General features: G+C 44.7%; 2 protein-coding genes across 4 annotated transcripts; one reads left to right on the top strand and one right to left on the bottom strand.

Moving 5' to 3' along the window:
* The first annotated feature begins 41,430 nt into the window (after nucleotides 1-41,430).
* On the top strand, nucleotides 41,431-79,700 carry SLC22A31 (solute carrier family 22 member 31). Of its 2 annotated transcripts, none has more exons than XM_069966055.1 (9): nucleotides 41,431-41,541; nucleotides 69,291-69,394; nucleotides 72,373-72,527; nucleotides 74,594-74,762; nucleotides 74,842-74,987; nucleotides 75,204-75,312; nucleotides 75,816-76,024; nucleotides 76,111-76,222; nucleotides 77,454-79,700. In XM_069966055.1, exons 1-9 carry the CDS (start codon nucleotides 41,533-41,535, stop codon nucleotides 77,833-77,835), a joined length of 1,395 nt encoding a protein of 464 aa, XP_069822156.1. In that variant the 5' UTR covers nucleotides 41,431-41,532; the 3' UTR covers nucleotides 77,836-79,700. The 2 variants fall into 2 exon arrangements, with proteins under 2 accessions (XP_069822156.1, XP_069822155.1); XM_069966054.1 differs by lacking the exon at nucleotides 41,431-41,541 and adding an exon at nucleotides 60,948-61,290.
* CDH15 (cadherin 15) lies at nucleotides 77,073-115,701 on the bottom strand. 2 transcript variants are annotated; one of them, XM_069966052.1, is made up of 14 exons: nucleotides 115,583-115,701; nucleotides 93,950-94,111; nucleotides 92,618-92,773; nucleotides 92,314-92,458; nucleotides 91,961-92,121; nucleotides 91,749-91,877; nucleotides 90,552-90,737; nucleotides 89,150-89,403; nucleotides 88,213-88,355; nucleotides 87,025-87,261; nucleotides 86,358-86,597; nucleotides 79,254-79,390; nucleotides 78,838-79,002; nucleotides 77,073-78,756 (listed from the first exon to the last, which is right to left on the bottom strand). In XM_069966052.1, exons 1-14 carry the CDS (start codon nucleotides 115,634-115,636, stop codon nucleotides 78,556-78,558), a joined length of 2,370 nt encoding a protein of 789 aa, XP_069822153.1. In that variant the 5' UTR covers nucleotides 115,637-115,701; the 3' UTR covers nucleotides 77,073-78,555. The 2 variants fall into 2 exon arrangements, with proteins under 2 accessions (XP_069822153.1, XP_069822154.1); XM_069966053.1 differs by lacking the exon at nucleotides 115,583-115,701 and adding an exon at nucleotides 104,748-104,787.
* Nucleotides 115,702-144,179: the final 28,478 nt, after the last annotated feature.

The raw sequence follows: 144,179 nt of genomic DNA, 5'->3' as shown, positions 1-144,179 counted from the left end.
GTCCTCCAGGTGGGTCCTTTACATCAGGAAAAGATATCCTTCTACGTCCTGCCCCATTCTTCCCCCGCCATCCTCCTGGGACTCCCTTGGCTGCAATTACATGCTCCTAAGCTGGACTGGAGAACCGGGGAGATTATCAGTTGGGGTCAGGACTGTTCCAACCAGTGTCTCAAGTCACCTCAGACCAAGTACTCGGTGTCGTCACCTGACCCCGCCAAGCCTCTATCCGGCCTACCGGCAGAAGACCAAGACTTGGCGGATGCCTTCTCTGCCGAGAAGGATCTCATCCACAAACCCACATCCCCTCGCCACAGTATACCTCCTGATCGCCTAGTACCAGTCGTCACCTCTACTCTTCAGAGAATACCCCCCGGAAAGACCCATGTTCACCCTGCGCTTTGCAGAGGGATTTTGAAGTGGGGACATTCCTCATTGGAGGCCGGGCACCCTGGAGTCCGAAAGACCGGGCAACGGATCTCCCGCCACTACTGGTGGCCCAGTTTGTTCCAAGATGTCAAAGACTTTGTGGCTTCCTGTGCCATTTGCAGGCAAGAAAGAGGGGGAGGCCAAAGGGGGGGGGTACTGTCACGGCCGCGACCGCCTCCTGTCCCATGCAGCCGCCGGGGTCCTTGTGTAGGGACCCGGCGCTGCTGCTAGTTCGGCCCCTGGGGCGCCTCACCTCTCCTCCGTTCCTGTCTTGGTCTGTGCCGGCCGGCGCGCGCGTCTCCGCCTCCTAGGGCGCGTGCGCGCCGGCTGTCTCAGATTTAAAGGGCCAGTCCGCCCTTAATTGGTTAGTTGCACCAATCACTCCCCTATAAATCCCAGCATGCCCTGTCCCTTGTGTTGGAGCCTCTACATGCTTCCCATAGCGTTTGGCCCAGCTCCCTGTTGTTCCTGACCTTAGTCCTTGTCCCTGGTTCCTGTCCTTAGTCCTTGTCCCTATCCTTGCCCGCTGCCTTCCCATTGTTCCTGAGTCCTGTCCGCCACCTGCGAGCACGCCTTCTGTCCTCTGCCTGCGCGATCTCCTGCCTACTGCTCCTGCCACGCCTCGCCTGCCGTCACCAGCAACCAAGCCAGGGGTAGTGACCTGGGGGTCGCCTGCCGCAGCAAGTCCATCCCGCCTTGCGGCGGGCTCTGGTGAAAACCAGCGGCCCCTTAGACTCCGCTCCCTGGTGAGGTTAGTGCCATCGCTGGTGACGGTCCAGCGGATCCACTACTCCAGGCGTTACATAGTTATTGCAATTAGTCTAGTGTTTTCAATCAAAACCACTATGAAAATCAGTGTGCAAAGGTTTTTAGGTAACCAAAAAAAGGAAATACTTTTAAAATATATGTATAAAGTTTTATTAAGGGTTTGTATGAGGATTTAAAATTTTTTTTTTTATTTATTATCATTATTTTTATGTACAAAATAGAAAATAACTTACTTCTTCCATTAACCCCTGCTGCTGCTATTCCAATGCCCCCTGAGTCCCAGCTCAATGCAATAAGTTCCTGTGAAGAATCTGCCTGCTTAGGCAATCACTAACCAACTGAGGCGCGGATCCTGGTGAGACCACTTGTCACAGAAAGCAGCAGTAATGTGTGGGCATCGGGAGGTGTTGGACTGGCGGCTGTGGTAGAGGAGTATGATGATTCCTCCCTGAAAGTGTTGGCGCTCAGGGATAACCCCTCTGTGACGCTGCAGGCTTCTATACCTTGATGCTTCCAGAGAAACATGATTGTCCAAGAGGTTTCCCACCAGGGCCATAAGTAACGCTCATAGCATTTACTTATATGCCTGGAAATAGTGCTCGGGTGCTAGTAAACTTTAGTCAATACATTTACCCTTTTTTGTGACTACTCTAAAATATAATTTGTAGTTTTCTAGGTTTGAAATTTTCCTCATAACACGACACAACACAAATAGGAATTCACATTTACAATATGTCATTATTTGGTAAAGGTCTTTTAATTTAGGATGTTATAGGGCTTTGAAATTTTTAAAATCTGAAAATTTTGTTGCAAAACTTGTATCATGTACAGTATCGGGCAACAATCCGGTACAGCAACTTGACAGGGACAAAAATCAGGGTAGGTAGGGATTTATTTGTGTCTGTGTGTATTATACATTACTTTACTGTGACACTGTTCTTTTGTCCCAGCTCTGAACTCCTTCCACACACAACGATGATCAGAGCTGGGAAAGCTGTTCTTGTCTGTAATGACGGACCAATTGTAGCAATCCCCAGATGAGGCTGGTTGCTGGGACCTGTGACTACTCACTGACAAAACTCAATGCTAATCTGACACTATGCGATTTCACACAGCGACAATTTAACTAATTTACTTGCATGTACATGGAGTTGTGCGAACATTCAGCTTTCCCAGATTCACATGCACTTAAATATGCATTAAGAGGTCAAAGCAATCCCCAAAGTTTTGTACTTTGTACATTGAACTTTAACCCCTTGCCTCTTCAGCCTGTTTTGGCCTTAAAGGGGTCCACTCACCTCCCCGGTTCCAGCAGCGTGTCCCGCATCGCGGCGCTCCGGGTCCTGGCCGTTTCCTGGTGTCTGACGCGGGCCCGAGTCGATACAGATCCCGCCTCCATCACTGACTGGCTAAGCGGACCTGAGACGTCACGTCTCGGGCCCGCGTCAGACACCAGGAAGCGGCCGGGGACCGGAGCGCCGCGATGCGGGACCCGCCCCTGGGATCGGGGAGGTGAGTGGACGTCGTTTCCCTCAGCCACCTACTCCCCAGTGTCAGGAAAAAAATGCCCCCCCCCCCCCCCCCCGGACTACCCCTTTAATGCCCGGGGCCAATTTTTTTAATCTGACGTGTCTGTAGTGATAACTCTGTGGTGCTTTTAACTATCGCGGTTATTATGAGAGTGTTTTTTCGTGACATATTCCTCTTTATGTTTGTGGTATACTTTGGTTGATACACTCAACCAAAGTGGTAAAAATCACAACATATGCGCAAAAATTTAAAATGTTCATTTTTTTGGGCAGATATTCTATTTGGGCACTCACTATTTATTCCCCTTATTCCAGTGTTTCAAGAAATCCCCCATATGTGGCCGCAGTGCGTCACCTTACTCAACCACAGGCCGCAGACATAACAGAGACCTGGCGAATTTTGGGGCCTTTTATTATTTCAGCCTTTACACCATGTCCGAGGCCTTCGGGTGCCAAAATATTTGAGTAAGACAGGTTGACGTTTCTATCGGTACCATTCTGAGGGACTTTTTTTTTATTCATTTTTTTATGAGGTGGTATGAATAAAAAATTTAGCAGCAGTTTTAAAACATTTTTTTGTACCCCGTTTACTATACGTTACATATGACATTTTATCATTATTCGTCAGGTCGGTACGATTACAGCGATATCCATTTTATTTACCCTTTGTTATACAGTAGTTTATGGCATTTATACTATAAAAACTGTTTGTGCCTTGCATATTGTAAGAGCAGCAATATTAAAAAATGTTTCGTCAATGGAGTTATCTGAGAGCTTTTTATTTGCGGCATAAGCTGACGTTTTTAGTGGTACACCTTTTGGGTACATGTGACATTTTCATAGCTTTTATCTATATTTTTTAGGGGGTGGGATTAACAAAAAATTGTAATTTTGATTAGTTTTTTAATTTTTTTTTTTTTTTGTGGCGTTAATCGGACGGGGTAATTAATGTAACAGGTTAATAGATGGGGGCATTATGGACGCGATGATACCAAATATATGTATCTCATTTATAGGGGATCATTTTATAAAGGGGGATGGGGAATGTGCATATGTATTTTATTTATTTTTTATTTATTTTATTTGTGTATGTATGTGTTTGTGTTTCACTTCCACTTTACAGGTACCTCTATAATACATTACAACACATGATCAGTGCTGTAATGTATTATAGAGAATGAATGAGCTGTGAGAAGCTGACAGCTCATTCATAGGATCAGGTCCCTGCCTCAGTGCAGGGGCCTCATCTCTCTCATCTATAGCAGCCAAGATGTAGGAAGCAGCTTCTGGGTTGCTATGGTAAGCCCCCCGAAGCCAAGCGAAGGGGGAGTCGGAGGAAGCGGATCTCCCTCCGGCTGCTCCATAGACACGGCGGTCGCCCCAACCGTGGTGTCTATGGGGTTAACTGCCCAAGGGGGAGCGCGGCTCCCCTCCGGGCAGGACCAGCGGGTGAAGGCTGCGTGACACAGCCTCCTCCCGCTGCCCGATCGCTGTTAGGACGGGGGGGGGGGGCAGGGAGAGAATGACGTTTTGGGGACGTCATTTTGCAGGAAGCACCTGCATCTCATGACGTTCCTGGAAGGTCATATTGCAGCAAGGGGTTAAAGGGAATCTGTCAGCTGCAATTCAGGTTCCAAACTGGTGACACTGTTAGCTGTGTAGTCAAGGAGACACATGGTACTTTTTATAAGTATCTGTGCTTCCAGAATGTAGAAAAATGATTATTATTTATTTTTTTGTCCAGTGTAGTCTAATCGGCACTACCAAGCCCCTAAACTCTTGTGGACTTAATGTCTCCTTGTTCTCTCCTATCTGTGACCCTGTTGCAGGGCTCAGCTTTCCAGCTGCCTGTCAATAAAGCAGGGATAGGGATGGGAGGGGGAGCAAGGAGGTATTACAGCCTTTAGCACTTCAGGGCCCAGGGAATGCTTCTTTTGACTTTGGTTCCAGAACATAGAGAAATGATTTTATTCTTTAGTGCAGAGAACATGAATTGTATTGGTTAAGAGCTGCTCTTCAACGCTCTATAGGCTGCAGACATATTATCAATTATGCATGTGTCCCAGCTTAATAGCCTGTTCCAAACTTTTTAAAAACCCCTTTTTCTCCCATGTTCAGGTAAACAGGAGGCAGTGTCCACAGGAGGCCTGCCCCCTGCATACCACTAGTAACGCATGCCCAGTTACAGTCCACATGTGTCAATATTCGTATGCAGGACACAGGATTGGAAATTGTACATCAATCATGCAAGGAGAGAGATCCAGGAGTCATGTGATTCAGCTGACACACATTTTTAAGGTAACAAGATATGAAGGAGCAAAAGTTTTCTGATCATAAATTTACACTAATATTACTATATGGAGGGCACTGGAGGGGGCATTATTACTATATGGAGGGGCATAGCGGGGGGCATTACTACTATATGAATGGGCACAGCAGGGGGAAATAATACTATATGGGAGCACAGAGGGGCGTTATTACTATATGGAGGGGCACGGTAGGGGATCCTACAAACAGGGGGCAACCCACTTACATACATTACTGTGAGGAATTTTGGAACCCTATAGGTGGGGGAAAAAGGGAAGTTGCTGAAAAAGTGCAGAGTCTGAGAGGTTTGTCTGGCAGGTTCTGAAGAGCTGAATTGTAGGAGAAATCATCATGGTGGTCTGGGCCAGATGGAGAAGAAACAGGAAAGTGAACAACTCAAGTCAAAGACGACGTCACCTGTGAGTCTCCAGCATCTTTTGTGTTTTGTTTAATTATTTAGTTGGTGTGCCCTCAGGTATAAAAAAAAATTCAAGAGGTGCCGTACAGTGGAAAAGGTTCGGAAACACTGGGTTGGGGATTACTGAATTATAAATATCTTGCCATTACTTGCTTCTCCTCTGAATAGGACAGCCTGTTGTAATGCAGTCTCCCAGTAGAACAGGTTACTCTTCTGGCCATGAATGATTTTTCACATTTGGAGCGTCGAGTAATGGCTTTGGAGTCAGAAAGTTGAAAGTTGAAAAACTTGCTGCACAAGTCTCTGCTCTTCACTTAACAAGGTCAGCATTGCAACACATTGGTGGGGCTTTATACCAACACTTGTAAGGTCGGCTGTGTCCTCTAAAATCCACTATTATCTACAATGGGCAAATAAGCTCTTACGCAGGTCTCAGTGCTGCAATAATGTGACGCAGTTAAGGGTCAAATAGTGTAAGCTACACTCCCCCCCCCCCCCCCCCATTCTTTCTGTATTGCTCAAGTGTTACCATGAGGACTGAAAATGTACTGAATATACATTTTTGTTACACATCCCATTCTCCTCAGGCATTCATTAAGCCGTTAAGTAGCATGACAACCAGTATGATCTTACTACAGATGTAGATGGAGGTGGAAGCCTCTGTAAAATGACATAGAATCAGATCTTTGCAATGGTTATTATACCATCTTCCTATGTGGGATAGAACATCATTTGGGCCCATGAAGCACTAGGATACTGGTCTACTAACTAGAAGTTTCGCTGTTGTGCAACTACTCCTATTATGTCCTGTAATTTGCATGCTGACTCAAAAAAAAATGTAATAGGGCCTTAAGGCCTGATTGTGGGACTCCCCTTTTTTTTCTTTTCTTTTTTCAAATTTTTTTAAATCAGATCGTTTGTTTTTTTTTCTTTTTGAAAATACAAACAATCAGGACACAAAATACAAAAAAAAGGACAATAAAAGCAGAAAATCTGTGAAAGTTGTACATATAGGCAATGATTAATGGAGCAATGTCCCGAGTTGTACATATTGCCACTTGGTTAACATTATACTGTAACAAGTGAGTAGCATTAAAATACTCATGCATAAACAAAAACTGAACAACAGGTAAAAACCACTTGTACATGCCCACAGTTTCGCGCACGATAATAATACTCTTGAGCAACCCATGTCATATATTGTCAGTCTAGTAAAGTAGGGTGACCCACTACGCATATCTAGATATACATGCTCAGGCGGACCCCATATTAGTTTTACATGGCATTAAGAAACATCTGAAGCGGGTTCCTACAGATTCACAGTAAAAGTTGAGAGGGCAAGCCTGGCGTGTCAATCCACCTCCCCCATATTGCCTTAAATTTGCGCACACATTTCCTCTTGATGTATACCCCTCGCTCTAATTTTATCACTGCATTCATTCTGTTTTTAAACTCCTCTAGGGTACGTGAGTCTGAGTGGGTCCACTTGGAGGCTATGGTTTTCCTGGCTTGGAATAAGACACGTTGAATTCCTAGGGCAGTACAATCATCTAATTGCAGTTCATTAGGAGACCCATTATACATTGTTTGGGTGTGCGGCCCAGCGATACGCCAAAGACATCTTTTATTAGGCCAAGTATACCCCTCCAATATCCTTCTAACTCCCTGCAACTCCAAAACATGTGCAATATATGCGTATCCAATTCTCCACACCTGGGGCAGTCAGTGCTTGGTCTATATCATATTTTATGGAGCATATAAGGTGTTTTATATACCCTGTGGAGTAGGAATAGTTGGGGCTTCCGCTGGGCCTCACTCAAGGAAAGGGTCGGAGTTAAGGAGAGGAATTCGTCCCATTGTGCGTCGTCTACTTCCCCCACATCGATACTCCATTTAGCCCACATCTGTAGCGGTTGCCGACTAATCCTCGCACTTAATAGTTCGTTATAAGCTGTTGTAATGGTGCCTCTGACCCTTCCCCTACCACCCACTTCTATCAATAAAGAATGCGATCCCAGGTTCAGTGGTGTAATGGAGTGTTGCGTCTGGAGGGCATGTCTAATTTGCAAGTATTGGTAGAACACTCTGTTTGGGACTATATAGTCATCTTTTAGTTTTTCAAACTCTACTATACAGCCATCTTTTCATACTTGACTAACATAGTGTATCCCCAGTTTAGACCAATGGGGAAAACCCCCCCAGCTGAAACACCTCTGGAAGCTTCAGGTTCTTCCATAGCGGGGTATACACAGTGAGCCCATCCAATCCCAACAGGGCTTTCACCTTGTCCCATACTCTGATAATCAGGACTAGTGTAGGGAGTTGTTTAGATTTACCCTTTGTTTTCAGTTACTGTACTTAGTGTCACTGTCAGAGAGACATGTCAAAAGTTTTCATTGGTCAAGATCGTGTAGAGTCTTTCAATATGGTCCTCATGGGACGCTTATTATGAGCTGTTCCGTACCACAGTAGCCACTCCTGTGCCTGTTGCCCAATCTCTTCCCTAATGTTCCTGTCTTATTGTTGTAGGTCTGTGTTGTTCAGTGTTATACGTTGTATGTTGTTAAATTTACTCCCACCTCTTGGGACTTTGAGTTACACTTGGTTAATCGGGATTTTTGACTCCCTATATGGGGAACTTAGATTTGTAGCTAAACGGTATCATTGATGTTCAGCATTATTCCATCTACCTTCCATGCTTGGGTTACATTATTTTGGACTCTGGTATTACATGGGCGTGTTTATACTTTTCACTGCTGTTGCTTGTTACTTTTCTGACCAATATCCGCTGTAACTGTATTCTCTGTTTATATGGAAACAAATTTATAAATAATTTATTTTTTTTAAAAAAAGTTTTCATTGGTCTCATCAGAAGAGACTCTTTGGCACCATTAGGAAGTATGTACCCTCTGCTTCATAAGTAAAGTCCCTATTCTACGGAACGATTATTGGGCGTATTCGACCAATAATCGTCCCGTGGAATAGAAGGCAACATGTTGAAAAACAAACTACTCATATAACAGCGATCTGCTGCCGTTGCTCCGTGGAATAGGAGCGTCGGCAGCAGACGCTGCTATATGCTATGGGCTGCCCGGACAATCTAGTGATCACCCGGACAGCTCCCTGCAGTCCCTCCCACACTCACCCGCTCACTGCTGCCACGTGGAATAGCGGCGGCGGGGAACGAGGAGCAAGAGAGCACTGACATCGCTCGTTTGCTCCTCCAGTCCCTTTTTTCCTTTTTTTTAAGGTGCTACTTGACTGTTTATCCCACTGGCCTCTGGGATAAACAAGCTCCTAGTAGATTTTGGGTCCTTTTTTCGTAGGATATTTTGTAGGCATGATTTCACGTTTAGAGGTTATTAAACCGTAAGAAACAAAAGACCCAATTTTGGAAACTTCACTCTTTACTGGATTTACCCCGGTGTTTAGTGAGCATTTTTTACCCTATATGTGTTTTGTAGCATGAATTGGCATTAGGTCATAAACATTTAAAAATGTCTCTTCGAATATGTAATTTTAGCCCAGAATTTTCTTTTTTTTTTCACAAAGAATATAGGAAAGTAAACATCCCGAAATGTGTTATGCAATTTCTACCTAGTATAGGGAGGGCTTGTATGTGGTTATTAACTCCTTTTGTGCACTCAGGGCTTAGAATGTAAAGAGCACAGTCACTTTAGAGCAGGCTTTGTTGGAATGTTTTGTTTGTACATTGTCGTAGTTGTGGAGCCCATAGAGTAGTATACAGTGAAAATGCCCCAGAAGTGACTCTGCATTGGATACTACACTTCTCAAAAAATGTATCTATTAGATAAACTATACTGAATTACTGTATATCATCTATAATTATCATTATTTATTTTAACCCCTTTAAGGAAACTTTTTGGCCTTCAGGACAGCCAAATTTTTCAAATCTGTCCATAGACAGACATACAAACCTTTCTATGTTCACATGTTTCAGCAAGGTAGTCACAGATTGCTATTATTACTGTCCCTGGACAGTAACTGTATCTGGCACTGTATCTTCACAACTCTTTCTGACCTCTCAAAAACTTGGGATGTATTACAAGTATTTGAAGTATTACTTCCTCCCAAACCTTTACGATGGCACAGAGTCCATGCAGTTGGGGCATACACTGCACCACTGTACCAGATTGACTTCAATTTGAGAGGATAATTGCTCTTAATCTAAATCTCCTGTGTATCATATTTTGTCTGTACAGTGTGCCCTATTTTCCAATATCCATTCTACTAGTGAACTTGTTAAACAGGAACAGATTTAGGGAAGGGCTGGGGTGATTCCTTATCACACAGAACTCTCTGTATAATGGGTGTATTTATTTCTTTTTTTTTCTTTTAATCAGATTTTCTTTATTAAAAGATTTTTTTTACACTCCAAACGTGCATTTTTTACAAAACAAAGCCTCCCACCTCCCACACAGAACAACATCCACCCCCCCCACCCAAACCAATCTCCCTTTCACAGTTGTAAATAGTACTCATGAAGGTAGCAAGGGCAAACCCTTTTGCCATGAAAAAGATCATACAAGACAATAATCCCCATCATCGTGGGTGTATTTCTACATCATCTTCTCCAGGTTGTATTTTCTATTATTCTTGTGCAGGCTCCTCTACCTCCACTTTAGAAATGTCTGACACTTCTGGCAATTGTAAAGACGCTGGATATCTGATACCTTTCTGACGTGGACAAAAGTGGAAGACACCATTAATAAAGTGTCATTATGTTTCCCTGGCCAGTGTGCATTAGCTCATGTCACTTGAAGACAATAGGGCTCATAAAAAGCATGGTTGTACCCACAAGCCGGTAGGGTAACGACACATGACACTTTAAAGGGTAAAGGCATCAGTTAATGATCTAGCCCCCTTGATCAGCTGTTCAGTGCCTGCACCAGGGGAGGACAAATCACATGTGTAGTCAGTTCGGCTGCACAGGGGCCAGGGTGGTGGAGGGGCCTGCCAGGCTCAGACCCCAGAGGCCCTATGTGCTGGTGTCGGGTTTTTGTGTGTGCTGAAGGCAGCCTGGGCCGATTCTAGCTTTTCTGCTGCCTGAGACAAGAACTGAAATAGCACCCCTCTCGAAAAACAAAAGTAAGGAAGTTTGGCATGAAGAAAATCACCATACATTACCATCAAACGATCACCAGAAAATTACCATCATTCTGCTACTGAACAAAGCCCCACTATACTGAGATCAACATTATATAAATACCAAATAATACCACCACACAGGGGCTGCATATCACTACCACATAGTGACTAAATATTACCACTACACAAGGGAAAAAAATAATACGGCCACATCTTGAACACGCTACCAATGTTTAATGACTAAATAATACCAGTACTTTAGTCCAGCATTAACCCCTCATGTGTCCCCATGTAGTCATAATCCCCCATCCTTTATCCTCATGTAGTCATAATCCCCCTGTAGTTTCCTTCCTGTGTCTCCCTCCTGTTGCTTGGCTGTCCCCCTTTAGTCCCCCTCCTGTGTCCTCATAATCCCCTTGTAGCCCCCCCTCTTGTGTCCACATGTAGTCCAAATCCCCCTCCTGTCTCCTCAAGTAGTCATAATCCCTCATCCTGTGCCCCCTGTTGTGGCCCCCTGAAGTCCCCCTCCTGTGTCCTCATAATCCCCCTCCTTTGTCCCCCTGTAGTCCCTCTCTCGTGTCCTCATTGTCCCCCCATCTCTTGGATAAGTAAAAAAACAAACACACTACTCACCTCGCTAACTGCTCCCACACTGCTGTTGCCTCCCAGATACTTCCTGGTTCAGGCTGCTCACTGATCTCATGGAGCAGCCTGACCAGGAAGACATTACTCCAGATCACTTCTAGATCGCAGGCCTATTGCAACCTCTGATCTAGAAGTGAATGGCACAGAGCAGAGAGCTGATCATTCGAGCAGCACTCTATTAGCATAACATGGAATATGCATACAGATATCAGTCTCTGCTCCTGTAGTGAGTGGCCATGCAGTTAATATATGCATGGGCGCTCACTGTGCAGGGGCGGCCAATGCCCCCTCAAGGGTTGTATGATCTGCAAAGTCTTTACTTCGTCTCATGGCACATGTGGCTCTGCAGGCAGCCTTTTGACACACAAGGTCCCGAGGCTGGTTCTTCCTAAGAATCTGTACTTCAGGAGAAGCAGGGTGCTGCACAGTGACGTCAGGAGCTCCAGCTGCTGACCGCGTCAATTAGCTGTCCGGGCAGCAACTCTGTGTCGTAATAAAACCTATAGCTGCCGTTGCGACAGAGGTCAGTCCCCATACCCCCTCCCAAGTGTATACTGAAAAAATATACTTTCAATAACATTAGTATACTTTTCTTTTTAACCACGTAAAGGGGTTATCCGGCACTCCGACAGTCCCGCATCCAGTGATTGGATGAACAGTCTGTCACTCCTGAGTCGAGCTTATGTCGAAAGTAACAGACAGCGGGGCGTACCAGTGACATCATTTTGGGGCACCAGTGAAGCGCTGAGAGAGTAGCATATAATGTTATGTTTTCTTATATGTCAGCTAAATTTAGGCTGATTTAGCTTTTATTTTATTAATTGTGTGGGAAAATTGAAACGCTCTCTCTATTCCTCAGGCTGTTACAATTACAACTATGCACAGTTTCTGTTATGTTTTACTCCCAGCATACCCTGAGAGCTTTATAAGTGTAGGACATTCTGTCAGTTGTAGTTGTTGTTAACAAAGGAGCTGTGGTCAGTCCAGGATGGGACCTGGTCAGTATGTCACTTCTCACTGGTTCTTCATTGGTGGCTCCCAGAATCAGATCCACTGGTGTGCCCCCCTGTACCCCAGTCCCAAACCGGAGCCCCCTTAGACACAGTACAGCACAGGCGTCACTTACTTACCTGATGATCTGGAGTTGGAGAAGTGTGACGTGGTACACTGCCTAAAGGTTTACAGAACATTGGACAACCAATTTGTGTCCTTCATGGGCAAGAATAAAGGCAAAAAGGCCACTAAGCCCTAAATATCCCGATGGATATCTGAAACTATAAATTTCTACTTCACTCTCTCTGTGGCCATGAACCACCAGACTTTTCTAAGGCACATTGTACTCATTGTGTAGCAACTTCTTGGGTGCACAGGTCATTTATATCCCTGGAACATATATTCCAGGTTGCATCCTGGTCTACACCTTGGACATTTTTTAGGCATTATAATTCATATATCAATAAATCAATAGTACAGGCGATTTTAAGAAACTTTGTAATTGGGTTTAGCCGAAAAATGAATTTTTGTCATGAAAAAGCAGTTTGAAGCTCTCCCCCTGTCTTCAGTGTTCTCCTATGGAGAGAATAGGCACCAAAACAGGACAACAAAGAGTTAATTTACAATCACATCATGGGCTCTCCCCCACTGTGTTATCCTTTGTTCTCGGTTCTCTGCTGTCCGCTAATCTCCCTCCTTCCCCCTCCCCTCTCCATAGCTCAGACAGGATCCAACTGATGTAAAACAGTCGAGATTTCCTGATTCTGAGCAGTGGATGACAGAAAAGAGAGGAGGGGGGACCTGGGGAAAGGCTTTTTACATGCAGATAATGGCATATTTGCCTAATAAACCCAATTACAAAGTTTCTTAAAATTGCCTGGACTATTGATTTCTGCAAAAAACTGGTGAGACATCAGGGGAAGATTACATTTTATTAATGTGTCTTCCATAAGGTTCCTAATGGTGTGTTTACACAGAGAGATTTATTTTACAGATTTTTTTAAGCCAAAGCCAGGAGTGGATTTGAGAAGAGGAGAAATCTCAGTCCTTCCTTAATAAACTGTTCTCTGTTTATAGCCTGTTCCTGGCTTTGGCTTAAAAAATCTGTCAGATAAATCTGTCTGTATAAACGCACCATAAGGGATTTTTAACTATTAACAATAAACAACCGCAAACGAGATCATTTATTATTAACAAAAAAAAAATCGTTCACCATATTACACAGAATGATAGTTGTTAGTTACAATCATTACTATGGTCCTTTACTCCATCTGATCCCAGGAAATAAAGGAATGATGTGGAATAATGGTGCCTTTACAGAGAGATTTATCTGACATTGTTGAAGTCAAAAGCCAGGAATGGATTTGAAAAGAGAAGAAATCTCAGTCTTTCCTTTATGACCTGTTCTCTGTTAATAGGCCGTTCCTGGCTTTGGCTTCAAAAATCTGTCAGATTAATCTCTGTCTAAAGGCACTCCTAGAGTCCAGTTACACAGAAGGATTATCTGACAGATTATCTGCCTAATGCTGCGTTTACATGAAACGATAATTGGCCCGATCGTACGATTAACAATGTCAGAGTAATGAGTTTTTTTCATAAGGGTCAGCGTTTAGACGGTACGATATATCGTACGGAAAATTCGTTTTGCGATCGCTTAAGCCTATTTCGCACATAGGAAAAATCGGTGAACGACTGTTTACACGGAACGACATGCAAATTTTTTGCAAGCGACGAACGACTATTTTAGAACATGTTGTAAGATCAAAATGAACAATTTCTCGTTTGGCGTTTGATCGTTCGCAGCGTTTACACGTACGATTATTATTCGAATTTGATCGTTATCGTGCGAATTCGCACGATAATCGTTCCGTGTAAACGCAGTGCACTGATTGGCTGAAGAGGGGAGCTGGGAATTTCAAACAGCTCCTCTTCAGCACTGATTGGCTGAAGAGAAGCCGTTTTAAATTACCGACTCTCCTCTTAAGCCAATCAATGCACGGCAGCACTGATTGGCTGAAGAGGAGAGTCGGGAATTTCAAACAGCTCCTCTTCAGCCAATCAGTGCTGCCTTGCATTGATTGGCTGAAGAAGAGAGCAGGCAATGATTAAATAATCAACAGGAAATCGTTTATTTGGTGCTGACACCCGAGTCATTGTTAATCGTTTGCTGTAATTCCACATTGGTTCACTAATTGTTCAGTGTAATGCTGGGTTTACACGGAACGATTATTGTGCGAATTTGCACGATAACGTTTGAATTCGAACGATAATCGTACGTGTAAACGCAGCGAACGATCGAACGAGCGAGAAGTTGTTCATTTTGATCTTTTAACTTGTTCTTAAATCGTCGTTTGTAAAAAATTCGCTGATCGTTCCGTGTAAACAGTCGTCACGAAAGCCCGGCCGCCCGCAGCCCGGCCCCCCGCTCATCCGCAGCCCCTACGCCACTCTGATCGCCACCCTTGCCGCTCGAAATTCCCGGCTGCACTGATTGGCTGAAGATGGGAGCCGGGAATTTCAAACAGCTCCTCTTCAGCCAATCAGTGCTCCTCTTCAGCACTGATTGGCTGAAGAGGAGCCGTTTGAAATTCCCGACTCTCTTCTTCAGCCAATCAATGCACGGCAGCACTGATTGGCTGAAGAGGAGCTGTTTGAAATTCCCGGCTCTCCTCTTCAGCCAGAAGCCCGCAGCCCCTGCGCCACTCTGATCGCCACCCCCGCCGCTCGAGATTCCCGGCTACCCTCTTCAGTGCACTGATTGGTTAAAGAGGGGAGTCGGTAATTTAAAACTGCTCCTCTTCAGCCAATCAGTGCTGAAGAGGAACACTGATTGGCTGAAGAGGAGCTGTTTGAAATTCCCGGGGATTTTTGAAGCCAAAGCCAGGTACAGACTGTAAACAGGGAACAGGCGATGAAGAAAAGATTGAGAGTTCTCCTCTTTTCCAATCCATTCCTGGTTTTGGCTTAAAAAAATCTATCAGATCTGTCTGTGTTAACACACTATTAGGTAAAACAGATTAACAATAAAATGTAATCTAAAGGTTCTTTTAAACACAGATATCTGACAGATTTTTGAAGCCAAAGCCAGGAATGGCTTTGAGAGGAGAAATCTCAATCTTTTCTTCATGACCTGTTTTTAGTTTTTTGGTTGGCATATTTCATGCACATACTATGTCTCATGTACTTCGTTGCCCTAGACCTATGGCTTAAAGGACAACTCCCGTGGGACCCCCCCCCCAAAAAAAAAAACACAGACACACACAGACACCATACTCACCATCCCTCTGGTGACGATCGCCACTCCATTCGCCCGCCGTCCGCCTCACCGTCACCGCCTTCCAGCGATGTCTCTGACTTCCGGGTCCTGGGGATGGAAAAGGCTGCCGGTGCGCTTGCGCACCGGCAGCATTTTTATTGGCTGGAGCGCATCACATGGCTTCCAGCAACCTCAGCCAATCAGGGCTGAGCAAGCTGGAAGCCATGTGATGCGCTCCAGCCAATGAAAAGGCTGCTGGTGCGCATGTGCACCAGCAGCCTTTTCCGTCCCATTCACTCTCTATGAAGACGCCGAGGAGGAAGAAGACCCGGACCGCCCCCCGGCTCTGACGTCGTCGTCACCAGATGCCGCCCGGGAGAAGAGGACAGTGACGATCGTAATAGGTAATGTATATATTCTTTAACTTCCGGGCGGGGGGGTCGGGGGTCCGAAAGTGGGGGAAGGGGGCCAGACCGGGTATTTAACCACATTACAAAGTTATATAACTTTGTAATGTGTGTTAAATAAGCTAAAATAATTTTTCGTGGGAGTTGTCCTTTAAGGGCCTTATTTATTGTTTCACTTACTCGGGTTTGTGTATATATTGGATAACTCCACACAGGCACTTTGTGTTTTTATTTTTTATCTCAAATAATTTTTCTGTTATTTTTTGCTACAATACATTTACCATGCTTAACTTTTGTATTATACCTTATTCTACATACATGGCTGTTATCACGTGTTGGAACCCATTATATAGGGCCGTTGTCATGCGCTTGAACCATTAGATGTGTATGTTGTCGTAAATGATTGCTTCTACATATTAGTTGATCCTTTATATGCGTGCTGATCTGCTTCGCTCTTATATCAATATGCATAGTACTATATTTATGTATTGATGTTTGTTACATTATTCAAGCAAATATGCTATATACTATACCAGTACACTTTAGACTACGCAAATATGGCCGCCATTACTTTTATTTTTCCATAATATATTTGGACGCTACTTTATTTTTTTGCTAAAATCGTTTCTATTTATTTTACTATTTTACTCTGGATGACTTCAATATGGCAACCGCTATTTTTATTTGCATATAGCATTACATTTGGTCACCGTTAATCCTATTTTCTGCCATGGACTGCGTAAACATGGGCACAACACATATTTGATCTACGATTAAGCTTAGGCGCCGGTTGACTAGGTAAACATGGCTACCTCCTTGCTTTATTTAGGGCTCTAGGTATATGGCGACTTCCATGTGTTAGGTTCACCTCATAGGCGCCGGTGTTTTTCCTGCGTGGCCACAGTCCTTAGTTGCAGTTGTTTGGTTACTTTTATTCTCTGTTATGGACTACGCAAATATGGCCATCGATATTCATTTGCTTTATCATTAGGTGCATGCCGGTAAACTAGGCTTATATGGTTGTCTCCATATGTTATAAAGGGCTCCAGTAATAGGGTGATCGCCATCTAACAGGCGCTGATCTGTTGTTCACGCAGTCCTTCGACAATAGGATTCATGCACAGAACTTTGCATGCTCACCTGCAGCCGCAGTTCACACTTCCGCCCGCTGGAAGCTTTCACTTCTGCCCGTCGTAGCCGCATTTACCATTTGCTACAGCTGAGTAAGTGATTTCATTTTCCAATAAATATCGACATTATGCAGCTCCACTCCCCTCCTGGTGAAGCTGCACAGTGGCAGTGTAACGTGTGAGGTATCTTTTTTCTCTACTGAATGCCTGGGGAAGTCTTACTGCAGGTTATAATATATCTGTACTCTTATTTATCTATTGTTACTATCTATAAGCTCTATCACCTAGGCTGCATTATGGATGTATTTTGTATCCTGACCTGAGTGAGGGTGCACACCCTTTATTCCAGGGTGTTGCTAGGTATGTGTGTTAATTGTTTTAAATGTTTTGTTTTTTGGAGCTGTTATTTAACCCCTTAAGGTTAAAGCCTATTTTCGTTTTTGCGCTTTTGCTTATTCCATTTTAAGTTTAAAAGTCCATAGCGCTTGCATTTTTTCACCTAGAGACTTATATGAGTGCTTATTTTTTGCGAAACCAATTGTACTTTGCAATGGCAGGCATTATTTTTCCATAACATATGCTGCGAAACCGGAAAAAAATCATTTGCGCTGTCAAATTGAAAAAAAAAACGAATTTGTTTTGATTTCGGGGAGTTTTGCATTTACGCCGTCCGTCCTATGGTAAAACTGACTTGTTATGCATGTTCCTCAAGTCGTTACGATTACTATGATATATAACATGTATAACTTATATTGTATCGGATGGCCTGTAAAAAATTCAAACCATTGTTAACAAATATACGTTCCTTAAAATCGCACCATTCCCAGGCTTATAGCGCTTTTATCCTTTGGTCTATGGGGCTGTGTGAGGTGTCAGTTTTTGCGCCATGATGTGTTCTTTCTATCGGTACCTTGATTGCGCATATACGACTTTTTGATCGTTTTTTATTACATTTTTTCTGGATTTGATGCGACCAAAAATGCGCAATTTTGCACTTTGGAATTTTTTGGCGCTGACGCCGTTTACCGTGCAAGATCAGGAATGGGATTAATTAATAGTTCGGGCGATTACGCGCGCGGCAATACTAAATATGTTTATTTATTAATTTATATTTATAAAATGGGAAAAGGGGGGTGATTTGGACTTTTATTAGGGGAGGGGATTTTTTATTAATAAAAACACTTTTTTTTTTACTGTAACTAGAAGCCCCCCTGGGGGACTTGTATATAGACAGCACTGATCTCTCATAGAGATCAATGCTGTGTATATACACAGCAAAGATCGATTAGATCGGTCATAGATTACTATGGCCTGCTGCAGGCCATAGCAATCTATTGCCAAGCCGGGATCAGCGTCATTCCGACGCTGAGGCCCGACACGGGCAGAAGAACGGATCTCCCCCCCGCGATCGCATTGCGGGGGGGAGATCCGTCCCACTAGACACCAGGGACGTGAGGTCTGAAGTCTCTAAGTGCAGCTGTCAGGTTTGACAGCTGCACTTAGAGGCTTAATTAGCCGGCGCGGCAACGGGACCCGCGCCGGCTAATAGAGGCACTGCCTGGCTGCACGTGTCAGCTGGGATCAGCGCCGTTCAGAGCGGCACCATGACGTATCAGATACGTCATGGGTCGCTAAGGGGTTAAAGGAGTACTTAAGGCACCCCCTGTAAAATCTAAACTCCTCACACATTGGGGGATGGTTACTGGCTTCCTCTCTGTCACATTTCTTCCCACTCTGGCCGCTCTCGCTGCCCCCTGCACTGTTCTCTGTTGCTGCTGATTACATCTCCAGCTTCCTGTTTGGACCAGTGTCTGTGTGCTGCATATTCCTACAGTCCCCACAATGCCTTGTTTCCCTGGCCTGCCTCTGTATACCTCCCACCTCCTCCTCCCACCCACAAACATGGCCACAACCTCTCCCTCCATCCCTAGCTCCTCTATTCCCCGCCTCCCTCCATCTATTCCCCTCCCACTGCACAGCTTAGTCCCCTACACATACACAAGCAGTAATGGTAAATACTGACAACCAATATGTCATGATGCTGAGGGTTGTGGTTGTGCAACCTGGAGTTGCACAGCTTGAAAAATTACTACCAGCATCTTGTCCAAGAGACAATGATGTTGGTAGTAGTTCTGGAAGCTGTGCAACTCCAGCTTGCACACATACAACCCCCACCATCATGCCATGCTGATACTTGATGATGGTGATTGTGCTTATGAAGCAGAGGAGACCTCGGACACCCTGTGTCCCCTGTATATAGCAGAACAGTATCCATCCCTGTGTCCCCCTGTATATAGCAGACCAGTAATCCTCCCTGTGCCACCTGTATATAGCAGACCAGTTTCACTCCATGTGCCCCCCTGTATACAGCAGACCAGTATTCCTCCCTGTGTCCCCCTCTATATAGCAGAACAGTATCTCTCCCTGTGCCCCCTGTATATAGCAGACCAGTATCCCTCCCTGTGTCCCCTGTATATAGCAGACCAGTATCCCTCCCTGTGCCCCCCTGTATATAGCAGACCAGTATCCCTCCCTGTGTCCCCTGTATATAGCAGACCAGTATCCCTCCCTGTGCCCCCCTGTATATAGCAGCCGAGTACTCCTCCATGTGCCCCCAGTATATAGCAGACCAGTATCCCTCCCTGTGCCCCCCTGTATTTAGCAGACCAGTATCCCTCCGTGCCCCCCTGTATATAGCAGACCAGTATCCCTCCCTGTTTCCCCCATTATATAGCAGACCAGTATCCCTGCCTGTGCCCCCTGTATATAGCAGACCAGTACTCCTCCCTGTGCCCCCTGTATACAGCAGACCAGTACTCCTCCATGTCCCCCTGTATATAGCAGACCAGTACTCCTCCCTGTGTCCCCCTGTATACAGCAGACCAGTATCCCTCCATGTCCCCCTGTATATAGCAGACCAGTACTCCGCCATGTGCCCCCTGCTGCACTCCTCTCCTCCATGGTATAAGCAGGATCCTGCAGGGCTGAGGCTCCTCCCCCTGGTCGGATCCCAACCCTATACCCCTCAGCTCTGCCTTATCCAGCATACACCACTGAGAAGAGGAGGATGGCAGCGTCCCTGCATTCAGCACCTCACCTCAGAGGAACTTGAGTGGATCGTGCTGCTGCAATCCTCCTCTCATCTCCACATCACTGTAGGCTCCTGCAGGGTGGAGGCCCCTCCCCCAGACCAGGTCACAACCCCATACTCACTGATTCCTTCCTTTCCTGCTGCATAGCGTTGTGACCTGGCCTGGGGGAGGGGCCTCCACCCTGCAGGAGCCGCTTACAGTGATGAGGAGATGAGAGGAGGATTGCAGCAGCGTGATCCTCTCAATTTCCTCTCAGATGAAGCGCCGCCTGCACAGAGGAGGCCCCTGCCATATCTGCAGGAGAGGACACTGGTACCTGCTGTCATCTGACTAGGTAAGAGATCCAGTCAGATGACAGCAGGTGCCATCAGTTATGTCAGTGGAGCTGGGGACATAGTGCGTGGGGTGGAGGCCCACAGGAGTAAGTGGCGAGGGGGGCCGTTAGGCCCCCCTAGCGTAGGGGCCCGGTCACCATGGCGACCGTTGCAACCCCTATAGCTATGCCACTGACTGGCCCTATTACTAGGGGGGTCATGGAAAAGTTGTCGGTCACTATTTGGCAGTTTGTTTCTGAGCTGGAAGAGTCCATTGTGTGGGGGGAGATCTGTGCTGCTCTCTTCCTGGATGCTGGGTGACTGTATATGAGCAGCAGTGTAATATGAATATATCCTGTGTAATATAGAAGAGGAGGAGAAGACATAAGTAGTGTAGCAGTAACCTCTGTCCTCAGTGTTGTGTTTTCTCTCTGGGAGAAGATTGTGTGTTTTTCTTCAGTGTTCTATGGCTGCAGCTGTGTGTGTGTGTGCGTGCGTGCATGCGTGCTATGGCTGCAGCAGGCTGTGTGTATGTGTGCTATGGCTGCAGCAAGCTGTGTGTGTGTGTGTGTGTGTGTGTGTCTGTGTGTGCACACTATGGCTGCAGCAGGCTGTGTGTATGTTTGCTATGGCTGCAGCAGGCCCTGTGTGTGCTATTGCTGCAGCAGGCTGTGTGTGTGCGCGCTATGGCTACAGCAGGCTGTGTGTGTGTGTGCGCTATGGCTGCAGCAGGCTGTGTGTGTGCTATAGCTGCAGCAGGGTGTGTGTGTATGTGTATGCTATGGCTGCAGCAGGCTGTGTGTGTGTGTGTGTGTACAATTGAGTGCACCCACAGTGACCTTTTATATTACTGTGTGACCTCTATATCACTATGTGTGACCCCTCTCTATATTACTATGTGTGAACCCCTGTATATGGCTGACCTCTATATCACAGGGATCTGGCATTGTTAGCAGTGTTTCTTTAACCCCTAGACGACCCTGGACGTAGGGTTACGTCATGGAAGTCTGTCCCCAGACGACCCATGACATAACCTTACGTCCTGGGTGTTTTTCCCGCTATGAAGCGCACTCCGGAGCGGAGCGCGCTTCATAGCAGGTGGGGGCCGGCTGCAATCAGCAGCTGGGACCTCACCGGTAATGACACGCTGCAGCGATCGCGCTGCCGCGTATAATTAACCCCTTAAACGCCGTGATCGCGGCGCGACCGCGGCGTTTAAGTGTAAGTGACAGGGGGAGTCCCCTGTCACTTACCGATCGGGACCCCCGCAGTGTGACTGCGGGGGTCCAGATCGTTGAAATGGACTGCAGGAGGTCTCTTACCTGCCTCCGTGCGGTCCGATCGGCGATCTGCTACACTGAGCCTGCACAGGCAGGCTCAATGAGCAGATCGCCGATAACACTGATCAATGCTATGCCTATGGCATAGCATTCATCAGTGTAGAAATCTAAGTAATGTATGTACAAGTCCCCCAAAGGGACTTCAAAAGTGTAAAAAAAAAAAAGTTCAAAACACTAACACACTACCCCAAAACCCCTCCCCCAATAAAAGTCTAAATCACCCCCCTTTCCCATTATATAAATAAAACATATAAAAATGAATAAATAGATAAACATATAATATACCGTAGCGTGCGTAATTGTCCGATCTATTAAAATATAACAAGCGTCATTGCGACCGGTAAACGGCGTACACGAAAAGAGGGGAAAAAGTGCGCAGATTACCGATTTTATGTTACATTATATATTAAAAAAAATCAATAAAAAGTGATCAAAACGTCCGATCTTCACAAATATGGTATTAATAAAAACTAGAGATCATGGCTGAAAAAATGACACCCCATACAGCCCCGTAGGTGAAAAAATAAAACCGTTATAAGCGTCACAATAGGCCCATTTTATTCATATTTAATTGCAAAAAAAAAGGATTTCATAAAAAAAAATATATATATATAAATATATATAACATTAGAGAATCTGTGTAACCTGCATATGGTTGTGTTCGGACTGACCTATAGAATAATAGTGTCATGTCGCTGTTACCATATAGTGCATTACGTAGACACAGGAACCCCCCAAACGTTACCATATTGCATTCTTTCTTACGATTTCACCTATTTATATCTTCATAAATAATATATTTGGAATTCCATCATACATGTTATGGTAAAATGAATGACGCCATTACAAAGTAGAACTTTTCCTGTAAAAAACAAGCACTTACATGGCCTGTAGATAGAAAACTGAGAGTGCTAGAGCTCTTAGAAGGGGAGGAGGGAAAAACGAAAGTACTAAGATCAAAATTTGCGCGGTCCACTGGGTCATTTTGGGCCTGGTCCTCAAAGGGTTAAGTATGGTGAATATTTAGTTAGAAACATAGAAGACTGTCAGCAGGAAAAGACCACCTGCGCCATCTAGTCTAGTTCTGAGTTGTTCAGGACATGGAGGCTGAAGACTGGCTGCATTCACTGCACACGCAGGAGAAGCTGCTTTATATGTTTCCTTATTCCCTCAGAAGTCGCCCCAGGATAATGTAGGACATTAGGGAGAAGCTGCTGAGCCAGTGTGATAAATAACTCCCCTGGTATATAACTGGCCATTTATGAAGGAGCAGGAGTCGAAGTCGGGAGTCGGAGTCGGTCCTGATAAAATTCAGGAGTCGGAGTTGGAGTCGGTCCTGATGAAATTCAGGAGTCGAAGTTTGAGTCAGAGCTGCGGCTTACCGACTCCACAGCCCTGTTTTTAATAGAAAACAAGTTTTTCTTATCCCCTTTAATAAAGTTATTCCTGTTTGTATATCTTTGGTGTGCACAATATTTTTTTCATACGTGCCGCTTCTTTCCTTTTTTATGTATTTACTGGCACGTTTGTAGCACTCTGTGTAGGTCATACTCGCATTATCTTTTTAGTGGTGCCCGCCCTACCCTGGTCCTCTGTTCTAGGTTTAGTCTGTTCCTGGCTTTGGCTTAAAAACTCTGTCAGATATCTGTGTGTGTAACGGATCCTCTAATAGAAATCAATGGGATCCACTATTTTTTACGGATTGTAACCTGTTTGGTACTACATATGCCCAATCCGTAATTTTTAGCAGATTGTACAGGTGATATTGGTGTCTGTTCACATTATGTGCAGTTTTGATACATTGTCTTCTTTAACCCCTTAACGACATCGGGCGTATACTTACGCCCTGATGCCGGTAAGGACGTTCAGAGCGGGGCCGCGCGGCGACCCCGCTCTGAACCGCGGCGGTCCCGGGTGCCGCTTGTAGCCCGGGACCGTAGGTATTAGCGGGTACGGTCCGATCGCCGTGCCCGCTAATACAGTAATCAGATGCAGCTGTCAAACATGACAGCTGCATCCGATTACCGGATTCAGCTGTTCCCTGGTGTCTAGTGGCGGAGATCGCTCCCCTGGGATGTTATCCCGGAGGAGCGATCTCCGTTTCTGAAGCCGGCCGGGGACCGCTCCAAGATGGCGCCGTCCCCGGCTCGGCACTCGTTTACTTCCGGCTGCAGCAGCCGGAAGCAAACGAGTGCCGATCTCATGGATCTCTGCAGCATATCTATGCTGCAGAGATCTCAATGAGAGATCAAAGCACTTATACTAGAAGTCCCCCAGGGGAGCTTCTAGTATAAGTGTAAAAGTTAAAAAAAAAATGTTGTTAACAGTAAAAAGCCCCCTCCCCCAATTAAAGTCAGAATCACCCCCCTTTTCCCAGGTTATAAATAAAAGTAAATAAATAAATAAACAAACATGTTTGCTATCGCCGCGTGCGTAATCGCCCAAACTATTAATTAATCACATTCCTGATCTCGCACGGTAAATGGCGTCAGCGCAAAAAAATCCCAAAGTGCAAAATTGCGCATTTTTGGTCGCATCAAATCCAGAAAAATTGTAATAAAAAGCGATCAAAAAGTCATATATGCACAATCAAGGTACCAATAGAAAGAACACATCATGGCGCAAAAAATGACACCTCATACAGCCCCATAAACCAAAGGATAAAAGCGCTATAAGCCTGGGAATGGAGCGGTTTTAAGTGACGTATATTTGTTGACAATGGTTTAAATTTTTTACAGGCCATCAGATACAATATAAGTTATACATGTTACATATCGTTTTAATCGTAACGACTTGAGGAACATGCATAACAAGTCAGTTTTACCCCAGGGCGAATGGCGTAAAAACACGTTTCCCCCAAATAAACAAAATGCTTTTTTTTTTTCAATTTCACCACACTTTGAATTTTTTTCTGGTTTCGCAGTGTACTTTATGCAAAAATTCAGCCTGTCATTGCAAAGTACAATTAGTGACGCAAAAAATAAGGGCTCATGTGGGTCTCTAGGTGGAAAAATGCAAGTGCTATTGCCTTTTAAGCACAAGGAGGAAAAACCAAAAACGCAAAAATCGAAATTGGCTCTGTCCTTAAGGGGTTAAAGTGTGTTTTTTAGAGGAATATTGCTATAAGGAAAAAGTAATTTTACATATCACATTTGAGGTGATTTATGAAGATTTAAAGTCTTTAGACCGTGTAAACTTTAAATTTATAGTACATTTTTCTCACATTTTTACTATTTTTGGTTGTGGATTTCCTGAATCTTTCCAACATCAGATTATCATATATCATATCACAACTATGGTGAAATAGCACAAAGAGCAAAAATAGAACAAATGCACTAATAACCCAATGTGTGAACACAGCCTCAGGGAGGTGTATAACTATTATATATCCTGATCCCATAATGATACCAGCAGCAGCACTTGGGTGGGGGTGGGGAAGGGTCTGTCAGCAGCCTGATGTTAACCTATGGTTCACAGGAAGTCAGAAGACTGCTTCAATCTAACCCATTAAGGGCTGTGGGTTCCTCTTAGTAAGAATTACAATCACATGACTCCGTTAACAGTAGTGAAATGCATGGATGTAGCTGTGCTTGAATAAAACAGATACCACTGTGTAACTAGTGATTAGTGTTGAGCAAACTACAACTCCTGGCTTCTTGAGACGTTGGATGCCACCCTAGCGAGTCCTAGAAAACATGGATACAGCCATAGGCTCGGAGAGAGGTGTGCCTGTCTGTCAGTGTGCATTGTGGGGATGATTGACATGCAGTGACCGATTAGTGGTTCCAGGGCTGCATGAGTGATACAAGGATCGTTCATGCAGCCCATCTGCTCGATTTCTTGTGCCATCTAAAGCACAGCAAACAAGGTCGTTTGCACCCCCATGGGCGAGAAATCTGTATGTGTAAAAGGTCCTTTAGTATTCACCTGATTCATTAACCCCTTAGCGACCCATGACGTATCTGATACGTCATGGCGCCGCGGGGGGTGTTCAGAGCGGGGTCCCTCCGGGACCCCGCTCTGAACGGCGCTGATCCCGGCTGACACGTGCAGCCGGGCAGTGCCTCTGTTAGCCGGCGCGGGTCCCGTTGCCGCGCTGGCTAATTAAGCACTTCAATGCAGCTGTCAAACCTGACAGCTGCATTGAAGTGCTTTATGCACACTATCCCTGGTGTCTAGTGGGACGGATCTCCCCCCCGCGATGCGATCGCGGGGGGGAGATCCGTTCTTCTGCCCGTGCCGGGCCTCAGCGTCGGAATGACGCTGATCCCGGCTCGGCAGTAGATTGCTATGGCCTGCAGCAGGCCATAGCAATCTATGACCGATCTCATGGATCTTTGCTGTGTATATACACAGCATTGATCTCTATGAGAGATCAGTGCTATGTATATAGAAGCCCCCCAGGGGGGCTTCTAGTCCATGTAAAAAAAAAAGTAAAAAAGTGTTTTTATTAATAAAAAATCCCCTCCCCTAATAAAAGTCCAAATCACCCCCCTTTTCCCATTTTATAAATATAAATTAATAAATAAATAAATAAACATATTTAGTATCGCCGCGCGCGTAATCGCCTGAACTATTAATTAATCACATTCCTGATCTCGCACGGTAAACGGCGTAAGCGCAAAAAGTGCAAAATTGCGCATTTTTGGTCGCATCAAATCCAGAAAAAATGTAATAAAAAGCGATCAAAAAGTCGTATATGCGCAATCAAGGTACCGGTAGAAAGAACGCATCATGGCGCAAAAACTGACACCTCACACAGCCCCATAGACCAAAGGATAAAAGCGCTATAAGCCTGGGAATGGAGCGATTTTAAGTGACATATATTTGTTAACAATGGTTTGAATTTTTTACAGGCCATCCGATACAATATAAGTTATACATGTTATATATCATAGTAATCGTAACGACTTGAGGAACATGCATAACAAGTCAGTTTTACCATAGGGCGAACGGCGTAAATGCAAAACTCCCCGAAATCAAAACAAATTCTTTTTTTTTTTCAATTTGACAGCGCAAATGATTTTTTTCCGGTTTCACAACATATTTTATGGAAAAATTATGCCTGTAATTGCAAAGTACAATTGGTTTCGCAAAAAAATAAGCGCTCATATACGTCTCTAGGTGAAAAAATGCAAGCGCTATAGACTTTTAAACATAAAATGGAAAAAGCAAAAGCGCAAAAACGAAAATTGGCTTGGACCTTAAGGGGTTAAGATGTGTACACCACTTGATGGATCAGGCACTGTACTGGTTGGCCCATGCGACACATGTATGCCAGCTACTGAGCTTTCGTACATTTCAGTTAGGCTAGGTTCACACTGGGTTTTGTCTGTTTAATGTGAACATTAAAAGGAAAAAACTGATGCTGTTGTATGCCATACTGCAGAATCTGTTTTCCACTGACTTACAGTATAAGGCTATGTTCACACTACGTAACTTTCCGGCCGTAGCACGCTCCGTGAATAAGCGGCCGGAGATTTACGTAGTTTGCGTACAATGGAAAGTATACGATCTACGGCTGCACAGTTCACACTTTGTACGAACTTACGCCCGGATCGTATGCAGCGCCGTAAAAAATGAACCAGACCATTGTTTCGGGATGGAAATGCTGTAACTTATGCCCGTAGCGTAACATGCAGTCCCGAACGGAGTGGTGATTTCTTCTTTTTTCCACTTTGTTTTGCCGTTCCAAAAGGTTCTGTGGGGTGTCCGGGGCTAGCCGAAGATATCCAAGTAAAATACCGCTGTCAGATCGCTACGTACGCCGCTCGGGAAGCGTACGTAGCTTACGGGCGTAAGTTTGCGGACCGTACGTAGCCGGCCGCAACTTGTGTAAATTCCGGCCGGAGTCTTACACGTATATGTCCGGCTGCGAAAATTATGCGGCTGGACATATACGTAGTGTGAACATAGCCTAAAAACGGTTTGAATCTGATCCATGGACGTACACAAAAAAACATGGTTGACCAGATATTTCTCTACATTAAAATAAACGTGCTGAATCGGGAATGGGGGGGGGGGGTGTTGATAATGTGTTCAATTTGTACCATGCCACCTCCTCGAAGGTACATAGAGAGAGCCACAAATAGTACCATACCAAGTTATAACTCATGTTTATCAAAGCTGACAAAAAAGTGCAAACAAAAAATATAAATTAAATGAGGTGAAAAATACACCGTGAAAATGAAAAGTATAAAGTAGATCAAGTTAGATGGCTCTCTTCTTGTGCACTATAAATGGACTTCCTACTGTGAAGTAGAGCAACACCAGTGGCTGTGTTTCGGTCCAGTAGTGGTAATACTCCACAGGTGCCAGAATATTGCAGGTGTGACGTTCCTGTTAGTGCCGAGACTATTCTTTCTACATGTGTGGGTCTATTATTTTTTTTTTTTGTATGTCAATTTGGTGTAAGTATTGGGATCACATAATAGATCTTCAGTTGGCTTAACATATGATGATCTGTCCATTACTGTGACCAATCTGACATTCTAATTACAAGATCCTCAAATGAAGATATTTCCTTGAGAACCTTTCTCTCTCTTTCTCCCTGCAATTCTGAAACCTATCCATGCAGTCACAACGTGACTAGATACGACGGAAGTCAGGATTTTTGGTTGTAAACTGTCGATTAACTGCATTGCTCATGACACAATTGTCTCAAATTGAGAATCCTAAGTCATGTAAAGCAAGTGTAGCCTGTTGTTCAAGAAAATACATGATAGAATATTCATTAACCCTTTGATGACCAGGCCAAATTTAGTTTTTCCTCCCTCCTATTTAAAAGGCCATAGTGCTTGCATTTTTTCACCTAGAGACCCACATGAGCCCTTATTTTTTGCACCACTAATTATACTTAGCAATGGCAGACTTAATTTTTGCATAAAGTATGCTGTGAAACCAGAAAAAAATTATATGCATGGTGAAATTTTTTTTTATTTGGGGGGGTTGTGTTTACGCTGTTCACTCTATGGTAAAACTGACATGTTATATATATTTTTAAAGTCAGTACGATTACAATGATAGACAACTTGTGTTACTTTTACTTTATATGACAGCTTTAAAAAAAATTTATTTTTTTATTTTTTTTATAAATGTTCCTTAAAATTGCTCTATTGCCATCCTTTTAAAGCTTTTATTTATTGGTGTATGGGGCTGTGTGAGGTGTACGGTAATTTTTTGTGCCATGATCTGTACTTTCTATCGATACCTTGCTTACTTATATGTGACTTTTTGATCACTTTTTATAAAAAAAATTTCTGGGTTTTTGCACTTACGCCATTTGCTGTGCAAGCTCAGGAATGTGACAATTTAACAGTTCATGCGAATACACACGCGGCGATACCACATATGTTTGTTTATTTATTAATTTTTTATGTATAAAATGGGAAAAGGGGGGTGATTTAAACTTTTTTTTTTTTTAGGGGAAGGGGCTTTTTATTAATCACTTTTTTTTTTACATATACATTAAAGGGGAAGTGCGGCGCTAAACATTTATTTACAAAATAACACACATTACAAAGTTATACAACTTTGTAATGTGTGTTATGTATGTGAATGGCCCCCTTCCCCATGTTTCCCCCCACCCACGCTAGACCCGGAAGTGTTGGTTCATTATACTTACCGCATTTGCATCAACCCCCGTCCTCCATCTTGGGACAATGACGTAGTCTTCGGGAGGCTGGCCGAACCGCTCCATCTGTCTCTCATGCCTGCCCCCCTATGCCGCGTCATCAGCTGCTCAGCCGCGATTGGCTGAGCATAACTTTTGTATTTTTTCTTTTTTGCTCCCCTTTGTTTTTCAGGATCGGTTTAGGTATGATGTCATTGTTTTTTTTCCCAACGACACCACTGTAAATTTGGTTAGAAATATATAATCATGTGTGTCTCTTGATTCTTTTAATTCTCCATAATGTATTCCTCCAGTTTCTCCATTTTTTCCTTTTATTGATGTCATAGTCGAGCCATGGTCATAGTCTGGTAAGTGATTCCTCTTTAATTCTTCCTATATAAAGTTTCAATGTATCCAGTTTGATTTTTGGTTATTATTTATTTTAATATATACAGCTTTATATTTGGTTATTATTTTATAAGCCTAAATAAACATTCACTTAGAGCTTGATTCAACTCTACAACCATGTAGTTGCAGTAAACGGTAGATGGCAGTCTGAGAACTCTGGATATAATTTCTTTTTGTAAGTAGTTCATCAATGTTGTGTGGTCCCACCATAATCTTGTCTCATTGTTCATAGCTTTTTCCAAACTGTGCACCAGCACTTTTAGGCTTACCAGATTCGAACCAGACATTGAAGTCAGAAAATAGCAGTGCTGCTTTCAGCAGATCTGTTTGCACTACCTTATGCTATCTTGCAATAGTAGCAGTTAGTTATCCTCATAGTTGTGTGCACTACGCCGCTGTGTGTCTGAATGATATGAACCTCATATAATGGGGCGCAAAACCGCCAACCGATTCATATAGTGCAATAAGTACAATGAAGCCAGCTCACCCATTGATTCACTTCGGTGCAAGGATCCACATTCGGTCAATGCACTGCAGTATCCATCAAAGAAAACAAATGATCCAGCAGTTGTAGTAAAAGTTTATTTTTTTTCTTTAATTCCAAACAAAAGCAAGACAGGTTTCACAACACAATGCAACACACCAATAGTCTCTCGCATGCGTGCTCATGTTTACAGACACACATTACTCTCACATTAGAGTTTAAATTACATTATCTATATCATCCATTACATCATACAAATGTTGCACATGTTGTGAATACTCCCCTATACAGTGTTACATATAAGAACAAAAGCAAGCTAAAAAGCTATATTTAAAGCTATTATTGCTACCATACATGGTGATAATCACAATAATTATATCTGCATACTGATTATCGTGTGGAAATATAAAGGAATGTATAATGCAATTGTTTTTGTCATAAAAAATCAGTTCCTTTCATTTAAACAATCTGTTATACTGGTTTTAAGCATATATTGCCAGTATCCTTCCCTATCACGTAAATACCAAGAGAGATTTCCCCCCCATGGGATATACCCTCTCGATTCCATAAATTTTAAAATGTTTGCTAAAACCTCCATGTGACCGGAAAATTTTAAAATTTTGTGATGAAGCACCTGATTTTTGTCTTTGCAAGTTTCCGTTTATGTCACTGATGTACTCCAGTGCTAATTTTTTAGTAACCCGACATAGCTCTGCAGAAATAAATACTACAACTATACTGCTGCACCTGTAATAAACATAGGCAATACAGAAAAACATATATTTCTGGTTCAACAAACAATTTTACAATAATACAGGTAATTTGTGACAGTTAAGACTCACACTACGTATATTTCAGTCAGTATTGTGGTCCTCATATTGCAACCAAAACCAGGAGTGGATTGAAAACACAGAAAGGATCTGTTCACACAATGTTGAAATTGAGTGGATGGCCGCCATATAACAGTAAATAACTGCCATTATTTCAATACAACAGCCGTTGTTTTAAAATAACGTCAAATACTTGCCATTATATGGCGGCCATCCACTCAATTTCAACATTGTGTGAACAGATCCTTTCTGTGTTTTCAATCCACTCCTGGTTTTGGTTGCAATATGAGGACAACAATACTGACTGAAATATACGTAGTGTGAACCCAGCCTAAATGTAGAAATACATGTTTTTCCATCAGTAGGAAACCAACACCACAGTGCAGAAATACATAATGTTCCATCTGTAGTAAAATAACATAGCAGTGTAGCAATATATACTGCTCCACCTGTAGGAAACCAACACCACAGTGCAGAAGTACATACTACTCCACCTCTAGTAAATTAACATAATGGTGCAAATATACACTCCCCGGCCACTTTATTAGGTACACCTGTCCAACTGCACGTTACCACTTAATTTCTAATCAGCCAATCACATGGCGGCAACTCAGTGCATTTAGGCATGTAGACATGGTCAAGACAATCTCCTGCAGTTCAAACCGAGCATCAGTATGGGGAAGAAAGGTGATTTGAGTGCCTTTGAACGTGGCATGGTTGTTGGTGCCAGAAGGGCTGGTCTGAGTATTTCAGAAACTGCTGATCTACTGGGATTTTCACGCACAACCATCTCTAGGGTTTACAGAGAATGGTCCGAAAAAGAAAAAACATCCAGTGAGCGGCAGTTCTGTGGGCGGAAATGCCTTGTTGATGCCAGAGGTCATAGGAGAATGGGCAGACTGGTTCGAGCTGATAGAAAGGCAACAGTGACTCAAATAGCCAACCGTTACAACCAAGGTAGGCAGAAGAGCATCTCTGAACGCACAGTACGTCGAACTTTGAGGCAGATGGGCTACAGCAGCAGAAGACCACACCGGGTGCCACTCCTTTCAGCTAAGAACAGGAAACTGAGGCTACAATTTGCAGAAGCTCATTGAAATTGGACAGTAGAAGATTGGAAAAATGTTGCCTGGTCTGATGAGTCTCGATTTCTGCTTGAACATGACAATGAGTTCACTGTACTCAAATGGCCTCCACAGTCACCAGATCTCAATCCAATAGAGCATCTTTGGGATGTGGTGGAACGGGAAATTCGCATCGACAAATCTGCGGCAACTGTGTGATGCCATCATGTCAATATGGACCAAAATCTCTGAGGAATGCTTCCAGCACCTTGTTGAATCTATGCCACGAAGAATTGAGGCAGTTCTGAAGGCAAAAGGGGGTCCAACCCATTACTAGCATGGTGTACCTAATAAAGTGTCCGGTGAGTATATATATATATATATATATATATATATATATATCTGTAGGAATCCAACACCACAGTGCAGTAATCCTGTTCCCATCCCCACCCCTGTATTCACCTGACAGTTTTAACCTCCACCGCCTCCACACTAATAGCAACACTGCCCCCTGCCCCCCCTTCCTTCCCCCTGCCATCTTCCCTTCCAATGGCAGCTCTTCTCTGCTCTTCTTACTTTATTTATCCCCCCACAACCCTTTCCCTATTCACAGCAGGGTTGTCTCCCTGGTAATATATTACCCAAAAGGAGGAAGTTTCTTTAATTCTTCAGTAGCTCCTTTAAGCTCTCCATGTTTCACTGCACTGTCCCCTAAGTAAAGGAGATAATTGTCATAAGACCATGATCAGGACATTGCAGGTCCTGTACCTACTGTAAGTATGGAGTCTACTTTGATAATGTAGGACTGCCATTATCAGTATCCGTGTTTGCCTGAAGACCCTGCTGTCTGTCAATGTCAGCAAAGACAGGGACCCTGTGCCTCACAGTTTGTGAAGTGCTGGCCAATTAAAATAGCTGGCCAATTAAAATCCATCTTGCTTAAATAGGCAATTCAAACACCTAGGAAGGCAGGGTTACACTTTCTGTAGGCCTGCAAGTGTAAACAGTTGCACCAATACTTTATACCATACATATTAACATAAAGATAAAGGTGTGGTGTCCAAAATAGCCTCCCTCAAGGGGCACTGTACTTGGGGGTATTGAAGTGAATGGCATAATTGAACTAGATTTTCTTTTCCAGGGAAATACATAATGCTTGAAAAGAGTGTCCTTCCCTTTAAGAAAAACTTTAACCCTTGATTCCCCTTCCTTTAGATGTGACTTTGGTGCCAATCCTTTAAAAGTTAACTATATACTGTCACTTTGATACCAGCTTATGTACTGTCCCTTTAAAATCAACTTGGGTACCACCCTTTGAAGAGTAACTGTCCCTGTAAAAGTCACTTTAGTACTGTCCCTTTAAGAGTGACTTATGTACCGTCCCTTTAAGAGTCACTTATGTACCGTCCCTTTAAGAGTCACTTATGTACCGTCCCTTTAAGAGTCACTTATGTACCGTCCCTTTAAGAGTCACTTATGTACCGTCCCTTTAAGAGTGACTTTGGTACTGTCCTTTAAAGCGCTACTTTGGTACCGCGCTTTAAGGGCGACTTTTGTGAAGTCCCTTTAAGAGCGACTTTGGTACTCTACCTTTGGTACCTTCACCTCTGCTACTTCACTGACTCACCTCTGCTACTTCACTGACCACCTCTGCTACTTCACTGACTCAGCTCTACTGTGTCATGCGGATATCAGCTCTGCTAGATCGCAGGCTCAGTTCTGCTGTATCATGGAGGTATCGGCTCTGCTCCATCACTGGCTCAGCTCTGCTGTGTCATGCGGGTATCGGATCTGCTACATCACTGGCTCAGCTCTGCTGTGTCATGCTGGTATCGGCTCTGCTACATCACTGGCTCAGCTCTGCTGTGTCACGGGGGTATTGGCTCTGCTAGATCGCAGGCTCGGTTCTGCTGTATTATGCAGGTATCGCCTCTGCTCCATCACTGGCTCAGCTCTGCTGAGTCATGCAGGTATTAGCTCTGCTACATATCACTGGCTCAGCTCTGCTGTGTCATGCGGATATTGGCTCTGCTACATATCACTGGCTCAGCTCTGCTGTGTCACGTGGTTATCAGCTCTGCTCCATCACTGGCTCAGCTCCGCTGTGCCATGCGGTTATCGGCTCTGCTAGATCACTGGCTCAGCTCTGCTGTGTCATGCTGGTATTGGCTCTGCTAGATCACTGGCTCAGCTCTGCTGTGTCATGCTGGTATCGGCTCTGCTAGATCACTGGCTCAGCTCTGCTGTGTCATGCGGGTATCGGCTCTGCTAGAGCACTGGCTCAGCTCTGCTGTGTCATGCGGGTATTGGCTCTGCTACCTCTGACTGACCTCTGCTACTTCACTGGTTCTTAGCCTTGTAATGGTAAAGATCTTTGCTCGGTTACCATAACAATCTTACTCATGTCAGTGAGACAAAATCGTTAAGGACCTTCTATCTTCTATTGGCCAATAGTAGACATGTGACTGTGTGGATGTTGTGAGGCATTGACTGACAAGACCTTAGAATTTCTATTGGCTGCTATATTTAAGCTATTTGCATATGTGCTGTGATTGGCTGTTAGTGCTGTAGAGTGTGGCCATTATTTCCTATGGGAAATTTGGGGTCTTTAAACGTAAATTTCTCAAAAATGACAAATCTGATCAAAACGAAAAATAGCACACCTGTCACCGCCAAGGGCTTCGTAACGCACTTTCAACAGTGTCTGTGTATAAAGCGGTTCGGGCTTTATTAATCGCAGAAAAATAGCTGGAAGAAGAAGCTGAAGAAGAATACGGATTACAATATAGTGGTTTTTCAAGCACTATAATTAAAAACCACAGATGAAACACTAATAAAGGTTTCCTCAAACATAGTGTGTGAAGACACTTAACATTAGAACATGAAAAAAACCATTGAACAAATACCTGAAACCTCTATAGATAGATGGGCGCATTTAAATAAACGTGAATCATATTAAATGATTAAATATAAATTACAGTGTCTTATAGCTGAAGGACTTAATGATATGATAGAGCATGTCTTAACTAATAAGATCATTCTTTTCTTTTTTTGTAGCACTTTTTGAAGTCTGTGAATGAGCCTATTGGTAATGTAAGTATATTTCCCATATAGGCTCTATGTCGTAGTATGTTTATTTTGCAGAAATAATATTGGATACATGTGGAATGATACTTACTTTATGTATGAGTTGTAAATTATATGAATCCAATTACTTGCTACAGAAAACCTGTTCTTATCCTTTTTTTTCTAATATGTTGTGAATAGTCCATAGACGTGTGCTATGGAGTTTACGCAGGGCCGGCCTTAGGGTGGCTGGCGCCCTGTGCGAAACCATTTTTGGGCGCCCCCCCTATCTATCTATCTATCTATCTATCTATCTATCTATCTATCTATCTATCTATCTATCTATCATATATATTGATTGATTGATTGACATACAGGGAGGAGCTGCTGCTGTCTTCTGCAACAAAGTAGTTCTTTTCCAATTTAAGATAACCCTATTAAAGGAGTACTCCTGGATTCAAAAAAACATGGCTACTATCTTTCATAAACCGCAACATCCCAGTCCTCAGGTTGTGTGTGGTATTACAACCCAGTTCCATTGATGTGAATAGAGACAAACTGTAATACCACATACCAGGGCCGGCCTTTGGGGTGTGCTAGCTGTGCGGTTGCACAGGGCGCATCACTCCTGGCCAGCTAGGGGGCGCTCTGGCAGTCAGCTGCACACTTAACTGGTCTGGCAGACAGACGTTCTGTCTGTCTGCCAGAGCGCCCCCCCTAGCTGGCCGCCTGCCCTCCTTACATAGTAGTTGGTTTGGGCGCTCCAGAAGATAGACGGGCTAGGGACCTGGCAAAGTAATGTTCCGGGTTGATCCCGGTAAGCTCCGCCCCTGCCCCCGCCACCCACCACATGTGGGAGGCTGACTTTTTTCTTGCCACATTGCAGCCTGCAGGGTGCTCAGGTCCCATCAGTGTGGTGACCTGTGACCTCTGCCCAGCCATGTGCGTCCTCCCTCCTCCTCCTCAGCAATGCTGCAGCCTCCAGGATCCTGGGCCCCTGCTGTAAGTCTGATGATTGTCTCTCTACCTCTTTCCCTTCTATCTATCTATCTATCTATCTATCTATCTATCTATCTATCTATATATCAGCTGAAACAGTGCATAACTACTGCCCCCAGCATACCCAACAGCTAACAGTGCATAACTACTACCCCCAGCATACCCCAACAGCTAAACAGTGCACAACTACTGCCCCCAGCATACCCCAACAGCTAAACAGTGCATAACTACTGCCCCCAGCAAACCCCAACAGCTAAACAGTGCATAACTACTGCCCCAGCAAACCCCAACAGCTAAACAGTGCATAACTACTACCCCCAGCATACCCAACAGCTAAACAGTGCATAACTACTGCCCCCAGCATACCCAACAGCTAAACAGTGCATAACTACTGCCCCCAGCATACCCCAACAGCTAAACAGTGCATAACTACTGCCCCCAGCATACCCCAACAGCTAAACAGTACATAACTACTGCCCCCAGCATACCCAACAGCTAAACAGTGCATAACTACTGCCCCCAGCAAACCCCAACAGCTAAACAGTGCATAACTACTGCCCCCAGCATACCCCAACAGCTGAAACAGTGCATAACTACTGCCCCCAGCATACCCCAACAGCTGAAACAGTGCATAACTACTGCCCCCAGCATACCCCAACAGCTAAACAGTGCATAACTACTGCCCCAGCAAACCCCAACAGCTAAACAGTGCATAACTACTGCCCCCAGCATACCCAACAGCTAAACAGTGCATGACTACTGCCCCCATCATACCCCAACAGCTAAACAGTGCATAACTACTGCCCCCAGCATACCCCAACAGCTAAACAGTGCATAACTACTGCCCCCAGCATACCCCAACAGATAAACAGTGCATAACTACTGCCCCCAGCATACCCCAACAGATAAACAGTGCATGACTACTGCCCCCAGCATACCCCAACAGCTAAACAGTGCATAACTACTGCCCCCAGCATACCCCAACAGCTGAAACAGTGCATAACTACTGCCCCCAGCATACCCAACAGCTAAACAGTACATAACTACTGCCCCCAGCATACACCAACAGCTAAACAGTACATAACTACTGCCCCCAGCATACCCCAACAGCTAAACAGTGCATAACTACTGCCCCCAGCATACCCCAACAGCTAAACAGTGCATAACTACTGCCCCCAGCATACCCCAACAGCTGAAACAGTGCATAACTACTGCCCCCAGTATACCCCAACAGCTAAACAGTGCATAACTACTGCCCCAGCAAACCCCAACAGCTAAACAGTGCATAACTACTGCCCCCAGCATACCCAACAGCTAAACAGTGCATGACTACTGCCCCCAGCATACCCCAACAGCTAAACAGTGCATAACTACTACCCCCAGCATACCCCAACAGCTAAACAGTACATAACTACTGCCCCCAGCATACCCAACAGCTAAACAGTGCATAACTACTGCCCCCAGCATACCCCAACAACTAAACAGTGCATAACTACTGCCCCCACGGTAAACAGTGTAATTGCCAAATAGGCCAAGTCCAAATTTGCTGTTTTTTAGTGAAGTCACATCCCAGAGAAAAATTCAAAAAGTGATTAAAAGGTCACATATATAACGGGGGGGGGGGGAGCCAAAAGAAAGTTTCGCACAGGGCGCCATCTACCCTAAGGCCGGCCCTGCCACATACAACTAAAAAAATAATAATACATTAACATAAGACAATACTCAACGCAAGACTTACAGGGGCGTCTTCTCTGCATGAATTGCAGGTGATGTTTTTGCAGGCACTTTTTCTTGTCTTCTGGTTTAGGCTGGGTTCACACTATGTATATTTCAGGCTGTATTTGGTCCTCATGTCAGGTCCTCATAGCAACCAAAACCAGGAGTGGATTGAAAACCCAGAAAGGATATGTTCACACAATGTTGAAATTGAGTGGATGGCCGCCATATAACGGTAAATAACTTCCATTATTTCAATATAACAGCCGTTGTTTTAAAATAACAGCAAATATTTGCCATTAAATGACGGCCATCCACTTAATTACACCATTATGTGAACATAGCCTTTCTGTGTTTTTAATCCACTCCTGGTTTTGGTTGCTATACAGCCTCAAACATACAGCCTCAAATATACGTAGTGTGAACCCAGCCTTAAACATCATGGAGATTTCTCCTGGTGACACTTCATCTTCGCAGAATCTGCCAGAGAAACATTTTAGGCTTCTCCAAGCTGCTGCATCATCCTCATCTCTATATAAATCCTCATCTGTATCGCTTCACACAGTAACAGAGACTCCTCTGTGCACCCATAGAAGCAGTATGCCCAATACATGCCCCCAAATAGAAGTCAGGCCCCCTCTGTGCCCCATATAAGCAGTATGCCCAATACATGACTCCAAATAGTAGTCAGGCCGCTCTGTGCCCCCAATAAGCAGTATGCCCAATTCATGCCTCCAAATAGTAGTCAGGGCCCATCTGTGCCCCCATATAAGCAGTATGCCCATTACATGCCTCCAAACAGTAGACAGGCAGCTCTGTACCCCCATATTGCATATTAGATAAGGCCACTTACAGTATATGTCACCAGAATGTTGTAGCAAGAGCGGCCCCTTGAGATAGATAGATCATAGAGAAGGAATTGGCAGTATTAGAAACAGGGAGAAGGAGAGCAGGGCAAGGAGAAGATGGAAACCAGGGAAAACTGGGGGAGAGATGTGAAATGGGGGTTAGCCATTAAAAACAATAGGAGAGAGATAAGAGGAGGGGCATATAAATAATAAGAGGCAATGGGTGGGCAGAGAGCTGTACAGAAAGGAGAGAGTGGATGGGGGTAGATTAATTGGTGAAGCCGAGTGCAAGTCCCTGTGCCTGGTAATAAAGTCCTCTCCAATCAGCATGTAGGTAGCTGTAGGTAGGTAGGTAGGTGTAGGTAGCTAGTTGTAGGTAGATAGTTGCAGGTAGGTATTTGTCCCTTCCCCTCTCCCCCCCCCCTCCCCGTGTAGGTAGATGTAGGTAGGTATGTAGGTAAATATAGGTAGGTAATTATAAGTAGTAGCTGTAGGTAGGTAGCTGCAGGTAGGTAGGTGTAGGTAGGTATTTGTCCCTTCCCCTCTCCCCATGTAGGCAGATGTAGGTAGGTAGTTAGCTGTAGGTAGGTAGTTATAAGTAGTAGCTGCAGGTAGGTAGATGTAGTTAGTTGTAGGTAAGTATTTGCCCCTCCCCTCGTAGGTAGGTATAGGTAGCTGTAGGTAGGTAGTTGTAGGTAGGTATTTGCCCCCTCCCCTCTCCCCATGTAGGTAGTTGTAGGTAGGTAATTGCTCCCTCCCCATGTAGTGGGCAGTTCCCTCCCCCCCATGGGGCGCTCTGGCAGACAGCTGCACATCTAACTTAGAAATAGAAGTTAGATGTGCTTTCTGTCTGTCTGCTGGAGCGTCTGGCCTCCTCCCATAGTAGTTCATTTGGGGCGCTCTGGCAGACAGACAGAAAGTACATCTAACTTCTATTTCTAAGTTAGATGTGCAGCTGTCTGCCAGAGCGCCCCTGGCTGCCTCCCGCAGTGGTATAATCCTCCTCTCCACTCTCCGCATCTTTGCTGCTGATAGGTGGAACTGTACCCTGCCGTTCCACCAATCAGCTTAGCTGCTGAGTTAGGAGTGACTTGCGGCCAGAGCAGAGAGAGGAAGCGCCCCTCCCCCGGCTGACCTGTCCTCACAGAGCAGAAAGAGAGAGGAAGCGCCCCCCCCCGGCTGACCCGTCCTGACAGAGCAGCAGCCAGTGTGAGTAATGTCCTGCATCTCTGCTCATGCTGTGAATCCTGCCAGGTAGCTGTGACAGGGACAGCACAGCACTGAGGTGGGGGCAGCAGTCCTGTCACAGCCGGGGAGGAGGAGGGGAAGGAGGTGACTCCATTCTCTCCCTGTGTCTGCTTATCTGTCACTTTGATTTATTGGGGCAGGACAGGTTTAACCCTTGCAGTGAAAGAGGTAAACCTGACTTGCTGTAATAATTAAAAGTCACAGGAGGCAGAAGAGACCAGAGGTGTGTATACTATGGGGGGGCCCTAATACACAGGACATGATGAGTGCAGCCAGTGCCATACATCAGCAGCAGCAGCTCACCACAAAAGATTTCCCATTCACTTTAATTGTCAGAGTGTAGTCAGCCAGTGACTGGTCAGGCCACTTTCCATTGATATACACAAATGTAACTGGACTTAATAGTGGGATATGCTGCGCTATTGTGTCCTGTTACATCTGCGTATACCAGCAGCAAGCGGTCTGACCATAGTCACTAGCTGAAGTCATCTGAACGCGGCCCAATTATGATGGGATGCTGATAGATAGCTATGATGCACTGCATACATACAGCATTAATCTAATATATATATATTATTTTAGAGATGAGCGGGCCACCAGAATTTTTGGTCCCATGGCTTCAGCACTCTCTCATTATGCCTGAGATCCTGGCCACATAGTTTAGATCGCACAAATATTCCCTGGAATATCCTGACCGCATATTCCCAGGAAAGGGAACTGCTTTTAGACCAAAAGTCCGAACAGTTTGCTCATCTCTAATATATATATCCCCAGATCGAAACATTAAAGGGAGAGATTTATCAAACATGGTGTGAAGTGAAACTGGCTCAGTTGCCCCTAGCAACCAATCAGATTCCACCTTTCATTCCTCACAGACTCTTTGGAAAATGAAAGGTGGAATCTGATTGGTTGCTAGGGGCACCTGAGCCAGTTTCACTTTACACCATGTTTGATAAATCTCCCCCAAACTTTTTAATAAAGTATTATAAAATATCCCTTACATGGCAGGGGGTGTGGCCACGTAGCAGCATGTATGAGCTGCTGAGTGCGTTTTCTCTCCCCCTCCAGGAATGACCAGCGGGACCTGCTTTGTCTGATAGCCCGAGCCCTGCCCCCCCTGACGGGGTGATGTCTGCTGGTCTGGCCGCTTCCCTCCCTGTTGGCGGGGGGAGCCTTGTGTTTGGGGTGCCCTGGCGGTGCCTGTATCGGGAGCGACAGTGGCTGGCTTGGCTGCGGATGCTCTAGGGCTCCTGCGTGGACGGCAGTGGTCTCGGCCGGGTGCCTGGTGTGGGTACAGCTCAATGAAGATGCCGTGGGCCTGTGGTGGAGAATTCAGGCCGCTCTGGCAAATTCAGTGGACGGCTTGGGCCCGGTCTGGGGTCCTTGGCGGCGGAGGGTTATCCTGGCAAACAAGTAGAGCCGGCGCCTGTGTGATCCAAGATGGCGTCCGGACCTGCACCACAGTGACCGGAGGACGCTACAGAGGTTGCCACCGGAGACTTCTAATTAGAACTGTTTGGCACATGGACGGGGTAAGAGAACTCTGACTGCCCCACACCGCTTTCTGACTGTCCTTGTTGCGGTTCTCCTGCTATGGTTACCCACCCCTCAGCCACCCCTGTAACCTTGGCCAGCACTGATCACATTGTTTTGCTGAACAGGTCCCTAAAAAGGAGTATATACCCTGCTCAGAACACCTGGTTTAAAGCTAATAGCATGATCAACTCGCCCTGCTGCAGTGTCTGATATATGTTGCTATAGCGGGGTAAGAGCCTTGTTACTAATGGAGTAAAGTTATTTATTACTGCAAATTAACTCTGCCATGGCTGGTATCCTCTCCCCTACTCCCTCCCTGTTGGAGGCAGCCTTGGATTTATGTCTGACTTTATTTTTTCTGTTGGGCAGGTTCCCTAAATGAAATATTTCTGTGGGGACTGGTAGGCTGTTGATGAAGCCTCCACAGTAAAAGCTGTATAACTTGATTTGGCTACCTGGTCGCAGCTTCAGGTAGGAAGCTATATGCTGTGATAACAATGACTTCATGTACTCAGACTATTTTATTGTCGGTGACCACTACCTGTTTTTGTAGACTTTTCTGGGAAAGGTCAAGGTTTGGCTTAGACTACCGCTGTCTATGACTGATAGGATAGCCCTGGTGAAAATGGTGGTTCAGCCACAAGTTCTTTATTTTCTTAAGGCGGCACCGGCCTGGATCCCAGATGGATATTTTGTGCGTCTTGAAGTGTTGCTAGGTAAACTGATTTGGGGAGGTAAGAGATGCCGACTTAGGTATCATACTTTTACTCTTCCATCCGATATGGGGGGTTGGTCTTTGCCAGATTTTCGTTTTTATTTTTTTATGTATAAAATTCTTCAGATTAGGGGTAATGATAATGTACACTGGAGAGAGGTGGTTTTTAGGATTGAAAATTTGAATTATCAATCGTTTGAATTTTTGGAATCTCATAGGTCGTCTCTTCCCACATATAAAGATTGGAAGATGGTGCGAATGTGGGGGAAAGTATGGGGAAAAATTAAGAAATTTTGGGGTATTATAGGGTACACATCTTATACACCCCTGTGGGGGAATTTACAGTTGACACAAATTGGATACGGCCAGTGATCATGGTTTTTGGTACACTCACGGGATCACTCGTGTGGAGCATATATTTAGGGCTGGATACTTGAAGACCTCTCACTGGTTAAGATTTAGGCAATTATTTCACGCAATGAAAACCCAGATGGGTGGGAGTAGGGCTAAGTTTCATATTTTTAGTTTTATGGAGACAGTAGAAGAAATGCACGGTAATAAGAAAGGGGAACTGAAGAGACTATATGTGATTTTCACAAAAAATTTATACGCAGATTGGTTTATTAGTAGTAAGAAAAGAACAGAGTGGGAAGAAGAAGTAGGAGAGGTGACAGAAGTAGAGTGGGATAATATCCTAGGTAATGTTAGGAAGTGTAGTTTGAATAAAAACCATCAGATGGTCCAGTTTAAAATCTTACATCGTTTACATTATCATCTGACCTTTTTACGTAAAGGTTGGGGTTAGATTGGATGACACATGTCCTAAATGTGGCCAGGTTGGGGCAAATTATATCCACATGTTATGGAGGTGCAATGTAATACAGGTCTTCTGGAGGAAGGTTGTGGATTGTATGGTTGAGAAAATGGAGATTGTGGTACCATATTGTGCGAAATATATTATACTTGGCTGCTCGGTGGGCTTGGAAAGCCATCAGACCTTTGTACTTAAAGCTTTGCTCTTAGCCAGGATAGTAATTCTGAGGGCTTGGCTGGACCCCAATCCCCTTGTGTTTGAACGGTGGTTTAACCTCATGGGGAAAATACAAAAGTATGAAAAAATATTAGCTGGGGCAACGGATAAACCCAGGAAAAAATATTTGAAAACCTGGGGGAAATGGTCTGAGGACTAAAGGAGTTGTATGTTTTGTTTTGTTTTTTTCCCTCTCTCGCCAGTCTAGTAGGTATTTGTACTCCCTGCGAGGAGAACTATTTGTATTGTCTTTTTATGGTAAATAAAAATAAAATAGCCATTACATGTCACATAGCATTTTTCAGGAAAACTACACATTTGTTTTCAGTGTTTTTTCCCCTTTTGTGGCCAGCAGGTGGTGTTAGGCTATTTCCACATTTGTGTCCAAACATGGATGAAACCGTGCTGCCATTTCCTCTCCAATAGCCGTGCAATGTTGTGGGGATTATTGACAATATTGACACGGCTCTTGCAATAGGGACTTTGTTTTCCATATGTTTAAAAATGCATTCTGAATGCAAATATGGAAACACAGCATTAGATGTACATTTTACTTGCTCAGGAGGATATCTGTAAGGGTGACTTTACACAGACAGATTTATCTCTGACAGATTATTGAAGCCAAAGTCAGAAACAGACTATAAACAGGGAAAGGAAAGACTGAGATTTAAAGACTGGATTTAAAGTTTGTAGTTGTGTGTGTGTGTGTGTGGGGGGGGTAGTTGTTTGTATGGCTGGGGGGGGGGGGTCGGGTAGTTGTGTAAATGGCTGGGGGGGTAGTTTTTGTGCATGAGGGGGGAGGGTAGTTGTGTGAATGGCTGCCGGGGTAGTTGTGTGTATGGGGGAGGGTGATGGGTGTTGCATGTCGTCTGCAGGGGTGGGAGGCTGAAGGAGCTTTATTTTACTTTAAGGGGGGGGGGGGCGCCGAAAAAAGGTTTCGCACAGGGTGCTATTTACCCTAAGGCCGGCCCTGTCCGCAGCTCAGCAGGCAGCGCGCTTGATACTGCCCGAACTCTCGCGAGAGAGATGTCGGGAACAAGATGATCATCTATGCAAGAAACATACTGTATGGAGACTGAAATTAATTTAGGGTAGTGAAAAACTATTATTATTACCAGGGACTATCATGATCTTAATGTTTAGAAGAATCAGTTTTTTACCATTTTTGAACAAGTGATCACCAGGAGACCAGAAAGTGCTTAGTGTGACAGAGGGGTGTTCCTCAGTGTAATTAGGACTTGTGTTTTGTATGATACTGTATGCCTGAGGAAGGCTCTAATAGAGCAGAAATGTGTTGCTTCATTCGTTTTTTTTTTTTTTTGTTTTAAGTCAGTCTGTACAGCTAGCGATATTGTACTGAGACTACACGAGTTCAATTTCCATATACAACTATACACCTGCGCTTGACTCATTCGAAGAGTACCTTGTCCCAGATGGTTCAAGCTGGGAAAAAGTGTTTGCCTGCCAGCCCTTCCAATGGTGCTCCATATAGTGGCCAGCCCTTCCAATAGTACTCCATATAGCGGCCAGCTTTCCCAAAAGTACTCCATATAGTGAACAGCTTACCCAATAGTGCTCTATATAGTAGCCAGCCCTTTCAATAGTACTCCATATTGCGGCAGCGGATCTGCTGCAGTTTCAAATCTGCGCCATCAAATCTGCTGCAGATCTTATACGTGTGAACGCACAATAACTGAGCAACTGACCCAACTAAAAACAAATTGACTGTACCTGCGGTCCACACCTGAGGCACACCTGCAATAAGGTAAATCAAACATTAAGAGAGGGGGGGAGCAAGACACATTAACCCTCTGTGTCCTCGTCCCCAATGTCCCCCATTCCTATGCAGGAATAGAAGACCCCTGCTCGGAACCAGAGAGACAATACAAACCTTATCCTAACTAAGAATAAAGACATACACAGTAACTGTGGTAAACTAGGCCGCAGTATTTATTATGGGTTAACCAAAATGTTTGTCACATTTAATCAGTCTTTATTTGCAACTAGAACACAATCAACACAACTAAATTATCTCCAGACTTTGTATGCCATAAATCATGTTTACCCAGTTTAACTGAGCAACTGACCCCCACAAGCTGTGTCCACAGGACACGTTCCCCAACAAAACCGCAGGCCAAATTCTATGCAATTTTTTTAATCCCACATTGGATAGATGCACAAAATCAGATCAATAGAATCCAGTGGTAAAACCCTCTACATCAGGGGTGTCAAACTCAGGCCCTCCATCTGTTTCAGAGCTACAATTCCCATCATGCCTGGACAGCCAAAGCTCCGCAATCCTCTCCAGCAGCCACAGCCCGCACACCTCTGGGAGTCGGGTCGTGACATCATCATATTATCCAGGAAGTGAAGCCTTGATGCAGTAGTAAGTGCAGGGAAAAAAGCACTTTATGTGCATTTCCTGTAATAAGTGTATATTGGTGATTTATATAACTTTTGGGGAGCAATACAATACTTTGCCGGATTTTCACCTTACTTCTCCTTTAACCCCTTCAAGACCAAGCCTATTTGCACCTAAAAGACCAGACTCATTTTTCAAAATCTGACCTGTCTCACTTTATGCTCTTATAGCTCAGTGATGCTTTAACATATGCTAGTGATTCTGAGATTGTTTTTTCGTCACTTATGGCACTTTATATTAGTGGCAAAATTTGGTCACTACTTTGTGTGTTTTTTGTGAAAAACATCAAAATATGAAAAATTGAAAAAATTAGCATTTTATGAACTTTAAAATTCTCTGTTTCTAAAAAAAGAAAGTCGTATCACATAAATTAGTTACTAAGTCACATTACCGATATGTCCTCTTTATTCTGGCTTCATTTCATAAACATATTTTACTTTTTTAGGGTGTTACGGGGCTTAGAAATTTATCAGCAAATTACCACATTTTCTGATTTTTTTTAGGGATCAGTTCTTTTTTTAAGTTGATTTAGGAGTTTTGTATACTGGAAACCCCCATAAGTGACCCCATTTTGGAAACTACACACCTTTAAGAATTAATCTAGGGGTATAATGAGCATTTTAACCCTACAGGGGCTGGAGGAAAGTATTCACCATTAGGCCGTAAAAAAATGAAAAATTTAAATTTTCCAATAATATATACGTTTAAAGTTTCTCATTTTCAAAAGGAACATGAGAGAAAAAGCACCCCAAAATTTGTAACGCAGGTTCTCTTGAGTACTACGGTACCCCATATGTGGGTGTAAACCACTGTATGGGCACACAGCGGGGCTCAGAAGGAAGGGAGCGCCAATTAGCTTTTCCATTGTAGATTTTGCTGAAGAAGTTTCAGAGCGCCAGGTGCATTTGCAGTGCCCCTGTAGTGTCAGCAGAGAGAAAAAACCCCATAAGTCACCCCATTTTGGAAAGTACACCCCTCAAAGAATTCATCTTTGGGTAGGATGAGCATTTTGACCCCACAGGTATTAGAGGAAAGTATTTAAAAGTAGACAGTAAAAATGAAAAACTCGAATTTTTCCAATAATATGTTCGTTTAGTTTGAAATTTCTCAATTTCATGAGGAACAAGAGAGAAAATTCACCCCAAAATCTGTAACGCAGGGTCTCCTGAGTAGAACGGTACCCCATATGTGGGCGTAAACCACTGTATGGGCACACAGCGGGGCTCAGAAGGGAAGGAGCGCCAATTAGCTTTTCCATTGCAGATATTGCTGAAGAAGTTTCCGAGCGCCAGATGCATTTGCAGTGCCCCTGTAGTGTCAGCAGAGAGAAAAACCCCCATAAGTCACCCCATTTTGGAAAGTACACCCCTCAAAGAATTCATCTTTGGGTAGGATGAGCATTTTGACCCCACAGGTGTTAGAGGAAAGTATTCAAAATTAGACAGTAAAAATGAAAAACTCCAATATTTTCCAATATGTTCGTTTACTTTGAAATTTCTCAATTTCACGAGGAACAAGAGAAAAAAAGTACCCCAAAATTTGTAACGCAGGTTCTCCTGAGTAAAAAGGTACCTCATATGTGGGCATAAACCACTGCATGGGCACACAGCAGGGCTCAAAAGGAAAGGAGCGCCAATTAGCTTTTTCAATGCAGATTTTGCTGAAGAAGTTTCTGAGCGCCAGGTGCGTTTGCAGTGCCCCTGTAGTGCCAGCGGAGTAAAATCTCATCATAAGTCACCCCATTTTGGAAAGTGCACCCCTCAAAGAATTCATCTTGGGGTGTGGTGAGCATTTTGACCCCACAGGTATTAGAGGAAAGTATTTAAAAGTAGACAGTAAAAATGAAAAACTCGAATTTTTCCAATAATATGTTCGTTTAGTTTGAAATTTCTCAATTTCATGAGGAACAGGAGAGAAAATTCACCCCAAAATCTGTAACGCAGGGTCTCCTGAGTAGAACGGTACCCCATATGTGGGCGTAAACCACTGTATGGGCACACAGCGGGGCTCAGAAGGAAGGGAGCGCCAATTAGCATTTTCCGTGCAGGTTTTTCTGAAGACGTTTCTGAGTACCAGGTGCGTTTGCAGTGCCCCTGTAATGTCTACAGAATAGAACCCCCCAAAAGTCACCCCATTTCGGAAAGTACACCCCTCAAAGAATTCATCTTTGGGTAGGATGAGCATTTTGGCCCCACAGGTATTAGAGGAAAGTATTCAAAATTGGCCAGTAAAAATGAAAAACTTTAATTTTTCCAATAATATGTTGGTTTAGTTTGAAATTTCTAAATTTCACAAGGAACAGGAGAAAAAACGTACCCCAAAATCTATAACGCAGGTTCTCTTGAGTACAACGGTACCCCATATGTGGGCATAAACCACTGTATGGGCACACAGCAGGGCTCAGAAGGGAAGGAGCGCCAATTTGCTGGAGCAAAACCGCAGCTAGTAATAGTTATTAGAATAGCGCAGTTACTAAAATAAAATAAAAAAAATTAGATTACAGATAATGTGGGGTGGTTACGGACAGTCTGGGGTGGTTCTGGGTAATCTGGAGGTGGTTACGGGCAGTCTGAGGTGGTTATGGGCAGTCTGAGGTGGTTACGGGTAATCTGGGGTGGTTACGGGTAATCTGGGGTGGATACGGTCAACATGGGGTGGATACGGACAACCTGCTGTGGTTACGGCAACCTGGGGTGGTTACGGCAACCTGGGGTGGTTACGGGCAACCTGGGGTGGTTACGGGCAACGTGGGGTGGATACGGACAACCTGCTGTGGTTACAGACAATCGAGGGTGGTTACAGGCAACCTGCTGTGGTTAGAGGCAACGTGGGGTGGTTACGGACAATCTGGGGTGGTTTCGGACAATCTGGGGTGGTTTCGGACAATCTTGGGTGGTTACGGACAATCTTGGGTGGTTACAGACAATCTGGGGTGGTTACAGGCAACCTGCTGTGGTTACGGGCAATGTGGGGTGGTTACAGGCTGTGGTTGCGGATAAACTTAAGTGCTAATAGGTAATCTGAGGTGGGTACCTGTAATCTGGCGTGGTTACGGGCAATCTGGAGGGGGTCAGGTGCAAGGTGCGGTGGTCAGAGGCGACGTGCGGTGGTCAGACGCAACCTGCGGTGGTTGCGTGCAATCTGGGGGGTTACATGTAATCTGGCATGATTACGGGCAACCTGGGGTGGTTATGCACAACCTGCGGTGGTTATGGGCAACCTGGAGGGGTTACAGACAATCTAGAACTGTTACGGGTAGACTTAAGTGCTTATAGGTAATCTGGGGTGGGTACATGTAATTTGGGGTGGTTACAGGCAATCTGGGGTGATTACGGACAATCTGGAGGGGGTCACTGGCAACGTGCAGTGATTACGGACAATCTGGAGGGGGTCACTGGCAACGTGCGGTGGTTACGGGTAATCTGGGGGGATACGTGCAATCTGACGTGATTACGGACAACCTGGGGTGGTTACGGGCAACCTGCGGTGGTTAGGGGTAATTTGGGAGTAAACTGCAATTATTACTATAATAAAAAAAATGTGTGTTTTATTTTTTTGTATGTTTGTCACTTTTTGTACTTTATACATTCATTTTCACTATATTACTATGATTACTGTGATATTTTCTATCACAGTAATCATAGTTTAGTGACAGAGACCAAATTAAATTTTCAGAGCTGGCTGGTTGTGGAGCGCATGCGCACTTCATAACCAGCCAGGACGCCGAAGAGGAAGGAGCTCCAGGATCAGGTAATGTATAAGGGTAGGGCGGGTGACTAGGGGTAGGGGGGGTGACTAGGGGACGGGGGGGACTGGGGGGGTGGGGGGCAACTTGAGGGGTGGGGGCATATCACTTTTTATCCCCAGTCACCAATCATTTATGGTGACAGGGGATAAAAAGTGCCTGGAGCACATGGTACAAGCGATCAGCGGTATATAGTATATATATCGCTATACTATATATAGTATATGCACTCACCGGCCACTTTATTAGGTACACCTGTCCAACTGCACGTTACCACTTAATTTCTAATCAGCCAATCACATGGCGGCAACTCAGTGCATTTAGGCATGTAGACATGGTCAAGACAATCTCCTGCAGTTCAAACCGAGCATCAGTATGGGGAAGAAAGGTGATTTGAGTGCCTTTGAACGTGGCATGGTTGTTGGTGCCAGAAGGGCTGGTCTGAGTATTTCAGAAACTGTTGATCTACTGGGATTTTCACGTACAACCATCTCTAGGGTTTACAGAGAATGGTCCGAAAAAGAAAAAACATCCAGTGAGCGGCAGTTCTGTGGGCGGAAATGCCTTGTTGATGCCAGAGGTCAGAGAAGAATGGGCAGACTGGTTCGAGCTGATAGAAAGGCAACAGTGACTCAAATAGCCAACCGTTACAACCAAGGTAGGCAGAAGAGCATCTCTGAATGCACAGTACGTCGATCTTTGAGGCAGATGGGCTACAGCAGCAGAAGACCACACCGGGTGCCACTCCTTTCAGCTAAGAACAGGAAACTGAGGCTACAATTTGCAGAAGCTCATTGAAATTGGACAGTAGAAGATTGGAAAAACGTTGCCTGGTCTGATGAGTCTCGATTTCTGCTGCGACATTCGGATGGTAGGGTCAGAATTTGGCGTTAACAACATGAAAGCATGGATCCATCCTGCCTTGTATCAACGGTTCAGGCTGGTGGTGGTGGTGTCATGGTGTGGGAAATATTTTCTTGGCACTCTTTGGGCCCTTTGGTACCAATTGAGCATTGTCGCAACGCCACAGCCTACCTGAGTATTGTTGCTGACCATGTCCATCCCTTTATGACCACAATGTACCCAACATCTGATGGCTACTTTCAGCAGAATAATGCGCCATGTCATAAAGCTAGAATCATCTCAGACTGGTTTCTTGAACATGACAATGAGTTCACTGTACTCAAATGGCCTCCACAGTCACCAGATCTCAATCCAATAGAGCATCTTTGGGATGTGGTGGAACAAGAGATTCGCATCATGGATGTGCAGCCGACAAATCTGCGGCAACTGTGTGATGCCATCATGTCAATATGGACCAAAATCTCAGAGGAATGCTTCCAGCACCTTGTGGAATCTATGCCACGAAGAATTGAGGCAGTTCTGAAGGCAAAAGGGGGTCCAAGCCGTTACTAGCATGGTGTACCTAATAAAGTGGCCGGTGAGTGTATATCGCTGATCGATTGTACTGGGACCCCACAGGGGGGTCCCCGATCACTGCCCCATGCTTTCCACTACCTCCAGTGGCGGAGAGCATGGGTCTTTCATTAATTTTTACAACAAGATCACTGTGAACAGATATACTCTGTTCACAATGATGGCGGCGGCCATCTTGGATGTGATGGCTGCCGCGGGGAGGGCGGTTAGTGATCGGGGCACTAGGGGGGGCTGATCTGGGGTCTGATTTTACTAATTTCATCTCCCCCCACCGTGGATTCACGGTGGGGGGGGAGATGAAATACAGCAGCGGCCCATTAGTGACCGCCGTTTCGGCGGTCACTAAGAGGTTAATGGGGGTCAGCTGCGAGATCGCAGCTGATTCTCATTATCTCCGGTGCTGTACACAGATGAGAGCGGGATCTCTATCTCTGCAGCGATCCCGCTCTCATCATAAACCCCCGTCAAAGCAGGAACGTATATATACATTCCTACTGCACGGGGCATGTGTAATAGGAACGTATATATACAGATTGCTGACGTGAAGGGGTTAATATCCTTACTACCCCAATGCTGAGCAGCATAAACGCCCATTTTCTGGTGATACATTTCGTCATATGTCAACGTTCCTAATCCACAAAAATTGTAATAAGCCTCCAAAATTATATCAACATGCTGAAACAGCTTGGGGCACAATTGAGCCTGTTTATCACCAATAACTGAAGCAAATATACAAAAGGCCTGCAGCTAATTAACAGAGAACTGAAGTGTAGACCTCTTACAGTCATCCTCGCCTTTTTTCTCTGATTTAAAAAAAAATCATTTTTGTTTAACAGTAGTTTAATTAGGGGATGGTAATAGAGAGAACATATCGACAAACTCTCCACGCCATATTTTTTCCTTGATTGAGATCGGTAAATGAAAACCTAATGGAGATGCAACACATGTCGTAGGTCGTCTCATACAAGTTCGTAATACACAATCCCCTCTACTAGTCAGAGGAACATTACTCGCATTCATCACATTTTTCAACCATGTCATTGCTCCACTCCTAAGATGAACATTCACATTCACTGTGACCACACACTGGCAGCAGAAGCACTTTGCATATTAGCACTACTAGCCCCAGCCAAGCCAGACTCAGCTTTTGAAAACAGCTGCAGTATTTGACTCATTAGCTCACTGACCACCATACTGCTGTTTCTAGGACTATTAACATTACTATCTACATAGGGGAGAGTGGGAGCAAGACACATTAAAAAGGAAGTACCACCAGGTACATCCTCTTTAACCTGAACCAACGGATTGAACGGCACCGGCACAGGGAGGCCGGTGCCGCAGTCCGTTTTCCGGACCGAGCGCCGGTCCGGAAAACGCCGGTGCTCAAGCACTGGAGGTAGGCCGGGTCGCCCCCAGTGGGAGGGAATTCCCTCCCCTTTATGACGCGGCTCCCTTAGAATGAATGGAGCCGCGTCATACAGGGGAGGGAATTCCTTCCCACTGGGGGCGGGCTGGCCTACCTCCAGTGATTCAGCACTGGCCGGTTCCAGTGCATAGAACGGCGCCGTGCACGGGAACCGGGCCTCGGTCCGGAAAACGGACCGCGGCACCGGCTTCCCCGTGCCGACACCGTTTGATCCGTGGCTTCAGGTTAAAGAGGATGTACCTGGTGGTACATCCTCTTTAAAGCAAATGTACCAGCAGTACATTTGCTTTAAGTGTTTCACATGGATAGAACGGGGCTGGTGCTGCAGTCCTTTTTTAACTTGCGGCACGTTTCCTGTGTATGGCGCCATTCTATTCCCGGACCCAGGCTAAGGCACTAGGAGGAAACCCACACTCCTCTATGACGTGGCTCCATTAGAATCAATGGAGCAGCATCAGAGAGGGGCAGGGATTTCCTCCCACTGGGGTCAGGCTGGTCCGCCTCCAGTGATTAACCCCTGACCTGTGCCCGTGAAAAAAACTGCGCCGTATGCGTGAACCGGGCCGCGGTTCAAAAAAAGGACTCTGCCACCCGCATCCCCACACCATTTTATCCATGTGAAACACTTAAAGCAAAAGTACTGCTGGTACATTGCTTTAACCCTCTGTGTTCTTGTCCGGTGTGTCCCCCATTTCTATGCAGGAATGGAGGGCTCCTGCATTTCCATTGTGTTACTGCATTATATAATTGCAGTGCTGCAGCTGTGTTCACACATGCAATAACACCATGTAAAAACAATATGACTGCATCACTTTGTTGCAGTAATTAATCATTTAATCGCTGTCCTTTATTGCATTAACCCAATGAAATCCCAACATGTGCGAACATAACCTAAAGGAGATGTTCTTCAGCTTCTAGATTCCCCTCTGCATTACTGCATCCCTCTTTTGCTTCAAGCGGAACTATCAACAGGTTCTGCTGAGAGAACCTGCTGATATGCCACAGAGGTCCTCTACCTTAGGAGTTGATTGATGTTAGTAACGCTCCTCTGCCCCTCTGCATTCTTTATAAATTCGCTAATTGCCCCTATGTAAATTAGGGGCTGAAGAGCATTTGGGACGTCGCCTTTATCCCGGAGCACTTGCTCAGCCCGCCCAGTCCGCCCTCATCTGTCCCGTCCCCCCTTCCTGCCCGTCCATCTCACCCAGCCTACCGCGCACAGTTCTGCCCACTATGCCTCTTCCCAGCGCATGTGATGTGCCAGGAAGCTGTCAGTTTAACCCCATTGTAATCTATTCCCCCCTCTGTGTGCTCCCCCTCGCCCCGGAGCTTACACGTCCCGCATCCTGTGCAGCCATTCCCCCCCCCCGCCCAAATATATCTGACACCTGGTGATCGCGAGTCCCGATACCTACCCACCCCCCGCCCTATACTATATCTGACCTGGTGTCCGCTAGCGTCAGCAATCCCCCTGGTATCTGACTCGGTGTCACATGCTTGCACATGGGCTGGGAAGAGCCCGAGTCAGATACCGGGGGGATGGCTGCCGCTGGCGGACACCAGGTCAGATATAGCACGGGGCGGGAGGCTAGGTATCGGGACTCGCAATCACCAGGTGGCAGATATATTGGGGGTGGGGGTGCGGGCGATGCCGCGCGGCCACCAATTCAGATGCGCGGGGGGGGGGGGGGGGGGTCGGCTGGCTGCAGAGGATGCAGGGCGGGTGAGCTCCGGGGCGAGGGGGAGCACACAGTGAGGGGAATAGGTTACAATGGGGTTAGACGGACAGCTTCCTGGCACATCACATGCGTGGGCCGAGCAAGTGCTACGGGACAAAGGAGAGGCCCCAAATGTTCTTCAGCCCCTAATTTACATAGGGGCAATTAGCGAATTTATAAAGAATGCAGAGGAGTGTTACTAACATCAATCAACTCCTAAGGTAGAGGACTTCTGTGGCATATAAGCAGGTTCTCTCAGCAGTGCCACTTTCAGTATTTGGCAGGGGCGGTGATGCTGCGCTAGGTCAGCTCTACATCTCTGTGGCCCCCAACTGTGAGATCACAGGAGCCTCTAGGGACAATCCACAAGCCCTGAAGCCATCTGAGCTCTGTGAGGGAGACAAGCTGTACAGAAGTACTCTCCAGCTGCTGAGGTCCCAGGCGTCCAATGGCGAACGGTGGTCAGGGCCGTATCTTGCACTGTGTTGTCCAGGCCACCGAACGGGGCACCAGCAGCACTACAAACCCTCTCCGTTCCCCCCGCCCCCGTGTGGCCCTCTTTTTACAACCCCCCAGCATACTCCCCACCCCAAATTCGATCCTACTCAGCTCCCCATAGCCCCCGGTCTCAGCTCTGGGCTGCTCCTGCCTGCCCCTTCGCAACTGAGATGCTGGGAAGGGATCTCTCCAGCAGGCGCAGTGATGTGATGTCATTGCGCCTGCTGAAGGATACTTCCTGGTAGCTCACAGGCAGGAGAGAGGAAGATCTGCTTCGTGCTTGGATTAGGTATGTTTTTTGTTTTAGTTTTTTTATGTTGGGGCAATTTAGGAAGACATTATTACTATGGGGACACAACACTGGGGGGCATTTTTACTATGGGGAACAGCAAGAGACACTATTACTATGGGGGCACAGCAGAAGACATTATTACTATATGGAGGGTACAGCAGGAGGCATTATTATTTAGAGGCACAGCAGGGGGCATTATTACTATATGGGGCACAGCAGGAGACATTATTACTATATGGGGACACAGCAGGAGACATTATTACTATAAGGGGCACAGCAGGAGACATTATTACTATGGGGGCACAGCAGGAGACATTATTACTATAGGGGCACAGCAGGATACAGCTCACTGTGCTTGCTGACAAGTGGTTGAAAATAAGTGGAGTTTAAAAAAGGAGTTGAAAGAAGGAGTTACAAGTTCTGGTAAGTGCTAAATCTCTTTCTTTTTCACTGTTTTTTTGCACTGAGGATGATGGCTAGCGAGATGGAAGGATTCATTCGGTGCGCAGTCTGCCGCATGTACGCACAACTGGAGCAGGAGTTCCAGGGTGAGTACCGCTGTGACAGATGTGAGCATGTTGCCCATCTAGAAGCTCGAGTTAGAGATCTGGAGAAGCATATTGCAACACTGAGGGAACTTGGCCACCTTGAGAGGGAACTTCGGCTCACTGAGCAGGAAGTTAGTGGGTTAGAGATGGAGGGTGGTGATATAGATCAGGAGGCCCAAGTAAGTAGCTGGGTTAATGTAGTTAGAGGGACCAGTAAGGGATCCAAGAAAAGGAAGGCCACTTCTCCTACTATATGCCCAAGCAAAATTGCCAAGTTAGGTGATGATGCAAGGGCATCCGTGTCAGAAATGGCAGCTCTAGTGGAACCTGTTCTCCCTAACAGCCGGGGGAACAGTCCAACTAGTAGTGGGCGGGATGGTATTGTAGGTAGGCCTAGACATCTAGTGGTTGTAGGGGATTCTATAATCAGGAAGACGGATAGAATAATTTGTCGCCAAGACCGCCTCAACCGAATGGTTTGCTGTCTCCCTGGTGCCAGGGTTCGGCATGTGGTGGAAAGGGTGGATAAATTACTTGGGGGGGCTGGGGATGACCCAGCTGTCGTGGTCCATGTGGGAACCAATGACAGGATACAAGGTAGGTGGAGGTCTATTAAAAATAATTTTAGAGAACTAGGTGCTAAGTTGAAGGGGAGGACCTCCAAGGTGGTATTCTCTGGAATACTGCCTGTGCCATGCGCATCGCAGGAAAGACAGCGGGAGCTTAGGGAGTTAAATGCATGGCTCAAGTCATGGTGTAGAGGAGAAGGGTTTGGGTTTTTAGAGCACTGGGCTGACTTTTCATTGGGGTACAATCTGTTTTCCGCAGATAATTTGCACCTTAATGGAAGGGGGTCCGCTGTGCTGGGGGAGAGAATCCTAGAAGGGGGTGGAGGGTTTTTTAAACTAGGGATGTGGAGGGAGGACAATGTAGTATGTAATGTAGTGGCAGATAGGTTAGAGAGGGGACAGAACATTGAGGAGGGAGGAGAAGGGTCCTGTGGGGGGAGGATAAGAGCAGTGCATAGGGAGATCCATATGTTGCGGATGAACAGTGAGGATGATTGTAGCCACAGCACAGTAATAAATCCCATTTCTTATAATGAATCGGTTAAACTCAATGGTAATATAAAGTGTATGCTTACTAATGCCAGAAGCCTAGCCAGCAAGATGGGGGAGCTAGAGGCCTTGGTTCTGGAGGAGTCCATTGATGTGGTTGGTGTGACTGAGACATGGCTGGACTCCTCACATGACTGGGCTGTCAATATTCAGGGATTTACGTTGTTCAGAAGGGACCGGGTGGGCAGAAGGGGAGGAGGAGTATGTCTGTATGTCAGAAATGATATTAAAGTGAGTGTAAAAGATGCAATAGTGGGAGATGACTGTGATGATGTGGAAGCATTATGGGTAGAACTACAGAAGGAGGTAAAGAGTGAAAAAATTATTCTTGGTGTAATCTATAGACCCCCCAACATTACTGAGGAGGTAGATGGCCAGTTGAATAGACAAATAGAGCGGGCTGCCCGGGAGGGGACAGTAGTGGTAATGGGGGACCTCAACTACCCAGATATAGATTGGGGTCACGGTTCAGCTAAAACCACAAAGGGGAGGGAATTTCTTAACCTCCTGCAGGATAATTTTCTGGGCCAGTTTGTGGAGGAGCCAACTAGAAGTGATGCCTTGTTGGATCTGGTTATTTCTAACAACGCTGAGCTGGTTGGGGATGTCACTGTCCATGAACACCTGGGGAATAGTGACCACAATATAGTGACTTTTAGCTTAAAGTGTAGAAAAGAAAAACATGTTGGGAGGGCAAAAACTCTTAATTTTAAAAGGGCCAATTTTCCTGGGTTAAGGGCAGAACTTCAGGGCATAGACTGGGAGCGGCTGCTGTCGCATACTGATACAGCTAATAAATGGGAAATCTTCAAATCCACATTAAATAACTGTACTGCCAAATATATTCCTATGGGTAACAAATATAAACGGTTAAAATCCAATCCCACATGGCTTACAACCGAGGTTAGAAGGGCTATGAATGAGAAAAAAGGGGCATTCAAAAAATATAAATCAGAGGGGTCAGCTGTAGCATTTAAACATTACAAAGAAGTCAACAAAACCTGTAAAAATGTAATAAAAGCAGCAAAAATTCACAATGAAAGGCAGGTAGCTATAGAAAGCAAAAGAAACCCCAAAAAATTCTTCAAATATATTAATGCAAAAAAACCAAGGTCAGAGCATGTAGGACCCCTAAATAATGGTGAAGGGGAATTAATAACTGGGGATCAGGAGAAAGCTGAGTTACTTAATAAGTTCTTCAGTTCTGTATATACAAAAGAGGATGGAGCTGTGGTGGGTGGGGCCAGTACTGAGGTGGTTGGGGCCAGTGCTGCTAACACATGTAATGTACTGAACTGGTTTACTATAGATATGGTCCAAGATAAATTAAACAAACTCAATGTAACCAAAGCTCCAGGGCCTGATGGATTGCACCCCAGAGTTCTTAGGGAACTCAGTTCTGTAATTTCACTACCCTTGTATGAAATATTCCGTGATTCTTTGCTTACTGGTATTGTGCCGAGGGACTGGCGTAAGGCAAATGTAATGCCGATCTTCAAAAAGGGCTCTCGAACTTCCCCAGGTAACTATAGACCCGTAAGCTTAACGTCCATTGTGGGGAAACTATTTGAGGGGCTTATAAGGGACTACATCCAGGAATATGTAGTGGCTAATAGTATTATAAGTGATAACCAGCATGGTTTAACTAAGGACAGAAGCTGTCAAACCAACCTAATATGTTTCTATGAAGAGGTAAGTAGAAGCCTGGATGGCGGCGCGGCTGTGGATATCGTGTACCTGGATTTTGCAAAAGCGTTTGACACAGTTCCTCATGGACGTCTGATGGGTAAGTTAAAGTCTATCGGTTTGGAAAATTTAATGTGTAACTGGATTGAAAACTGGCTTAATAATCGTACCCAGAGAGTGGTGGTCAATGATTCCTACTCCGAATAGTTCCCGGTAATAAGTGGTGTACCCCAAGGGTCAGTACTGGGCCCTCTTCTGTTTAACTTGTTTATTAATGATATTGAGAATGGAATTAACAGCAATGTTTCTATCTTTGCAGATGACACCAAGCTTTGTAGTACAGTACAGTCTATGGAGGATGTGCAGATGTTACAGGATGACTTAGACACACTGAGTGTTTGGGCGTCCACTTGGCAAATGAGGTTCAATGTGGATAAATGTAAAGTTATGCACCTGGGTACTAATAACCCACATGCATCATATGTCCTGGGGGGAGTTACTCTGGGAGAGTCGCTGATGGAGAAGGATCTGGGTGTACTTGTAGATAATAGACTACAGAACAGCACACAATGTCAGTCAGCTACTTCTAAGGCCAGCAGGATATTGTCATGCATTAAAACAGGCATGGACTCACGGGACAGGGATATAATATTACCGCTTTATAAAGCTTTGGTGCGTCCTCATCTGGAGTATGCCGTCCAGTTTTGGAATCCGATTCATAAAAAAGATGTTCTAGAGCTGGAGAGGGTACAAAGACGAGCAACTAAACTAATAAGGGGAATGGAGCATCTTAGTTATGAGGAGAGATTAAAAGAATTACATTTGTTTAGTCTGGAGAAGAGACGTTTAAGGGGAGATATGATTAATTTATTTAAATATATAAATGGCCCCTACAAGACATATGGGGAAAAGATCTTCCAGGTAAAACCCCCTCAAAGGACAAGGGGGCACTGCCTCCGCCTGGAGAAAAAAAGGTTCAACCTCCGGAGGCGACAAGCCTTCTTTACCATGAGAACTGTGAATCTGTGGAACAGTCTACCACAGGATCTGGTCACAGCAAAAACAGTAGAGGGCTTCAAAACAGGGCTAGACAAGTTCTTAGAGCAAAATAATATAAATGCATATGTATAGAACCTATCACCCCTCCCCCTTCCCTGTATCCATCCCCTCCTTGGTTGAACTTGATGGACATGTGTCTTTTTTCAACCGTATTAACTATGTAACTATGTAACTATGTAACTATAAGGAGGCACAGCAGGAGACATTATTACTATGGGGGCACAGCAGGGGACATTATTACTATATGGAGGCACAGCAGGAGACATTATTACTATGGGGGCACAGCAGGGGACACAGCAGGCAGGAGGCATTATTACTATATGGGGGCACAGCAGGATACATTATTACTATAGGGGCACAGCAGGATACATTATTACTATATGGAGGGTACAGCAGGAGACATTATTACTATGGGGGCACAGCAGGGGATATTATTACTATATGGGGGGCACAGCAGGAGAGCCTACATGCATGGGGCAACACACATAACTACTCACTTTACTGCACATCACACAAAAAAGTGGAATTACTACAGTTTGGGAGCCTATGGGTGGGAAAAGGGAAGGAAGTTGATGGGAAAAGTGCAGATCCTAAAATGTTTGTCTGGCAGGTTCTGAAGAGATGAATTGTAGATGCAAGAAATCATCATGGAGGTCCGGGCCAGATGGAGAGAAAAGGGAAAGTGATGTCTCAATCAAAGAAGACGTCACCTGTAAGTCAATGAATACCTGAATTTTTTTCTTTTTGCCGAGCATTATTTGGTAGGTGTACCCTGATGTGAAAATGGTTGGGAATCCCTGCTCTGCTACAATACACACACTGCTCCTTCTTAACATACCCCAATCCCCACGACCGCACTTGATAGCGCCGGAGGGTAGGGGGTGCTTTTATCAAGATTTGCGCTGTAGCCAAAATTTCCTAGAAACTGCCCTGACGGTGTCCGGTAACCTAGGCGACAATAGGGGCAGGAGCCTGGCACTGCTACAAAAATAAGCAATTTTGCTAATAAAAGGCATTTCCTAATGGTCCTTTTACATGTAACGATTATCATTCGAATTTGCACGATAACGATCACATTTGAGCGATAATCGTTCCGTGTAAACACAGCGAACGATCAAGCGTCGAGTGAGAAATCGTTCATTTTGATCTTTCAACAAGTTCTCAAATTGACGTTGGTCGTTTGCAAAAAATTCTCAGATCATTCCGTGTAGACAGTCTTTTACCGATGTAACCAATGTGTGAGATAGGCTTAAACGATCCCAAAACGATTTTTTCGTACGATATATTGTTCCGTCTAAACGCTGATCGTTATGAAAAACACATCGTTCATTCGGAATCGTTAATCGCTCAATGGGGCGAATTATCGCTCCGTGTAAAAGTACCAATAGTTGCTTACTACTAAATTATCTATTAAAAAAGGTTTACTAGATGAGAATGCCCCTTTAAGGGACTTGGGTCAGGAGAGGGGACACGGGCTGCTGCCTTGGTGTAACAGCCTGGTACCAGGGTGGGCTTACATCCCCTAATGTCTGTAACATAGCAACCCATCACCTCAGGCTGCCGCCTCCTGATTGGTCGCTGCGGAGTGACCGTTGCTGCCGCCCGTGTCTGTCAGTCTTTCCCCTCCGGGGTGACAGCAGGCGGAGGGGAGGGCAGTGCTGACACCTGGAGCTTCCCCCGGTGCCGCGCTCCCCCGCCCCGCCCTCTCTCCTCCTCTCTCCCTCAGCTCTTTCCCGTCTCCTCCGCTGAGCTCAGCTTCTCGGACCAACATGGATTTTGAAGGGAAAGTGTGGCCCTTGGCGGGCGGGTTCGGACGCTACACCCGGCTGGTGGTCGCCGCTTCTTGGCTGCCCAATGTCTTTGTGTCTATGGGTTTCTTCTCAGACGTCCTGTACACCGGCGCCCCCGAATCCCAGTGCCGGGGGGTGACCGGGGACCTGTGCGGGGCAGACAACAGCAGCCGACCGGGGCCCGCCCGTAACGGCAGCAGCTGCCCCGGGGGATGGGGGCCGCATGCGCACAGCTGGCTGCACAACACCATCATCACCCAGGTGAGCGACACATGACGGCCGGGACCGGCTGAGCCCCCGGTCACCATCCATCAGCCGGTTTCTCTATCTTATTAATAGTAAACATTGTGAGACGCTCTCCTCTGTTACATTGTGATGGGATACCCCCCAACTACAGCCAGGATAACTGGGCCACAGCGCCCCCTTGTAGCCTGGAGTCTGCCAGGAAGTGCAGTATAGCGCCAGTCATTGCTGTCAGTCCTGGGAGCCATCACCTCCTCCACCAGTCACTGACTGACACATCCCCACTGGCCGCCTCTAAGGCCCCACTCACAGGAGTATATAATACAGGGGCAGATAGTATCCCAGCCTGACACAGGAGTATATAATACAGGGGCAGATAGTATCCCAGCCTGACACTCACAGGAGTATATAATACAGGGGCAGATAGTATCCCAGCCTGACACTCACAGGAGTATATAATACAGGGGGCAGATAGTATCCCAGCCTGACACTCACAGGAGTATATAATACAGGGGGCAGATAGTATCCCGGCCTGACACTCACAGGAGTATATAATACAGGGGCAGATAGTACCCCGGCCTGACACAGGAGTATATAATACAGGGGGCAGATAGTATCCCGGCCTGACACTCACAGGAGTATAATACAGGGGCAGATAGTATCCCAGCCTGACACTCACAGGAGTATATAATACAGGGGCAGATAGTATCCCAGCCTGACACAGGAGTATATAATACAGGGGCAGATAGTATCCCAGCCTGACACTCACAGGAGTATATAATACAGGGGCAGATAGTATCCCAGCCTGACACTCACAGGAGTATATAATACAGGGGGCAGATAGTATCCCAGCCTGACACTCACAGGAGTATATAATACAGGGGGCAGATAGTATCCCGGCCTGACACTCACAGGAGTATATAATACAGGGGCAGATAGTACCCCGGCCTGACACAGGAGTATATAATACAGGGGGCAGATAGTATCCCGGCCTGACACTCACAGGAGTATAATACAGGGGCAGATAGTATCCCAGCCTGACACTCACAGGAGTATATAATACAGGGAGGGGCAGATAGTATCCCAGCCTGACACTCACAGGAGTATATAATACAGGGGCAGATAGTATCCCAGCCTGACACAGGAGTATATAATACAGGGGGCAGATAGTATCCCAGCCTGACACTCACAGGAGTATATAATACAGGGGCAGATAGTATCCCAGCCTGACACAGGAGTATATAATACAGGGGCAGATAGTATCCCAGCCTGACACTCACAGGAGTATATAATACAGGGGCAGATAGTATCCCAGCCTGACACTCACAGGCGTATATAATACAGGGGGCAGATAGTATCCCAGCCTGACACTCACAGGAGTATATAATACAGGGGGCAGATAGTATCCCAGCCTGACACTCACAGGAGTATATAATACAGGGGGCAGATAGTATCCCAGCCTGACACTCACAGGAGTATATAATACAGGGGCAGATAGTATCCCAGCCTGACACTCACAGGAGTATATAATACAGGGGCAGATAGTATCCCAGCCTGACAGTCACAGGAGTATATAATACAGGGGCAGATAGTACCCCGGCCTGACACAGGAGTATATAATACAGGGGGCAGATAGTATCCCAGCCTGACACTCACAGGAGTATATAATACAGGGGCAGATAGTATCCCAGCCTGACACAGGAGTATATAATACAGGGGGCAGATAGTATTCCAGCCTGACACTCACAGGAGTATATAATACAGGGGCAGATAGTATCCCAGCCTGCCACTCACAGGAGTATATAATACAGGGGGCAGATAGTATCCCAGCCTGCCACTCACAGGAGTATATAATACAGGGGGCAGATAGTATCCCAGCCTGACACTCACAGGAGTATATAATACAGGGGGCAGATAGTATCCCAGCCTGACACTCACAGGAGTATATAATACAGGGGGCAGATAGTATCCCAGCCTGACACTCACAGGAGTATATAATACAGGGGGCAGATAGTATCCCAGCCTGACACTCACAGGAGTATATAATACAGGGGCAGATAGTATCCCAGCCTGACAGTCACAGGAGTATATAATACAGGGGCAGATAGTACCCCGGCCTGACACAGGAGTATATAATACAGGGGGCAGATAGTATCCCAGCCTGACACTCACAGGAGTATATAATACAGGGGCAGATAGTATCCCGGCCTGACACTCACAGGAGTATATAATACAGGGGCAGATAGTATCCCAGCCTGACAGTCACAGGAGTATATAATACAGGGGGCAGATAGTATCCCAGCCTGACACTCACAGGAGTATATAATACAGGGGCAGATAGTATCCCAGCCTGACACTCACAGGAGTATATAATACAGGGGTCAGATAGTATCCCAGCCTGACACTCACAGGAGTATATAATACAGGGGGCAGATAGTATCCCAGCCTGACACTCACAGGAGTATATAATACAGGGGGCAGATAGTATCCCAGCCTGACACTCACAGGAGTATATAATACAGGGGCAGATAGTATCCCGGCCTGACACTCACAGGAGTATATAATACAGGGGGCAGATAGTATCCCAGCCTGACACTCACAGGAGTATATAATACAGGGGCAGATAGTATCCCAGCCTGACACTCACAGGAGTATATAATACAGGGGCAGATAGTATCCCGGCCTGACACTCACAGGAGTATATAATACAGGGGGCAGATAGTATCCCAGCCTGACACTCACAGGAGTATATAATACAGGGGCAGATAGTATCCCGGCCTGACACTCACAGGAGTATATAATACAGGGGGCAGATAGTATCCCAGCCTGACACTCACAGGAGTATATAATACAGGGGCAGATAGTATCCCGGCCTGACACTCACAGGAGTATATAATACAGGGGCAGATAGTATCCCAGCCTGACACTCACAGGAGTATATAATACAGGGGCAGATAGTATCCCAGCCTGACACTCACAGGAGTATATAATACAGGGGGCAGATAGTATCCCAGCCTGACACTCACAGGAGTATATAATACAGGGGGCAGATAGTATCCCAGCCTGACACTCACAGGAGTATATAATACAGGGGGCAGATAGTATCCCAGCCTGACACTCACAGGAGTATATAATACAGGGGGCAGATAGTATCCCAGCCTGACACTCACAGGAGTATATAATACAGGGGCAGATAGTATCCCAGCCTGACAGTCACAGGAGTATATAATACAGGGGGCAGATAGTATCCCAGCCTGACACTCACAGGAGTATATAATACAGGGGGCAGATAGTATCCCAGCCTGACACTCACAGGGCCCGAACCCCCATAAGTGGGACATCAGTGATGATGAGCCGGTTGTCATCCGCAAGTCTGATGAGGCCATCACCAAAGTGGAGGTGGGATTGTCTTGGCCGAGACCAGAAGATATCATAGGGGAACCTGGGAAGGTAAGAATACCCTTTTAGGCTGGGTTCACACTATGTATATTTGAGGCTGTATTTGTGAGGCTGTATAGCAACCAAAACCAGGAGTGGATTGAAAACACAGAAAGGCTCTGTTCACATAATGTTGTAATTGAGTGGATGGCCATCATTTAATGGCAAATATTTGCTGTTATTTTAAAACAACGGCTGTGGTATTGAAATAATGGCCGTTATTTACTGTTATATGGCGGCCATCCACTCAATTTCAACATTGTGTGAACAGATCCTTTCTGTGTTTTCAATCCACTCCTGGTTTTGGTTGCTATGAGGACCTGACATGAGGACCAAATACTGCCTGAAATATACATAGTGTGAACCCAGCCTTAAACTTTTATTATCAGGGTATTGAGGATGGAGGTAAAAAACCCTGTGCTCCTGGGTATAATGATGGCAGGGGGGGCTCTGGGTATAATGATGGCAGGGGGGGGGGCTCTGGGTATAATGATGGCGGGGGGGGCTCTGGGTATAATGATGGCAGGGGGGGGCTCTGGGTATAATGATGGCAGGAGGGGGCTCTGGCTATAATGATGGCGGGCGAGGGCGTCTGGGTATATTGATGGCGGGGGGGGGGGGGGTGTCTGGGTATAATGGCGGGGGGGTGTCTGGGTAAAATGATGGGGGGGCGCTCTGGGTATAATAATTTTTTTTTTGGGGGGGTTCTCTGGGTATAATGATGGCGGGGGTGTTCTGGGTATGATTTGGGGGGGGGGGGGGGGCATCCAGGCTGGATTTGTGCACTAGGATGCATTGTGGGCCGCACAGTAGGGTCTGCATTAGGACCTGTGCTGCGGAGCTGTATACCCATTATTACATTCTGCAGGTGCTGCCCATTTACAGGGAGAAGTAGACCACGGGACAGCTGCTCATCCTGCAATCCCTACATGTACTATAGTCCTGCATCATCTCGTACAGAAAGTTTTGCTGTACTTCTCACTCATTCCTCTGGTGGTTTGCTGACAACATGAAGCCTCAGGGCAGTGAGGTGTGTACATACCAGCCACGTGGATGCTGGCACCTCATCTGATCACAGGTGTGCTATTGCCTGGAGGGATGTCTGACTTCTAGAGTTCACATCACTAAGTGCATGCTTGCCAGCTGCCCCTGCCCATTTCTGGTTGCCCACCCTCCTATAGATTCTGCTAAGATATGGATTACTCTAGAATTGTATAATCCTAACAAGTGTTCAAGAGTGGGCTTGGGCTAGTAAAGTGGTCCTGAGCAGATGACCCCACTATGATGTCCATATGTTCTAAAAAAAAAAAAAAAAAAAGTCAGTCCTACGAACTCTGTATCACGCACAAGTTACACTGGCTCTGTAGCCCACTGTCTATGAATATGATGTTACAAAGCCAGCATCTTTGTCTACTACCCATGTAAGATTTCAGGAATGCTACTTACTGCCAGAAATAGCTGAGCTGGACGTCAGATCTCAGCAGGGAGTCTTCCTCCCACAGAAAAATTCCTTTAAGAAAATCAATGGAAGGGCAGTGCAGGGAGCCATAATGGTTGATAGGAAGCTGGTAAAAACAAGCCCCTAACAGTCATACTTATCAAATAGGGGTACATCCCTGATGATTAGGAATGGTCAGGGACCACCACGGGTCCTAAGAGTCCTATTACACAGAGCGTTTCATTCATGCCACACCATGCTCACTGTTGGAGATGAGTGGACCTCAAGCCCTAAGGCTGCCATAGGCTGTATCCATGTTTTGCCGGACTCTGTAGGGCTGCATCCAACTTCTTCAGCCACCAGTAATCAAGTGCCTCACGCTCGAGTTTGGACGGAGTCTGCTCATCTCTATGTTGCGGATTTGGGATTCATTCCACTACTTTCTGTGTAAAGGGGTCAGTTCCACATGAATAGGCTGTAGGCTGGCCCATTCCAATGGCCACCGATGTGGACTAAGGGAAGTTGTGCAGATGCCGTGAAGCACCACCCAGGTAGCACAATCCACCAATGATAAAAAAAAACAAACCATTTTTCACAGTACCAAGGATCAAACATTCTATTATAAAGTAAGGTATGAAAACTGCAGAATTTAGACTTAACGGCTGTGCAGAGAATTCCTCATACAGGAAGTGGGTGACCGTATCACTTAAGGGCTGGGTTCACACTACGTATATTTCAGTCAGTATTGTGGTCCTCATATTGCAACCAAAACCAGGAGTGGATTGAAAACACAGAAAGGCTCTGTTCACACAATGTTGAAATTGAGTGGATGGCCGCCATTTAATGGCAAATATTTGCTGTTATTTAAAAACAACGGCTGTTGTATTGAAATAATGGCAGTTAGTTACTGTTATATGGCGGCCATCCACTCAATTTCAACATTGTGTGAACAGATCCTTTCTGTGTTTTCAATCCACTCCTGGTTTTGGTTGTGAACCCAGCCTAAAGGAGTAGTCCGGCAAATATTTTTATTAAAGTATATGGGAAATGCTTATAAAGTGCTTTTTTTCCCTGCACTTACTACTGCATCAAGGCTTCGTTTCCTGGATAAAATGGTGATGTCACGACCCGACTCCCTGAGCTGTGCGGCTGTGGCTGCTGGAGAGGATGATGGCAGGGGGACACTGAGGGACACAGGGCACTGGAGGGACACTGAGCATCCCCCTGCCATCATCCTCTCCAGCAGCCACAGCCCGCACAGCTCTGGGAGTTGGGTCGTGACATCACCATTTTATCCAGGAAGTGAAGCCTTGATGCAGTTGTAAGTGCAGGGAAAGAAGCACTTTATAAGCATTTCCTGTAATAAGTGTGTAGTGGGGATTTGTATAACTATTGGGGGGGCAATACAATACTTTAATAAAAATGTTCACTGGACTTCTCCTTTAAAGGGCAACTCCTGCGTTTTTTTTTATTTTTTAGATTATTTACCACACATTACAAAGTTATATAACTTTGTAATGGGTCTAAATACCCTATCTGGCTCCGATCCCTCCCTTTCCGACCCCTGACCCACTCTCCCAGAAGTTAAAAAAAGTATATATACCCGATTACTGTCGACCCAGTCCTCTTCTCCCGGGCGCCATGTTGTGACGATGATGTCACAGCAAGGGGCGGGCCAGGTCTTCATCCTCTTTGGCGTCTTCTGCTGAAGTGAATGGGACATGAAAAGGCTGCTGATTGGCTGAGCTTACTGGAAGCCATGTGATGCGCTCTAGCCAATGAAAAGGCTGCCGGTGCGCATGTGCATCGGCAGCCTTTTCTGTCCTATTCACTTCACACAGACCCGAAAGTGAGGGAGTTCTGAAGACCGGGGCCGGAGGTCGCGGGCGGCAGGGGAATTAAAAGTGCCGATCGTCACCGGCGGGAGGGTTAGTATGATCTGTGTGTGTGTCTGTTTGTTTCCCCCCCCCAATACCGCCGGAGTTGTCCTTTAATGTCTCCTGCTGTGCATCTTCTTACCACTCCTGCCTTCCCTGCAGTTGTGTTGAGTATAACAAGTCTGGTACTGATTGGCTGATACTCAGTGTCAGGGATCTGGTCAGCTGATGAAGGTAGGTCTTCATTTCCAAAAAACATGGTACCTGTATAAAACTTGTCTGTGTTCTTTCTGCTCTAAAATTGATTAGTTTCATTTTAGGACAGTGTCACCTAGGAGGGGATTCACGGCTGTTAAACCCTGCTTAGGTGACATTGTCCACCGCACATAGAGTAACACGTGACTGTATCACTTGAAAGGAACATTTCAGCCTATTGTGAAAGTCTAGGTGTATATTGGAAGGCTATGGGTTCTGTTATTTCTTGTGACTGTCTATTTTTTCACTTTGTTCCATGAAGTGACTTTTTGCCTTAATGTCATGTTGTTTCCCCTTCCTACTAGGGTTCACATGTCAGATTCCCTCAACTAAGCTTCCTAATACGGCAAAATGGTTGCAGGAAACAATGGGGAAGGGAAAGGTTGAGCAGCGCCTATAGCTGGTCAGATTCTAACACTCACGTTTTAGAGGCTTGTTGGGTAAACAAAATAAAAGGGTAATGTGATCCGTTATTTTTCCCTTCCACTAGTTTGGATAAGTCTTTTCTAAAGTATCATGGGCCTAAAAACCTCATCACTGGTCTCCCCAGTAGGCAGTATAAAGCTACCACTGCACATTATCTTGAGGCATTGTATTGTTCTATAGATGTAAATGGCTGAAGTTTTTTTAAGGTCTGTGCACAGCTTTTATAATCTTCTATAATTCACTTTTCAGTAAGGCTGGGTTCACACTGTTTTTTTTTTTCTTTTCTTTAATCCGTTTTTACAAAAAACTGATGCATTTGTGTGCATCTTTTTTTCCATTGACTTCCATTATTAAAAAAGCTTTTTTTTTTTTTTCTTTAGCGTACACAAAAATGGATGCGTTTTGATCCTTTTTTTTAAAATAATGGAAGTCCATTGAAAAGCAGATGCACACAAATGGGTCCATTTTTCTATCAGTTTTTTTGCAAAAAGGGATGAATAAAACATAGTGTGAACCCAGCCTAACCTCAACCATCGTGATCTGATGATTCTCAGCAATTCACAGTAGTGTATCTCTCCTGACAGTGGGATCTAGTCTGTGAGAATGGATGGAAGGTACCGCTGGAGCAGATCTGTTATCTGATTGGCTGGTTGTGGGGTTACATCATATTCGGATGTGTATGCGACAGGTAAGAAACAAAACCTTCCTGTTCCTTAAGACCACATTTTTTCACTTGGGGCTTATAAGATTTTAAGTTTATATAGAACAGAAAAGAGAACAGCAGTGGTGGATATAGTACATATAAACAAATGCAATGGGTACACATGGTTTACATGGATTACATTTATTTGTAGTCCATAATCCACAGAACAACAAGGAGGCCAAATACTAGGCTCCTTCTAGGGCGTTTGTCCACTAAATACAGAGCTCATAAAAGAAGAATTTAGCTGTATGTATCTGCCTAGGGGGCATGCCACAGCTACCTCTCCCTGTCTGAGAGGGGATCTTGTTCAATAAAGCTATAACCAAAATTATTCATCCCCATTGCAATAAATGGCTAAACACAACCAATATATCAAATGGTTTCTTCAAACACAACTCATAATGCCAAATTTACTGACCACCACAGTCTCAGATTTAGTAATCCCTCATGGTGTATTAGAGAGTGGTCAAAATGTTGAGATCATTGGGTTTCAAGGAAAAGGGATACAAAAGGATATCAAAGGCACTAAATGTTCCTAGAGATGCCACTAGATTCTTAAGGAGGCAGGTGGTAAGGTGGCTGCAAAAGACCTGCCCTAACCAGGGCTGTGGAGTCGGTGTCTGAACTAGTTTTGGCTGGAATCGGAGTCGGAAAAAATGTACCAATTCCGACTCCAGCTTTGAAAAAAAATCTTAGAACAATTTAAAATTAAGTTTTGATATGAATTTTATAAGTTTTGCTCATCAATATATATTATGAGCAACATTCTTATAGGACACTGGCCCTATTACATAAGGGTGGTCGGGGAAAAGTTGTCGGTCACTATTTGGCAGTTTGTTTCTGAGCTGGAAGAGTCCATTGTGTGGGGGGAGATCTGTGCTGTTCACTTCCTGGATGCTGGATGACTGTATATGAGCAGCAGTGTAATATGAAGATATCATATAGAGAAGGAGGAGAAGACATAAGTAGTGTAGCAGTAACCTCAGTCCTCCATGTGGTCTTTTTCTTCAGTGTTCTATAGCTGCAGATGTGTGTGTGTGTGTGTGTGTGTGTGTGTGTGTGTGCTATGGCTGCAGCAGGCTGTGTGTATGTGTGCTATGGCTGCTGCAGGCTCTGTGCGTGCGCTATGGCTGCAGCAGACTGTGTGTGTGTGTGCTATGGCTGCAGCAGGCTGTGTGTATGTGTGCTATGGCTGCTGCAGGCTCTGTGCGTGCGCTATGGCTGCAGCAGACTGTGTGTGTGTGTTCTATGGCGTGCCCCCACACCCGCCGTGACCCCTCTATATCACTGTGTGACTTCTCTATATCACTATGTGTAACCCCCTCTATATAACTATGGCTGACCTCTATATCACAGGGATCTGGCATTGTTAGCAGTGTTTCTTTAAGTATGGTGAATATTTAGTTAGAAACATAGAAGATTGTCAGCAGGAAAAGACAACCTGCTCCATCTAGTCTAGTTGTGAGTAGTTCATGGCATGGAGGCTGGAGACTGGCTGCATCCACTGCACACACAGGAGAATCTGCTTTATATACAGTATTCCTTTATTCGCTCAGAAGTCGCCCCAGGATCATGTAGGACATTAGGGAGAAGCTGCTGAGCCAGTGTGAGATATAACTTCCCTGGTACATGACTGGCCATTTATGAAGGAGCAGGAGTCTAAGTCGGTCCTGATAAAATTCAGGAGTTGGAGTTGGAGCTGCGGCTTACCGACTCCACAGCCCTGGCCCTAACATGTTGTAGCAACAGACACTTGGGTTTCTCTGTGCCTAGTATGGCACATGCTGAAGGTCTTCATACCTCAAATCCAAGAAGCATCCATGCCCTAGGCCTGCAGCACTTCTCTCTTCTTGCAGCAAGAGGGCAAGCTGAAGTATAGGCATCATTGCACCTTCCAACAGGAGAATGATCCTATACATACCTTATAGTCCACCAAAGCTTGGTTTCAGAAGTTGTGAAGCTATCTAGAGTGGCTGGCACAGTCGCCTAACTGAGACCTTTAAACAATATTTAAAGGAAACCCACCCCCCAACAGGGCCCTGACATACATACCGTCTCCTGTGGTTCCCGGTCTCTGTCCCACTGCGGAGATATGGCTGTCGGTTCATCTGAGTGCTCAATATGCAGATGAGCTGAGATATGGGTCCGATGGCTATAGTAAATCATTGGAGCAATGATTCCTTGTGGCCATCGGACTCATCTCAGCTCATCTGCATATTGTGCGTGCAGATGAACCGACGGCCATATCTCCGCGGCAGGAGCGGGAAGCACAGAAGGCGGTATGTATGCAGGGCCCGATTCAGGGAGCTAACAGGTTTCCTTTAAGGATTGAAAAAAACATGACTGCAGCATACAAACCTTAAAATATTCGTGCACTAGAGGCCATGATCTATGAGAAATGGGCTAAGGTTCCTAATCCTCAAGGACCCTGGCAGAAGCTGGGGACTGGCAATGCATCATGGTTGCAGCATGGCATAACAGCAAAATGGTTCTCTATAAAGGGTAAAGACGCTTGTCATAAAGGGTTAGAATAATTCTGGGACTGCAGTAGTACCTAAAGTGCCATTTTTTATTGAATTTGGAGAAAACTCTTATATTTGGTGTGTTGAGCTATTTACATTGTTCTTGCTTGATTTATGCAAACCCAGTAGAGCAGCTAAAAGGCATATCCAGTTCTCTGTGTCGTCTTTGTTCCCAACCATAAGAGCTGTTTATATCTGAGCTAAATCTATAAAGACCCAGATTTATCAAACTTGTGTAAACTGCCCACAGCAACCAATCGCAGACCCTCTTTCATTTTACCAGAGCTGAAAGCTGAGCTGTGATTGGTTGCTGTGGGCAGTTTACACCTGCGTATATTTTACACCCTTTGATAAACTTTGATCTGGGATAAACTTCTTACAGGGTAAAAGTGTTTTTACTTTTGTAATAATAATATTATCACTCTATGTCTATCATTTCAGGTATGGACGTCGGAATGCTTTTATCAGTGCTCTGGTGGTGGCGTTGCCCCTTGGGGTGGCTTTATGCTTCTCTCCAGGGTATCTCAGCTTCCTGCCCATCAGAATAGTCTATGGTGCAGCTCTAGCCGGAATATTCTTGTCTTTCTACATAGCAAGTAAGTGCAATATGTGAGCTGCTAAGAGCATTAGTAGGCTCTCTGGCAGAAGTCTAGCACAGTCCCTCCTCATGTTGTTTCCTGGTATTTGCTTTGGGTGGTTCCTGTGTTTGCTGGAACTTTGTGGCTGAAGTGTGAGTGTGTGGGGTGGTGGTTGGGGGGGGGGGGGGGATGGGGGGCACGCTGCAGCAGTGTTTACACATATTAAATTTAAAGTGTACCTGTCGTTATAAAAAACTTTTGCCACAGAGACCCGTACCGATTGTGGAGTGGGGAGAAATTCCGCTCTAAATTCAAAAAAAGAGTCAGACTTGCTCCCATGGACGTGCAGATGATGTGGTCCTCTCCCTGCTCTATCTCCTAATGGGTACAGGTCTGAACACTCAGACCTGGGCCGATAAAAACGTTTGACATGTCAAAATTTTTTTTTTTATAACAAGTATTTTCCTTCTGGGGAGAGACTTTGTTTGGCATACATCCCCAGTCAAGTTTTAAGACTCCTACTTGGAGAGTTACTGTGGATATAGCCTTTTTTCCTAGAATCCTTACAAGCATGGATGACTAGGGGCCCTATTACATGAAACGATTATTGGCCGTTACCGACAATAATCATCTCGTTGCGGTTGCTTGTCTTTCAACATGTTGAAAGACAAACGACTTAGATAGCAGCGATCTGCTGCCGCCGCTCCTATTCCGCAGAGTGGCTATCTGCTATGGGCTGCCTGGACAATCTAGTGATCACCCGGGCAGCCCCCCTGCAGCTCCGCGCGGCCGCCTCTGCACTCACCTGCTCGCTGCAGATGCATGTAATAGCACCAGCAGCTAGCGGAGAGCGAGGAGCAAGCGATCGCTTTCAGCTCTCCGTCACCCCGTGTAATAGGGGCTATATAGTATAGGTGCTGCAATGGCAGTAAACCCAGTAAGCATGTATTGTAGCCTTCTGTGACTAAAACTGTGCATGTAAATAGCAATTATACCTGAGTCACTGCTATGATGGATTGCTTTTCTTCACAGATGTCTGCAGGTAAACAGTGTAGATCTAACCACAAACAATAAAACCAGCTGAGTCTAAAAGAAGGGATCATTGTGCACTGCTGTCATGTAGAGTCAACATTGCATTGTAGAAAGCAGCTATTTGCAGGCCAGGCCTATACTGTTATAGCCTCTGAACTGCCACATATTCACTCCAATATTTAAAGCCTTTATACAATATATGAGGCCTGCTTGGAGCTGGTTTTGGGAGAGATGCAGAGTTGCAGGTTCTGACAATTGCTATAAGTGCTGGGGGGGGGGGGGGATCAAAACTACTTGGGGAAAAAGCAATGTGACCGCAGCCAGGTAAATTTAATATGATTTACTCCAGTGACCTGAACTTAAAGTAGACCGTTTTTGATGACCTCCCTGTTTGTACCGCTAGCTCTGCAATCAATTCCACTATCCTAATCAAAGCTGTATCCATTCTCTGTTGCCGCTAGTGGTTCTAGCAAAGGGAGTGGGGAAGGAGAGTCTCCTGGGTACCCCTTTAAGAAGAAAAGCAACTATCACAGCTTGCTGTAGAGTGGTTGCATTGGGAAGCCTCCCTACGGATACTTGTACATAAGAACATATAGTACATGGGGGAAATTGGACCTTGCTCTATATTGCGCTGTAAGGCTCAATTCACACCGAGTAAAACTGTCAGAATTCCGCGTTGGAGAATCATGCCAGCCTCTGTGTATACTGACAGTGGCTCAAGCACCTCCTCTCCGCGCCTCTCCACTCGGAAGAATTGCCAGGAGGTACGTGAGCCTCCAATAGACTGCCAGTATGACACGGAGGCTGGCATAGTCTATTATTAATAGGAGATTGTGGGGAAACAAGTTTGTAGTTGGCCTATAATTATTTACTGACATTTAACCTCTGCTTCAACTTTCCTGTCCTTTCCTTCTTTCTCAATATCATGCTTACCTGGACTCAGCTATTTTTAGGTAGGCAACATTGGCATTCTCTACCTATGCTTCCCTCCTTTCACCTGCCCAGACTCTATACAGTGTAACATATTGAAACCACTTTGTTTCCCTCCTTAGGGTTAGAGCTCTGCACCCCTGGCCTCCGGCTAATGATGACAATGATTGGAGGATTTTTCTGGTTTGGAGGCGAGCTGCTGCTTCCAGGGATGGCAGTGCTGTGTTCTGACTGGAAGATCTTACAAGGGTCTATAACTGGAGTGTTACTGTTACTTTCTGGTTATTGGTGGTAAGTGACGCAATGCATCTGCTATAGGGGGGGGGATAGGATATAATAATTGCCTCATCACATTTCTTCTTATATACAGTTGCCACTTACTCTTTCCTGAATCCCCCCGCTGGCTTTTGGCAACACAGCAGTTAAACCGTTGCAAGGCAGAGCTCTGCCTCTTCTCCAGAGCGAATGGAATAGACACAGGAGATGATTTTGCTGGTCGAGAGAGTCTCTTTTCAGGTGAGCAGCATGGTAGCAGCCAGTACTATTTACTGAATAGATTAACAAAATGAAGGAATAAAAATCACTGAGAAGCCACTGAAAGCAGACGTCTTACTGACACCTGCAGCTCCACCTATCAGCCTTTTATTAGAAGGATAACTGAATGAACAGCAGTGGGTTTTCACAAAATCCCTTTTCTTAGGCAGCATTTACAATTTATTCTCTTCCTTTCAGAAATAGATTCGCTGTGGGAGGGTTTCCCTCGCCCCCGATATTATAACCTCTGCAGCCTGTTCAGAACTCGTCTGATTTGGCGGAATGCATTGATTCTTGGATTCACTACGTAAGTCTCTTCTAAAAGGGGTTATCCAGGATTTGAACAGAAAACATAGCTGCTTTCTTTTAAAAACAGCACCTCTCGTCCTCAGGCTGTGTGTGGTATTACAACTCTAAAGAAAACATCTTGTTTTATTGTTTTTTCTTCTAATCCTGGATAACTCATTTGTCTTAACCAAAGTTTCTGGTAGAATGCATTTTGTTTTATATTAAATATCAGAGGTCTAGCAGATCTATATGTGTATAACTACAGGAATGCTGCTACAGGAGGTTCATCATAATTAGTGCAAAGAAAATATGAAGTCTGAGACTCTTTAGAAAATCTGGTTAGGCACTGTTTTACTTTTCTATAGAAGTTAGATGGTGTACGGATGTTGGCTTTTGAAACTTAATATAACCAGCTACAGCTAAGCCCATGGTTCTGAATAAATAAGAGAAACCTGACTTTGAATTTGCACAGTAACTTAGTGGAGTAGTGAATTCATCATGTATGTTCTATCCCTTATGCAGATTTATTGGCTGTGGCATCAGACCATGCTTTGCTCGGAATCTCATGGCTCTCGGTGGCGCTGTTCCTTATTTTCTCCAGGCTGGTAGTGAAGTCCTTGCTTGTATTTTCCTTTGCATCACCGTGAACCACTGGGGTCGTCGTACAGTTCTTCTCCTGTGCACTATCTTGACCGGGTTCTGCTCTCTTCTGCTTCTGGCCCTGACACAATGTAAGACTTATCCACTTGCTGCGTACCTTATATCCTACTCCTAATCCTATCCCATCACTACTAACTAACTCCTTTCTCCCATCCAGACCTCTTTACTGCAGTGACAATAGCCATATCCGTGCTGGGGTCCCTTTCTTCTCATGCTGTAGTAATGCTGAGTGTCTTCTATGCCAGTGAGGTGTTGCCGACTGTAATTCGGTGAGTACAATAATTTAATATTGGACAGAATTGCTTAAATGTGCAAACTGTATTCCATCTGTACAGTCAGGCAGCCATGGGAGGCCAAGCTGCCCAGACAACGGATAAGCTAACACAAAAGACTGTTAGCAGAGCCCCAATAATAGTACACTGCATTCCGATAGTATCGCACTGTACTACACAAGTGATCAAATCATCACTTGCACAAGTCCTCTAGGGACATAAAAAATTAGTAAAATCAGCAATATACTACTTTTTAATATATGCTTTTACTGCTTAATTTTTTTATTACCCACCCAAATAGAAATTTTGTATGGTGGTGATTTGCCCGGCCTACCGTCCCTTCTGTCTCGCTGCTTGCCTTCCCGTGATGAGTTTTATTTATATAATGATTGAGGGCTTGACTTGCCCCTAGACTGATGTCAGTACACTTTCATGAAATCCTCTGCCATTGTGGAATACACTGAACCCTTGTGCGAGTGCACTCCGGAAGCAGATGCTCTGCAAACATGAATGTACACCTCATCTCATATAAGAGAAGGGTGAGACATGAGGTATATTGCCACCATACAGAACTTCTCTACTTTTAGTATCCCTTCTAAGCTACAAGAGAATTAACATATTAGGTATTGCCATTTGTGGAAATGTCCAAACTATAATGTTGTTTGTGACACACAAAGAATACTGTAAATGAGGGAAAACCAGTGCCGTAATTGTTCTTTTTGTCACATCACCTATAAAACATGGAATATGTTGCAGTGATCAGACTGACCCACACATGTCATTTGTGCCATATGGTGAACCTGAAAACACACATTCCCACAAAATATCATTTTATTTCACCTCACAAATAATCTTTTTTTTATTGTTTTGTTATTCATTATATGGAAAAAAATGAAAAATGCCAATAAAGTACAACTTAGCCCTCATTTGTCTCCTTGACTATTGATGATATGAAAGGTAAGGAGGAAAAAGGTGTACGCAAAAGTAGTAACATGAAAAGCTATACATTATCTTATTTATGTATAAGTTTGGGATTAATACTTTAATACTGTAAAAAAAAAGTTTCTAATTTTTTTTTTTTTTTTTTTTTTTTTTAATAAAAAGAAAAAAAAAACAGCTTGTAGGCTAACGCAGGCCTCAGTTAATTCTCATTGGCTTACCTGTTAAGGTGTGTATACACATTTGATTACAAGTGAAGAAAATCTAATTTTTTTTTCCTTGCATCTAGGGGCTCTGTCCTGGGTATTATCCTGGGGCTCAGTATGTTGGGTCGTGCTTCTCTTCCAATGATTGTTCTGCAACAGCGATCTGGCTTCTTCCTGCACCATGTTGTTTTCTCCTCCTTCTGTATCCTGTCAGTCCTTAGTCTTCTCCTTTTACCGGAAACTAAAAGGAAGAGTCTCCCAGACACTCTGAGACAAGGAGACAGCCTGCGTCGTCCACCACTCCTCTTACAAGCTCCTCAGGATGCAGTGCCATTGCTTTCCCATGGCAAGCCCCGTGCTGACTACAACCCAGATAGCTATGCCCGTCTAGCAAGCTCCACAAAGAAAATGATTAGAACAAACTCTACAAATGGGCAAGATAATAAAGCTCTGACTAATGATTAAACGGACCACAGCAAGCAAAGTATAAGTCGTGCCTCATAGAGAAGCATTGGGAATCGTTTCTTCATCTAGCCGATTCGGTCAGATTACCAGCGGGACACCTACTTTCCTCAAAGATTTTTTTATTACATGTAAAAAATGTGGAATTATGAGGAAGTTTTCCATAATGTGGAACCACCAGGATTTTCCATCAAGTTTCAAGGTAATGATATTATTAGCCAAAGTATCAACCCACACCTACCAATGATGCTCTATTATTTATTAGTCCTCGGGCTTGATCCCAGTGTATTTATACATTCATACCTGTGTTCCTCCCTCTCACTTTGCCAAACCTCCAGGATGAAGGCCAGGGACAAAGTAATAGCCCACTGCCTTGCTCTGCCACTACTCCCAGTGTTATCTACATCACCCTGCCCTTCTAAGAAATTGGTCCCACCCTCTTGCTGTTACATAAATAAGAAAAACAGTATGCCTTACATGTACTGTAAACTGTTACTTAGCAGTGGATTGGTCAGCTTCCCATGGACCATGAAGACCTACAGTATCAATCTGGCTCTGACTGGTCATCTACGGACATATACAATGCAGAACCATCAATATATACACTGGGATTGCTTTGGAAAATCTTCAAATAATGATCCCCAATGGCCAGTCTTGTGTAGTGTCTCCAGCTAAAGAATAAGACAGAATTTACAGTCTCTTTGTAGAGAGTAGCTTTTACAGTCACTGGTTTCCGTACATGTCTGCCAGCCGGCGGAATCGTGGACCCCACTCCTGCAGATAGTCATAATCTTGATCAGCATCGGCTTCACTAGATAAGATGGAACTGAGGGTCCCAGCAACTGACCCCTCTCCTTCATAATCATAAATCAGTGCAGTGTCATATGGGGGGACACTGGGGTCTGAATCTGCTGCATGCAACCCCTACAAAAGAGACGGGAATAGTGATTACATCTCCATCCCAAGTTACCTGGACAGTAAAAATGATAAAACACAAGAACCCACGTCATGTATGAAGTCGGCTATGTCAGAAGGTCGGTTGGAAGGTCTCCGAGGATAGCGAGGAAGTGTCTGACTGTAGGGAGCATCTTTTCGGATTGGAGGCTTGAAACGAGGTGATGGTGGCACTGCCATAGCTGGGTTTCTGAGGCGGTTCATATCATAGGCATCCTATGTTGATATGAAGATACAGTATTGTTATTTATTGCTACCTGTTCCTTTGTGCTGTTCCAGATAGGGGTGGTTGTCAGATATTAGGAAAAGGGTACATCTTTTTTTTCTCCCCTGCAAACAGTGCCATTTTTGTCCTGTGTTATTTCTTGTAGTGTGGCTTAACCCCATAGACAATTGAGAAACACTATTTGTGGAGGAAAAAAAAGGCACCCCTTTTAATGTGTTATGTTAAAAAGTACTGTTAGTACCTGGTCCTCTTCTCCTCCTCCCTGCTCGTTGTAGTTGAATATGTTGTCCCGCACGTCATCCTCAGAGTCTGACAGTAACCCTTTCTGTGCTGTGTTACCAGCTGTACAGCGAAACAGGAGAAGCAGCAAAGCAAGAACTGCAAAAACAACAAATAACATGTATATAATGTGTACATCTGTACATGCACACATTTCATAGAATATATATATATATATATATATCAGTTGTGATCATTATACTATTTAACTTACTAAAGTTCTTTGACTATGTCTTACTTATCAAGTTACAGGAAAAATCACGTTCTCCAGTTTAAAGGGTTAGTCAGCCATAACCACATCATGTCACACTGACCCAGCACATCTTGCTATTGTTTAAAGGGAACCAATCAGCTTGGGCTGATATGGTTCCCTTGAGCATTGTATAAAGCACCTGGAGCGGCCCCGGCACGTACCAGCCGCGGCCGCAGAAGGTGCTTTATAACGGAGAAAATGACTTTAATTCCCGGCTCGTGAGTAGATACGAGCGGGGAAGTAGTCATGGTGGGCGGCTCCCCGCTCGTATCTAGTCACTGCGCTCTGCCTGCCAGCGCGCTCAGAGGGGATGATTGGCAGGCAGAGAGGTCCGTTACTGGCCTCTCTGCCTGTCAATCATCCCGCCGAGCGCGCTGACAGGCAGAGCGCAGTGACAAGATACGAGCGAGGGCCGCCCACCATGACTACTTCCCCGCTCGTATCTAGTCACGAGCCGGGAATTAAAGTCATTTTCTCCGTTATAAAGCACCTGCTGCAGCCGGTACGTGTCGGGGACGCTCCAGGTGCTTTATACAATGCTCAAGGGAACCATATCAGCCCAAACAGGCTGATTGGTTCCCTTTTAAAGTTTAAGCTCCAGTGAATTCACAGCTCAGCAATATATAAAGGCTGAGCTCTAAATATTTGCAGTATTCTGACTTTAAGACTGCTTAATAAATCTCCCCCGTAGCATCAGTTCCTCACTAATTTAAGGCTGGGCTTACACAGCGATTTCTGGGCTCATGGCCAGGTACTGGTGTGTCAAGCGACCCCTTCACTCCTAGAAGTGAATTGGTTTGTGTTGTGACTCACAAGGTGGGTCGCAACGCAGCGTGATGGTGCAACCATGGTAATTCCCAGTCACATGACCAGGAACCACCGTGATGCACTGCCTCATAATCTCTGCTTGCTGTAATTCAGTAGAAGTCATATAGCTGCACAGGTTGCTACAAGACACTCTGATATTTGCTATATTGAGGTCAAACGAGGGACTCCTTTGTATCCCTCAGGTGAATCGGGTCCTTAGATATTCTTGGCATATACACTAGAAGCTTTTGCTCGTGTATATTTCAAGCATAGGGACAAACCTGATACCTTAAGTCTAAGTTCACATGTAGCATATTTCTCACAGATTTTTGTTTGTTTGTTATGAAACTAAGAACAGATCAGTAAAAAGTGAATGGGTATTTCCAGATCCACATGGACATTTTGTGTGAACTTACACATAAGGTTTGTGTTTTTTTAACTTGTAATTATTGTTTTTTTTTAATACTAAATAAAATGAAGAACTCTGCTATGGGCCAAATTACACGGCCTGATAAGTGAGTGCCGATCTGTTAGATCAGCGCTTGCTTACAAAGCCTGTTAGACAGCTCACTGATGGTGCGCCAAGAGCTACACGTACAGTGTTAGTGATTTCTGTGCAGCCTTTGTTTTGGGTACTTGGCATTGGTATATAATAATATATTGGGGTGGTTTTCACATAGTATGTTTGCATAGCATGTTTCCCTCTCACTCTAAAAAAGAAAGAAAGAAAAAAACTTGTGTCATAAGTTTAGATTGGTCAGGTCTGGCTGTTCAGATCCCCACTAATTGTTGGAGCAAGGAAAAGTGCTCCACTAAGCACATCATTCACCATCTTGCTGGAATGGAGCCAGTCTCAGTCTGCAGCAAGACAAGGAGTGAAGGGCTTAGCTGAGAGTTTCTCCCAGCCGTAGCTAATGATTGGTGGGGGTCTGATGGATCAAAATTATTGACATGTCTCTTGGTTTTTTTAGGGTAGCTTCACACGTATCGCCTGGCTCCCTCTCCCGCTCTGTATACATTACCTGTCCTCGCTGCACGGGGTCCCGGCGTACTGCTCTCCTGCCCAGCCAATCAGTGGCTGCGGCAGGGCAACACACTGATTGGCCGGGCGGGAGAGAAGTACGCCGGGACTCCGTGCAGCGAGGACAGGTAATGTATACAGAGCGGGAGTCGGGCTGTGTGTATGTAGTGAAAGAGATCTGCCAGGACCTAGCCGACTCGCAGCGTTATTAACGCTGCGAGTTGGTACGTGTGAAGCTACCCTTAAAGTGACAGACTTAAAAATAACTTAGAGAATGCACTTTAAGGGTGTGTTCACACATACAGGATCTGCAGAAGATTTAATGGCCCAGATTTGATTTGCTTTGAATCTGCAACTTCAAATCTGCTGCAGATCCTGTACGTGTGAACGCACCCTAAAATGTTGTTTTTTGCTGTGGTTTTTTTTTTGTTACAGTGTAACTGATAAATGACCCAAACAAAGGATTTAAACCTGTTTGCTACTTATGCCATCTCCTTTCACACCAAAGATGTATCCTAAATCAGCGGGGCGAAATTTACAAATGTGGTAAAAATTGGTGCCAGCTTTAGTTTAGTCACTACAATGCTATAAAGGATGCCATATTTACATACTAATATAATTTCTGTCAGTCACTTTAATTACTACAGACATCCTCTGTAGAAAACAAAATGTTTTTTTTTTTTACAATCGTGTAAAGCACAGCGGTCTAAGGGAAACAGTCCCACATTTTAGCTACCGCATACAGATGGATTCACACCCACATATGGTGGCCAGTGGGTGCATGTCTTTACCAGAAAAACTGCCACATCAAAATGATGTGATCACTGTCCACAACGTGCGGGAATGGTGTCATCTACCTGTAGTTGCAAGGTGGGACTGTACATTGAATGCTTCACTTTAAATTATTAAATAAATTTAAATATTGTTGTACTCTATTAGATTGTGTCTCTGTTTGATTAAAGCAAAAGGTATGTGAAATTAATGACCTGAAAAATAATGAGCTTTCTAGTGAAAATGCAGCTGCTTGAAACAAATTCTCATTAAAGGACCTCTTATATTACCGGCCAGGAGCATTGCTAGAATAGCTCCCTGGGCCGATGATTGGGATCAGCTACGAAGCAAGAAGTCGTCCAATCCTCAGCTGATCCTATCTTTTGCGCTGCTTCAGAATTTATCATTAACAGCTGCACACCTTACTCTGTAAAGAGGGGATGTGTGGCCGATAGCAAAGGGAAACTGACAGCACAGAGATAATAAATATCTAGGCTGTCCGTTTTCACATTGCACTTGCAGTGCATACATACATAGTACACTGCTGTGTGATTTGGCATCCTGCACTCCTGTCACCACTGTATCTTCAGGCTGCCACCTCATCTAGAGGCACAGCCGGACAGGAGAGCAGACTGCTGGATCACACAGCAGCGCAAAAGGTATGTATGCACAGCTTGTGTGGTCTGTTAACTTGACAGCACAGATATATTCATATCCATGCTGTCAGTTTTCACGGCTGCTCGAAAGGATCATTTGTGTGGCCTGGCTGCTTGGCTAATTGTGCTATGTAAAGGCACTGCCTATGAGCGCTGGTCAAAGCACAATTAGTTTGTAGCCACAGGCAGCCAAGAATCGTAGCCTGAGGGGTTCTTTTAGATGCAATGTGCACAGGTAATAGCTGAAGACTGGCTAGACAATATTTAAACCAACCAGTAGTTGGCCTATTTTAAACAATTGTGAACCAAATTTTTTGAACCTACATAGAGAAAAGTATAATGGAAAGCTCTGCAACTCTTCCTTGTGCTAGATCCACGTTTAGTTTTGCCATATGAAAGTGTCCTTAGTATAAGCTTTAGGGTAGCTTCACACATATCGGATCCACAGTGGATTTCACGCTGCGAGTTCACAGTGAAATCCGCTGCGAAACCTGGTAGTGTGAAGCTGAATAGGTCACATACACTCACCGGAATTTTAATTCTTCTGCCAATATGTAACCCAGCCCAACCCCGCAGCATACATTACCTACTCGGCGCCGCGGCTGTGTGTGAGGCTCCTAGCTTCCCTTGCTCCCCATCAGCCAATCAGTGCACGGCAGCACTGATTGGCTGATGGGGACCGACGGGAGCCTCACACACAGCCGCGGCACTGAGCAGGTAATGTATGCTTCAGGCTGGGGGCAGCCCTGGAGCATACATCACCTACTGCAGGCTCCTGCTTGCTTTGGAGCCCCCCGGCATCTCCCAGCCCATCAGTGTGCAGCGGCGGGGCAGTGCATTGATTGACAGCTGGGAGGCCCCGAAGCAAGCAGGAGCTTGGAGCAGGTGATGTATGCTCCGGGCCAAGGCTGTGAGGGGTTAAAGCGCCAGGTATATGATAATGCCGCTGTGGATATGTAACCCCATAGACCAGGGCCGTCTTAACAGCATTATGGGCCCCTGGGCAGAGGTGCGAATTAACCCCCCCCCCCTAGCGGCCGCCGCCCCTCTTATCTGGTAAGGTACAGTGGTACCTTGGTTTAAGAGTAACTTGGTTTAAGAGCTCACAGTTTTTCAAAACTGTGACTTGGTTTAAGAGCATTGTTTTGGTTTAAGAGCTCCCTGTATTGGGTGGGAGGGCGGGTGGAGGAGGGACATGGTCTGAATAGCGGGGTCTACAGCTCTGTACTCTGACCCAGGAAGTCTCCCTCACCTGCCAAATCATAGCAGATCCACTTCAGGCTGGGGCTTACATCAGGGGACAGGACTGTGGGGGTAATCTCTCCATAGCTGTAACCCCTCTCTCCCCGGACAGAGAGTGCTGCATGTATGTGCCCACATCTGCCCTGCTCATTCCTTCCTGCTCCCTGCAGTCTCTGTCAAGCCCTTGTGTTTCCCATCCGCTCCCTTACTGTACAGTAACTTATAATATCACAATATGTTTGTTTCATCTGTTTTACATGTTATTCAGAATAATAAATCATTATTTTTTGGGTGTGGAACCAATTGTCTGCATTTCTATAATTTCTTATGGGAAAATTTGCTTTGGTTTAAGAGTGATTTGGATTACAAGCACGGTCCTGGAACGAATTATGCTCGTAATCCAAGGCACCACTGTAAATTGCCTATAATAGTGATTGTCATATATGTTGCACACATACAGTATATCACTATTACAGGCAATATACCTTACCACCTATTTATCTACCATATAGATACAGGTATAAGGGTGGAGCAGTAGGTAGGTGGTTATATAGCCTATAATAGTGATATATGTGTACAAATATATATATGGGGGGTACAGGTATATGTGGGGTATACAGGTGGTGGGTAAAAGCCTAATTAATATATATTGGTGCCCCTCTCTATATATGAGACATGTTGCTGTCCCTCTGCATATAGGCCATGTTGTCTCCCTGTATACTGTATAATACAGGGAGTCTGTGTATACTGTATTATACAGTATACAGGGAAACAACACGGCTTATATATAGAGAAGGGCAAAACAACATGTCTTATATATACAGAGGGGCAACAACATGACTATTATATATGAGAACCATGTTGTTTCCCTGTATGTATACTGTATAATACAATATACAGGGAAACAACATGGCTTATATATAGAGAAGGGCAAAACAACATGTCTCATATATACAGAGGGGCAACAACATGACTATTATATATGAGAACCATGTTGTTTTGCCCTTCTCTATATATGAACCATGTTGTTTCCCTGTATATTGTATTATACAGTATACATACAGGGAGACAACAATGGAGTGATAGGTGAAGGATAAGTATATAATACACTGCTGTATACACTGAAAGGAGATATATATACACACTCAGGAGGAGGATAAGTATATAATACACTGCTGTATACACTGAATGGAGATATATATACACACTCAGGAGGAGGATAAGTATATAATACATTGCTGTATACACTGAATGGAGATATATATACACACTCAGGAGGAGGATAAGTATATAATACACTGCTGTATACACTGAATGGAGATATATATACACACTCAGGAGGAGGATAAGTATATAATACACTGCTGTATACACTGAATGGAGATATATATACACACTCAGGAGGAGAAGTATATAATACACTGCTGTATACACTGAATGGAGATATATATACACACTCAGGAGGAGGATAAGTATATAATACACTGCTGTATACACTGAATGGAGATATATACACTCAAAGGAGTTACACCCCCGATCCCTCCCCCTCCCTGTTTACCAGTTCACCCACGGCCCTGTCTGCATCCCTGCAGAGAGCACTCCCATGATTAACACCTTCCCTGCCAGCTAGCCTCCCCCCTCTGGTATCAGCACATACTCACTCAGGCTTTGTGCTTCAGGCCTCCAGCTTCTCCTTCCTCTCAGGGCTCTGCTGGTGACGTCACTCTCCTGCTCCGCACGGGAATGCAGGGGGTGAGAGAGACCTCTAGTGACCGGAAGCAGAATGCAGCTTCCGGCCACAAGAGCGAGCTGTGCACAGCCCCTATGTACCAGCGCTGATCAGGAGCACTCCCAGTTAAAGGGCCAGGGAATATGACACAGGGCAGGGGCCCCCTAGGACGCATGGGCCCCCGGGCAGCCGCCTACCATGCCCAATGGGTAAGACGGCCCTGCCATAGACCTTCACAGTACCAGCATCCGCAGCGGATTTCGCTGCAAACCCACAGCGTGAAATCTGCTGCGGATCCTGTACGTGTGAAGGTACTCTTAAGGTACATTCACATGTACAGTGTTTGCAGCATGTTTTTTGTGCTTCAAACTTGTAACAAAAGACAAACAGTGCAGCTGAAAACACAATGTGAACATGGTACGTGTAAATGTAGCCTTACATGATAAAGGAATGAAAGTTGCCACATGCAAAACAGTCGTAACCTAACATTTTAAACAATGTACGTTTGAAGGAATACAAAGTTGTTGCAGCTTTAGCCTTGCTCTATATAGAAATGGTTTGGCCTAGGCATGTTTATTCAGACTTACCTAATAACAAGGCCACACTGCTTAGAATAATGATAAGTGCACTTAGGCTGATACCGGCACCAGAGCTGAAGAGCGCAGCTGCACTGCCACTACAGATGCCAACTGCATCGCAATGACATACAGTCACATTCAGCATGTGCAGTTGTGCCAAGGGTGGGTCACCAGAATCTGATACCAACAAGGGCAGAGTATAAACTCCTTCTTCCACCTCACTGAGTAGTTCCAACATCACATGGGTACCTGAAGAGAGGGGGACAAGATTTGCTTGGTGAAACATAAGTATTTTGCAAAACACTCTGTTCTAGAACACCGACCTTTGAAGTGGCAAACTTACTGCCAACTCTGCAATACTTCACTGTACAAATATTCCCTCAGTAAGCGCCAAGATAATCTCATATTTCCATTAATTGAAGTAATGGCATACAGCACCTAAACACTATGATAAGGCAATGTTCTACCCGATCTATCACTGTCAAACACTGCAGATCTTTCTAAACACATTGATTTATTTTACTCTGTAGCTGGTATGTCACATGAGCTGTCTGCTATGGTTTAGGACTGGAATACATGTAAAAAAAAAATCTTAATAGAGAATATTATACACAGTGGATATCTTTGCAATGCATATATTCTTTTGAAGAATTATTAAATTAATAATTTTTCTTACCATTCACTTCACTGATGCTCCAGTTAAGAGTCAGGGCTATGGAGGCTTGATCTAGCTGGAAGTGGAATGGGTGTGACTGGGGTGGCATGTCTTCATCTGTGGCGCTCAGCAGTAACCCCTGACCATGATGAGGACTATTGCACAGCTCCCCAGAATGCTGCCACAACACTGGAGCATGGTCATTAAGTTCTATCACCTCCACAGAGAGCGTCCCTGTTGAGCTTAATGGGGGCACAGCTGAAATACAGGAAGAACATAAAAATATAGTAAGTTATATTGTAAGATATATTTAAAGGAATTGTCCCAGAATTAAAATCTATCACCTGTGCACAAACTGGTGAAATCTTATGATCAGTTGGGGAAGGAAGAAGCAGCAGCTAGAGGGAAGGACAAAAGTGTGTGTGTGGGGGGGGGGGGGAGGGATTCAGGGGCAAGAGTAACCTATGCCATGTGCACTAGTCATTCCACACCCATCTCCCAAGGCAAATTAACCCAACTAAAGCCTTTCAGCCAATATATCTCAGAAGAGCAGGGTACTTGGTTGGGTCCTGAAATCCCATCCATGCACACCAAGTATTGATGAATTTTTCATTGGACTCAACAACGTAAGATCCTCCATATGCATAAGGTCATAAACTTTAAAGACCCATAACGACACTGGAGGTGGTGCTGTTTTTCACCAGTATGCAGTGCAAATTACATAGAATAATAGGGTGTTTACACAGACAGATTTATCTGACAGATCTTTGAAGCCAAAACCAGGAACAGACTATAAACAGGTGACAGGTCATAAAGGAAAGTTTGGGATTTATTCTCTTTTCAAATCCATTCCTGGCTTTGGCTTCCAAAATCTGTCAGATAAATCTTTCTGTGTAAACGCACCCATACTCTCATACAATATCAGACGCCAACAACCGCCCCCCCCCCCTTTCATAATTGCACAGTGCACATGTTTGACTAAAAGTCTATATAAACATGGAACTTCCAATGATTACACACTTACCTCCTGTCTACAGGATGGACGGTAGGCATTATGTCTGAGAAAAATCCTTCAGTGTAGCTGGTTCTGCACTACAGATGCCAGCATAAGGGTCATCTTTGGTTCCTCAAGCAAATTACATTGTCTGGGCATTTAATATTTTAAATAGCATTAACCATAACAAAATACTGAGGGGATGCTTATCTCACCGTTGTCAGCAGCAGTGATCAGTGCAGTGTACCATCCCCTCTGTAGAAATGGTGACTTCCTTTCCATGCTATATCTGGTCCCAATTTGTCCAGTCTGAGCATCCACAAGCAGCCAGTTTGCAGGATCAGAAACCAAAGAGTATCTGGGGAAATAGAAACACTGATAATATATGATGATCTGCTTGTTAATAAAACTTACAAGTGTGCCTGAGACTTTGTTTAATGGATGTGTAGCAATAAAGAAATGGATATCAAATAGTTGAAATGTACCTCTGAATATATAAACAACTTTCTGTAAATTAATTGTGCTAAGTGTATATAGTAAACACTAATATATCTTATCAGAAAAAATGCTGCATTTTCTAGCTCCTTTGCAGTTCCTTTAATCCACACCGCCCATTGACTTCTTATCTTTGCACCTATTCAGAATTACCTTATGGAATTGGTAGAGCAGAGAGAACACAGATTTTTATCAGAGACCAGGTTTCACTTCTAATAGAAGTCTATGGGGAGGGGTAGGAGAAGGAGGGAGTGCAGGACGAGTCCTAGAAACAGAGCCACTGCTTGATTCACAGTTTACTCCTGAATTTATGTAAACTCCACAGCCCTTGTTGCTAGATGGTTTAGGCAACTCCTATTAATGTCAATGGCAGTTACGCAAATTGTGTAAGACAATTGCCACCTTTAGCAGTTGTAAACCAGGCCAGTGGGGGTTAGGAAGTCAGGTATTTGTGAGATGTAATCTCCAAGAGCCAGCCAATAAGACTTAAGTTACATGTTAGCTCTAAACCCTAAAAACTTTCTGACACTAGTCAGGTTAATGTGGACAGTCAGTCCCAGTTGGATATACTGAGTGCTCTGGTTTTCCCTCTGGGGGGTGGGTGAGTAGCAATAAGAGATTACGAAGAAGAAAAAAAAATTACAAATCATGTCTCACCGGATCTCCTGGGATAAACTGATATCTGGGTCCTTTGCAGTAAAGACACCAATGACACTGCCTGGGTCAATCCTTTCCTTTACTCTCACCATCATAGGGTTTTCGGAAAAGACTGGGGCCTCATTCCGGTTCTTTACAATGACCTTGATCCTGGCTTTGGACTGGGATGTGCGGGGAACTGTTGGGAGAAGTGGCACTTCGTTCTCAGCAAACACAGTCAGGTTATGAATGGCGTTTGCTTCATGATCTAGAGGCTGGAGGAGAGAGTAGCAATATATTCATGGAAACAATAGCTCCAAAAACATTATTGTACTGTAGAACTGAGCAAGGGAAACAGACGGTTGTTAGGCAGCAGAGTTAAGGACAGATTGGAGGGGGGCAATGGTGTTTAGTGGAGGGCCACACGGGGATGTTACAGTAGTCCAAACAAGACGATGAGCGCATGTCTCAGGAGCTTGGTTGAATCAAAGTTGAGAAAAAAGAGGATTAAAAAAATGTTTATTAGGCAGGGGTGGTCAGGGTCTGGATGTGCAAAACAGAGCTGAACCAACAGCGGACCCCAGGATAGCGGTCCTGTGGAAATGGGGAGAGAATGGAGCCAGTGACTGTAACTGATGGTTTGGGTTGGGGAATCAAGCAAGAGAGGGGAAAGATCAAGAATTCTGTTTTGTACATGTTGAGCTTTAGAAAGTGGGAGAGAGAAATAAAAAAAGATGACATAGCTGGCAGACACTCCGGGATCCTGGATAGCAGAGAGACTTGTCGGCAAGAGAAGTGGTACTTGAAGCTATGGGATTCTATCATCTGTCCCAGGCCATATGTATAGATTGAGAATATTAGTACAGAGTTGTGGGGGATAGCAACTGTCAGAGGGTGAGATGAGGAGTGAATATGTTAGTGGGAGACAATGAATGTACTGTGTTATTGGGAAATTCAGGAGAGGGACAGATTTGTGACATCAAGGGATGAAAAGATTTATAGCAGGAGGCATTGGTCAATTAAGAACAAGGCAGAGGGAAGGTAGATTGATGAGAAAGGTGACAGAGTATTGGTGTGAGGTTTGGTGGTTAACAGACCAGTAGAGTGGTGGGATTGGGAACTATAAAAGGTGCGTGAGTTAGATGAGAGGTTGGAAGACAGTTCAAGGTAGATGTTTTTTTAAAAAAGCTTTGAGGAAAATTGGATAAACAACATGGATCGGTAGCTGGACAAAGAGGATGGGTGGGTGGAATAGTTGCCTGTTTACATGATGAAAGAAAGGTGCCAGTTTTCAGTGGTAAACTGAAGAGACGGGTTAGGACTGGGATAAACACTTATCAATCGTTCCAGCAATAAAACAAAGCAAATTCAGTTCTTCTACCAGTAACAAAGTATTGTTTACATGTGAAGATATGGTAGTTACCTTGACAAGGGACAGAATGCCCTCATTGGTTTGGGTGTCTGTGCGAATAGTGAATGCACCTTGGGGGTCTCCACTGATGATGGAGTATTTGACCATCCAGTTTGGAGAGCCACGGAGATCTCTGTCTGTGACACTCACTCTCCCGACATCTATATCACTGCTTTGTTCTGCGACCTCCATAATAAACTAGAAGTTAAAGAAATAAATAAAAAAAAGTGAAACAATATGCTGATATAGTGTATTGTTTATACCCGACAATAAATAGAACTGAAACACACAAAATATGCCCGAGCAACAAAACTCCAATAGTACCAATGCACAATTTGTTGGTGGATTCTGCAATACTTAATGGGAGTCATCCAACTCCACTTCTATGGCGGATGTTGGGGAAACAATGATTTAAACATTCCTGATCCTTTGTTCTGCACAAAGATAATCCTCATCTGTTTTCATATACAGAAGTAACCTAATGGGCCCCTCTTCATGATTATTCAGATAGCGCTCTGCAGTGATGAGTGTTCCAGAGTGATGTTACTGCAGAGTGCTGGATTCATGAGGAGGGACGAGCAGATCAGTGCACAGAGAGCCGTAGTACCCACCATCACTGCACCAAACGAACATATTAATAAATGCAGAATTGCACAAAAATGCTGATGATGATGGAGGTAAGACCTATATTCTTCCAAAGCATCTCCTGCTATATGGCAACGTAACCGCAGGTCAGACTCTTCTAACCTGCTCGTTGTTTCACTTTAAAGGGGTACTCTGGTGAAAATCTTTGGTGTATTCTTTCTAGTCTGAAAGTGCTCTCTGTTGACAGCACTGTCCGAGACAGAAATGTCAGCAGAGAGCACCGTGTCACATTGGAAAGAATACATCACTTCCTGCAAGACATACAGCAGCTGCTAAGTACTGGAAGACTGGAGATTTTTTAAATAGAAGTAATCTAGAAAGCTATATAACTTTCTGAAACCAGTTGATTTGAAAGAAAAAAAAACCTTCTAGATGGAGTACCCCTTTAATGCCCCAATGCTGATTCCAATCATAGTCATAATACACAGATTTATGACTGTTCCCTAGAGATAAAAAAGCTGCAATATCTGTTTTCCTCAAGACACTCACAAACGTCACCATTGGGCATGTAAAGCAAAGTACTATCAAAGAGCAGGACAATTACATACAGCCATGATCTGTTACCTCTTCCTGCGTGAATAGAGGAGCATTATCATTAAGGTCCCCAATGGAAATGACTGCACTGGCTGTGTTGGATAATCCTTCTCCCATCATATCAGCCACCTGTACAGTGAGGTTGTAAGATCCCACCACCTGTATGGACAGACAGAAATGGTTAATATTCCATTGAGATTTCATCATTCTTCTCGAGACACCTGATCTGGAGGCTATGTTACCTCTCTGTCTATTCCCACTTGGACTGTCCGGATTTCTCCAGTGTCCTGGTTAATACTGAACATCTCTCGACTATCCTGCTGGATGATGGAATATTTCAGCTGAGCATTGTCTGTGTTGGCATCATCTGCATCGGTGGCTATTACCTTCATTACCAGGGTTCCTAAAGGCAGGCATACACAAGATGGTTACAACTTATGCTCTTTGATCCTATGGCAGTTATAACATGGGTTTGAGCAGCTGAGCCTATCGCCTTCATAACTGCAGCTCCAGGAGGAGCCCAGACCTGCACTTATATAATGCAGAATACACCACTGCTATAGGTGTTACCATTTCCAGCAAGAAAAGCTAGTACCTGGAATTGCATTCTCTAGCACATATCCTTTGAACAGCGTCTGTGTAAACACTGGACGGTTGTCGTTTTGATCCAGAACGACTATCTCCAAATCAGTGGGTTCTTCGAGGGGAGCCCCATGACTGTCCAGTGCAAAGGCCTTTAGCTGAGGAACAGGAAAGAAAAAAAATAAGTTTCAACAGTACCTGCCCACACTATCTGTCATTACAGTAAAATGGTGATGATGACAAGAATATTAGATCTCCAGGAGTGTCACAAGGTCACATATTCCATACAGCTGTGACATGCCATTCATATGATATACCTTGAAGCGATCAATCTTCTCACGATCCAGCACTGCATTCAGATACACAATTCCAGTAGTCTTATTAATAGTGAAGATGCCTTTGGGCTCTTCGTCAACCCCTGGTCCTTTGATACTGTAGATAACACTGCTCTGATACTGCTTATCTGACTTAATCTGAAAGAAGGACATAAATAATAAAAACTGCACCCCCTGATACATGTAAACGTATATACTTTCCCAACACAGCAATGGAGAATTGTAATTGACGTGTCGGTAAATTAGATTGTATGGCTGCTGCTTGCGCTAATAGTTTCGGATCTGTGTTCTGAGTCTTGGCTTGGACCAAGAAGAATGGTTTGCAGCACTTTTCAGTCTTAGAGGGGTTATCCAGCGCTACAAAAACATGGCCACTTTCTTCCAGAGACAGCCCCACTCTTGTCTCCAGCTTGGGTGGGGTTTTGCTGCTCAGTTCCATTGAAGTGAATGGAGTGTAATTGCAAACCGCACCTGAACTGGAGACAGGAGTCGTGTTATTTTTGAAAGAAAGTGGCCATGTTTTTGTAGCACTGGATAACCCCTTTAAGGAAAACTTGGATATGCTTGAAAAATGACCCGAACACAGTCAGTAACCGACAGCAGAGATATTTAAACACGTCATTTTAAATGTTTTCGTATCTGTGCTTCAAAGGCCTTAATTGTTACCATAACCCTGTCTTAAAGACTTTCATATCAATTATGAAGAAGAATCCACGTGTATGCCTCCTTGTATTCTCCAATGGCTGTGCAGTGTTGTCGAAAGTTCCAGCAACATTGCATGGCCATTGGCGAACACAAGGTGGCGCAGTTTGAAACATATATATTTGCATTCATGTAGAAACACAGCCTAACTCCTATAACAGAGGTTCTGTAGCAGCTGAGGTATATATTATAAGGAATAGTAACAATATTAGAAGTAATATATAAAATATAAAAATTTGTCAAGATAATCCATTATCGGTCTACATTGTAAATAGTCACGGAATGGTGTCATTTACAGTAGTTCTAATCATTTACAGTAGGGGGCATCATCCCATATATATATGTATAAATCATAAAAATATAGCATGTAAGACCTTGTGATGCTATGGGATTAATAGACATGCCATGACAAAGTTATTTTGTAAACTACCTGTAAAGTGGATTTCCTGGGAGATTTATACTTGTGTGCTATGCACTGTGTACGCTAGAGGGCAGCATTAACTTGATACTCAGTAAACTACTGTATAGGGGAAAACTGGTTTGGGGAATACATAAGATAAAAGATGTTGCTGCTAAATTTCGGAGCCATGCATGTGGTCACAGATACCTTACCTGCACTACTTGAGAGGGGATGCTTTTCAAATTCTCAGAGACAGAAATTGTAGGAATCACCCAGGCTCTTTTAAACCTTTGCATCCCACTGACCGCCTGCTGTAGCTTGTGCCATGGACGCAAAACATGGACATCTTCATCCTGAGGGGCTACGCTGATAACCTGCGGTAAAAGATGGATATTAGTTTGATCAAAAAACACTGAATGGATATGTGTGTCATGTATGGCTGGTTATGTGCCAGGAGGAGCGCTCCACCAAGCTACTCTGCCATGTTGAGTGCAAAGGCAAATATCTGAATATACCGCCTGTCACCCATCTTTCACAGAAATAAAAGTAAAATTATACATACTGTGAAGAGGGGATCTCAAGTGGTTATATATACTGTAGTCTTTGGGAATGGGGGAAGGGGGTTCTTTAACCACACCTGTCATACTGGTTTATATTACATTCTTACTGGGCATCCTGCATCTTTTCAGAGTAATCACTGCAGATCTGGCAGGATATGGGGTTAATTTAACATGGCTATGGTTCCTGTAAGTTTCTGAAACTTTATCCATTGCTGCAACTGCTGTCATTCAAGATGGGAATTTGAGTGATTCTGCAGGTTATAAACTGGCCTCAGGCTGCAGGGCAATCCTAGAAACAGGAAACCGTACAGGCCCAAAATGTGCACAAATCTGATCTGTGTGTGAAGGTCAACTCCAGTAATGTCAAGGGACATTTACAATGACTTTTACTGGGTGTCTCACCATATATTCCAACACCTGAATAAAATAAGATTCCCTCATTTATAGGATCACAAGGGAGAATGTAGAGATTGTGTATATACTGTTACACTGTTAGCACATATAGAATAGTGTGGGGTCCATAGATAAGATGGGTCCCATATTAGGGTGCCAGGTTTTGGCACTCAGGTCTGAAAGGCCTGTTATTTGGTTCCTGCCCCATGACTATTGGCGGCTATTGATGTAGTTCCTCTGGAGAGGGGGATTCTGCATAGGTTTTCACTACCCAAAAGCAGAAGAGATGGAACTACCACAGCTGCTTCCCTTTCTCCAGTGCCAGTCTGCATGGCCTATATGCCCTTGTGTAAAGAGAGTGTGGTTGTCACTCAAGCATCCATCATATGTCATTAGAGGCATATACATTGTCATTGACATAAGCTGCACACCACTGCTCTCTTTATACTCTGCCTGTGTATCAGTATAGATCAGCCATTATATGCTGCACTGCATCATTATCAAATATAAGATACTTACACCTCCTCTTCATGCTTTGTACTATGTTCAATCCATATGACTACCTTCTATTAAGTCCTGATTACTTTGGGTAACCTTAACGTCATTAATACCAGGTGAGCAATGTATGTGAAAACAAGGGCACTGCCAATCACTGTAGCCTGATAACTATGGTGACAGCTGTAGTGGTTTTCCTTTAATAAATCATAAATCATCAGCTAGGAACAGAAAACATGATATATATGATACAACTAAGCTTTAATATTGAATTATTTGTATTAAAAGACAGCAGTCCATGGATTGGTGAGAAGCAACTGGCACATGTCGGCGAACATCAGAGCCACACGTACCTTACCTACAGTGCTCACCAGCTCCTGATGATTGTGACTGCACAGAAACGTGTTGAGCAAGAGCCGAAGAAATCAGAGCAGCCAAGGGATGAGAGCCATCACACCAGGAACACCTAACATATGGTAACCTCTTCTGTGCTTATTCAGTATATATGCCCAGGGAACAAAGACTGAGCAAGAGACTAAGCATAATACAAGGTACTTGGATGTTTCCTTATTATATGTGCCAGTTGCTTCTCACCAATCCATGGACTGCTGTCTTTTGGTAAAACTAAGCTGCATATTCAGCAGCCTGATGCCACAGGTGTCACAATACTGGTACCAAAAAGTCTGCCTGCCAACACCTGGTCGTCTCTTTCTAGACAGCAAACACACAGTCCCGGGAATGTACAGAGCAGGGCTGATCCCCTCATAATCCCGCAAAGACAACTGTGAAGGAACAGGTGCAGAATGACAGGACACTAGCCAAGAAGGAACCTTGCAAGTCATCATACCAGCATGCCTGCAATTCCATACAGGCAGAGATGTATTCACTAGCTCTGCCACATCAAACTGAATCTTCACATGCCCTGAACTGGTTGGTGTCCCAGTTACACTCCTACCCCTGAGTGATGACATTCTCTGTAAAGTGCTGTAGAATGATGTATGATAAGCTGGTACAATATTAATAAAGGAAATATTATTATTATTATTATTATTATTATTATTATTATTATTACCGCATTAAAAGAGAATAGTTTGCTTTTTCCTAGATCCATAGGGCATTGGCTGCCCGCAATATTGGGCTGTAGCACAATGCAGGAGGTTGAATTTTATGTCATTTTTTTTTAGATCCAGGTTTTGGGCAAATGCATGGACCGGGAAGTCTATGTCCATGTACATTGGCCCATAGGATAGGTGGAGTCAAATACTGTTGGCAGTATGCAGACTGTATTCTATGGCTGTGTCTAAGGGGCCATAGGCTGTGTTTTCACTTGCTGGAAAACGCATGCACTTGAAACACCACCTGCATAAATCCACCAATGGCTCTGTTATGTTGCCGGATTATTGGCAATATGTGGCCACTGCTGGCACATGTAGGATCTTGTTTTGCATGGATGAATTTATCAACACACTGTCCCAGGTTTTATTAATAAGTGTTGCCCAGATTGTCTGGTTTTGCCTCTAACAAACTCAGCTTTCAATTTTCTAAAGCTTATTAAGGGTACTCCCGGCGTCTCTCGGGGCTCAGCCAATCAGTGCGCTGCGGCAGGTAAGCAAGCCGGAGCAGGTAATGTATGCTCCCGGGCTGCGGGGGTTAATGGCGCTGACGTTTGATGTACTCGCAGCGGGATGACAATCCTGCTGCGAGTATGTCAGCCCATTGAAGTAAATGGGCAAGTATCCGCAGCGGAATCGGCTAAAATCTGCTGTGGATACGTTGTGTGTGAAGCTACCCTCAAGGGGTTCTCTGGAGGAGAAAAAGAATCAAATCAAGTGGAGCCAGAACGTTATACAGATTTGTAAATTCTTTCTATTTAAAGGGGTTACCTAGCATAAGAAAAACATGGTTACTTTCTTCCAGAGACAGCACCACTCCTGTCTCCAGTTGCCAACTCCATTCCATTGAAGTGACTGGAGCTTAAAGCTACTCTGTACCCACAATCTGACCCCCCCCCCCCCCCCCCCCCCCCCCCCAAACCACTTGTACCTTCGGATAGCTGCCTTTAATCCAAGATCTGTCCTGAGGTCCATTTGGCAGATGATGCAGTTATTGTCCTAAAAAACAACTTTTAAACTTGCAGCCCTGTGCCAAACGCCCGTGCCTAGAGTGTGTATGCATTAGGCTGGCACAACCTCTCTGTCCCTCCTCCCCGCCCTCTTCATCATTAGGAATGCTCCAGGCAGATTGCCTCCTATTCATCAGCTGTGTGAATACTGAACATGGGCATGATCGTTAAGGCACCTGTGCAGTGTTCAGACACAAGATAATGTTCCAGTGGCATTCCTAATGATGAAGAGGGTGGGGAGGAGGGACTGAGGAGTGGTGCAAAGTTAGGGCACAGATACTCTAGATTGTGAGTACAGAGTCACTTTAAAGTGTAATTGTAATTGATTTTTTTGCATAAATCAATAGTACAAGCAATTTTAAGAAACTCTGTAATAGGTTTTATTAGGCAATGTACTCTGTACTCTGTAAGCCGTTTCTTAGCCCCCCCCCCCTTCTTATCTGTGCTTTATCAGGCAAAACCGTCTTCATTACAGAGGAGCAAAGTGAAGACTGGTTTGCTGAGTCTATTATAATCTATGAAGGGGGATGGGGCTGAGAAGGAAGAGGAGGAAGAGGAGAGAACCAGTTCTGCTGTTTGGAGACCATCTGGGCAGATAACAGATTTGGAGGTCAGAAGGGTTAGTGCTGGTCTGGGAACTTAGGGAGAGAAGATTGCAGGATGTGGTGTTTTGCAGGGCTGTCTTTTCTCCTCTCCGTGCTCACTCATCCCCCTCTTCCCCTTCATAGACCCTAATGGACACAGAAATCCCTCTAATGGACACAGAAATCCCTCTTCTGAAGTGAGGGGGGAGGCAACAAAACAGCTTTTGGAGTAGAGAAGGAAACTTTTGCTTAATAAAACCTATTATGGTGCGTTCACACCTACAGGATCTGCAGCTGATTTCATTTAAATAACTGAACACAGCATCAAATCTGCTGCAGATCTGCTGCAGATCCTGTAGGTGTGAACACACCCTCACAGAGTTTCTTAAAAGTACTATTCATGCTTATTAATTTATGAAAAGTGACATTTAAATGACAGTTACGCTTTAATTGCAAACCACACCTCAACTGTAGACAAGTTGTACTCTCTGGAAGAAAGTGACCATGTTTTTCTAACGTTGGATAACCCCTTTAAAATCTTGAGTTTCAGTATTTATTAGCTGCTGTATGCCCTGCAGAAAGTGGTGTATTGAGTGGTCTGAAATGGTGCTCTCTGCTACCACCTCTGTCCTTGACAGGAATCACCATTGAAAACCTCTACTGCCCTGGACAGTTCCTGACACAGACAGAGGTGGCAGCAGAGAGCACTTAGTCAGACTATAAACCACTCACAACTTCCTTTAGGGCATTCAGCAGTTGATAAGTACTAGACCACTTGAGATTTTTTAATAGAAGTAATTTACAAGTCTGTATAACTTTTTTATACTAGTTGACGTTTTCCCCCCTCAGGCGTACTTTAAGTTATGAAAGCTGAGCTGTCATTAGTTGCTATGGGAAAACCAAACAGTGTTGGTTTCAGGCCGATTGATTCTATTTAGGCTGTGTTCAAACATGCATTTTCATTGTGTTACTGCATCATTTCATTACAGTAATTAATTAATCATTTCATTGCTGTCCCGTCATCCTTCATTGCGTTATTGCAATGTGTGAACATACCCTTATCCTAAAAAAGCAATTTATTACGCTGCATTGGGGCAGTCCCTGACAGTTTCCTTCTGCCTCACCAACCTTAAATGAAATTGATAGTTACTTTAGATCAGTCATAGAAGCATACTTTTATTCCTATTACAGGTCTTATGATTTTATTTTCCCCTTCTCAGTATTCCCCAATGGGCCATAAAGTGCAATATGGAGTTCATATAGTTCGATAGAATCACCACTCATTCATTTGGGTAAGCTTCACTGCCTCTTACCAGCAAAGGTTTTTTGCTGTCCCCTTACACACGGGACCACAACATTGTTCAATTTACACCACTGTTTTAGCAAGAGTGAGATCATATTCCTTTTATATATCCCACTAGAGGACATGAACAACAGAGATTTGCTAACCTAGTTGGTATCTTGCTGTGAAGTGAAAAGCCCAATCATTCCAGCTACTGCCCACAGTGAGAGGCAATGCTGGGACTACTAGTTCTATTGGTTGCCTTTACCTCCTTGATTCCACATGTACTGATATCTATAGTCAGTGATTATTGTGGAACATTTCTGTATATTACATACTTTTTACCTCTGCCGTATATATTGTTGGTTCATGTGGCTCTGTTGCAGCTCAGTTTCACCGCCCCCATCAGTAACATATTGAGGAATTTGCCCCTGATTTAAGGATATCCAAACTTTTGCTGCCTGCCAGAACAGCCAAATGGTGTCTGTCAATGAGGGGTCACCAATTATTGGAAAGCCATCTGTCGAAGTTACTACTCAACCCTTCTCCATACATGAATATAATACAGAGTTTGTTTATGGCACATATATAGTTAGAAGGCTGTGTACAGCAATGGCTGAATCAGTACAGGGGCAGAATTATAGGCACCCCTTCCCATTCAGAGATGATGGTATAGGGTTTATACTTATTACTACAAACAGATTGAAATTTACAATATCTGCTAATCTTTATCTGTGACCAAGTATGAGCACATTATACTATCAATAGCACATTAGTTATATTAATAGTGATTGTATTGCACTGGTTCATACAGACTATAAGGACAAAAGTACAGGGCCCCACCTCTTAATCATTCAATTGAGGCATTCATTTCCATTGCTATAGGTGTAAAAAAACAAAACAAAAACCAGCACCTACCAATACAGTCTACCTTTGCAAACATTTGTTGAAGAGCTCAGTGAATTGTAACATGGTATTGTAATAGGATGCCACCGTTTTGACAAGTGAATTCATGAAATTTCTCTCCCTAGATCAGTGGTATCATTAAAATGTTGAAGGGGAATCTGTATTATTACTGCTATTTTCTTTGCACTTCCGCACTTTCCATGCTGCACATAAATCTCCAGCCGTGTGTAAAATTATAATTTTAATCTGGCTAAAAAGTAGCTAGCGTAAACCACGCCCCTAACATCGCCCCTCTGAACGATAAATTAAAAAATTGGTGCAGCCGGTGTAAAATGTTAAAAAATGGCACAAACTGCTTCATAAATGATGCACAAAATTGTATGCCCTGCGCAAAAACACAAAATACGCCAGAATAAGGGCGCAAAAAGAATGATACATATGCCCCTAAGTGTTTGTAAACCACAGGAACAGTGTAGGGTTGCCCAGACCTGAGGCTTATAATGTTAAAATACACAAACACCCTGCTGACTGAGTAACCGTGTATTCCAAACTTCATCTGCCACCAAAACTGTGCATCAGGGGCTACGTCATGGGCTCCTAAGGCTGAGCAGCTACATCCAAGCCTTATATCACCAAGCACAATGCCAAACATCAGACTGAGTAGTGTAAAGCACAGTACCATTAAAGGGGTTGTCCGGCGAAAAAAAATTATTCACAGAATAACACACATTACAAAGTTATACAACTTTGTAATGTATGTTATGTCTGTGAATGGCCCCCTTCCCCGTGTTTCCCCCCACCCACGCTAGACCCGGAAGTGTGGTGCATTATACTCACCGCATGTCGTGTCGTCCACGGTCTCCGATCGTCAGCAGTGACGTCTTCTTCGGGAGCTTGGCGGATCTTCCCGAGTGCCGGCCGCCCTCTGCAGCGTCATCCGAAGCTCAGCCGCGATTGGCTGAGCATAACTGTGCTCAGCCAATCGCGGCTGAGCGGCTGATGACGCGGCCACGTCATCAGCTGCTCAGCCGCGATTGGCTGAGCACAGTTATGCTCAGCCAATCGCGGCTGAGCTTCGGATGACGCTGCAGAGGGCGGCCGGCACTCGGGAAGATCCGCCAAGCTCCCGAAGAAGACGTCACTGCTGACGATCGGAGACCGTGGTCGGCACGCGACAGGTAATGTATAGCGCACCACACTTCCGGGTACACGGGTGGGGGTGGTGGGACACGGGGAAGGGGGCCATTCACAGACATAACATACATTACAAAGTTGTATAACTTTGTAATGTGTGTTATTCTGTGAATAATTTTTTTTCGCTGGACAACCCCTTTAAACTTTGGAGCAGTGGAAATATGTTCTGTGGGGTGATGAATCACACTACACTATCTGGCAATCGTACAATTCAGCTCCATTCACTTCAATGTAACTTAGCTGCAAAACAGCACCCAAGCTGAGGACAAGAGTGGTGCAATTTCTGGATAACCCCTTTAATGCTCCATTGTACCAAGACATTTTGGCCATCTGTATGCTTCCAGCTTTATTAGGGTACAAACCCACAAACCGTATATGCAGCGTATTTACTACTGCGTTACGCAGCAAATACGCAACAAATACGCAACAAATACGCAGCAAATACGCAGCAAATACGCAACAAATACGCAGCAGATAAGATCTAAATAACTGAAAACAGCATCAAATCTTCACCATCACATTTGCTGCATATCTGCTGCGTATACGGTGTGTGGGTTTGTACCCTAACAGCACATTTGGAGGGGGGGGGGGGGTTGTGACTGTGCACAAGGCAAGGTCCACAGACCTTTGATATCATCAACCCCATTAAATACCTGAAAATAAACTATAACATAGATTGAGAGCTAGGCCCTCTCATCTACCATCAGAGTCTGACCTCAAAAACGCTCTTCAGGATGAATGGACAAAAATTCCCACAGACACACTGTAACATCTTGTAAAAATTCTTCCCAGAAGAGTGGCAGCTGTAGTGGGGGCATAACTGCAGAGGGGGACAAACGCTATGCTATGCTGGAATGAGATAACCTAAAAGCTACTACAATAGTCTAATACAAAGGTCAATACCAGGAGCTATGCATTATCAAAGAGCATAGACCATTACAGAGCGTTCTACTAAAATACTAAATTACTAGCTACAACGCTGACACCTCACACTATGAGCCAACCAATGTATCTACAAAATGACTGCTGGAAAACTATAGTGCAGTTCTAGACGCTCAGCATATGTCTATGCGTAAAAACCCATTAGAATCCTAAGCCGATTGCTACCCTTGCACCCCTTATAGCTGCCCCTGTGTTCATGGGTATACATTGCAGGGAGCCTACTAATCTCCAGTATAAAATGCATATAAAGAAAACCATAAAATCTTACATAAAACACAGAGCAAATAGAACCTACCAAGCATGGTATGGATTATACAAACTGACAATATTAGCAATAATTCCCTGTCAGGAGAAGTCCGGTGTGTTCATATGCAGACAGCACTGTGGATGGATCACATATTACATAATGCATGGATTCCAGGGTCATTTTCACATCTCCTTTCCTTTTATCTTTTGCACAGTTTCTTAACTCTTTTAATACCTGTCTCCACTTCAACAGATACAACGTGCATAGGAGAAAATATGATTGCACCATTTGTCTCCCTGCTTTATGGCACAGCCTTTAACCCTTAGCAGGCCTGGTGTCCTGCAGTGCTGAGCAGGTGTGAAAGCATTAATGTATCCCTGCTGAGTGCAGTAACTGATTATCCAGCTGCCCATGGGGGAGGGGAAACAAATGTGGAATTAACTTGAGTTTAGCCATCCCTAGGGACCCAGAAAGTACCAGCTGCTGTCCCTGACATCCCCCCCCCCATTTCCAGGGCAGCATCACATTACAGGCGTCCATGGAATTTACCTCATTCCTACACAAAATTGTGTGTGAGGCTTGCCAAGCACCTACTGTCTAACTGAAGGATTTATGTCTGAAACATGGAAAACATAACCCAACATGGTTGCAACCTCATCATCTATAATCTACTAATATCAGCAATGGACATAGAGGAGGGGATGGAGGACAGAAATCAGCGCAAAGGAAATCTCCACATTTCAGTTTTCATTTCTCCAAGACAGGTTAAGGTTATGTTCACACTACGTAAAACTACGGCCGTAGTCCTCGACGCAAAACTACGGCCGTTGTTTTGAGGTTTATACCATGGGCTGCAATATATATGAACTACGGTCGTACAATGCTCACTACGTATCAGACAACGGCCGTTTATACGGCCCCGTGAAAAATAAACATGTCAATTATTTCTCGGCCAGTAATGCTCCAACAACGGCCATGGATTTCAATGCGGCAGTGCACGGAATAATTATGTCAGCCGAATTAAACTTGATTTTGAAATAAAAAATTTTCTGTGTGCTTTATTGGGCTGGGCGCAGAATTCCAAATGAATGACCTGTTTCAGCCCGCTTAGAAACAGGCTAGGAAGCAAAATTAAACAACGGCCGTAGTTTCACGACTAGCCCGTATGGCCATTTTTATGGCTGTAGTTTCAGGCACACACGTCCAGCCGGGTGAAAACAACGGCCGTTAATGTACGTAGTGTGAACATAGTGTGGCTGTCTGCCTATATGCTCCTTACACCCATCTTGTCCAGGTGTGATCTGTGGTTTACCTGTGCCATTCTCTGCATCTCTATTTAATTTTTAATATTGTATGTCTTATAACATTTTTGAATAAAGGAATCATTGTTTATTATTTTTGGCTCAAAGAATTTTTTGGTGGATGCCAATATTTGTAGGATGTATATGTAGTGTGAACATAGCCTAAAAGTAACTTGGGACTGGGTGCTACACAGAACAATGTCCAAACCTTGCTGAGCAGACACGTATTTAAAGGTGCCCGTACACTTTTTGTTCTCAAAAAGTTAAGCTGCTACCAGAGCTGTCTGGCTGTAGACGGGCTGATGGCGGCCCAATCAATAATGTAAACGAGCTACTAGATCAGCACTCGTTTACTGAGCCTATTACACGGCTCAATTATTGTTTAGCAAGGGCTACACAGATGTCATTAGCGATGTCCGTGCAGCCCTTGACCTAAACTGTTCATACATTACCTCTCCATGGTCAGGGTCTTCTCCTGCCCTCTGCTTCCATCGCCGCGGCCAGTGATTGGATAAGCAGCCTGTCGGCTCAGAAAAGCTGCAGCGTGCGATGCCAGGAAGCAAGCAAAGGGCAGGAGAAGACCAGGTGCATTGAAAGGTGATGTATGAACAGATAATTATTCAATCATCAACTGTCGGCCATGCATCACTATTACGCAGAGCCATGCAAGGTCGGCGGCCGATGATTTTAGGTCTTGACCTAAAGAAACTTTCAGCCGATGATCTTTTATTGGCTGATCATTGTCTCTATAACAGGGAGCGATAATCGGCCTGATTAGGCCTATCATTGCTCCGTGTAATAGAGCCCTTACCCCTCACCATAGAGAGCACAGGAATGTTCTGCTGCATTGAATGTTCATGTGGATGGGGAAGACAGGAGAGAGAACTGTCAGTTGAATGAACATTTGGCTGACAGTTATTGAAGTTATATGGCCACCTAAAGGACAACTCTGGCGCTAATAAAAAAAAAACAAAAAACCTGAACTGAAGCTCCAGTTAGTGTCTTCATTTTTTTTTCACTTCCTGGTTTGGTCTTTCCCATGATGCACTTTGGCTTTGATGTCTAACTGACTCTGTAAAACTGTTAGATGGCTTACATCTTGCTCAGCCAATCAGAGCTGAGCAACCTGAGTCATCTGACAAAGAGAGCCTGGCCTTACAGGGCTTAAACCCGCCTCCGTCTTGATGATGTCATTGTCACAAAATGGCTACCACAGAAAAGCCTGGGGTCACCAGTCTTTAGGTAAGAATGAGTTTACTTCACTTCCTGGTGGGGGATTGAGGGGGGGAAAAGATAGGGGAGGGGGGCAGATAGGTGATTGAAGCATATTACAAAGTTATAAAACTTTGTAATGTGTTTCAATTACTGGGAAAAAGCTTTTTACCGGATTTGTCCGTTAAGTTAGGTAAATGCCAACAAGGCTGCCATTACAGCTCCCAGCAACTCTGTCTAGTGGTACACCTACATACCCAACTCCCTCAGCACTTCAGGAAGTAGGGAATTTATTTATAAGCACTGTATGTATATAAGATGTTTTAATATACAACATGCACAGTTGAGTCACATTATTATGTTAATGGTGAGCTGCTCCACTGTAATGGGTCAATCCGCCTTCACTCACCTTCATAGCTAACATTGACCTCTCACATCAATGGCATGTGGTGCTCCTCAATTTTTAAATCGCTTATTTGCAATGGAGCCATTTGTCCACTCACTGTACACTCTCATCACCGTAGCATTTGAACGGTTCACAAACTGAGCAGTTTCAGAAATACAGCCACCCTAAAGACCAATAATCATCTATTTTTGTAATCTGATAAATAACCTCTTTTACTCCTGGCAAAGTTCCGAAATAATCCGTCCACATATAACAATGGTAGATACAGCCTTACAAGCGTCTATTATCGTCTGACGTTTACAGACAAATAATACATTCCAGAACAAATAATAAAATAATAAAATAATTCCAAAAATGGAATCTGTTGTCGAGCTCTAGTGTAAGGCAGATCACTGATATTTGCTGCTTATCTAAACTGCTGGAAAAAAAAACTTGTGACATAGAACATACAGGGTCACATTCAGCATGCTCACAGCAGCCAATCAGATCTCAGCATTTTTGTTTCAGGCTATGTTTCTATTAGGGGATCATAGTGGGAAAAGATGGCAGTTTTGTTAATATTGATGGCCGCTTTTTTGCTCTATGATCTCGTAGTGGGAATATAGCCTTAATCTTATTCCCCTCTTTCTAAATGTGATTACTTGTAGGACCCCCATAACTAGAGATGAGCGAACCTCGAGCATGCTCAAGTCCATCCGAACCCGAACGTTCAGCATTTGATTAGCGGTAGCTGCTGAAGTTGGATAAAGCCCTAAGGCTATGTGGAAAACATGGATATAGTCAGCCAATAATTGTGGACAACACTGTGAAGACACAAGTCTATGGGAGTGTATAAATTGTTTAATTCTAAGGTGTGTAAACACCTCTCTGGATGGTAGTCTGTATCTGGATGGCAGTATAGGGAAATCTATAATATTACAATTATTGGCTTACTTAATATCAAATGTGAAAGGCCTTAAAGCCGTATAGACGAGTATCTAATCTTCCAAAAATGCGTCCCTTACCAGAGATGGGAAGAAGAGCTGAGAACATCCTTTTCCAATACAGATTGGCAATTAGCTTTTAAATACACCCATGCCTCTCTCTCTAATGTTATTCAAATAGAAGCAATAACTAAAAAGTGGCTTCAGTGGTACTACACTCCACACATACTCCATCATATCTTTCCCTCATGCCCGGAACAATGCTGGAGAGGATGTGGATCCCTAGGAAACCTGTGACACATTCTATGGGAGTGTTCCAAAATTAAGAAATATTGGAACATGATTTCTATTTTACTAGAAAAAATAACACAAACTCCGATAGGAGTTGACAAATTGCCGAGTAAACATAGATTTATAGTTTGTAAAATATTGGTGATTGCCAAAATGATACTTACCAGATACTGGAAACAGACGAACGTACCATCCAAGGAAGAAGTTACTAATCTAATTCAACAGAGCTATAATTTTGAGGAAATACTTGCGATAGGGAATAACACTTTAAAGGGGTAGTGTGGCACAAAAAAATTATTCACAGAATAACACATATTACAAAGTTATACAACTTTGTAATGTATGTTATGTCTGTGAATCGCCCACTTCCTCGTGTCCCACCACCCCCACCCGTGTACCCGGAAGTGTTGGTGCATTATACATACCTGATCCGTGTCGAGGGCCGTCAGCTATTTTGTGCCAAAGGTCATCATCGGACGGACGGCCGAGTCGCTGCCGCCCGTCCCCCCTCTGTCGCGTCACAACTGTGCTCAGCCGCGATTGGCTGAGCACAGTTATGCTCAGCCAATCGCAGCTGAGCGGCTGATGACGCGACCGCGTCATCAGCTGGTCAGTCGCGATTGGCTGAGCATAACTGTGCTCAGCCAATCGCGGCTGAGCATCGGATGACGCTGCAGAGGGCGGACGGCATTCGGAACAGACGGAGCTGTTCGCTGGCCGGCCGAAGAAGACGTCACTGAATGAAGATCGGAGACGGGTGACGGCATGTGACAGGTGAGTATAGTGCACCACACTTCCGGGTACACGGGTGGGGGTGGTGGGACACGGGGAAGGGGGCCATTCACAGACATAACATACATTACAAAGTTGTATAACTTTGTAATGTGTGTTATTCTGTGAATAATTCTTTACCGCCGCACTACCCCTTTAACTAAATTTTATAAAGATTGGGCACTGTGGAAACAAAATCATATATCCACAACTAACATTAATTTATCCACACCATACTCAGAAATTTAACCTCTTGTAATATGTAAATCTTTAACTTGTACTCATCTGTTGGATGTTGTTGTTAACTATTATTATTATTTTTGTTAGTGGTTTGATTGACTATCTACGGTTAGATGGTAACGAACTAGAAATTTTATTGATACTCAATCAAAACATTTAAGTGTGAGTATAAGATATGATAACACATTACTCTTATATATATGCTAATGCATAAGCGTCACATACTGTGTTCCCTGAAGAAGGCGTTGATAACGCTGAAACTAGTAGGAGAAAGTTTGGTCCTCACCTTGCTCCGTAACAAACTCTGTGACGTCATAGTAAACCCTTACTGGAACACTAGCTAGCTGGTTGAGAATACGCCACCGGCCGGGGCGTACTCCCAGCGTGGACTATACTCACCCTGTTGGAATTCCAATTTGGAAGGATTATAAACACCTCACCACCAGGAGTAAGCAGACGAAAAAGATATCGTGAGTAATGATCTTCTCATGAGTTTTATTTAGTTGCGCTAGATGCAAATCTCTTTATTTATCTTCTTATTAATAATCACACGGGAAACTACGGGTATCCCCATTGTGCATCAAAAGCAGCACACTAATTGCCTACTTAGTACAGCGCCGTGTATGATATACGCACAGTATATACATTATATTGCAGATCACAGAGACTCTTTTCCAGCTTGTTCCCATATAATGTGATATATGGGGTGGTGCAATGGGGTGGTCATCCAAGCTAATAAAGGCCACAGGCCCAAACGCGTCCTCCTTACTTATACCTGTATGATGTGACACTTTAATAAAAGAACACAAAGAATTTGGTGAGTGCCAGGATACTCATTTACTGTTCCCATATAATAACCTGAGCGAGCATAGGTTACAAGCTGAGAGAATACATGTCTTAAAGGGGCTGTCCAGGTTAAAAAAAATAATGGCTGCTTTCTTGCAGAAAGAGGTGAGAAAACAGTTAAATGTGGAAGCCTTGGGGACCTTTCCTGGAGACAGGAAGTGCATACACATATATTAGAAATGTCTACCACAAGCTATGCAGAAGTTTTCCAGACTCACTGTCCACCAGACTCCTGGGACATGTTCAACCCTGGGGCACAGGAATGTAGTGATTGAGCAGTGTTGTGTGTGACACAATCATTGACCAGATATTGAAGTTTTGTTTTTGTTTTTTTCCAAGTTTACTGATTTTCCATCTTAGTTACAGAATTTGTTCATTCGCTTGTTCTCTTACCAAACTATCATAAATTCTATTCAACAGTTTAGTTATATATTTTTGAAAATATACCACACCCAACCCGAGAACAGGTGGGGCACTGTGCCTGGAGGAACAATAAGTTTTTTAATCCTGGATAACTGCAATTGGCCCAGCTGCACTGGTTCAGACATTGTATACATTGCTAGGACTGTACTGCAGTACAGGAACCTGACATTTGGTGGCCAGTGAGACTTATGTCTTTCTTTGGACCTTCTGAATACTACAGGTTCTTCATTTTTCTCCTAAATCTTTTTAAACATTTAACAACAGTCCCCTTAATACTTCTCCTACTCTCCATATGTCAACAAGAAGATCATATATATCATATTAGGGGATGTGCGTCCGACAGCAATATATTTAACTAGCCGCACAAACAATGCAATGATCGTTCATGCGGCCCAGCAGTACAACTGATCGTGTCTGATCATTTTGCTGATCGGCGCTCGTCTGCATCCTTGCCTGGCCCATATTGGGTTGTGTAAAAGGACTTTCAGTCTGCAGATCTGAACAAGCGGGCATGAGACAGACACCCTGCACACAGGGACATGTTACATATTACAGATTACATGCTCCTCCCTTGCACTTCCCATGCTAGGCACACATGGAGGCGGCAGTGGCAATCTGATTAGCTGCTAAATGCATTTTTCCCAGGGCTGGTGCCAAAGCGTCCAGCACATCCTCACTTCTGATATACACTGCCCATGAGGTTATGTGTCCTGTCTGGGAATGTGTACAGCTTGTTAATATTAAACAGACCAAATGCTGGTGGAAAGTCCTAGTCTGTAAAGCTTACAATCAATGTCGGGAGACGATCAAACATTCTGAGATGGCCACTGAAACTTAGATAATATTTCTTTTTAGTGCTAGGGAACTTGGGGCTGAACAACAAGAAATTGCTAGTCACCCAGCTGCATCACAACTAATAATGGTGAATGTGACTATGTTACAAGTTATTGTGACCAGATAGTCTGCAGAAATCTAATCACTGTCAGTTTGATTTTAGCACCACATGACCACAATTTCATGCTGCATGTCAACATATCAATGTATAGTTCTAGCCTAAAGGGTTGTGCAAACTGGTCTACTTCTAAAAATTAGTGTATCCCAGCGATCAAATGGTTTTAGCAGGTCCAGCTTTACTAATGCAATATAACACAAATATAACAGCGGCCACTGCAGGGAAAATTTAAGATGTATGGGTGACCAATAGAGCGAACCTGAGCATTCGATACATTAGCTGAATACAATAGCTGGTACAATCCCATTGATGAAAGTCAGCTAGTACTATTTTGGTGCTAGTTGGTCATTTCTATAACTAGACAGAAGGGAAGCAGTATTGCACCATCAAACGGCTTATCCAGCGCCACAAAAACATGGCCATGGTCATGTTGTCTCTGAAGAAAAGTGGCCATGTTTTTTTAGCACTGGATAACCCCTTTAAGATGTCTGACATTATAGCAAGAGCAATTCGGCAATGCTAAATATTATTATAGCAGCTGCCTCCCTGCATGCACATTGTGTCAGGTTTGCATTTTATGAATGGAGTGAGTAGTGATGTATGTCTGTCAGCTCCATTCACTACAGCATTACAAATATATCCAGCTGCCTATCCATGATATGTACAGTGCATTGTAGGAAGGCAGAGGATTCCAATGATGAGCAGAACAATGTGGGGATGGGGTGTGTGGGGAGTCTACACCTCTCCCAGGACTTTATTTAGGTCCTCCTGCCCCTTTTATAGACTAGAAGATCAATGTATCACTTGATATCACTTTTATGTAAATGCTATGTATGGGAATGCACTGCTATCGAAGCAGTTGGGAAAAGATAACCTATCTGTTGTAGACCTATGGTGTATGCCAATAATAAGCTATCTCTAACTATTTGCAGTTCATCCCATATACAGTAGGTTGCTTTGTTGCTAACATCTCTATTCCCCTCCTATCAGCAGCCATGCAACATTACACCTGAATCAATGTAAAAGCTCTACAGGAATGTGTAAGTTGTGTGTAACAGCTGAGTTTACATTTGATCAAACAGACTACATATAATATAACCTGATATATAATCTCAATATGTAGGTATTCAATGTTCCGACATGCCATTTGTGTTCGTTTCCCACAAATTCCCATAAGACCATGTGTCTAAGCCATCCTTGCTGTGACCTAGATATATGAGGCATCCATACCGTGGCTAAATGGAGAATCAAATACAATACATTCCTGACATGTTACGGCTGTCACAGATTCCTCTGCTGTGTCCGTATGGTTGGTGAAGATTAGAAAAAAAATGGCACTTAGGGTGCGGTCACACACCCATAATTTTGGTCCATGTTTCATTTACACTGTTTCTCTTACAGATTGTCATTCTGCTCCATAGATTTCCAGGCTTTACACAAAATTGCCCAGAGGCAGGGAAATGGAGGGTTAATAATAATAAAAAAAAACTATACTCGCCCCACTGCTTGAGTCCCCAGTTAAAGAGTTTGGATGATGCAGTGAATCAGGGCCCCAAAAACATCAATTTTACATGGCAGAAAAAGAGAAAAAAAACTTTTTAAAGAGTATGGCTTCTTGCTACAGTCCAAAAGAAAATGGCAAAATATGTCTTAAAAAAATGTCAAAACGAAGATCCGGGCAGGCAAGTATGCTTTTTTTTGCAGCAACTGGGGACTTTACTAAAAATAAGAAATGTTTTGTGCCTTGGCAACCCCTATACAACTACCTGCCAGGTGGTTACTCGTGCCATCAAAACAATTCTGACCTGTCATAGTACCAACTGAGAAAAGATTCAGATCCACACTGACCATGTGTGCAGTACTATCCACATAAGAAACAACTTGATCCAGTACATGGGATAAAACGGCAATTTCATATCCTTTGGTCACATGCACTGACATCCCTCAGGTGCTACCATGTGCCAGGTTGGTATGTGGTAGCAACTGGCTGATAATCAGGGAAGCTAGCCATCACTCCCCGCATCCATCAATAAGCCTTAGGGGACCATGACCCTGTCAGTGTTTTACCAGCTGTCCTTTCTTGGACTTTGGTGCAATAAGAGAAATATCCCATAGAGGCCATATCTCACAGAGAGATTATCTGCCAAATCAGGCAGATATCTCCCCATGTATTAGACACAGCGATCAGCAGACGAGCAGGCTGATCGCTGTCTTTCAACATGTCCCAAAATAATTGTCTGCTGCACATCTCTCAGTGTAATAAAAGATGTGCAGCCGATTAAAGCTATCAAAGTCTGTGCAGCCCTGGCAACACAATTATCAAATCGACTATTGGGCTCGGTGGGTCACCTTGAAGCCTTAAAATGATACTGTCACCCCCTGTGCTGTTCTCCACACCATCCACATTTGATATATACCTCTATAAAACTTGTCTAGGTCTTCTTTCTCTTCTAGAATGGCTTAATTTCATGGGTGGAGAGTGTCGCCTAGGGTGGGTTCACAGCCGTTGGGCTCTCTACCCAGCCGGGACATGGGGTCCAACTGCCGTGAAGCCCCTCTAGGTGACACTGTTAACCCATGAAATTAAACGAGAGTAGCCATCACAATTTGGCCCTTGTCAAAGTAGCTCAGATAATGACAACTGCCCATTTCATCAATTATTTCCACCAATCCAGGAACTGACTATTGACTTGCTGCCTAATCTTATTCTTTGACAGGGGCCACTGTCACAAGATAACCCATGTTATTCATTTAACCTGTCTTTGGCTATGTTCCCACTAGCCAAAGGCGGCAGTCTCGTAATATAGATGGCCACTGATAATGATCATAAACATTATTATCAGCTGTCTATATTACAAGATGCCTTTCTCCGCTATGTTTCTGAGATGGGAACATAGCACTAACATGTAATACTATGACTGATGGATGTGCAGAATAATGAAACATGCATTTAACATAGATACATTTAACATAACAAATTAATACTGCCCCAACAAAAGAAGAAATGTGCATAGAATGACTGCAAGTACAATGCATATGTCCCACATATTATTACATTATTATATAGATATACCAGGATCATTCCCTCATGAGACTGGGATCAGTACCACATTTGTTTTACAGACTGTGGCCATCTACAGAGCAAAGATATCATCATATTATCCTTAAAGACCCCTAATCCTGACACATCTGCAAACTGTCCGTCATGGAGTCATTGAGATGTAATGATGACAGTTAAGGGTTTAGGGGCTTTGATCTTCTAAGGGGCGCATTCTCTACATTGTCAGACAGTGCTTGGAAATACTGAATATCAATTACCAGGGTACCGTGAGACAATACCCCTGTGGTAAGATATGCATATCAACTGAGATAAACTGATCAGTTTACTGTCAGATAATGGAGAATGGTATCCCAACCCATCATTTCCCTATTTCCCATGCTTGAGACCTCCGTTGACACACCTGCCTGGTTTGCTATGATACTATAAACTGTATGTTTTTCTAGGGTCACACCAATTCTAACAAAATAGTTTACTGGCCCTTTGAAGCTACTAGGTATATATGCCTGCTAGCCAGTTATCCCTGTAACCTGCTCACCATTGCCCAGGTGCTTATCTCTCTTTTACCTCGGTCACGTGTAGTCAAGCACCTGGCCGTATTTAATATGCCGTCTGCTGCTCATAAGCCATTTCCCACCACTCTAGAGTCCAGTGCTGTATTTTGTCCCATAATGAATTCTTCCCTCAGCATTTATTATAATGTACCTTTAGGCTATGTTCACACAACGTCCAAGAAAGGAAAAAGGCGTCCGCTTTTTGTTTTAAAAAAAGACGTCCGTTATTGCATCCTCAAGTGACTTCAATAAAATGCATTGATGTCTATGGAATATGGCCATCTTTTTCATGCAGTGTATTAATTAACCGACGATTTTGTGGTATGCGTCATTTAGTACACTGTGAAAAAGATGTCCGTTATTTCATAGGCTTCAATGCATTTTATTAAAGTCACTTAAGATGATGCTTTTTTGACGCTTTTTTCTTTTCTTGGACGTTGTGTGAACATAGCCTTAAAAAGAAGAAGAAAAGAGCAGTGCTGCCATCATTTAATCATTACTTTGATTTTAGCAGTGTAATTTCCATGTAAGTTTGCTGCAGCCTGCAGGCATGTGCTGGCTCCCATTCATCTCCCCAGACAGATAAAACACAGATACATATGTTTCAGTTCACAGGCTGCTGTGAGAGACACCAAAATTATCATAAACATTGCCATTAATCAGACCACTACCACAAGGGGTGGAGACATACATCACTGAGGTGTTACTAATGTCTGTGCTCTCTCTTTGACAGGGATTTCTAATGACATTGTCTGATAGGTGCTGAAGAATTATTATTGGTGGACATCTGGACATATTCAGTGCAGTCCCATAGCTGTCACTATTACACATATATACTCATTCCTCATGGAACATTCACTCACACTAATATGATAGATAGATAGATAGATAGATAGATAGATAGATAGATAGATAGATAGATAGATAGATAGATAGATACCAGTAGTCCAGTAATAGCTGAAAGCCCGCACTGATCATGTGCAAGTGAACAAGTACTTGGCTATGATGCACAGTGATGATGCACAACAAATGAGTGTTAAAAAAACATGCTTCTACCAGATAGTTTACTTCTAAGCTATACATTAGTTTTGCACGTAGCTACTGTACGTAAAAGGCAATTTCTTGTGTTATGGCTCTATGTTACTTTGATACTTTTGTATTGTATTTGCTGTCTTTCTTTAATAAAACTTTGAATGAGAAAAAAAACATGTTTCTAATCACCTGCAGTAAGCAGAGATCTTGAAAAAAAATTACAGTCATGGAAACTAAGTGGTGCCAAAGGATTTCCAGCGCTCTAAAGAGCTGTGACTCACTTTTTAGTGCATGGCATATAATTAGAGTCCCCCTAAGGCCGGGTTCACACAGCATTTTTTTCTGAATGTATTTTAATGTACACCCCAATAAATGCATGAAATCGATGGACGTTTACAATGGTAAGTATTTTTTGGCCTAAAATATTCAGCAATAAAAGACAAGCAGCGTATTCTGCACAGAAGGCAACTGATAACCATAATTTGTTTTTCAGCAATAGTTTCCCTCTTACAATCTTTATCTTTAAAAATACAAGAGCGGTTGTCAGTTTGTGTGCCATGTAGTGCTCTTGTATTACGTTTTCATCCCTGGGCACTAATGGTGGTGTACTCATTCACTAATACATTACTCTTGTGTCACTTTGACTACCCCCTGGTTTTTTACAAGAAACGGCTGCTGTTATGAGCACCATTGCTCATGCTATTATACCCAGTCCCCAATATTTTTTATATAGTTTATATACTTGTTTAATAAGGTCATTATTAAAGCCTTTCTATACATTTAAAGGGGAACTCTTCCTGAAATCATATCTGCCATTTCTTTTGTTCCTTCGTGTTCAGTTGATTCGGAGAGCACAGGACTCCTTGAGCACATCTTGAAGATGAGAATAATTATGATTAAGCTTCAGTAGTGGTTTGATCATAGACTTTCAAGAGAATTCATGCCATACTCAGGATAGCATAACAGTACTTTACTATTATATTATTTAAGGCTTCACTGCTCTTCCCAAATCCACATAAAAAGGAAAACTTGGAAAGTAATCCTATTAGTGCAATCCCTACCTACAAGGTTCTTTGCCTCCACTAGGGACTATCTGTAGTGGGTCTCTTACCTGCCAGCAGGCAGACATCAGGCAGCACATGGCTAGGAGTCTCCCTCTTTCCATCCTGCATGGAATAAAGTTGTCTCTGTAGGAAAAGGATGAGGGTCTGTGTGAGTCTGGCTGTGTCACTGACTCCCTTTGCCGGTGTGACTGACAGCACAAGTGTTGTGAGTTGTAACATTACTCCACTCAGTGGGGTGGGAGGGGGAATCACTGGGGTGCTGGGGGTGTATGCTGTGTGTTTGTACAGGGGGGGAATGGGGTCTGCAGCTGTGCCCATTACAGACTCTGCTCTGTTCAAGGTCACATCCCGTCTCCAGGACCCCCTGTATTCTTGGGGGGAATCATACAGGAGTGAATATATGTGCAATGTAACAAATGCCACCTGTCTCTAGATCAACAATATCACAATGACAGGACAGCTTATTCCCTGAGGTGAATGGGTTAAAGGGATCTGCGAGGAACTGAGGCCTCCTGTTACTGGATCTTTCATCGCTATAGACAACACATTTTCAGAACTTTATAAACTACTACATACTGCTGTATCAACTTGTCTCACTAATAAGAGGATTTTTACACATCTGCCAAAATCTTCATCATCTGAACCACAATGGGACATTTGATAGTTGTGCTGTCTACATTATTTGTCAGTTTTCATCTTCACTTGTAAGGCTGTTCTATGCACTTACAGTGATGAGTGCTTCACTGCTCTTCTATAGAGCACATCTGTTGTCTGCTCCTCCGCTGATGAGAATACCTGATCTACAGTCAGTGGCCAATAAACTCCATTACGCTAATTAAGAGCTGACTGTAGAAATCTGCATGATCCCCAAGACACTTAAGATGCCTGAGTCCTGTGTTAAGAAACAACTATTATCCTTCCAAGACATCAATAACTGTATTTTTTTCGTTTTCCTGTTCTATCTGTATCTGGAAAAGCTGGGTGATATCAGTTACAGGGATGAAAGTAGCTCCCACAGTGCCTATTGTTTATCTAATTCATACTCAGGACAGTACTTATTAATATGAGCTGGGTATATAGTCATAACTGTGATAAAGAAAAGGCTGAGTGTTATCATATGTGTATGGACATGTGGTACTATGGGGATTAGGCTAGGACATACACTAGGAAGTTTTTTCCTCCGAGAATTAAAAAACAAACCCCAATGCCACTAATTATAAGATGATAAACTTCCGTCAGCACGGGACACATGAATCTACTTTGACCCTTAAAGTGTTAACATCCTGTTATTTAAGTTTAAAGGGAAAATAGGAATTTCAGATGTTATCCAGAACATACTCCGGATTTTGCCGTTACGAAGATGTTCAGATGATATCACCGTAGCTGGTAATTTTCAGATGGTTAACTCAGTCAACTCCAGACATAGAGTATAATAGCATACAGCACTTATGGGGAGAGCAGAAGGCCCCTTAGCTTATTGTTACCTTGGGGTTAAAAAAACAAACATAAATGAGAGAAGCACCAGGGCATATCTCTGCCTACTTAAACATCAATGGCATAGCGGCCTTTTCTAGCAATGAGAGAGTTACTTATAAAAGAGATGGGAGAGGCTGAGACAGCTGGTTTAGTGACTCACACTTACCAGGCACTAAGATAGTCAGGGATAAACCAGTAAGAGAAGAAAGAAGGAGAACACTGAAGGGAAAGGACTGCTCTGCAGACCCAGTTTTTTTCCCATTGCAATGTTGTTCCCTGGGAACAAGGCCAGATTATTGGAACGGCCCCAACACCTTGAGAAACCCTGAGAGCCTCAATCAGCTCTCCTCTCCCATAGCTACCCTTTCTGTAGGATGAATAGCCTCCCCCCTTATTAAAGCAACTCTGTACCCACAATCTGACCCCCTCAAGCCACTTATACCACCAGATAGCTGCTTTAAATCCAAGATCTGTCCTGGGGTCCGTTTAGCAGGTGATGCAGTTATTGTCCTAAAAAACAACTTTTAAACTTGCAGCCCTGTGTCAAACTGGTGTGGCCTGGAGTGTCTGTGTCCTAGGCTTGTACCACCTTTCTGTCCCTCCTCCATGCCCTTCTCACCATTAGGAAGGCCACTGGAGAGATTTCTCCTATTCATCACTGTGCACATGAGCCTAAAAGATCCCGTACATGTACAGTGTTTAGACAACTGATGAATAGGGGGAAATCCTGCCTGGGGCATTCCTAATGATGAAGAGGTCAGGGAGGAGGGATAAGGAGGTGGTACAATTCTAGGGCAGGGTTACTCTAGGCCATGCCTATTTGATACAGGGCTTCAAGTTTAAAAGTTGTTTTTTTAGCAATAACTGCATCACCTGCCGAACGGGCCCCAGGACAGATCTTGGATTAAAAGCAGCTATCCAATGGTACAAGAGGTTGTGTGTGTGTGTGTGTGTGTGTGGGGGGGGATTGGGGCAGAGTCACTCGAACCTAAACCAAACCCTGCCTAGATGCCAATGTCACTCTATTGTAATCATGTTGAACCCCAGACATGGGAGTGGCGTAGGCCTTATTGAGAGTATGGCATCCCAATAGTTTCCTCTATGTATCTCAATAAATGTGGTAGGCTCCATTGGGAGCTCTTACTGTGCCCTTTATTTAGCCATCATAGATTGAATACACATCCATGGATATACACATCATAACTTACAGGTCAGAAATATTAATGTAACTAACACATTTCTCAGGGATGACTCTTACCTTTAGCAACCAATTAGATCCCAAAACTAATTTTACAAAGTCCATTTGGAAAAAGAAAGCAGCACTCTGAATGGTAACTATCTGCAACAGGTCCATGTTTCATTTATACTAATTTTGACACACTGTCCTTACTATATAGACACATGCACAATACATATAACTTACCCTAGTGTCCTATAAAGAAAACTATGGGGGAGAGCAGCCTGCAGGATTGCTCATGCCAGTTCCCTAAGGGTATGTTCACACTGAGTAAAATAAGCGTAATTCCGCGGTGGAGAGTTCCGCTGTGAAATTACACCTGCCTCAGTGTGTCATGTCCTCTCTATGGTAGAGCGCGCGCTCCTCCGCAGCTGCCGTTCTCCACTCAAAGAAGTGACATGTCACTTCTTTGAGCGAAGAGCGACAGCAGCGGAGGAGTGCGCACCCTCTCATTCACTCACAGCGGGACACTGAGCATGGCGGGAATTCCCCCATGTTTGCTCAGTGGGAACATACCCTTACTGTCTGCTATTTTCACAGCTGATTTGGGAGAGTGACAGCACATGGTAAGAAGGGGCCTGCATATGGGCCAGGTCGCAATTGCAACCCCTATTATTTCACCACTGAGTACCCCCAGAAATGATCATATACCCAGATATTTATTATAATACACACTGTACACCCTAAAATTCATTCTACTACACTGTTTCCCCTAGTGTATAATATACTGTACACTTGCACACACTTTACTTTTTGCAGAGACAGTAATAGTTTTCTGTGTCCCAGTGGGAGAAAGTTGCAATATCTAGGCACAGGTGCTGCAAAATGTATGTGCAAGTAAGTGTGTGCAAGTACAAAACAGGCAAAACAAGAGTCTGTGGAGCCTCTGTTGCGAGTCTCAAAACATGGGATCGCCAGATATCTGTAGCCTGTTGCCAACGGGGTGCCTCCATGATGGGGAGAGCACCACACCACCCGAAACATAAATAGGGAAACAACAGGATGGCCCCTCTTTGTCAACGTCTAACTCAAGGTGCGAGTATTACGATCATGACAAGGGTTTGCCAAGGCAGGCATCCATCCACAGACAGCCTTTTCGGGGTATTTGCCACTTGTCAGTGTGGAGCAGAATTCTGACTGGTTGGAGCAATGACAAATCAACCAACAAAACACAATAATAACTGAGCTCAAGGAGATCAGTGAAAAAATTCCAATGAAGTACTCAATCAAGAGTCTCCACTGATGCCCCCAAAAAATTAAATATGCAAAACAAGAGTCCGTGGAGCCTCTGTTGCGAGTCTCAAAACACCAGATAGCCAGATATCTCTAGCCTGTTGCTACGGAGGGCCTCTAACACACTAGAGATATTTGGCTATCTCATGTTTTGAGACTCGCAACAGAGGCTCCACGGACTCTTGTTTTGCATATTTAAATTTTTGGGGGCATCAGTGTAGACCAGTGTCAGACTGGGGTACCTTGGGCCCACCAGGGAATTTAATTCTTGGGGCCCACACTACTTACACCAGATATAACCAGCGTCATACCTTTCACATTACTATAGCGACTTTGCACAGCACTGTGTATGTGACCAGTGTTGGACTGGGATACCCGGGGCCTGCCAGAGGAAATTATCCTGGGGCCCACCAATAAAGAACCAGTGAGAAATGACATGTCAGTCAGTGTTACTGCAAGTTCTGAGCTGGGGGCCCACCGGAGGATCCTCTGGTCCTCTGGTGGGCCAGTCCGACACTGTATGTGACCAGCGATGCTAGCTCACTGCTAGTAACTTGTCACTCTATGCAAACAGCATAATGTGCCACATAAGTATCTTGAAAGGAGAAGTCCTATGAAACTAACAAATCTCAGGCAGGCAAGGGGATATGGGAATATAATAACGAAAGTATACATATCCGTCCTCGTAGCACTTCCTTAACCCCTTAAGGACCAAGCCCTCCTCATGTTTAAAAGGCCATAGCTCTTGCATTTTGTCACCTACATTTTTTCCCCTATTTTTTACATAAAATATGCTGTGAAATCAGTGTGTGCTCCCGCATCCCAATTCACCATAGCACACAATGCAGAGAGTGGCCAGAGCTGCACTTTCCATTGTGTATCCTGTGGATTTTGCAGGGGGGTAGCTACTTAGGCCACATCTGGATGTATGTGTGTGGGGGTGCAATACTTTACCTTGCCCCTGATGCTGCCCACATACACAAGAGCCACTGGGTTGTGTATATACACTATGATGTATATTTATGGTGGTGTTCATGTTGCAATAATGTGCTACCTTTTGTCCTTGCAGCCTTGCAGATATAGGTATAAACCATGTAATGCATGTTTTTTCTTCAAGATTTGAGTGCCCTTTTAATCCAGGGATACGCACATACCTGCTCCATCCTACTTGCACTTATTGTGCAGGTGATAGATCTGTGTAGCAGGCAGAGGTCCAGCTCTATCACTTTGCAATATGTGACGGATGTCCAACTCCCAAGAATAAGAAGTTCAACCAAAAACACAAAATAAAGACACAACACATTGTAATCAGGTGTCAAAGGGTGCCGATTTTATTTCAAATTACATGACATTGAAAATGGCAGACCCCCGACTCACGAAGAGTCACTCTCCAGCACTCAGGCGAGGAAAAACCCCCTGTGGGGGAAACCTCGAGGGAGCCATGGCTGGAGAGTTGCCCCTCCTCTGGGCTTAGAGGGTAATATCATACTATAAATATAATCTCTCTGAGAGAGATCTGGCTGAAATATGTCACCTTATTGATGGCTAGGCAGGTGGATGTATCTTTTCTAGGTGTAGACTCGATGAAGGGGTAGTCTAAAGCAGACCACTCCTTTTCCTCTGCTAGAACCTCCAAATTACATCAAGGGTAGGGGGCAGTAAAGTAGTGAAGCTCAAGGTCCTCTGGCGCATCCAAGATGGCACTGATCAGGGCTCGGTGCATTGCTTTATGGAACCTTCATTATGACATAAGCACTTGTCATCACAGTGCATGGTTGCCATGGTTACTGCAGGTAAACACATCTGAAGCATTAACCCATTAATGACTGGCAATGCACCTTCCTGCAGAGGTCATTAAACACACTTGTGAACAAGCAAACAGCTTATGGTTAGGCCACACTAAGATCACTAAATAATATGGTTTGATGTGGCCCATAGCAACCAATCACAGCTCAGCTTTCGTTTCTCAAATTACTCTGGCAAAATAAAAGCTAAACTGTGATTGGTTGCCATGTGCAACTTAGACAGATTGACTTGCCCATAGCAACCAATCAAAGCTCAGCTTTAATTTTATAAGAGCTTGTTAAGATATGAAAGGAGAACTGTGATTGGTTGCTATGGGCGAATCAGACCATGTTTTGTCTGTGGCCGTATGGTAAAGCTGCTCCATTGCTGTAAAGCTTATGATGATGATGATGATGACTGAAAACACATGACATCAAGCTTCCCCATAATGCTTTGCAGTCAGCCCTTCCTCCATATCTCCCATCTTTTTGGAGGGACACTTGTGGTTCACAGAAATGTCTATACACTACAATTCCCAGCATTTCCTGTCACTCAGTTTAGAATCCACTGGTATACGGTTATATACGGCGGATTTGTTTACATGAAGGAGACTGAGAAGGAGGGGATCCCCACCTGGAAATCCTCCAGAGTAAAGACAAGCAGTATGGGTGCCATGTAAAACATTTCCCAGGCTTTCATAGGAAATCAGTGATCACCTGATTAGTTGATCACTGGAAAACGGAATTGGCTGTACGAAAGGGGTTGTTTAAAAGTAAAATAGTCCACAGTATTAATGGGATACTCCACAAAAAAAATATTAAAAAAACCTGGAGCCAGAAATTTGTAATTTGAAAATTTGTAATTTGAAGTGGTGTATTCTTTCCAGTCTGACACAGTGATCTCTGCTGCCACCTCTATCCATGTCAGGAACTGTCCAAAGTAAGTTCCTGACATGGACAGAGGTCACAGCATAGAGCAATGTGTCACACTGTAAAAAATACACCACTTTCTGCAGGACATACAGCAGCTGACAAGTACTGGAAGGCATGAGGGTTTTTAATAGAAGTAAATTACAAATCTATATAACTTTCTGACACCAGTTGATTTGAAAGAAATATTTTTTGGCTTGTTATCCCCTATCTTATGGATTTTAGGGGGAGCACCGGCCCAGCCAGACTGGGGTACCTTGGGCCCACCTGGGAATTTGATTTTTGGGCCCACCTTACTTACACCAGATATACCAAGCACCAAACCTTTCACATTACTATAGCGACTTTGCACAGAGCTGTGTATGTGACCAGCGATGCTGGCTCACTACCAGTAACTTGTCAGTCACTCTATGCAAACAGCATAACGTGCCACTTAGGTTTTTTGAAAGGAGAAGTCCCATGAAACTAACGAATCTCAGGTAGGTAGGTAGGGGGGTGCAGGAACATAATAAAAAAAATATAGTTACCCGTCCCTGTGCCCCCTGAAGATCTCCCTTAATGATATCCAATAGCCACCGGCCTCCTGCAGTTCCAACAGTATATTTTTTCTGTTTCTAATCCTTATTCTTTCCGGATACAATAGTACGGGAGATTCATCAATGATGTTATCATCATTTGGAACAGAGATGAGTCTTCCGTACCATTGTTTCTCGATTATTTGAATTCTAATAAATATAATTTGAGATTCACATACAACCTACAAAAACATCAGATTGAGTTTTTGGATTTGTTATTGCAGGGCATACCTAATAAGAGAATAGAATTTTCCACCCTCCGCAAACCCATTTCCGGGAATACACTATTAGGGGCAGACAGTAACCACCCCAGTCATACCATACGGGCCATTCCCGTTGGGGAACTGACTCGCATTAAAAGAAATTGTAGCAATGCAAATACTGCAGTCAGGAAGCCCTCGCGTTGGAGGGCAGATTGAGGGAAAGGGGATATAGAAATTTTCACTGTGAAAGAGCCCGACATATAGTGGCCAAAAAGGATCGTCAGACTTTGATTCAAGCCAAACAAAAAACAACTAACAGTAAAAAACCCATGTCTAAACCAGTTTTGTCATTAACTTGTACTCCCATGTTTAACCAGATTAGGTACATTATAAAAAAACACATACACATTTTACAGGAGGATGACAAACTGGCTGAAATTCAGCTTAGTCTTGTCAGAGAAAAGGTCACCTACATGGTTACAGCGTCATGGTTTTTTCAAGTGCGGCACATATCCGTGCCCTACTTGTACCTATGTGAAAGGTTGTAACACATTTCATAACAATGACAATACACGTCAATTTCATATCAAACAACATATAGATTGTAATTCTGTAAACGTGGTGTATGTCATAGAGTGCACTGAGTGCAGGGTGAAGTATATTGGCTGTACTGGGAGAAAATTGAAAACCCGGGCACTGGAACTTCTCAATGACATCACTGGCAATCCATTCAGAAACAAATCTGGAGCCTCTTTACACTTCATTCAAGAACATCATAAGAGTAGTAAGAACTTCATAATATATGGCATTGAAAGGGTTGTTCCACAGCCAAGAGGTGGGGATATACAAAAACGCTTGAGAGATCGTGAAGCCTTTTGGCAGTATACCTTGGGGACATGTGCCCCTATGGGCATGAATATACGTAGGGAATTGCTATTTCATTACTGATATGGGCTAAAAAGTTTTAGCATGCATTACTTCCATTGGCTTCTATTCACACACACATAGTGAATGCGGTTTTTCTAATTGAGAACACAATTGAGAATTATGTTTTATATCTCTCACAGCATAACATATAACATGTCTTCTTCCTTATATATAATATTCAGTTATGCATATGTTATTTTATGTGTTATTATAATAACATTATCATTATTTTAGTTACATGTTTATTGCAGTCCCCCTGGACACAACACATCCATAGACACATATTATATATATATATATATATATATATATATATATATATATATATATATATATACATATATCATTATTTGTTTAAATAGTTGTATGCGTTAATAGATACTACATATGGGTAAATATTTACATGTATATTTATTTGGGGAAATTATGTTATGGATGTGTTATCTGTGGTTGTTTTTTCTGCGACTTTTATCAGTATTTCTGCTCAACGGTTTTCATTAATTTTCAGCTGATATACAGGTCCTTGTATATACTCATAGCAAGTGGAAATATCACACTGTATTATGTCATATGTTGATATATTTTTTGCTTTAAGATACTTGTTATGTTTGCCTTCTGTTATTAGTAAGTTGTTTTCTTTTCTTTTTATTCATTGATTTGATTTATCAGTTATATATGTGTGTGAAGCTGTATAGTAACATCAGCCACACGGCATGCAGTCATTTAATCACTCCTTACACCTGGATGTTTCACCTGTGTGATGGTTTATAATGGAGGGTGTTGGGGGGTGGGATCATCAGTGAACAAGAGTGCGCATGCGCTCGAAACGCGTCTGATCTGTGGGGTCCCTGCACTATGGTGTTTGACTTATTATCAACTGCAACTTGAAAATAAAGGCAATTTTCTTTGCAACGTGCTGGATCACTGGTTTCTTTTGGAAGTTCCTTCAGCTGTAACATCACATACTCGGCTGATGGATCGCTCGCTCAGCCAATCACTAACTGAATCTGGTTGAAAATTCCTGAAAATGACTTTCAGTGGCTGTGGGAGAGAGAGAGCAGTGCAGGGGCACAGGGACTGGTGACTAGTTTCTTTATTATCTTCCCGCACTCCCCTGCCTGTTATTTGTTACGAGACTTCTGTCAGCTGTAATTCGTGTTCCAAACTGCTGACACTGTTAGATGCTGTTAGGCCAAGAAGACACATGGTACCTTAAATATATTTGTCTGTGCTGGTATAGCATAGAATATGTTTTCATTCTCTAGTAGAAAGAGTCAGACAGGGAGGCCAAGCTCCTGCTAGGGGCCCACCAAGGGGTAGGGCCCACCGGGGGGTTCCCCTGCTCCCCTGTGGGCCAGTCCGAGCCTGGTGGAGACTCTTGATTGAGTACTTCATTGGAATTTTTTCACTGATCTCCTTGAGTTTAGTGATTACTGTGTTTTGTTGGTCAAGTACAAAACAGGCTAAAACACTGCGCAAACAATAAAGAGTCTGCAGCACTTACCAGAGCACTCCAGTGATTAAGTACTACAGTCACAAACTGGACATGACCCTATTAAAAGATTAAATGTAGTGTGCTCATTCCTACTGGCTGGCCTGCTTATTCACAGGAAACACTCTGCCACCTGAGTGAAGGAGGAGGATTCAGGTAAAGGGACCATGTGTGACCTTTGGCACTGGACACCTTCTCAGATGAAATAAATAAATAAATAAATAAATAAAACAACAACAACAACAGGGAGCACCATAAGAATAAAAATAAAAAGTAATACCTGAAATAAGCATTTTTCTGAATGAATAAATTATTAATAAATGAATAAAGCCTGTGGGACAACCCTTAAGTTAGAACAAATGAGTGTTAAATTAAAAACCAACAGTTTGAGATACATAAAGTGTTATCAATGAAACCTACAAAAATATAGGGGGAGATTTATCAAACATGGTGTAAAGGGAAACTGGCTCAGTTGCCCCTAGCAACCAATCAGATTCCACCTTTCATTCCTTATAGACTCTTTGGAAAATAAAAGGTGGAATCTGATTGGTTGCTAGGGGCAACTGAGCCAGTTTCACTTTACACCATGTTTGATGAATCTCCCACTATATAGTGTCTAAATTTTGTTCCATACTTGGAAGCATCACTAAAGGGATAGTCTACAACAAGAACCTTCACCCACTGCAAGGAGAGACCATCCAGAACCATGCCCCATCTAAGCCCTTCCCTAGCAGAAAGTAAATGAGTGAGCAGACATGGAGTTTTGTTATTCACAGGGCATTTGCTGATAATGCACTTGGGGAGGAGGAATCCTCTATCCGTGTATCATATTGGCAGTTCTGTGTTGGTAAAGACTGCAGAGGAAAAGGATTTAGGGGTAGTGATTTCTTACAGCTTTAAAATGAGTCACCAGTGCAACCAGTTGGTGGGGAAAGCAATTCGCATGCTGGGGTGTATAGCTAGAGGTATAACCAGTAGGAAGAGAGAGATTGTGATCCCGCTGTATAGAGCTCTGGTGAGGCCACATCTGGAATACTGTGTCCAGTTCTGGAGACCTCACCCACAAAAAGATATTGATTAAATAGAATCAGTCCAAAGATTCATTAGGCAATTAGGGAATGCAGCTAGCGTATGCCAGGGAGAAGAAAAGAATCTGTGCCTTCTCCATGGCATATGCCAGGGGCGCATTGTTGATAAATCTCCATCTAGGTACTCAGCTGTGAGAACTTAAAAAAAAAGCACCTGCATCTATGATGACCAGTCAAATGCTGTCAGTGTGCACCAGGTATCAACTAGTTGGTAAAGTTAGCCAACAGGGAGACCCCTAAGGAAATCTAGCATGTTGCAATTCTCAGCGTTAACAGGTCTTACTTAAAGCGACTCTGTACCCACAATCTGACCCCCCCAAACCACTTGTACCTTCGGATCTGTCTTGCGGTCTGTTCGGTAGGTGATGCAGTTATTGTCCTAAAAAAACTACTTTTAAACTGGCAGCCCTCGCCAAACGGGAGTATCTGTGCCCTGACTTTGCACCACCCCTCAGTCCCTCCTCCCCACCCTTTTCATCATTAGGAATGCCACTGGAACATTTACTCCATGCTGAACATTGCCCAACTGCCTTAACAATCTAGCCCATGTGCTGGGCTAAACAGATGGGATTAGGAGGCAATCTGCCTGGAGCATTCCTAATGAGGAGGAGGATGGGGAGGAGGGACGGAGGGGTGGTGCAAAGTTAGAGCACAGATATTCCTGTTTGACACAGGCTGCCAGTTTAAAAGTAGTTTTTTAGGACAATAACTGCATCACCTGCCGAACGGACCACAGGACAGATCTTGGATTAAAAGCAGCTATCCCAAGGTACAAGTGGTTTGGGGAGGTCAGATTGTGGGTACCGAGTCGCTTTAACTGCTTTCTTGACTCCTGTCTCAGTTTTCAGGAGGATGACGAGAAGATAGCTTCCCATCATACATTAGGCTTGCTCCCCTATCTATAGTAGCCTCACCTTGAGTTTCAATAGCTGGACATGGCTAGGTTGGAGGATACTTGAAGTAAGGAATAGTCTCTAAACAAAAGGTCGCCACAGGTGGGTCCTGGCCTCCAGGCCATGCCCTGGAAGGTGATACAACAGGAATACACTCTTTTGGCTCTCTCTTACTGGAATACTGTAACTGAACATACCCAAACTAGCTATACCTCACAATAAATACCCAGTTTGCTATCTGATTGGGCAAGGGGTGTACGAGCTGTGCAGCCGCACAGGGCACTGTACCCTTCCAGCAGGAAGGGCGCACCACCTGGCTGATCCTGCCATTGCCTTAGGGGAGCATATAAGGGCTTACTGTAAATTCCTCTGTGTGTGTGTGCATGTGTGTCTCTCTGTAGGATATATATGTGCCTGTCTATTTGTGTACAGTGGTACCTTGGTTTAAGAGTAACTTGGTTTAAGAGCTCACAGTTTTTTAAAATTGTGACTTGGTTTACGAGCATTGCTTTGGTTTAAGAGCTCCCTGTACTGGATGGGAGCGCAAGTTGGGGAGGGGTATGGTCTGCATAGAGGGGTCTACAGCTCTGTACTCTGACCCAGGAAGTCTCCCTCACCTTCCAAGTCATAGCAGATCCACTTCAGGCTGGGGCTTACATCAGCGGACAGGACTGTGGAGGTAATCTCTCCATAGCTGTAACCCCTCTCTCCCCAGACAGAGAGCGCTGCATGTATGTGCCCACATCTATCCTGCTCATTCCTTCATGCTCCCTGCAGTCTCTGTCCGCCCTTGTGTTTCCCATCCTCTCCATTACTGTACAGTAACTTATAATATGACATATTCTTCTGTTTCTGAACGTTTGTTTCATTTATTTTACATGTTATTCAGAATATAAAATCATATTATCATATATATATATATATATATATATATATATATATATATTGTGGGGATGAGTTCAAATGGCAATATAAAAGTCTTTCTCAATATGCAGTTTAGCCAAACAGCAGTCCTTTTATTTTCAGCATAGAAGGGACAGCAAACTAAAACACTAATGGCTTGACTTCAGCAAAACAGAATATAAAGTCCAAGTGGACGTCACAAACTCACAAGTCCTTTTCAGTTGCGGGTTCACCCTCTAGGATGTGGAAAGGTGGGATAGCACAGCTTCCAGACACCCACCAGCTTCCCAGCTGACACACTCCAGCACTGCAAGTCCCACAAACTCCAGAGTTGGGACCACACCCTCAGCTCTGCTGAGCTACTTGGATTCTATCCAGCCACAGAAAACCCGGCCTGGAATACGTGGGAGCAGTCATCCCACCCAGCTCTAAGACTGCTCCAGTGAAAGGCCGGCCCGGATCAACTGTGCAAACAGCCATACTATTCAACAAAAAGTGTCAGTAACCTAGGGTTACTGACAAAAGCTACCAGCTCACTTCACCGAGGCCAGGCACCTCGGTGACACGTATCGGTCATCTACTATGACCCCTTGTACCTTCTCACATACCCCCCCCCCCTCTGTCCAAAGCCAGGGGCTTGGGCACCTTCAGCCACCAGACTATGCACCCTTGACAATGCATCTGCATTTCCCTGCATTTTTCCTGGTCTGTGTTCTACTGAAAAGGAGAACTCTTGCAGGGTAAGGAACCAGCGGGTAACCCTGGCATTATTTCCTTTTTTATCTCTCATCCACTTAAGTGGGGCATGGTCCGACACTAGCCTGAATCTCCTTCCCAATAAATAGTACCTAGGGGAGTCTAGTGCCCATTTTATAGCTAAACACTCTTTTTCGATGATGGCATAATTTCTCTCTGCTGGGGTCAGTTTCCTGCTAAGGTAAATTACTGGGTGCTCCTCCTCGTTCACTACCTGGGACATCACTGCACCTAGACCGACATCCGATGCATCAGCCTGGACCACAAACTCATGGGAGAAATCCGGAGCCACCAACACTGGCTGTCTACACAGAGACTGTTTTAGTTCCTGAAAGGCCCTCTCTGCCTCTGGGGACCACTTCACCATGGCCGACTTTGTGCCCTTTGTAAGGTCAGTCAGGGGAACTGCTATCTCCGCAAACTTGGGGACAAACCGCCTGTAGTATCCCACAATACCCAGAAATGCCCTGACCTGTTTCTTCGTGAGTGGGCGGGGCCAATTCTGAATAGCTTCCACTTTATTCAATTGCGGCTTAATTTCTCCTCTGCCAACTATGTACCCCAAGTACCTGGTTTCCTCCATCCCTAGGGCACATTTATTTGGGTTTATAGTAAAACCAGCCTTCCTTAAGGCGTCTAAGACAGCCTGAACCTTAATGAGGTGACTTCCCCAATCATGGCTGAAGATGACAATGTCATCTAAATATGCAGCAGCATACTTCCTATGGGGACGTAGAACATGGTCCATGGCCCTCTGGAAGGTGGCAGGAGCCCCTTGCAACCCAAATGGCATCCGGAGGTACTGAAACAACCCCTCAGGTGTGGAGAAAGCAGTCTTCTCCTTAGCTTCTTTGGACAGTGGGATTTGCCAGTATCCCTTAGTGAGGTCCAGGGTGCTGATGTACCTAGCTGGCCCTAGTCGTTCCACCAACTCATCTACCCTTGGCATGGGGTAGGCATCCATCGTGGATACTTCATTAAGTCTGCGGTAGTCATTACAAAATCTCCATTCACCATTTGGTTTTGGCACCAACACTATTGGGCTGGACCACCCGCTTTTGGACCTCTCAATCACCCCCAGTTTTAACATTCTCTGGACCTCTTTGGCAATGACCTCCCGGCTGGCCTCAGGGATCCTATATGGCTTTAGGTTTACCCTCACTTGGGGATCTGTAAGGATCTCATGTTCTATTACACAGGTGCACCCGGGAGTTTCCGTGAAGAGATCTTTATTCTTCTGCAGCAGTTCCCTACACTGTTGTTTTTGGGAGGGGGACAGGGTCTCTGAAATTTTAACTGTCTCAAAGGTGGTCTCTGGTTGTGTCACCAGGCAAGAAACTTCAGGGGGGGTTCTCTCCTTCCACGGTTTTATCAGATTAATGTGGTAGATCTGAAAGGGCTTCCTCTTTCCTGGTTGATGGACCTTGTAGTTGACCTCCCCTATTTTCTCCACTATCTCGTAAGGACCCTGCCACTTGGCTAGGAACTTGCTCTCCACAGTAGGGACTAACACTAGTACACGATCTCCTGGATTAAACTGTCTCAGACGAGCAGACCTATTATAGACCCTGGACTGTGCCTCTTGGGCTTGCATAAGATGCTCTTTTACCATGGGCATCACCTTGGAGATCCTTTCCTGCATTTGGGCTACATGCTCTACCACACTTTTGTAGGGCGTGACCTCACTTTCCCAAGTCTCCTTTGCTACATCTAAGAGACCCCTGGGGTGCCTGCCATACAATAATTCAAAGGGGGAGAACCCTGTAGAGGATTGGGGCACTTCTCTAATGGAGAACAACAGGTATGGTAAAAGACAATCCCAGTCCCGCCCATCCTTCTCCACTACTTTCTTTAGCATCGCCTTCAGGGTCTTATTAAAACGTTCAACAAGGCCATCTGTTTGTGGGTGATAGACCGATGTGCGCAATTGAGTGACTTTCAATACCTTGCACAGTTCTTTCATTACCTTAGACATGAACGGAGTTCCCTGGTCTGTTAAAATCTCTTTAGGAATGCCTGTTCGGGAGAAGACATGGAATAACTCCCTGGCGATGTTTCTGGATGTGGGACTTCTTAGGGGGACAGCCTCAGGGTACCGGGTGGCATAATCAACAAGTACGAGGATGTATTGATGCCCCCTAGCTGACTTCATCAACGGCCCAACCAGATCCATTCCTATCCTCTCGAAGGGAACCTCAATAATTGGTAATGGGACCAGAGGACTACGAAAATGGGCTACCGGGGAGGTGACCTGGCAGACAGGACAAGATTGACAGAAATCCCTAATCTCTCTGTAACATCCTGGCCAATAGAAACGCTGTAGAACCCTCTCAAGCGTTTTGTCTGCCCCTAGGTGACCACCCAAGACATGTGAGTGGGCCATATCCATTACCATACGCCTATATGGTCCTGGCACCAGTAGCTGCTCCACCACCTCATCTCTTATCTTGGTCACCCGATATAACAGGTCACTATTCATGGCAAAATGTGGGAACCGGTCGTCTGCCCTAGGCTCCTGGGGAACCCCATTAAGGACCACAACATTCTCTAGGGCGCCTTTCAGGGTCAAGTCTCTGAGTTGGACTGTACCGAAATTACCCCGGGACACCTCCAAGTCAGGGACATTATCCTCTGGGGTAACCTCAGTCTCATTTTCCCCTACTAGGGCGGTCATAGGGAACTCCGGGTTTACCTCCTCTTCCCGACCCCCCAGGTTGTCTGAACCCCCTGGACGATTTGGCATAGTGGTCTTTTCCCACAGGTCCCAGAACAGGGGGCAGTCACGACCAATAATAGCTTCATGCATCAGTTTTTTAACCACTCCCACATTATGTGACAGGGTACCCCAGTCTGTCTTCAGAACCACCTGTGCCACAGGATACACCTTGGTGTCCCCATGGATACATGTGACCCCCAGATTTTTCCCAGGGAGCAACACATGAGGGAGAGAGGCTGAGATAAGTGTGACCAGGCTTCCTGAGTCCAATAGTCCTGCGGCAATAGTCCCATTAACAGTTAGGGTACACATTTGGGGTCCCTCCCCATTAGTGGGAACAGCGCTGCATGCTGGCTGCGCAAAGAGGGAACTGCGGCGGCCTGCAGAGCAGTCCATTGGCTCTGTTGTGAGTGGGCACTGGGCTGCCATATGACCTGGACCCCGACATCTCCAGCAAATGATCTCCCGAGAAGGCCCTTTGGTTATGGGTTCCGTCCCTCCCCTGGTCTTGGGACGACCCTCTCGAGAGGATTTCGGGGCAGATAACTTACTGTCCAAGTCCCTCTGGGCTCCCCAGTAGAGAGACTTATGGTTCTCTGGTCCCCTCAGGGATTTCTCCACAGTGTGAAACCTCTCCACCAGTCCCACCAGGTCATCTGCAGTCTGGGGGTCACCCTGTGCGACCCAGCACTGGATAGGTCGGGGAAGAGAGTGCATGAACCTGTCCATGACTACACGCTCCACCATTTGGGCTGGGGAACATAGCTCAGGCTGCAACCACTTCTGAACTAAGTGTAACAGGTCAAATAGCTGGGATCTTGGAGGTTTGTCCATGCGGTAGGCCCAATGGTGTACCCTCTGAGCCCTGACAGCCAATGTGACACCGAGCCGTGCCAAAATCTCCGCTTTCAACTTGGGGTACTCTTTAGCGTCCTGCAAAGCCAAATCATAATAAGCCTTTTGGGGCTCCCCGGTTAAATATGGGGCCAGGACTTCAGCCCACTGATCCGGCGGCAGCTTTTCCCTGTCAGCCACCCTCTCAAACACGGTAAGGAAAGCCTCGATGTCGTCCTCTGGCGTCATCTTCTGTAGAGCTTCCCTCACAGTCCTCCTGACTTTATGTCCCTCATCCAGCATGGCTCCGGGTGGATTTTCCCGAGCATGAATGGCATCTGACAGCACAGCCATCTGCTGGATGAACAGTTTGTTAGTCTCCTGCTGGGCCTGCATTGCCTCTGTATGCGCCCTCTGTTGTTGGAGGTTGGCTTGCATTAGCTGTTTGATCACCTCCTCCATGGCTGCTGGTGTGGTCTGGCTCTGTACTGCAGCCTTGACCCAGGACATACAGAAAGTTCACAGGATTGCTGCCCGCATCCGAAACACCATATGTGGGGATGAGTTCAAATGGCAATATAAAAGTCTTTCTCAATATGCAGTTTAGCCAAACAGCAGTCCTTTTATTTTCAGCATAGAAGGGACAGCAAACTAAAACACTAATGGCTTGACTTCAGCAAAACAGAATATAAAGTCCAAGTGGACGTCACAAACTCACAAGTCCTTTTCAGTTGCGGGTTCACCCGCTAGGATGTGGAAAGGTGGGATAGCACAGCTTCCAGACACCCACCAGCTTCCCAGCTGACACACTCCAGCACTGCAAGTCCCACAAACTCCAGAGTTGGGACCACACCCTCAGCTCTGCTGAGCTACTTGGATTCTATCCAGCCACAGAAAACCCGGCCTGGAATACGTGGGAGCAGTCATCCCACCCAGCTCTAAGACTGCTCCAGTGAAAGGCCGGCCCGGATCAACTGTGCAAACAGCCATACTATTCAACAAAAAGTGTCAGTAACCTAGGGTTACTGACAAAAGCTACCAGCTCACTTCACCGAGGCCAGGCACCTCGGTGACACGTATCGGTCATCTACTATGACCCCTTGTACCTTCTCACAATATATACATACATACATATATATTGTAAGGATCTTCCCGGGGGATGGTGTGTTTGGACACAGTTCACAGCAGACTTGGACTTGTAAAATAACAGCTTGGCGTTTATTTGCAGCATAAACAGTCCATAACAGAAATATAGCAACACTGTGCTTTAAGAACAAAACAAAAGGTCTTGCCCGTCTGGGCGCTAACTAACAAAGCAGGTTACCTCTCTGGCACTTCAGTCGGCAGTATTGCGGGGTGTGAACAGGCCCCAGCAGCGGCTGTCTTCCCAGCCCTCACCAAACAGACCACGCAGGCTGTTTACTCCTGTCTGAGAGCAAGGACCTGTACACTGAGCCCACCTTTTGCCTTCTCAGGCTGATTGGGATCAGAGCTCACCTGATCCCAAAACCCATACTGGATCGGGGGAAGGGAATGGCAAGTCCCACTACCAAAACCTACCTGCCATTCCATGTAAGTCCAGGCCCGTTTTTCTCCTTGTTTAGCTTCATCCATGTTAGGGGGGCATGGTCTGTCACTAACGTGAATCTCCTGCCTAGTAAGTAATACCTCAGGGACTCTAGGGCCCATTTCACTGCAGACACTCTCGCTCCACAATGGCATAATTTTTCTCGGCCGGGGATAGCTTCCTACTTAAGTACATCACCGGGTGCTCCTTGCCATTCACGACCTGTGAGAGGACGGCACCTAACCCTGTGTTAGAGGCATCTGTCTGTACTAGAAACTCTCGCCTAAAGTCAGGGGTAACTAGCACAGGCTGTTGGCACAAGGCAGACTTAAGGCTTTGAAAAGCCTTCTCAGCCTCTGGAGTCCATGTCACCATTGCGGACTTCGCACCCTTTGTCAGGTCAGTTAGTGGGGCTGCAACTGAAGCAAAATTCGGCACAAACCTTCGGTAATAGCCCGTAATACCCAGGAAAGCTCTGACCTGTTTCTTTGTGAGGGGTTGAGGCCAATTCTGTATTGCCTCAATTTTATTTAGTTGTGGTTTCACTAACCCCCTCCCAATAATGTAGCCCAAGTATTTGGCCTCCTCTAAGGCTAGTGCACACTTCTCTGCATTGATGGTTAACCCTGCATCACTTATGGCATCTAACACCGCCTGGACCTTACAGAGGTGACTTTCCCAATCCGGGCTAAAAATGACCACATCATCGAGGTAGGCAGCGGAGTAATCACGATGTGGTCGCAGAATCAAGTCCATCAACCTCTGAAAAGTGGCAGGGGCTCCATGTAACCCGAATGGCATCACTACGTATTGGAAGAGCCCATCAGGGGTGGAGAATGCAGTCTTCTCTCTAGCCTCAGGAGTGAGGGGAATCTGCCAGTAGCCCTTAGTGAGATCAAGGGTAGTTATGTACCTGGCATTACCCATCCTTTCTATCAACTCATCTACCCTGGGCATGGGGTAGGCATCGAACTTGGAGATCTCATTTAACTTTCTAAAGTCATTACAGAACCTCCAAGTTCCATTGGGCTTTGGGATTAACACAATCGGGCTGGACCACTCTCTCTGGGACACCTCAATGACTCCTAGGTCAAGCATACGTTTTACCTCGGATGATACCGCCTCCCTCCGTGCTTCTGGTATCCTATAGGGCTTCAGGTTTACTCTGCTTCTAGGCTCAGTTTCAATATGATGACTAATGAGATGCGTACGCCCTGGTAGGTCAGAAAACTTGTCTTTATTTCTCTGCAGGAACTCCTTAGCTTCCTGCTTCTGGGACACTGATAGAGTGTCACCAATCCTGACCGGAGGGATTGGTGGTGACAGATGACCAACAGGCTTTGTCGCCACCAAGGATTCCCTGTCTTTCCAGGGCTTGATCAAGTTTATGTGATAAACTTGGAAAGGCTTCCTTCTACCTGGTTGGTGTACCTTGTAGTTGACCTCACTGATCTTCTCTACAATTTCATAGGGACCCTGCCACTTTGCTAAGAATTTGCTTTCTACCGTGGGAACAAGTATGAGTACCCGGTCACCTGGGCTAAATGTCCTGATTCTCGCAGAACGATTGTAAATTCTACTTTGGCCCTCTTGCGCCCTCTGGAGGTGTTCCCTTACTAGGGGCATTACAGTGGCTATACGGTCCTGCATTTGTGCTACATGCTCTATAACACTCTTGTATGGGGTGGACTCACTTTCCCATGTCTCTTTCGCTATATCCAACAAACCCCTAGGGTGACGACCATAGACTAATTCGAAGGGAGAGAACCCTGTGGACGCTTGGGGTACTTCCCTAATAGAAAACATCAGGTAAGGTAGTAAGTGATCCCAATCACGACCATCCTTTTCCACCACTTTTTTTAACATATGTTTCAGGGTTTTATTAAACCTCTCCACTAACCCGTCTGTCTGTGGGTGATATACAGAGGTACGTAGGTGTGAGATTTTAAACAGTTTGCATAGCTCTTTCATCACCTTTGACATAAATGGTGTACCTTGGTCCGTCAAGATTTCCTTGGGGATCCCCACCCTGGAAAACATATAAAACAATTCCCGTGCAATTGTTTTAGATGCAGTGTTTCTTAGGGGTACAGCCTCAGGATAGCGGGTCGCGTAGTCTAACACAACTAGAATGTACTGGTGACCCCTTGCCGACTTTACAATGGGACCCACCAAGTCCATTGCGATCCGGTCAAAAGGTACCTCTATGATGGGGAGTGGGACCAAAGGACTGCGGAAATGCGACACTGGAGCGCTAAGCTGACATGTGGGGCACGACTCACAGTATTTTTTTATGTCAGCATAAATCGCAGGCCAATAAAACCTCTGGAGGACTCTCTCCTGCGTTTTATCAGTCCCCAAGTGGCCCCCAAGGACATGATTATGGGCCATGTCGAGTACCTGACGCCGGTACGACTTAGGCACCAGAAGCTGTTCCACAACCTCATCATTAATTTTAGTGACTCTATAGTAGAGATCATTAGTCATAGAAAAATGTGGAAACTTTTTCTCAGCTTCTGGTTCCTGAGGTACCCCATTCATAACAGTGACCTGCTCTCTCGCGTTTTTGAGAGTGGGGTCCTGTAATTGTGCAGTACCAAAATTATCCCTAGACACCTCTAAGTCTGGAACATTCTGCGCAGTGGGAGGAGCCTCTTCCTCACCTGCCAGGACCTGTAAAGGAAAAGCATCATTTTCATCCTGTACATTTTTATTATTGACCTAGGGTAATGCAATAGACTTAGGGGTCTCCTCACTCCTTTCAGGGGATTGTTGTTTTCCCCATAGAGCCCAGAACAACGGAAAATCACGCCCCAATATCACATTATGCATAAGGTTTTTAACCACACCCACTTCATATTGTACAGCGCCTAGTTCAGTCCCGACATTAGCCAGTACTATAGGGTAAACCTTTGTATCACCATGTATGCATACCACACTCATATGTCTTGCTGGCACAAAGTCCCCAGTCACCAGGCTGGCATGCACCAGGGTGACAAGGCTTCCCGAGTCCAGCAACGCCTTAACAGGGAAGTCATTTACAGTAATGTTGCAGACTTGTGGTTCAGTCTCTAGTCCAGTGACTGCAACAAAAGACGGTTCCGCAAATCGCGACTGACTCCGGCTAGCGTCACACTCCATGGGCTCAGTGGTAAGAGGGCAATGGGCAGACACATGTCCCGTCTCATGGCATCTCCAGCACTGGATAGGGCCTGGTCTCCTTGGCAGGGAGTCCTTTTTAGGGCCACTTAGCCACCGGGGACCATCACCAGTCTTTTGCCCCTGAGACACCTCCTGAGCGCTCTTTCCTCTATCAGCACCCCTCCACACTCCCCCAATAGATGGAAGTCTCTTACCAGCTGACGGCACAGATCTGGCACTCCGGGGAGGTGACGGTGCTGCAGGAACATCACGGAGGTAGTCCTCGGTCGCCTGGAACCTCTCCACAAGGTTGACAAGTTCGTCGGCACTCCTAGGGTCACCTTGTCCCACCCAGCGTTGCAGAACAGCAGGGAGTGCTCGTAGATAGCGATCCATCACGACCCTCTCTAGGATCTGGGCAGGAGTAGAAGTGTCTGGCTCCAACCACTTTCTTGCCAAATGGATCAGGTCGTACATCTGGGATCTCGCTGACTTGTCCCAACTGTAGCTCCATTTGCGGACCCTCCGGGCACGGACAGCAGCAGTAACTCCTAGTCGGGCGAGTATCTCTGCTCTTAGCCGAGGATAGTCCTTGACCTCTTGCTCACTGAGGTCATAGTAGGCCTTTTGAGGTTCGCCTGTTAAATAGGGCGCAATCACTTCTGCCCACTCAGTGGAGGGTAACTTTTCTCGCTCAGCCACACGCTCAAAGACAGTTAAGTAGGCCTCAACATCGTCATCAGCAGTCATCTTTTGCAGCGCACGCTGCACAGCTCTTCTCACAGACAAAGTCTCTGGCGCGGCTGCTGCCACCAGCTGTGGATTAGCACCTGCAGACGCCTCTTGCTTTGCTATCAGGTGCTCAATAAGTCTCTGTTGTTGAGCCATCGCTTGCTCATGGCGAAGGTTAGCGGCTGCCTGATCCTGTTTAGCGGCTGCCTGAGCCTGTTGTTGTGCGGCCAATGCCTGTTGTTGTTGCAAACTCACTTGCATTAACTGCTTCATCATCTCCTCCATGTTGCTTGTCTGTTTTTGGAGTGAAGCCGCAGCCTTCACCCAGGACATAAGCAGCTGTAGCCAAGTTGATGCACACCGTTGCCCCTAGCAACCGTTTTGCCCGCATCCTCCACCAATTGTAAGGATCTTCCCGGGGGATGGTGTGTTTGGACACAGTTCACAGCAGACTTGGACTTGTAAAATAACAGCTTGGCGTTTATTTGCAGCATAAACAGTCCATAACAGAAATATAGCAACACTGTGCTTTAAGAACAAAACAAAAGGTCTTGCCCGTCTGGGCGCTAACTAACAAAGCAGGTTACCTCTCTGGCACTTCAGTCGGCAGTATTGCGGGGTGTGAACAGGCCCCAGCAGCGGCTGTCTTCCCAGCTCTCACCAAACAGACCACGCAGGCTGTTTACTCCTGTCTGAGAGCAAGGACCTGTACACTGAGCACACCTTTTGCCTTCTCAGGCTGATTGGGATCAGAGCTCACCTGATCCCAAAACCCATACTGGATCGGGGGAAGGGAATGGCAAGTCCCACTACCAAAACCTACCTGCCATTCCATGTAAGTCCAGGCCCGGCAATAATAAATAATAGCTCAGCAGCATAACACTGCTGAGCACCGATGCCTCCTGGACTCACCATCTCACGCTATGTATTAACCTGGGTGAGATGTACATCCCCTCAAGCACTTTTCCCGTCACATGTCCACAATATATATATCTTATTAATAATAATAATAATAATAATAATAATAATAATGAAGACTGGCCTGTAAAAATTCTAACTACATAACCTACAACCTATATAATCATGACCACAACCAAATCGTAATAATATAACAAATTCCACATAAAACATTCCCATAGAAACACAAACACTACAGACAATTTAAAAACAAGGTGGAGGGACATGGGCCAAAAAAGTGTATACATGATACTTGGACAATAACCAGTATTAAATGCACTTAGCATAAGAAACAGTGGCGGATTAAATGTACCCTGGGCCCAGGGCTGTCCACCCAACCTGGGCCCCCCCCCCTATAAACATCTTGCCACCTCATCTGGTCCTTTGCTCTGCCCCCCCCCCCCCACCAATAAACATCTTGCCACCTGGTTTTCTGTTGTTGCCCTTAACATATGGCCATCTGGCCCCCCCTATGCAGCCTGCCCCAATAATCATTGTCCGGTCCCACTGCCAGGCAGCCTCCCCCCAGCCCCCAATGGTCCATGTTCCAGTCCTAGCACCCCCAGTGCTAACACACACTGCTTACATGTTAGCAGGGCCGGACTGGGACTGAAAATCAGCCCTGGCATTCCAGAGCACACAGGCCCACTCTCCGCGCGGTGATAAGTTATGAGAGGATGTTGTGCGCACAGGATGGCTACATGTTGTATCATTATGGCCATGACTGGAATTACAGATAATAACACAGTAAATGGGGTCAGAAGCTTCTGTCTCTGTACTGTGTAGCTGAGCTGCAGTTACAGGTCATCACCACTACACAGTGTACAGAGGCAGACTGCTTCTGGCCCCAGTCACCGTGCTGAGTTTCACACCACCACCACATACTGACTAATACCACCGCATACTTACTAATTCCACCCCCTACTGACTAATACCACCGCATACTGACTAATGTCACTGCATACTGACTAATACCACCGCATACTGACTAATACCACCGCATACTGACTAATGTCACTGCATACTGACTAATACCCCCGCATACTGACTAATACCCCCGCATACTAACTAACACCACCGCATACTGACTAACACCACTGCATACTGACTAATACCACCACATACTGACTAATGTCATCGCATACTGACTAATACCACTGCATACTGACTAATACCACCACATACTGACTAATACCACTGCATACTGACTAATGTCACCACTAATAGTGACTAATACCGCCGTTGCTACTGAACAACATCCATTGTACACAGATCACTATCACCTCATACAGTCATATAGAGGTACCCAGCTCTACACAAGTTCTGTACACCACATACATTACAGTGCTGTTATATCAGGTGACTCACAGGGGACGTCTTCTCGGAGTTCTTCCCTTTTCATCTTCGTCTTCATCTGCTCTGGACCATCATGAGAACTTCTCCGAGCAACAAATGCACAGAATCTGCCAGACAGACATATTAGGCTCCTCACTCTGACACCATCCTCATCTCTCTACAAACTGCACATCTGTATTGGCCCCTTTACACCCTTGTTTAGTAGGTAGGCTGACTCTATGTGATCCCCCTTATAGTATATGCTTTCCTCTATGTAGCCCCCTTATAGATGGCCCCCTCTCTCCCTATGTTGTTCCCCTCCCCCTTATAGATGGCCCCTTCTCTCCCCCCCTCCCTTATAGATGGCGCCTTCTCCCCCCCCTCCTTATAGATGGCCCCCTCCCCCCCCCCCCCTTATAGATGGTCCTCTCTCTTCCACCCTCCCTTATAGATTGCCCCCTCTCTCTTATTCCCCCTTATAGATGGCCTCTTCTCTCCTCTCCCCCCCTATAGATGGCCCCTTCTCTCTTCTCCCCCCCCTTATAGTTGCCCCCTCTCATCCCCCTCCCTTATAGATGGCCCCTCTCCCCCCCTTTATAGATGGCCCCTTCTCTCTCCCCCCCCCTTATAGATGGCCCCCTCTCCCCCCCTTTATAGATGGTCCCCTCTCTCTTATCCCCCCTCCCTTATAGATGGCCCCCTCTCTCCCCCCCCCTTTATAGATGGCCCCTTCTCTCTCCCCCCCCCTTATAGATGGCCCCCTCTCCCCCCCTTTATAGATGGTCCCCTCTCTCTTATCCCCCCTCCCTTATAGATGGCCCCCTCTCTCCCCCCCCCTTTATAGATGGCCCCTTCTCTCTCCCCCCCCCCTTATAGATGGCCCCCTCTCCCCCCCTTTATAGATGGTCCCCTCTCTCTTATCCCCCCTCCCTTATAGATAGTCCCCTCCCCCCCCTTTATAGATCGTTCCCCCCTCCCCCCTCCCTTATAGTCCCCTCTCTCCCCCCCTTTATAGATGGTCCCCTCTCTCTTATCCCCCCTCCCTTATAGTCCCCTCTCCCCCCCTTTATAGATCGTTCCCCACTCCCCCCCCTCCTTTATAGTCCCCTCTCTCCCCCCCTTTATAGATGGTCCCCTCTCTCTTATCCCCCCTCCCTTATAGATAGTCCCCTCTCTCCCCCCCTTTATAGATGGTTCCCTCCCCCCCTTATAGATAGTCCCCTCTCTCCCCCCCTTTATAGATGGTCCCCTCTCCCTTATAGATAGTCCCCTCTCTCCCCCCCTTTATAGATGGTCCCCTCTCTCTTATCCCCCCCCTTATAGATAGTCCCCTCTATCTTATCCCCCTCCCTTATAGATGGTCCCCTGTCTCTTATCCCCCTCCCTTATAGATAGTCCCCTCTCTCCCCCCTTTATAGATGGTTCCCTCTCCCCGCCCCCCCCCCCTTATAGATGGTCCCCTCTCTCTTATCCCCCCCCCCCCCGTGCAAGTCAGATAAAAAAAAAAAAAAACTTACCTAACAACCCGCTCCCCCGATCGTCTCTTCTTCTCCAGCCTCCGTCTGTCCCTATCTTATGTCCGGCTACCGGGGATGTCACGTCCTATCCCCGGCAGCGCGCGCACAGGGACGCTCTCTGTACCGGAAGTCACGGCCACAGGGAGCTCTATGAGGCGCGCTGCCGGGGATAGGACGCGACACCCCCGGCAGCCGCACATCAGACAGGGGTGACGAGCGTTGTGGGCCGGGACTTCAGGTACAGAGCGCCACTGCAGAACATCACTCAGGGGCCCACTGGGCCCCGAAAGTGATGTGCTGCTGCTCTGTAATGTGGGCGGCGCGGCATGGGCCCCCCCGGAGCCTCGGGCCCCGGGCGGCCGCCCAAACCGCCCACATTATAATCCGCCATTGATAAGAAATCAAGCGGCAAAAGTACTTATCAGTGCATAAAAGGTGCAATAAACATACACTGGAGCAGACAGCAATATATAAGAGCAAGTATCAAGGCATAATGCTACATAGTCTCCTCATAGCTGCCCTGCTCTGTGAACAAAACCCAATAAAAATACCCAGCTGTGTACTGTGTGTACAAAACCTGCATGTTAAATCGGTGCCAGTCCTTCAATACGGTCAATAACATGTATAATCCTGTGCATGTTTATTGCACTTTATATGCTCTGACATGTACTTTTGATTCATAGCTGATTGATTTTTTAAAGGGAATCTGTCAGCACCCGGCCTTTTGGTAATTTGTCAGTGCAGTGGATTATGCACAATCTTACTGTAATGAAGTGTCAAAGAGGAGTTCTTTGTGTCACACTCTGGCTCACTTCACCACTCCTTCCTTCTCCATCCTCTTCATGAATTATCAATCCTGCCCGGCCTCCTGTTCCCTCAGCTGTCAGCCAGTGTCTCTGATTGCAGATCAGTCCTCTGTAAGCAGTTTATGTCTGAAACAAACACTCAGATATAGTTGAATCTCTGACCCCAAATGTGTTGGAACTGTGATCTAGGGGTAACCCTGCCAGCAGTTTGTTATTTGGTTCAAATCTCCTGATGGAAATGAAATATAGGTCTTTATTTTTTCCTCATTATTGCATAATTTTGACACTGAGTATTTTTGCTCAGTATTTTGGTCAGTATTTTGCAACCAAAACCAGAAGTGGATTGAAAACACAGAAAGACTTTGTTCACACACTGTTGAAATTGAGTGGATGGCCACCATTCAATGGCAAATAACAGCCATTATTTCAAAACAACGGCCGTTGTTTTAAAGTACAGCAACTATTTGCCATTAAATGGCGGCCATCCACTCAATTTCAACAGGGATTTGAACCAAAGAATAAACTGCTGGCAGGTCTCTAGACAGGTGAGTTACCCCTAGACCACAACTCCAACACGTTTGGGCACAACATTATCTGTTTCTTTCAGACATAAACTGCCTACAGAGGACTGATCTGCAATCAGAGACACAGGCTGACAGCTGAGCAAGCAGGAGGCTGGGCAGCATTGATTATTCATGAAGGAGAGGGAGTGGTGAGCCGTGCCAGAACGTGGCACAAACAACTCCTCTTTGACAATTCATTACAGTAGGAGACCTGAGATTGTGCATAATCCACTACATGGACGAATTACTAAAAGGTACCATGTTCACTAGCAGACTGCCAGCACCTTAGGTAGGGCCCGGGTGCTGACAGATTTCCTTTAAGCTAACTGCACTTTAATACTGGTTGTTGCCCACTTTTTTTGCACTTTTTTTGCCACCTTGTTATGTTAAATTGTCTGTAGGGTGTATGTTTTTTTTTATAGGGACTGGTTTATTTGGGATTTGTTATATTATGAATAAAATTATGATTTTATTCTGATTTGGTTGTGGTCATGAATATATACTTGGCGTTTGTAGGTTATAATGTGTACATATGTGATGGTATGTATGTGTATAGGTGCCTGAATATTTATGTGTGTGTTCTTGTGTTTATAAATGTGTGTCGGTGTATATGAGACTGTGTAATGCTTTTCATACCCATAAAGGGGACCTGTCAGGTTAGAAATTGTTAAATAAGCATAAGCATAAGTATAGCACCATATTACATATGGTAACCAAATTATATATGTACCATTGCTTTCTTTTCCCACAGCTGCACCTTTTATCCTGGTTTGTAAGAGCTGCAGGCCTGCACTGCTCAGTAACGCCTCTTCAACTTCTTCATGCCGCCCAGCCCTACTCTTGGAGCCCATGTGCTATGAGATGCAATGGCGGCACACATGTGGTGAACATCCCTGCTTCTCCAGCGACTTCTGTGCCTCACCAAGTGAGATCTGTCATGTCCTCTTTTTGAACTGTCAATTCTAGTGTAAATTAGTAA

The sequence above is a fragment of the Dendropsophus ebraccatus genome, chromosome 4 (genome assembly GCF_027789765.1).
Source record: "Dendropsophus ebraccatus isolate aDenEbr1 chromosome 4, aDenEbr1.pat, whole genome shotgun sequence".
Lineage (NCBI taxonomy): Eukaryota > Metazoa > Chordata > Amphibia > Anura > Hylidae > Dendropsophus > Dendropsophus ebraccatus.
Note: the sequence above shows the minus strand (reverse complement) of the source record. Positions and strands in the feature narration are given on the sequence as shown.

What these genes read in the sequence shown, in the direction of transcription:
- SLC22A31 (XM_069966054.1), top strand. Translation starts at nt 61,009, where the DNA reads ATGGATTTTGAAGGGAAAGTGTGGCCCTTGGCGGGCGGGTTCGGACGC. An exon ending in CTTGTCTTTCTACATAGCAA is followed by an intron (nt 72,528 to 74,593) that starts GTAAGTGCAATA and finishes TTCCCTCCTTAG; the next exon opens with GGTTAGAGCTCTGCACCCCT. An exon ending in GCTTCTGGCCCTGACACAAT is followed by an intron (nt 76,025 to 76,110) that starts GTAAGACTTATC and finishes TCTCCCATCCAG; the next exon opens with ACCTCTTTACTGCAGTGACA.
- CDH15 (XM_069966052.1), bottom strand. Translation starts at nt 115,636, where the DNA reads ATGGAAAGAGGGAGACTCCTAGCCATGTGCTGCCTGATGTCTGCCTGC. An exon ending in TGATGTCTGCCTGCTGGCAG is followed by an intron (nt 94,112 to 115,582) that starts GTAAGAGACCCA and finishes CTTTTACCGCAG; the next exon opens with GTTATCAGCGTAGCCCCTCA. An exon ending in CAGTGTGGCCTTGTTATTAG is followed by an intron (nt 79,391 to 86,357) that starts GTAAGTCTGAAT and finishes TTGTTTTTGCAG; the next exon opens with TTCTTGCTTTGCTGCTTCTC.